At 43.3% G+C, this 132394-nt stretch overlaps 1 protein-coding gene across 1 annotated transcript; it reads left to right on the top strand.

Annotated features, from left to right (window-relative positions):
* Positions 1-26990: 26990 nt before the first annotated feature.
* Positions 26991-51861, top strand: PMP22 (peripheral myelin protein 22). Its single transcript, XM_069750616.1, has 5 exons — positions 26991-27197; positions 29585-29684; positions 31939-32035; positions 43306-43446; positions 50228-51861. Exons 2-5 carry the CDS (start codon positions 29607-29609, stop codon positions 50386-50388), a joined length of 477 nt encoding a protein of 158 aa, XP_069606717.1. The 5' UTR covers positions 26991-27197; positions 29585-29606; the 3' UTR covers positions 50389-51861.
* The last annotated feature ends 80533 nt before the right edge of the window (positions 51862-132394 follow it).

The following is a 132394-nucleotide window of genomic DNA, read 5'->3' as shown; positions in this document are numbered from 1 at the left end:
TCTCTTGTGCCTGGATGTTTTACACAATGATCAGTTTTCTTAATATCCATCTGCCAATATGAAGCCACGGAAGCTCTTGCCCAGAAATCTGCAGTTTACCGATACTGTGGTGGACATGCTGCCTGCAGGGAGAAGTAGAAGACCCCCAGAAGCTGATACCACTGATGCTGAGGCGGCAGCGGAGACCTTGTGATTTACACCAGACTTGGCCGAGGCACAATGTCTGGATAATGACACAGACCCAGACTAAAGAATGTAGCAAGGCCTATTGCATAATGGTCATCATCTTACAGCCCACCAGGCACTCTGTACCACGGAGCTGGTGTATCTAAGCCTGGTATGTGTGATACTGCAGTGCATCTAAACCTATCATATATGATACTTTCAGCTGAGCTGGAGCATCTAAGCCTTGCGTGAATGATACTGTTTCATGTGCCAGTGTATCTAACCCTGTTATGTTTTATACAGTTTGCTGATTTGGTATATCTAAGACTATCATGTGTGAATCTTTCTACAGAAGCTGTACCTAAGCCTGTCATGCAAGATGTTATCTTGTGAGCCAGTGTATCTAAGCCCGAAGTGTTTGAGACAGTTTACTGGGACACGTATCTAAGCTTATCATATACGTTACTGTCTCGTGAGCCAGTATATCTAAGTAATTTGTGTAATATGAATTCAGTATATCTAAGGCTATCATGTGTGATGCTGGATGCTAAGCCTGTGTATCTAAGTCTGTCATGCATGATACTATTTTGTGATCTAGTGTATCTAAGCCTATTATGTTTCACACAGTCTTCTGAGCCCATGTATCTAAGCCTGCCATGCATTATACTGGTATGTGAGCCAGTGTATCTAAGCCTATTATGTGTGATATTGTCTGATAAGCCTGTGTACCTAAGCCTATCACGTGTGATACTGTCTGCTGAGCTGTGTACCTAAGCCTATCCTGTGTGATACTGTCTGCTGAGCTGTGTATCTAATCCTATACTGTGTGATACTGACTGCTGAGCTGTGTATCTAACCTTATCATGTGTGATACTGTCTGCTGAGCTGTGTATCTATTCCTATCATGTGTGATACTGTCTGCTGAGCTGTGTATCTAACCTTATGTGTGATACTGTCTGCTGAGCTGTGTATCTATTCCTATCATGTGTGATACTGTCTGCTGAGCTGTTTATCTAATCCTATCATACGTGATACTGTCTGATGAGCTGTGTATCTAATCCTATCATGTTTGATATTGCCTACTAAGACTGTCCGTCGAAGCCTTTCACATGTGATACTTACCGTAAGCCTGTGCATCTAAGTCTGTTATGCTTGACACTGTCTATGCAGCATTGTATCTAAGCCTATAATGCATTATATTTTCTTGGGATATAGTGTATCTAAGCCTATGATGTGTTATACTGGTGTATCTGAGAACATCATGCATGATACTATCTCGTGAACTAGTGTATGCAAGCCTATTATGATACAGTTATGCCTGTTATTTGAGCCAGTGTATCTAAGCTTAGTATGATACAGTTTCAAAGAAATGAGCAGAACTATTTTCGCCGTTCTGAAATCTCATTACATGCTGAGTGTATCTAAGCTGGAGGTATGTTTTTGGCAGGGCTTCTTTTCAGTAGTGACATCATCAGACGCCAGTCGTCCTTCCGTAGCTGACGGAAAATAAAACGCAGTTTGTGCCTTAGGCCATGTTCACACAGTGCGTTTTTTACCGCGGAACCGCGGCGGTTTTGCCGCTGCGGTTCCGCAGCTGTTTTCCATGCAGGGTACAGTACACTGTACCCTATGGAAAACAGGACACACTGTGCACATGGTCCGGAAATTGTAAAAAAAAAGACGCGCTGAATAGCTCCCGGAAAAAAGAAGGAGCATGTCAATTCTTTTTCCGGAGCCGCAGCGGTTCTGCACCCATAGACCTCCATTGTGAGGTCCAAACCGCAGTAAAACCCGCAGATCAAAAATATATCTGCGGGTTTTACTGCGGTTTGATGTGCAGAACCGCTGCAGCAGGAAGTGCGGGGAGCGGGCGGAAGTGCGTGGGCGGAGTGTGGCTGCCCCCCCCGTGTTCCGATCCCGCCCCCCCGTGCTCCGATGCCCCCCCCCCAGTGCTCCGATGCCCCCCCCCAGTGCTCTGATGCCCCCCCCCGTGCCCTAATCTCCCCCCCTTATACTCACCCGGCGTCCCGGTGTCCGTCCGGCCGTCTTCTCCCTGGGCGCCGCCATCTTGCAAAATGGCGGGCGCATGCGCAGTGCGCCCGCCGAATCTGCCGGCCGGCAGATTCGTTCCAAAGTGCATTTTGATCACTGAGATATAACCTATCTCAGTGATCAAAATAAAAAAATAGTAAATGACACCCCCCCCCTTTGTCACCCCCATAGGTAGGGACAATAAAAAAAATAAAGAATTTTTTTTTTTTTTTTTTTCACTAAGGTTAGAATAGGGGTAGGGGTAGGGTTAGGGGTAGGGTTAGGGGTAGGGTTAGGGTTAGGGGTAGGGTTAGGGGTAGGGTTAGGGGTAGGGTTAGGGTTAGGGGTAGGGTTAGGGGTAGGGTTAGGGGTAGGGTTAGGGTTAGGGGTAGGGTTAGGGGTAGGGGTAGGGTTAGGGTATTTTCAGCCATTTTAACCCTAAAAAAATTCCTAGAAAACACACAGACTCTGGCTAGAAAACTGCATCAAAAAAACGCATCAAAAAACGCATCAAAAAACGCATCAAAAACGGACCAAAAAAGGACCAAAAAAAGGACCTGCGTTTTCTGCCAAGAGCTGCAGTTTTTTAAAAAACAGTCAGGAAAAAAAAAGGATGGAAATCCTGAACGTGTGAACATACCCTTAGAATCCAGCGGGCAGCACCCGGGCGTCTCGGCTATTACTGGGCGGGCAGCTTTATTTTCGCTGTTACTTTGATGAATGGAAACTGTGGGTCATGTGACGGATCAGAACGGGGAGGCCAGGACACAATGTATCAAACTCCTGATAATAAAATTCATGAAAGCAAAAGAACCTAAAGCTACATTTTTAGAATAAATCCAGATACGATGACAGAAAACATTAAGGGCATGAAAAGTGTGAGATTGTAATAATCTGGAGAGCAATCACTGACATGGAAGGAATGAATGGCAGCAGCTAGTCACTCCTGGTCCCATTCACCTTCACTGTTCTGATCAGAGGAGTCTCCGAGATCAGCCACCTACCAAAGATTATCCTAGGATAGATCATTAATCTTTTGGTCAAGATGAACCCATTTAATTACTCAAAGTTCATCAGTATACGATGTGACATCAGTATTTACAGAATCACAAAATAGCATGGCTAATCGGCATGTATTATTACAATACTTATCCTGTACTGATCCTGAGTTACATCCTGTATTATACGCCAGAGCTGCACTCACTATTCTGCTGGTGCAGTCACTGTGTACATACATTACATTACTTATCCTGTACTGATCCTGAGTTACATCCTGTATTATACTCCAGAGCTGCACTCACTATTCTGCTGGTGCAGTCACTGTGTACATACATTACATTACTTATCCTGTACTGATCCTGAGTTACATCCTGTATTATACTCCAGAGCTGCACTCACTATTCTGCTGGTGCAGTCACTGTGTACATACATTACCTTATCCTGTACTGATCCTGAGTTACATCCTGTGTTATACTCCAGAGCTGCACTCACTATTCTGCTGGTGCAGTCACTGTGTACATACATGACATTACTTATCCTGTACTGATCCTGAGTTAAATCCTTTATTATACTCCAGAGCTGCACTCACTATTCTGCTGGTGCAGTCACTGTGTATATACATTACATTACGTATCCTGTACTGATCCTGAGTTACATCCTGTGTTATACTCCAGAGCTGCACTCACTATTCTGCTGGTATAGTCACTTTGTATATACATTACATTACTTATCCTGTACTGATCCTGAGTTACATCATTTATTATACTCCAGAGCTGCACTCACTATTCTGCTGGTGCAGTCACTGTGTATATACATTACATTACGTATCCTGTACTGATCCTGAGTTACATCCTGTGTTATACTCCAGAGCTGCACTCACTATTCTGCCGCTGCAGTCACTTTGTATATACATTACATTACTTATCCTGTACTGATCCTGAGTTAAATCCTTTGGGGTGCTGACTTATGCTACAGAGTCTGCATATGGGGGTTCTGCCTTATACTACAGGGTCTGCCTATGGTGTACTGCATTATACTACAGGGTCTGCCTATGGGGTGCTCTCTTATACTGCACGGTCTGCCTATTGTGGTGCTGCCTTATACTACAGGGTCTGCATATGGTGTACTGCATTATACTGCAGGGTCTATATAACAAAGAAACAACAGCGCTGCCAATTACAGGGATCTCCTTTGCTGTTGATATCAAAACAACCGGGTGGTTGTTTTCTTACTTTCTGTTTTGCTTTTCTTCATGAATGTGTTGTGTTCAGTGCAAGGACTGTGTGACACTGAATTGTATCTCATGTTTATCCAGTATGAAGTAAATACTGTTTACTCAAGATATCTTGCTGATTGAAGCTCTCCTAAGTACAGCGGTGACTGCAAGAAAATGCACTCTGCAACAGTCAATGCATGTAACAATAGTAATAAAACAAAATGGTACCGCGCTAAAGGGATGTATCTGTACTAATGGTCATATGTGTAAATTGATAGAGTATACAAACAAAATGCCACTACTCATAAATGCCCAGGTTGAATGCCTGCTGCATGTGCTGGAGAGAGTCGAAATAAGGTGCACTATGCTTGACACTTAGCTGTGCGCAACGTCATACCGCAGGTAATGCCAATGCGAGTCTAACTCACCGAGGTCCCATGATGGATGTGGTGCCGGAGGTGCCAGGAATCTAAGGTGCGTAAGTGATCAGTCCAGCACGTGGGATGCTGATCTTGAAGAACAGGTGCTGGGCGGGGAGGTCGACAAGAAGTGGCCGCAGCCAGACAGGAAGGCGGTGGGTCGGCATGGAAACCAGGAACGCCCTGGCCGGTGGCGTCCCTGGAAACGGTGAAGGGAAAAGAAAAATGGCCAACAGGAGAGCTTACTGTGTGACGTCACAAAAAAGTATGGGGCAGCGCTGGGACCAAGTAGGAAACCAATGCGTTTCGAAGGAGCGCAGTCCTTCTTCATCAGGGTCTGCCTATGGGTTGCTGTCTTATGCTACAGGGTCTGCCTATGGGGGCTGTCTTATACTACAGGGTCTGCCTATGGGGGTGCTGTCTTATACTACATGGTCTGCCTATGGGGTGCTGCATTATACTACAGGGTCTACCTATGGGGTGCTGCTTTATACTACAGGGTCTACCTATGGGGTGCTGCTTTATACTACAGAGTCTGCCTATGGGGGTGCTGTCTTAGGCTATGTTCACACCTTGCGGCGTCCCTCTGCGGGTTTTCCCGCAGCGGATTTGATAAATCTGCAGGGCAAAACAACTGCGGTTCTCCCTGCAGATTTATCGCGGTTTGTTCCGCGTTTTCCGCTGCGGGTTTCCGCCTATACTATTGATGCTGCATATGCAGCAATATGCAGCATCAATAGTAATGTTAAAAATAATAAAAATTGGTTATACTCACCCTCTGACGTCCCGATCCCTCGGCGCTGCACCCGGCGGTCCGGTCCCAGAGATGCTGTGCGAGAAGGACCCTTCGTGACGTCACGGTCATGTGACCGCGACGTCACCGCAGGTCCTGGTCGCACAGCAACTCTGACCGGACAGCCGCGTGCAGCGCCCAGGAGCTCCGGACATCAGAGGGTGAGTATAACCAGATTTTTTATTTTTTAACCCCAAATATGGTTCCCAGGGCCTGGAGGAGAGTCTCCTCTCCTCCACCCCGGGTACCACCCGCACATTATCCGCTTACTTCCCGCAACGTGGGCACAGCCCCATGCGGGAAGTAAGCGGTTCAATGTATTCCTATGGGTGCAGAATCGCAGCGATTCTGCACAAAGAAGTGACATGCTGCGGGTTGTAAACCGCTGCGTTCCCGCGCGGTTTTTCCCGCAGCATGTGCACAGCGGTTTGCGGTTTCCATAGGGTTTACATGTTACTGTAAACGCTATGGAAACTGCTGCGGACCCGCAGCATCAAAATCGCGGCGGTTCCGCGGTAAAAACCGCTAAGTGTGAATATAGCCTAATACTACAGGGTCTGCCAATGAGGGTGCTGCCTTATACTACAGGGTCTGCCAAAGGGGGTGCTGCCTTATACTACAGGGTCTGCCTATAGGGGTGCTGCTTTATACTACAGGGTCTGCCTGTGGGTGCTCTCTTATACTACAGGGTCTGTCTATGGGGTGCTGCCTTATACTACAGGGTCTGCCTTTGGGGTGCTGTCTTATACTACAGGGTCTGCCTATGAGGGTGCTGTCTTATACTACAGGGTCTGCCTATGGGGGTGCTGATTTATACAACAGGGTCTGCCTGTGGGGTGCTGCCTTATACTACAGGGTCTGCCTATGGGGGTGTTGTCTTATACTACAGGGTCTGCCTATGGGGTGCTGCCTTATACTACAGGGTCTTCCTATGAGGGTGATGTCTTATACTACAGGGTCAGCCTATGGGGGTGCATTATACAATATAGAGTAGGCCTATGGGGAGTGTATTATGCTATATGGAGGCTATCTAGGGAGGCATCATACAGTGTTGGAGTCATCAAACAGTTTGGAGGCTACTAAGGGGTCAGTATACTGTGTGGGTGGTATTATACAGTGAGGGGGCATTATACTGTGTATAACAGAGCATCATACTGTGTGTAGGGGTGCTGTACAGGGGGAGACTCGGGACATTATTAAAGGGAATCTGTCACCTCAAAAATCGTATATGAGCTAAGGGCACCGACATCAGGGGCTTATCTACAGCATTCTGTAGTGCTGTAGATAAGCCCCCGATGTAACCTGAAAGGTAAGAAAAACAGGTTATATTATACTCACCCAGGGGCGGCCCCACTGCGGTCCAGGTCCGATGGGCATCGTAGTCCGGGTCCGGTGCCTCCTATCTTCATACGATGACGTCCTCTTCTTGTCTACCTGCCGCGGCGCAGGCGCAGGCGTAGTTTGCTCTGTTGAGGGCAGAGCAAAGTACTGTAGTGCGCAGGCTCCGGGAAATGTCAAAGAGGCCCGGCGCCTGCGCACTGCAGTTCTTTGCTCTGCCCTCAACAGGGCAGACAAAGTACACCTGCACCGGAGCCGCGGCAGGAAGACAAGACGAGGATGTCATCGTATGAGGATGGGAGGCGCCGGACCCAGACTGCGACGCCCATCGGACCCGAACCGCAGTGGGGCCGTCCCTGGGTGAGTATAATATAACCTGTTTTTCTTACCTTTCAGGTTACATCGGGTGCTTATCTACAGCATTAGAGAATGCTGTAGATAAGCCCCTGATGCCGGTGGCCTTAGGGTACCGTCACACTATACGATTTACCTACGATCACGACCAGCGATATGACCTGGCCGTGATCGTAGGTAAATCGTAGTGTGGTCGCTGGGGAGCTGTCACACAGACAGCTCTCCAGCGACCAACGATGCCAAGGTCCCTGGGTAACCAGGGTAAACATCGGGTAACTAAGCGCAGGACCGCGCTTAGTTACCCGATGTTTACCCTGGTTACAAGCGTTAAACTAAAAAAAAAACAAACAGCACATACTTACATTCTGGTGTCCGTCAGGTCCCTTGCAGTCTGGTTCCCGCACTCAGTGACTGCCGGCCGTAAAGTGAAAGTGAAAGCACAGCCGCTGTGCTCTGCTTTCACTTTACGGCCGGCAGTCACAGTGCTGGAAGCAGACGGCAAGGGACCTGACGGACACCAGAATGTAAGTATGTGCTGTTTGGTTTTTTTTAGTTTAACGCTTGTAACCAGGGTAAACATCGGGTAACTAAGCGCGGTCCTGCGCTTAGTTACCCGATGTTTACCCTGGTTACAAGCGAACGCATCGCTGGATCGCATCGCTAGATCGCTAGATCGGTGTCACACACACCGATCTAGCGATGACAGCGGGAGATCCAGCGATGAAAGAAAGTTCCATACGATCTGCTACGACGTACGATTCTCAGCAGGATCCCTGATCGCTGCTGCGTGTCAGACACAGCGATATCGTAACGATATCGCTGGAACGTCACGAATCGTACCGTCGTAGCGATCAAAATGTTATAGTGTGACGGTACCCTTAGCTCATATACGATTTTTGGGGTGACAAATGTAAATATAAAGTGGGCACTTATTGTTGTAGGGGAACTCAGGTTACTGTGCCTATCAAAGGGGCACCCAGGGCAATATTACTTTCTAGGGGGCAAAATGTGGACACTGTTTTCTAGGGCACTTGCACCTGGCATTACTATATTATAGAGGGTTGCTTTAGAATTTAGAAGGTACAAAGAACCACAGAGTAGGTGCAGTAATAAGGACACATACGGCAGCAGCAGCTCAGTATTGGGGTATCAGCACGATGAGGAGTTTGTGCAGGTTGGGATTGGATGATGATGGGGCTGGAATATGAGAAATGAAACGTGTCTTTGTTGTATTCGCTGCAGCCGAGTCGTGGCTGGAAGAACTTGTCATGTCGGTCAAAGAGAGATGGAAAAGACGAGAAAAGTGAACGATTCCATCATAAAGAACGTCAGCGGTAAGCCACTATCTGTAACTGTGCTGTGATCTGTTATATGTTCTGTAGGACTGGAATCTACCATTGACCATATGGCGGTAATATCAATATTGGTCTTTATATAGAGATTATGTTCAGTAACATCGTTGTCATCTGCTGAGGTTCTCCAATATTAGGGGGAGTCACCTAGTTGTAATCAAGGTTACCTGTTTAGGGGCCCACTCAGAAGCTTCGCCGCCCCGAACCAAAACCTTAGCTACGCCTTTGGTCTATATGAAAGAAAATACCCCAAAGTGACACCATTCTAAAAACTGCACCCCTCAAGGTGCCCAAAACCACATTTAAGAAGTTTATTAACACTTCAGGTGCTTCACAAGAATTAATGGAATGTGGAAGGAAAAAATTAACATTTCACTTTTTCTGACAAAAATGTTTCTTTATCGCCATATTATTCATTTTCACAAGGGTAACGGAAGAAAATGCACCATAAAATTTGTTGTGAGATTTCTCCTGAGTATGCTGATACCCCATATGTGAGGGAAAGCTACTGTTTGGGCGCACGGCAGGGCTCGGAAGGACAGAAGCATCATTTGACTTTTGGAATACAAGATTGGCTGGAATCGATAGCAGACACCATGTTGCGTTTGGAGAGCCCCTGACGTGCCTAAACAGTGGAAACCCCCAACAAGTTACCCCATTTTGGAAACTAGATTCCCCCCAAGGAACTTATCTAGATGTGTGGTGAGCACTTTGAACCCCCAAGTGCTTCACAGAAGTTAATAATGTAGAGCCATGAAAATAAAAAATCATATTTTTTCCACAAAAATGATATTTTCGACCTCAATTTTTTATTTTCACAAGGGTAGCAAGAAAAAATGGACCCCAAAGTTTGTTGTGCAATTTCTCCTGAGTATGCCAATGCCCAGTATGTGGTGGAAAACTGTCTGGGAGCATGGCAGGGCATGAAAGGGATGGAGCACCATTTGACTTTTGGAATGCAAAATTGTCTGGAAACGATAGCAGACGCCATGTTGCGTTTGGAGAGCCCCTGATGTGCCTAAGCAGTGGAAACCCCCAACATCTGACCCCATTTTGGAAACTAGATTCCCCCCAAGGAACTTATCTAGATGTGTGGTGAGCACTTTGAACCCCCAAGTGCTTCACAGACGTTAATAACGTAGAGCTGTGAAAATAAAAAATCATATTTTTTCCACAAAAATGATCTTTTTGACCTCAATATTTTATTTTCCAAAGGGTAACAGGAGAAATTGGACCCCAAAAGTTGTTGGGCAATTTGTCCTGAGTATGCTGATACCCCATATGTGGGGTAAACTACTGTTTGGGCGCATGGCAGAGCTCGGAAGGGAAGGAGCGCCATATTGGAGAGCAGATTTTCCGGGAATTGTTTGTGGGTGAAATCTTACATTGTCAGAGCCCCTGAGTTGCTAGAACAGCATAAGCCCCCAAAAGTGAATGAATTTTACAAAATACTTCCCTGAATGAATTCTTCTAGTGGTGCAGTGAGCATACTGACACCACAGCTGTTCCATAGAAAATTATACCATTGGGCAGTGAAGAAAAAATAATTTCATTTTTACCACTAAAATGTTGTTTTAACACCAGGTTTTACATTGGAAAATACTTAGATAGGTAAATGGTCACTACACCCATAGATGAATTTGCAGAGGGGTGTGATTTCCAAAATGGAGTCACTTCAGGGGGTATTCTGCTGTTATGGCACTTTGGAGAGCCGCTAAGTGCCAGAACAACAGATTCCCCGCTGAGGTAACCCCATTTTGGAAAAAACACCCTTCTGGGAATTCATCTATGGATATAGTGACCATTTTCACTACATGGATGATTTCCAGAAACACATAGTGGAAGTTTTAGGCCGGATCACACTTGCGAGTGCAATGCGAATAACTCACACGAGTCTCTCGCATCAATACCTGGAACAGCTGCCGGCACTCGGGACCGGAGCGTGGGTTAAGTGTGACCCCGGACTTAGAGCAAAAATTGCAAAAATGTCATTGTAGTGCCCAATATATTGTGCCCAGCTCGTGTCTCTGGAGACATCCCCCCACCTACCCCCAGAAATTGTTGAGTCAGCTCTACTTAAATGTGTCTGTCACTAAATAAACCAAATGCTTGAATGTCAAACCAGTTTAAAATGTGGTTCTGTGTGGATTTTAAAGCAGTCATGGAGGCATGAGGTTGGCAATGATGGGCATTATGGGCAATAATAGCGGGTATCATGCCTCATTCCTCTCTTGGAACATACACATCTACTCTGGGGGTTCTTTTTTATTCCTGTTACTGGGATGAGTGCAATAAAATGTTGCTCAGTGAGTCTTCTGACATCTTCAGATTGTAAAGGATTAGCGGGGACAAAATTTTCAAAAACAAGATTTTCAATGACCTTTTCCTGATAATCAAGGAAAGTATCTGCATTTCCGGCTTTTTTGTATAATACAAAAGAATTGTATGTGGCCACCTGAAACAAATCAATGACTAAATTTTTATACCAGGTATATGATATTTTTGATACCTGGTATGGCTGTAGAACCTGATCTGCAAGGTCCACCCCCGCCTCATATATTTGTTGTAGTCAACACAGGTTTTGGAGTAGTGGTTTCCTGTTCCTCAGGGGCCCTTGTGGCATCTGTGTGGATCGAGCTCAGGATAAAAATATCTTTTTATCCTTATACCAAGCAGCTCTCCATTGCGTAAAGCCCCTGACTGCCCCTTTCGGAACTTTTCGTGGACCACTGATTGTGGACACCCCTGACGGTTTTTGCGAATGGTCCCACAAGCCCCTATGTTATGTTCAACCAGACTTTTAAATAGGGGTATGCTGGTGTAGTAGTTGTCAACATATAGATTGTAGCCTTTTTGTAAAAATTGAGTTATCAGCTCCCAAACTATTTTTCCATATGACCCCAAATAAGTAGGGCATTCTGGTGGGTTTAGTTGGCTATCTTTCCCCTCATAAATGCGAAAAGCTGATGTGTATTCAATTGAACTTTCGCACATTTTATAGAGCTTTATTCCGAACCTTGCCCTCTTAGAAGGAATAAATTGCTTGAGGTTCAGTCATCCTTTGAATTTTACAAGGGACTCATCAATGGAAATGTTTTCTGTTGGTGTGTAGAGCTTTAAGAACTTTTCGGTCAAGTCTTCGATGATGGGTATGATTTTGAATAGTCTGTCATGTTCTTGGGCATTTCTGGGCAATCATTGACTATTGTCGTTAAAATGCCAAAATCTCATGAGCAATTCATAACGGGTCCTAGGAAGAACGGCAGAAAGCATAGGAGTGGCTTGAACAGGGCGATTGGACCAATAGGACCGAATGCTCGTTTTTGTATTTACAAGCCCCATAGCGAATGTAAGGCCTAAAAATTTTTCTCATTTGCAGGACATTAGTTGGTGTCCAAAAATTTGACCTAGCATAATAGGATTGTGGATTCTGGCTGATACATTGGGATGTATATAAATTTGTTTGCAGAACAGTATGCTCTAGCAAGCTATCTGTCATAAACAAGTTTAAAAAATTGATTGGTCCAAAATGTTCTACCTCCACATTTATACCAGGAATGGCATTAAAATTAGGGATGAATGGAGTAGCCAAATCTGAAGCCTCCCATCTGGGAAATGCTACATCAAGAGGCAAAGCCCCTTGGACATTGGGGTGCGCCAATTCACGAACACTAGAGACAGCGCTAGTACTGGGCATTGTTCCCTGAGTTGGAGACATTTCTCTAGAAGCGCTATTTGCCTTCTTGTTGTACTGGTCCTTGTGTGTGAGGATGGACCAAAATCATTTCTGAACTATCACTGTCTCCGCTACGAAAGCCCTCAAAATCCACATCGCCGTCTGGCGCTATCTTCACTGTCAGAACATAAAAGTGCAAAAGCCTCCTCTGCACTATAATACTGATGGGCCATTTTATTCGTTTTTCATTTTTATATTTTCCAGAAATAGAAAACTGTGACATGACTGACTGACTGACGTGACCAAATTATTGTTGAAACAATTGAAAAAGGCTATTTCTTTAGCCTAACACTAACTTTAGAATAAACACTAACCCTAACTTTAGCCTAACCCTAACTTTAGCCTAACCCTACCCCTAACTTTAGCCTAACCCTAACTTTAACCTAACTCTCACCCTAACTTTAGCCTAACCCTAACCCTATCTCTAACCCTAACCAACCTTATCTGTTTTGTTTTACTTTATAGCAACACTGTTTCTCCCCTAATCTCTCTCTTTGACAGGAGATCAGAGGAGAAACAGCGTTTTTATGAGGCAGATCGCCCAGGAAAGGTTTTTGCTACAACAAACTTTCCCAGTGATCGTTCTCATTGGCTGGTGTGACGCTGACGACATCAGGACCTGAACCAATCAGATCTCGATGAAGTTGGGGGTCACAGACAGCATTGTGCGCCGGAATCCCCTTCTTATAAGATACTTGGGGGTCCCGATCAGCACAAAACCGCCAACCGTAGACAAACGTCGGCGCAGCACAAAGCCCTACTAACGCCGACATATATATCTACAGTTGGCGGTCATGAAGCGGTTAAGAGTCTGGATGTTAAGTGCATGAAGACTAAAATGTCTATTACCATTATCCTACTGGGAGCCTGTATCAGAAATAGACTCTTAAGGTACCGTCACACTCAGCAACGCTGCAGCGATATAGACAACGAGCCGATCGCTGCAGCGTCGCTGTTTAGGTCGCTGTAGAGATGTCAAACACAGCAGCTCCAGAACGATGCAGGAGCGATCCAGTGACGTAACGGCGACTCACTTCTCGTTCTCGCTGATTGTTAGCTCCATGTAAAACGTTGCTGGCGTTGTTGCTTTTGCTGTCAAACATGACGATACACGCTGACCTGACGACCAAATAAAGTTCTGGACGTCTAGTCCCGACCAGCGATGTCACAGCGGGATCCAGATAACTGCTGCATGTCAAACACAACGAGATCGCTATCCAGAATGCTGCAACGTCACGGATCGTTGTCGTTCTCGTTGTAAAGTTGCTGAGTGTGACGGTACCTTTAGAAGCAGTAATCAGCAGCTAATGCACAGACGATTACAGCAGTGCACACATACATAAATGCTGATAAGATGGGACTTCCGATGTCGTTCCTCTGCTAATATAGAGCAATTCTAAAGGTACTGTCACATTCACACAGACAGCTCTCCAGTGACCAACGATGCCGGTCCCCTGGTAACCAGGGTAAACATCGGGTTACTAAGCGCAGGGCCGCGCTTAGTAACCCGATGTGTACCCTGATACCAGCGTAAATGTAAAAAAAACAAACACTACATACTTACATTCCGGTGTCTGTCCCCCGGCGCTGTGCTTTCCTGCACTGTCAGCGCCGGCCAGCCGTAAAGCACAGCGGTGACATCACCGCTGTGCTTTACGGCCAGCCGGCACTCACAGCCAGTGCAGGAAAGCACAGCGCCGGGGACAGACACCGGAAAGTAAGTATGTAGTGTTTTTTTTTTTTTTTACATTTACACTGGTAACCAGGGTAAACATCGGGTTACTAAGCGCGGCCCTGCGCTTAGTAACCCGATGTTTACCCTGGTTACCAGTGAAGACATCGCTGAATCGGCGTCACACACGCCGATTCAGCGATGTCTGCAGGAGGTCCAGCAACGAAATAAAGTTCTGGACTTTCTGCTCCGACCAATGATGGCACAGCAGGATCCTGATCGCTGCTGCGTGTCAAACTCAACGATATCGCTATCCAGGACGCTGCAACGTCACGGATCGCTAGCGATATTGTTGAGTGTGAAGGTACCTTAAGGCTATGTGCACACGTAGGAAATGTGGTGCAGAATTTTCTGCACTAAATCTGCATCTCCTGGCATAATCCGCAAGTGCGTTTTTGATGCGGTGTTAGTGCGTTTTTTGAGCGGAATTGATGCGGATTTTGTGCAGTTTTTACCACTGCGGATTTCTATTAATGGAGGGGTGCAGAAACGCTGCAGAAACTCACAAAAGAAGTGACATGCACTTCTTTGAAATCTGCAGCGTTTCTGCGCGGATTTTTCTGCACCATGTGCAAAGCTTTTTTTTTCCACATTGATTTACATTGTAATGTAAATCACAGTGCAGATCTGCAGCGTTTCTGCAGCAGAAAAATCTGCTGCAGATCCGCGCTAATTCTGCACTAAATCTGCATTGTGTGCACTTACCCTAATTGTGACTCACACTCAGCACTCACATCTGTTTATATTATATCCTATGGTAATGACTACAGACTTCCTAGTTGTTGATGAAAGATATTAATGATATTTCAGTCACCACTTATGTTCAATAGTAATTAAATTAGGAATGAGACATGCAGTACCCACTCTGACCTGCGGGAGCACTGATTCGATTTATAGACCCTTCAGAAGATATTTCCTTTCCCTGGAAGAATTTCAGCTGATACAGATAGACAACCCTCAGCTTGCTTTGGCATTTTTGACTCTGAGAGTTGTGGTTTTTCAAAACTGTGATTGCAGCTGCAAGGGCATGCTTGAGTAGTAGTTATACTGTACATCAACTAAAAAGTTACAGTTTGTGGGCCAAAGCTAGCCCTTGGCCACTAATTTCTCGGTAAAATCTCAACCAGAGCTAAATTAAACCGTAAAAAGAAAGTCAGGGCACCCTGGGCCTTTGATGTCTTTTGGGGCTTGGTATGTGCCCAGATGTCATGATATTGTAGCAGGATTTCCCTGAGGCAATTCACTCCTACCCTGTGCCTCAAGCTAGGAGGACCCTAGACTATCCCTTTACCCAAGATTACCCATACAGGTGGAGATACTGAGGTCTTGTTCCTTGCTATGCTCCTATATGCACGCTGATCTGTTTCCTCACCCAACCAGGGAGGTATGGAACAGAACTGTATAGGAAAATGCAAACCTGACAGACAGGGTAAAGAGACAGGGATAAAAGAAAACTACAATCACACAAATACAATTGCCAAGCAAGTGAATGGAAACAAAGGAGGGGTAAACCAAATGGGAGAGGATTAGTATAAACACACAATAGCAAATCCACACAGATATCTCCATGCCTCCCAATCAACCCGGATCTAGCGGGGCAGTCCTAATTTTGAGAGTCTGCCCTGCTGTCACGGCCGGGATCTTACTTTTCCAGCAATACAATGTGAGCCACCTCCACCCGCAGAGCCGCACACCACATATATGGCTGCTCTGTGCGCACAGGACCTGTGATGAGGTCACAGGAGGGGAGGAGTCAGGGGTCACGCGATCAGGGGCCTCCGTGTATGCAGTACTCTGCTGTGCTGTCATGGTGCTGGATGAGGGGAAGTTTATGTGTGGGGTCAGGCGGGGTTTACAGTGTGGATGTAGCAGAGCCGTGTCTGTACGAGGTGCACAGAGCAAAGCCATGTGTGTACGAGGTGTACGGAGAGGAGCCGTGTGTGTACGAGGTGTATGGAGCGGAGCCTCATATGTACAAGGTGTGCGGAGCGCAGCCACATGTGTACGAGGTGTAGAGAGCGGAGCCGCCTGTGTACGAGGTATATGGAGTGCAGCTGCGTGTGTACGAGGTGTATGGAGTGGAGCCAGGTGTGTACGAGGTGTACAGAGCTGAGCCAGGTGTGTACGAGGGGTGCGGAGCACAGCCACGTGTGTACGAGGTGTACAGAACGGAGCCGCGTGTGTGTACGAGGTGTGCGGAGCGCAGCAGCGTGTGTACGAGGTGTACAGATCGGAGACGCATGTGTACGAGGTGTATGGAGTGCAGCTGCGTGTGTACGAGGTGTACGGAGAGGAGCTGCATGTGTACGAGGTGTATGAAGCGGAGTCGTGTGTGTGTACGAGGTGTACAGAGCGGAGCCGTGCGTGTACAAGGTGTACGGAGTGTAGTTGTGTGTGTATGAGGTGTACAGAGCGGAGCTGTGTGTGCAAGGTGTATGGAGCGGAGTCGTGTGTGTACGAGGTGTACGGAGCGGAGTCGCGTGTGCATAACTCTCAACCATCTTGGATCCAGCGGGACAGTCCCGATTTTGGAACACTGTCCTGACCGGGATCCTCCATTTCCCACATGGCCTCAGACCAAATTTACTGCTGCTTTAAACTGTGTCGGATCGGAGCAGATATTGCTCCTCGCTCTGACACTGACTGGCACAGGAGACACGGACAGGTCTTTATCAGTAGCGTACCGGAGCTGCAGCAACTTGAGCAGCCAGCGGTGTGGCTGAATTACATCATTCAGCGCCGCAGGAAAGGAAGCTGCCGGCTGCTGCGAGGGAGCACGGTGAGAAGTGTGTGTGTGTAGTGATGGAGAAGGCAATGATGGGGGTGTGAGGGCAATTATGGGGGTGGGGTAACTATGTGTGGCCATTATACTGTACGCAGTATCATGTGAGGCCATTATACTGTACCCAGCATCATGTGGGGCCATTATACAGTATGGAGCATCATGTGGGACCATTATACTGTACGCAGCATCATGTGGGGCCATTATACAGTACGCAAAATCATGTGGGGCCATTATACTGTATTGAGCATCATGTGGGGCCATTATACTGTATGCAGCATCATGTGGGGCCATTATACAGTACGCAGCATCATGTGTGGCCATTATACTGTATGGAGCACTGTGTGGCCATTATACAGTATTGAGCATCGTGTATGGCCATTATACAGTATGGAGCATCCTGTGGGGCCATTATACAGTATGGAGCACTGTGTGGCCATTATACAGTATGGAGCATGTGTGGCCATTATACAGTATGGAGCACTGTGTGGCAATTATACAGTGTGGAGCATCGTGTGTGGCCATTATACAGTATGGAGCACTATGTGTGGCCCTTATACAGTATGGAGCACTGTGTGGCCATTATACAGTATGGAGCATCATGTGTGGCCATAATACAGTATGGAGCATCATGTGGGGCCATTATACAGTATGGAGCACTGTGTGGCCATATTTGTTGTTATAATTATTGTTTACTAGATGGTGGCCCAATTCTAACGTATCAGGTATTCTAGAATATGTAGGTAGTATATACCACAGGCTACTTTCTATATTGCACAGTGATGTAGTATATAACACAACCGACGTAGTATATAACAGAGCTACGTAGTATATTACACAGCATACGTAGTATATAGCAGAGCTACGTAGTATATAACACAGCCACGTAGTATATAATATAGGCACTTAGTGTATTGCACAGCTACGTAGTGTATTGCACAGGCACATAATATATTGGTCAGCCACGTAGTATATAACATAGCCACATCGTATATTGTAGTATATTGCACTACCACGTAGTATATAACAGAGCCACGTAGTATATTGCACATTCGATGTAGTATATAACAGAACCGACACAGCCACATGGTATATTGCACAGCTACGTAGTATATAGCACAGAGCACGTAGTATATTGCACAGCCACGTAGTATATTGGACAGTCACGTTGTATATTGCCCAGCTACATAGTATATAGCACAGCCCACGTAGTATATAGCAATGTGGGTACTATATGCGAGGTTAAAAAAGACTTAAAATTAAAAATAAACATATACTCACCTTCCGAAGGCCCCTTGAAGTCCTGGCACCTGTGTGCGGTGCACGCAGTAGCTTCCGGTCCCAGGGGTTGGTATGAGCGCAGGACCTGTGATGACGTTGCGGTCACATGACCGTGACGTCATGGCAGGTCCTTCTCACATAACATCCTTGGCACCGGAACCTGCCGCTTGCACTGCCGAGAACAGCAGGCGACATCGGATGGTGAGAATAACCTTTTTTTCTATTATTATTATTTATAACATTAGATTGTTTTACTATTGATGCTGCATATGCAGCATCAATAGTAAAAAGTTGGTCACACGGGTTTAATAGCTGAGTTAACGGAGTGCGTTACACCGCGGTCCGCTAACTCTGGCATTAACCCTGTGTGAGCGCTCAGCGCTGACTGCAGGGCAGTAAAGCAGCGGCTATTTCGTTGCCAGACTATGGCCATCGCTGATTGGTCATGGCAATGGTCGTGGGCGTTTTGCCACGACCAATCAGCGACTTGGATTTCCATGACAGACAGAGGCCGCGACCAATGAATATCCGTGACAGACAGAAAGACAGACAGACAGACAGACGGAAGTGACCCTTAGCCAGATATACAGTAGACTAGATGGTGGCCTGATTCTAACGCATCGGGTATTCTAGAATATGCATGTCCACGTAGTATATTGCACAGCCCACGTAGTATATTGCCCAGCCACATAGTATATTGCCCAGCCACGGAGTATATTGCCCAGCCACGTAGTATAGTGCCCAGCCACGTAGTATATTGCCCAGCCACGTAGTATATTGCCCAGCCTACATAGTATATTGCCCAGCCACGTAGTATATTGCCCAGCCACGTAGTATATTGCCCAGCCACGTAGTATATTGCCCAGCCACATAGTATATTGCACAGCCTACGTAGTATATTGCCCAGCCACGTAGTATATTGCCCAGTGACGAAGTATATTGCCCAGCAACGTAGTATATTGCCCAACCAAGTAGTATATTGCCCAGCCACATAGTATATTGCCCAGCCACGTAGTATATTGCCCAGCCACGTAGTATATTGCACAGTCACGTAGTATATTGTCCAGCCACGTAGTATATTGCCCAGCCACATAGTATATTGCCCAACCTCGTAGTATATTGCCCAGTGACGTAGTATATTGCCCAGTCACGTAGTATATTGCCCAGCCACGTAGTATATTGCCCAGCCACGTAGTATATTGCCTAGTGACGTAGTATATTGCCCAGCCACGTAGTATATTGCACAGTCACGTAGTATATTGTCCAGCCACGTAGTATATTGCCCAGCCACATAGTATATTGCCCAACCTCGTAGTATATTGCCCAGTGACGTAGTATATTGCCCAGTCACGTAGTATATTGCCCAGCCACGTAGTATATTGCCCAGTTACGTAGTATATTGCCTAGTGACGTAGTATATTGCGCAGCCACGTAGTATATTGCCCAGTGACGTAGTATACAGCACAGAGCCACGTAGTATATTGCACAGCGACGTAGTATACAGCACAGAGCCACGTAGTATATTGGCCAGTCACGTAGTATATTGCCCAGTTACGTAATATAGTGCCCAGTGACGTAGTATACAGCACAGAGCCACGTAGTATATTGCACAGCGAAGTAGTATACAGCACAGAGCCACGTAGTATATTGCCCAGCCAGGTTTGTCACAGGTTAAAAAATAAAAAATAAACATATACTCACCTTTCCGAGGGCCCCTTGTAGTCCACGGCAGCTTCCGGTCCCAGGGTTGTTATGAGCGTAGGACCTGTGATGACGTCGCGGTCACATGACCGTAACGCCATGGCAGGTCTTTCTAGCGCAGGCGCGCAGGGCCTGTGATGACGTCGCGGTCACATGACCGTGACGTCATGGCAGGTCCTTCTCCCATACCATCTTTGCCACCGGATCCTGCAACGGAAGATGGCGGCCGGCGCGAGCGACTACGGAGGGTGAGTATAGCAGGTTTTTTTTATTAATATTATTTTTAGCATTACATTTTTTACTATTGATGCCGCATAGGCAGCGTCAATAATAAAAAGTTGGGGACACACAGGGTTAATAGCGGCGGTAACGGAGTGCGTTACCCGCGGCATAACGCGGTCCATTACCGCCGGCATTAACCCTGTGTTAGCGGTGACCGGAGGGAAGTATGCGGGCGACAGGCACTGACTGCGGGGAGTAAGGAGCGGCCATTTTCTTCCGGACTGTGCCCATCGCTAATTGGTTGCGGCAGCTATGACAGGCAGCTGGCGAGACCAATCAGCGAATGAATAACCGCGACAGAAGGACAGATAGAAAGACGGAAGTGACCCTTAGACAATTATATAGTAGATGAAACAGTGTGATAAGCAGTGCAAAATGGGTGTGGTTGGGGCGTGGATATGGGTGTGACTAGTTGTGAAATGGGTGTGGCCATGCAAAAATTTTGAGGAGACCTTTAATAAAATCAGCTACCGAAATTGTACTTTTCCCTATTTCCTAGGGGCCCATAGTTAAATATGGGGGGCGGTTCACATTCTTCTATGTTTGGAATCCCTCTAGCATGTCAGTTGATAACATGGAGAAGAATTTGAGCAAAATATCTGAACTCTTCACCCAAATTCCCAATTATACCCGCTGATAGAAAAAATGGAATAGTCCCCAGCTCTTTAAAAGCTATTTTTCCCCCTTTTCCACCAAAAGAGTTTTGTGTTAGTAACACTCAGTTATCTCGCTGCCTTCGCTTTGAAATAACAAACCACTAACAAGTGGAAAACCACAACTTTGCAGCTATGCAGGGTAGGAATCCCGGGTCGGAGTCACATGAGACGCGTTCCCAGCCTGGCGTATAACCAATGTGCCAAGCCGATTCCATGTGACAGTTATAATTAATTACTAATGAATCTTTTCTGCAGCTCCACATCCCACCTCTCCCCTTCATAACCTTGAAGACAGTACATAACAGCCATTAATGACCTCTGGGGACTTACTGGGCTAGAAGGATGACCAAACTCATCAGTCACCTGGGGAAGGTAGTATAGGGGGCACATCTGTTGGCTCAGAAGCTGGACCCTGCCCCTGGCCACCATGGTACTGCCATTGAGCATAACTTCCAACAAAGAGGTTCTGAGCTTAATACTGACCCCTCCGCTCAACCTGAATCCCACACATTAGCAGATTTTTTTCATCACACTGCGCCATTTACATGCTACATTTTTCCTACAAAATCCCATAGCTATCAGTGCACACTGTGCAGATTAATATAGAGAGGCATAGTATAACTACTTGCAGACAATGGGGGCTTAAAGGGATTATTTGAGATTGTAACAATAAACTGTTCTACCCCATTCACTTTAATAATGTAATACCATACACTTCCTATAGACAAAGGGGGTGCTGTTAGTGGAAAAATATAAGACAAATGATATTAGTAGTTATCCATAACCACCCATTTGACTGTAGAGTTATCTGAGCCGGGGGTACATAGAAATCGTAGTGCCCCATATCAGTAGTCCTAATTGCCCCCCCCCCCCCCCCACCCCACAGGGTCGCAGAAGTGCATATCTCACAACTTTGCAGGTCTTAAAGTAATTTTGCCCCTATTAAAGCCCCTTAGTATATCCACACACTAAGATACCAGTTTCATGGCCCCATAAAGTATGACAACAAATTTGGCCATCAAACGCAGAATGATACTTCCACAATTAATTCCTCCACAGTTATAGTACCCTCCACACTCACAGTGTGATCACCTAACAGTACTCCCCACAAAGTTTGATACACCTACAGTGACCACAGCACAGTATGATGACCCCCATAGTCTCCCACGCACAGTGTGACGGCCCTGACCCAGTTCACTACACAATATCATGGTCCCCACACATCCCTCCATACAGTATGATGGCCTTACATACAGTATACTGGCCCTTCATACAGAATAGTGGCCTTCACATAGTTTTCAAAATAGTATAATGACCCCCACATATTTCTCCAAATAGTATGATGGCCCCCCAAGTAGCCCACTAAATACAATGATGACCCCCCAAAATAGCATGAAGGCCCCCACATAGTATTCCAAATAGTATGATGGACCCTTACATAGCCCTCCAAATAGTATGATGGACCCTTACATAGCCCTCCAAATAGTATGATGACTCCCACAATGCCCTCCAGATAGCATGATGACCTCCACATAGCCCTGCAGATGGTATGATGGCCACCACATAGCCCTCCAAATATTATGATAGCCCCACATAGACTTCCAAATAGTAAAACGGCCCCTAAACAGCTCTCCAAATAGTGTGATTGCCCCACAAATAGTCCTCCAAATAGTATGACAGCCCCTCAAATAGCCCTGCACTGAGACGTCAGACGCACAGGGAGAATGATAGACACTTCCTCGTCCATCGTTGCATTCAACTGTATCTGCATCAAGGATGCGGATGCAGTTGAAAGTCAGGAGGTGAGGGGAAGAGCTGGTACCGGGACCCCCAGACTCACAGGCTCCACAGCGGCCATGTGGTCTGCCGCTATTAGCAGGACACCACTGCCTCTAAGGTTTATTCCCCAAAAATTCAAGTAATCCCCTACATAACTTTATGATATCTGAGGTGCTGACTGCGATTACAAAATTGTGGCTTTGGAGCCCAGAGAACTGGGCCTTGTGGTCCCATCTTGAGTGGAGCACAGATACACATACTCGCCCTCCATTCATTGTCTATGGGACAGCCAAATTCTAGCAGTCTTGTAGACAAGGAATAAAGTGGAGGGCAAGTATGTGCACCTCTGCTCCATTCAAGATGGGACTGCAAGGTCCCGTTCTCGTGGTTCCAGAGCCCCGATCTTGGGATCGCTGGGGGTCCCAGTGTTCGGAACCCCAGTGATCAGCAAGTTCATTGGATAGGGGAGAACTTGATTTTTGGGGAATAACCGTTTAGGGCTATTCTGTTCAAGATGGTCACTAGCACATGAGCGTTTGTTACAATTTGAGATATTAGATAAACAGCCTACAATCCAGACTGATTTTACCTCCACGGAAACATTGTCACAACATTAGTAAGGACTGGCATGGCATCAATCCCCCACTGGCTGCTCCTCATTTATGACTCTCCCCAATTGTAGTACACATCCCTCTGCAGCCACTAGAAAAGCTGGAGCCCCTCACCGTGCCCCTGTCACTAATCCATCACAATGACCTTATTATTCTGCACTAGGGACAGAGGGGCCTGCATCGGGGTTCAGCGAGGCCAGCCACAGGGACTACAGACATCAAGAGAGGAAGCAGGGTGATTACAGGAGCCAAGGCTTTCCTATATGATCTGTTATTGGGGGAGGGGTAAGAGAAAGTTTTAGGGACCAACGAAGATTACTATTATTATTTATTATTATAGCGCCATTTATTCCATGGCGCTTTACATGTGAGGAGGGGTATACATAATAAAAACAGGTACAATAATCTTGAACAATACAAGTCACAACTGGTACAGGAGGAGAGAGGACCCTGCCCGCGAGGGCTCACAATCTACAAGAAGATCCCACAAATGAATATACACACAAAGGAAAACTTTCCCAGAACAGAAGCAAAGCAATATTCCCAAACACGTGAAAGAGGCGGTATTATCTATATATATAATTGTCTAAGGGTTTTTCCGTCTGTCTGTCTATCTGTCTGCCTGTCCTGGAAATCTGGTGGCCTCGACCAATCAGCGACGGGCACAGCGACGATGATGTCATAAAGGACGTAGACATCCCGTGTCTCTGATTGGTCGAGGCCGCCAGGCCTCGACCAATCAGCGACGGGCACAGTATCGACGTAGATGTCATAATGGTTGCCATGGCGACGATGATGTCATAAAATTTGCCTCGACCAATCAGCGATGGGCACAGCGACGATGATGTCATAAAGGACATAGAAATCCCGCATTTCTGATTCAGCTACGGGCACAGTATCGACGTAGATGTCATAATGGTTGCCTCAACCAATCAGCGACGGGCACAATCTGCCGCGAATTCTGGTATCATCATTGTCCATATACTATGGGGACATGCATATTCTAGAATACCCGATGCATTAGAATCGGGCCACAATCTAGTAGTAGTTATATTCTTGTACATAGGAGCAGTATTATAGTAGGTATATTCTTCTACATAGGGGGCAGTATTATAGTAGTTATATTCTTCTACATAGGGGGCAGTATTATAGTAGTTATATTCTTCTACATAGAGGCAGCATTATAGTAGTTTTATTCTTGTACATAGGGGCAGTATTATAGTAGTTATATTCTTGTACATAGGAGACAGTATGATAGTAGTTATATTCTTATATATAGCAGCAGTATTATAGTAGTTATATTCTTGTACATAGGGACAGTATTATAGTAGATATATTGTTGTATATATGGGACAGCATTATAGTACGGTAGTTATATTCTTGTACATAAAAAGCAGTATTATAGTAGTTATATTCTTGTACATAGGGACAGTATTATAGTAGTTATATTCTTGTATATAGGGGACAGCATTATAGTACGGTAGTTATATTCTTGTACATAGGAAGCAGTATTATAGTAGTTATATTCTTGTACATAGGGACAGTATTATAGTAGTTATATTCTTGTATATAGGGGACAGCATTATAGTACGGTAGTTATATTCTTGTACATAGGAAGCAGTATTATAGTAGTTATATTCTTGTATATAGGGGCAGTATTATAATAGTTATATTCTTGTACATAGGGGCCAGCATTATAGTAGTTATATTTCTGGACATAGGCAGCAGTATTATAGTAGTTATATTCTTGTACATGGGGACAGTATTATAGTAGTTATATTCTTGTACATAGGGGCAGTATTATAGTAGTTATATTCTTGTATATAGGGGACAGCATTATAGTACGGTAGTTATATTCTTGTACATAGGAAGCAGTATTATAGTAGTTATATTCTTGTATATAGGGGCAGTATTATAATAGTTATATTCTTGTACATAGGGGCCAGCATTATAGTAGTTATATTTCTGGACATAGGCAGCAGTATTATAGTAGTTATATTCTTGTATATAGGGGCAGTATTATAGTAGGTATATTCTTGTACATAGGGGCAGTATTATAGTAGTTATATTCTTGTACATGGGGACAGTCTTATAGTAGTTATATTCCTGTACATAGGAGCAGTATTATAGTAGTTATATTCTTGTATATAGGGGACAGCATTATATTAGTTATATTCTGGTACAGAGGAGCAGTATTATAGTAGTTATATTCTTGTATATAGGGGCAGTATTATAGTAGGTATATTCTTGTACATAGGGGCAGTATTATAGTAGTTATATTCTTGTACATGGGGACAGTATTATAGTAGTTATATTCCTGTACATAGGGGGCAGTATTATAGTAGTTATATTCTTGTACATAGAGGCAGTATTATAGTAGTTATATTCTTGTACATAGGAGCAGTATTATAGTAGTGATATTCTTATACATAGAAGCAGTATTATAGTAGTTATATTCTTGTATACAGGGGCAGTATTATAGTAGTTATATTCTTGTATATAGGAGCAGTATTATAGTAGTGATATTCTTATACATAGGAGCAGCAATATAGTAGTTATATTCCTGTACATAGGAGCAGTATTATAGTAGTTATATTCTTGTATATAGGGGCAGTATTATAGTAGGTATATTCTTGTACATAGGGGCAGTATTATAGTAGTTATATTCTTATACATGGGGACAGTATTATAGTAGTTATATTCCTGTACATAGGGGGCAGTATTATAGTAGTTATATTCTTGTACATAGAGGCAGTATTATAGTAGTTATATTCTTGTACATAGGAGCAGTATTATAGTAGTGATATTCTTATACATAGAAGCAGTATTATAGTAGTTATATTCTTGTATACAGGGGCAGTATTATAGTAGTTATATTCTTGTATATAGGAGCAGTATTATAGTAGTGATATTCTTATACATAGGAGCAGCAATGTAGTAGTTATATTCCTGTACATAGGAGCAGTATTATAGTAGTTATATTCTTGTATATAGGGGACAGCATTATAGTAGTTATATTCTGGTACATAGGCAGCAGTATTATAGCAGTTATATTCTTGTACATGGGGACAGTATTATTGTAGTTATAGTCTTGTATATAAGGGCAGTATTATAGTAGTTATATTCTTGTATATAGGAGCAGTATTATAGTAGTTATATTCTTGTACATAGGGGCCAGCATTATAGTAGTTATATTTCTGGACATAGGTAGCAGTATTATAGTAGTTATATTCTTGTATATAGGGGACAGCATTATAGTAGTTATATTCTGGTACATAGGAGCAGTATTAGAGTAGTTATATTCTTGTACATGGGGAGCAGTACTACAGTAGTTATTTATTTCTGTTTGACACAGTATATTTTCCATAGTTATTATGGATAGAACTAGTTCGCCTACAGTATCTGTCCCAGTATATTATAGGGGCTATTGTGATGCTGAAACTTGTAGTCCTTGCTGCTCACAAACACAGGTAGATTGAGTGCTTCACTGCAATCTATGTGTGAAAAGCCTCAGCATAGCTTGCAATGTACAGCCACGTGCACAATCTCAGGTAAGGTGACCATTTCCCTCCCAGATGTGGAATTGCTTGTTATGAATCAGAGACCCGGTGAGAGTTGTAGTTCCACAACACTCCAGACCCTGGTACAGCTGACACAAGGGCACTTGTGACAAATGTCACATTCCAGGGTGACATCACTCAGGACAGAATGAGTAACCCCCCTTTGATGCCAGCCCCACTCCCTCCAGTATTATTTATAGCCCAGGCACTGGGCTCTCTGGAGTGATGCAGGGGCACACCCCGCACAGCAGCGTCATGGGGCGTCCATCCTGTTAAAGGGAAACTTATATCCTCTCCAGCTCCCCAGCTAACCTCAGATAACTCAGTGTGGACACAGGACACTACACCACTGCCTGCAGCTGCTGCACCACCACAGGGGAGGCAACCACTCACCCCCAGGCTGACACTCAGTAAGTACTGGATCTACTGGCCACTGATACAGATGTGGCAGACTTCTGTTCAATGGGAATCAGGTGAATAACACAGCCAGCTCTGCTACATCTGTGCCTCCTGTTACTTTAGGGACTGTGATTGAGTTGTTTTGTTTTTTTCTTGAGCTGACATTGACAATTCAGCAGAGCTGAATGTGTTCTTCAACTGTTTCTAGCGTGCCCTATGCCACAAAATGAATTACTGCTAATGACCAACTCAGCTCTGCTACATCTCTACTTCAATAGGATTTTTTTTTAATTGAGCCCATATTGGCAAATACAATGCAGCAGTGCTAAATGTTAATGCATTTATCTGTTTCAATGATGCACTATAACACAATGTGAGTTACTACAAATGATAAACTCGGCTCTGCTACATCACTACTTCAGTTTATTTAAGAGTTGTTTTTTTTTTACCTTGTACAATATAGCAGAGCTGTAGGTGCTATTGGACTCTATTGTGCACCATACCGCAAATTAAGTTAGTGCAAATGACTAACTCAGCTCTGCTATACCCTCACTTCAGTATAATGAGTTATTTTTCTTAATTTTGTCAAAAATTAAAATGTAGCAGAGCTGTATGTGTTCTTCAGCTGTTTCTATTCTGCACCATGCCACAAAGTGAGTTATTTTTTTTTTTTTTTTTAACATTGAGCCAATAATATTTAATTCTACTATGCCACAAATTAAGTGATGGCAAATAACAAACTCTTCATCAGTATAATAATTATGTTTTTGTTTTTTTTAGTATCGAACCAATATTGTCAAATATTACAATGTAGCAGTGCTGTATGTGTTATTATTATTATTATTATTATTATTTATTGTTATTGAACCTTTCCTGTTGCAGAAAGAGTCCTAGGAGGTTATGCATTCTGCATAGTGAGCAGTTGAGCTCTGCTACATCTGTATATATAGGTGTATGCAATATGTCATTTTATAATGGAACAGTTGTGGACTGTTTCTATGAATCAGTGCTGGTGGTTCCTACTACATGCATCTGCTATGTCAGGATCCCATTGCTGGAAATCCTGATGCCTCCATGGGTGTAGCCTTGGCTCAGCCTCCATTGCAGGACTCACACCCAACTCTCCTTACAGTCCTGTTATTCCAGCAGGCTACAGAATTACCACTGTGCTGTGTGTAAGTATATATTATGTATATATTATTTACACCCAATTGTCCCACTATGTTGATGCAGAGAGGGGCCATAAATAATATATATATGGTACTGTACCCTGTACAACTGCACGTGGGCGGATACACACATGTACAAGAGTACAAATAAATATATATAAATATATACAGTATATATTCTATTTTCTTAAATTGATTTTTGGGGATATATATATATATATATATATATATATATATATATATATATATATATATATATATATATATAATTAAAAGAAAAATAAAATATATATGTATATATATATATATATATATATATATATATATATAGAATATTTTGAAAGAAAATATACAAAAATAAATGACTTTTGCCTCTTGATCTTTTTCGCCATTTTTACAATTAAAAAAAAAAAAATATTTACGTTTTTATTAACACTTGTATGAGCATAAGGCCGCATTTTCCACACAAAAAAAAGCTCTAAAAACATATTTATATTGTGACAATAAGTCTGAAAATCATAGTAAAAAAAAACATAAAATAAACATTTTGGTTCCAAGTTTTTCATGATCCAAACTTGCCCTCGAAATGATCAAATTTCCGAAAATCCCTCTCCTTACGGGTTTCCCGGCAGCAGGAAAAAGTCTGTATCTTTTCAGGAACCCCAGACTTCGGCTCAAGTTGGATGAAACCTAATTCTCCTATTCTTATTATTAAACCCATATGTCAGCCATTTAAAAAAAAAAAAAAAAAATTCTCCTGCTTCATGGAAGATCTTGGAAACAGATGTTGGAGAATTTGGAATTCTGGGTGTGTGTAAAAAAAAAAAAAAAAAAAAAAAAGTTAACTGTTTAGTACCCAAATGGCTGTTGCACATACAGGAATAGTGGTTGGTATGTGAAAATTTGACTTTTTTTGACTGTTTTGGATTTTTTTTTGCATTTTTTTTTTCTTTAGAACTTTACTCAGATTTTTTTTTTTTTAAGGAATTATAAGATAAAGGTCATATTGATTGGTGTTTGTGATGTTCAGCTTTTAGATGCTGGAAATGGCAAGTTATCTTCCAATTATAATAGTGGGGAGTGATGCATTGGCTCCCCCTCCTGGTCAGTGGGTGTATAGACACAGATTGACACACCCAGACTCTCAGTCTGCGAGTTCACTCTGAAAGTTGTTGCTGTAGGGAACAGACTCGCTCGGGGTCTAAACCAAACTTTTCCTCTTCCTTTAGGAATCCGAATACTTGACCGAAAATGCTTCTCTTGTTGCTCGGGATCATTATCCTCCATGTCGCCGTCTTGGTTCTGTTGTTCGTCTCTACAATCGTCAGCGTAAGTACCTCGCGTTTTTCCTTGAAGCATATGTGCCCATATATGTACCACGCAGTCTGATAATTACACCTACTGGGTAATATTCTGCCCAATTTTTCGCATCTTTGGATGTTGTCCGAGTTCGATTTTATTTTTTATTTTTATTGATATTTTTTGGATTTTTTATGTGTATATGCATGTACTATATATATATAAATATATATATATATATATTCTCCAAAAATCAATTTAAGAAAATATAATATATATATTGTGTGTATATATATATATATATATATATATATATATATATATATATATATATATATATATATATATACTCTTGTACATGTGTACGCGTGCGATTATACAGGGTGCAGTAGCATAAATATATTATTTATGGCCCCTCTCTGCATCAGCATAGTGGGATGATTGGGTGTAAATAATATATAGGATGCTTCGGTTAGGCAGGGCGCAATCTGTTTTCCAGATGTGCTTTTCAAGGCATTTCCGTAGAGTTAATTTTTGCAACTCAATCTTGGAGGGAAAAGAAGAAAAAAAAAAAGTATGAATTTTTTTTTTCTAGGATTCAAATTGCAAAATTTGAGACCCCTCCCCCCCTCTCCAAATGCATTTGGGGAGGGGGATACGCAGCTGGAGGCAATGAAAACCTCCCACCATTTATAAAGCTTATGAACGCGATTCAGTTTAGGATCCAATTCCAAAAACAAACTCAACGCAATGGAGAAAAAAAATTTGAAAAATTGGGGGGGAATTGAAAAATTTTGACAAATTACCGTATATTCTAATTTAGAAGCAAAACCATATTTCAGATTGTAAAAAATAAAGTTATAGGCATGAGATAACGAAAAAATATACATATATAGAGAGCCTAGGCTGCTCTAGTATAAACTTTGTTAAAGCGGCGATGCGTGTCCTTACTACGTTTTTGAAAGTTCAGAGCTTGAGGGGTTAACGGCCATTGAGACAGCGGCTGACAAGAGTGTTTCCTTACTGGAGCCTTTGGTATTTTAGTGATTACGTACTCCCAAAAACATACACATGAGCGTACGCTGTCTGGCAGTCGGTGTGCGCTTGGTTTATAAACAGCCCCGAGCTCTTTTACCTGTATTGTTCTGCCAATTTCTGCTTGTTTACTTTCTGTAATGATGGATAGGGGGATTGGGAAAGGGAAAAAGGAAGATCGGTTACTTATTTATGAGTTGTTTTTAGCTAGGGAACTATAAAATATTTTTTTTTCACAAAATTATTAATTAAGTTTTATTTTGCAATATGGATTGTCTGTATGGATCCAGGTATGTCTTCAGATTGCTATATCTTTTGGCTTCAAGGTCATTAATTAGAAGAATGCGTAGTAATTGATGACTTTTTTACTCTTAAGCGGGGGCGGAGCAACCTAAGAGACTGAGACCAATCGTCTACTATGTTTGATAAATGTAGTATCATTATATGGAAGCTGTCCCTTTTTTATTACATAGAATGTACCATGTCTTTATGTGGTATAGAGTGTATACGTAAAGTCATGGTGCACTTTTCACCGGTCACTGGAAAGCAACAAAAAAAACGATAGAAATGTGAAATCTGCTCCAAATAAAAGAAAAACTCTCCCAGTTTCATATACATTCAGTGCAGTTTGATGTGAGCTCCATTTGTTGCAGTACACACATTCAAACGATAGCATGAGCTTGAGGTTGCATGATGTCACAGACCTGGCAATGTATTAATCAGCGTTCAGTTTATCAGGGGTTAATCTGACTGGGGGCTCAGCAACAGCTTAAATGTTTGTGTTGTTTGATTGGTTCTTGTCATGAACAGGTCTGATATGATTGGGCCAGAGAAAGGGCGCCGAAATGTAAACTATAAAAGTGCACCATGACTTTAAGGACACACTGTATTTAAGATGCTACATACTCTGGAGTCCAGGCCCACGAGGGACCAATTGTTTTAAATGTTTCTGTCGCTTAGTATAAGATGGTATCAGAAATAAAAGACTGTGCCAAATGTCACGCCCACGCTTAGTGACACACCTACGCTGAGTGACTCCCTACTTTCATTGACACACTCATGCTTAGTGATAAATTTTGTAGGTAGCATGTGCAAGAAAAGGGGGTCATGGGGTTTTCGTCAGCAACCCAAATAGCTATATTCTTTGGTAGGTCCTCCAAATTAGAACAGAGTCGTTATGGCTATTATAAAAGGCCCATATATTTGCATTTTTATTCTAATACTTTGGACTTTATTCTTTCTTCACCAGAGTTGGCTTATAAGCAATGGATACTCTTCGGATTTGTGGCAGAACTGCAGCGAAGGAGCCAGCAGTACCTGGAACTGTGTTTCCTCCTCCAACAATGGTGAGTAGACCGATGACATTGCTTTACAGGTGGAGTGGATTTACACTCAGTTACTTACAAAAATAAAAAAAAATGATATTATTAACAATAACAAAGCAGTAATGAGTGAAAAGCAGAGGCGCCAGACCACCCAATCATAAATCACTTGGGAAGTCATTTTTGTCACAAAAATAGGCTGCCTGTTACCTGCATAAAAATAGAAGTGGTATAGTTCAGGCTTTCTTGAATTTAAAATTGGCTGAAAACTCCACAACATATTTGTAGCTCAATTCATGGTTGGATTATGGAAATGTGCTTGCTCATAACACCCCTTGGTGGTGTATACTAGTAATGCATGTAATGATATTTATTGATAGGACCTCCCAATCTATATGTGGTGGAGGTGCAACCGTGTTACAAAAAAAGTGCAACATCTACCTATTTTCCTAAAGTTTATTGCATCCCACAACTTGATGAAAATTTACTTGTGGGTGATTTGGCAGCAGACCAGGTATGGATTACAATAGATCTACAGACATGGAGACAATAAAGTCCATTGTTCTTCAAAATTATATTCAAAATTAATTTCCGGTAGAGACTGTAAGATAGAAGATTCTTGGGACAAACGCCTACTATCCAGGGGGTTTACAAGAACCACATGCTACACTGACAAAATCAATTCATTATTTAAAGAATGATTTTAGGAAAGAGCCACAACAGGATAGTCGAATCAAGGAAAGCTCCTAGGGTTAGGTGGATTCATAACTGGCTCAGTGATCGTACTCAAAGAGTGGTAATAAATGGCTACACATCCAATTAGAAGAGTGTTTCAAATGGGGCACCACAAGGCTCTATCCTGGCCCCAGTGTTGTTCAACATTTCTATACATGATCTAGATATGGGAACTGAAGGTAAACCCATCAAATTTGGAGACAATGCAAAGCTAGGAGGGATAACTAACACTAAAGAAGACAGATCCTTTATTCAGAAGGATCTAGATAAGCTTGAACAATGGGCAGCGACTAATAGAATGGTATTTAACAGGGAGAAATGCAAGATTCTACATTTGGGCAAGAAAAACAAAAATTACATCTACAGAATGGAGGGAATAGAACTAAGCAACAGCACGCGTGAAAAGACTTAAGTATACTAATAGATCACAGACTGCACATGAGTCAACAGTTGATGCAGCAGCAAAAAAGGCAATCACAGTTCTAGGATGTATTAAGACAAGCATAGAGTCTAGATCATGTGAAGTCATTATCCCCCTCTACTCCTCCTTGGTCAGGCCTCATCTGAAATATTGTGTCCAGTTCTGGGCACCACATTTTAAAAAAGACTGAAAAACTGGAGGAAGTTCAGAGAAGAGCTACCAGGATGGTAAGCGGACTGCAAACAAAGTATGTCCGAGGAACACTTAAATGATCTGGAAATGTTTAGCTTGCAAAAATATAAGGCTAAGAGGAAACTTAATAACTGTCTACCAATATTTGAAGGGATGGCACAATGTAGAGGGATCATCTTTATTCTCAATTGCACATATAAACACGAGAAGCAATGGAATGAAACTGAAAGGGAGAAGATACAGATTAGATATTAGAAAAAAATTTTTGACAGTGAGGGTGATCGATGAGTGGAACAGACTGCCACGGGAGGTGGTGAGTTCTCCTTCAATGGAAGTCTTCAAACAAAGGCTAACATTCTATGATTCTATGAGAAACCATCAATGGTATGGGGTTTTGGAATATTATACAGAGAAATCAAAACATGTAGGGAGCCGTGAAGTATTGTGTGGAGAAATCATGGAGTTATGGAATACGAGGGTACAATTTACTGTAGGCGGGATTGGAATGCTATATAGAAAATACCAATTAGTGTAGGGGGGAATCTGGAATGTTATATAGTACTACCATTGTTCCCAAGGATATCTACAGAAAGTACCATGTAATAAAGGGAGATCCAGTATGCTTTATATGAGGTACCATATAATGCAGAGGGATCTGGGATGTTATATAGAAGTACCATATAATGTAGGGGGATCTGGAATGTTATATAGATGTACCATATAATGTAGGGGGATCTGGAATGTTATATAGAAGTACCATATAATGTAGGGGGATCTGGAATGTTATATAGAAGTACCATATAATGTTAAGGGATCTGGGATGTTATATAGAAGTACCATATAATGTAGGGGATCTGGAATGTTATATAGAAGAACCATATAATGTAGGGGGATCTGGAATGTTATATAGAAGTACCATATAATGTAGGGGATCTGGAATGTTATATAGAAGTACCATATAATGTAGGGGATCTGGAATGTTATATAGAAGTACCATATAATGTAGGGGGATCTGGAATGTTATATAGAAGTACCATATAATGTAGGGGGATCTGGAATGTTATATAGAAGTACCATATAATGTAGGGGGATCTGGAATGTTATATAGAAGTACCATATAATCTAGGGGGATCTGGGATGTTATATAGAAGTACCATATAATGTAGGGGGATCTGGAATGTTATATAGAAGTACCATATAATGTAGGGGATCTGGAATGTTAAATAGAAGTACCATATAATGTAGGGGGATCTGGAATGTTATATAGAAGTACCATATAATGTAGGGGGATCTAGAATGTTATATAGAAGTACCATATAATGTAGGGGGATCTGGAATGTTATATAGAAGTACCATATAATGTAGGGGGATCTGGAATGTTATATAGAAGTAACATATAATCTAGGGGGATCTGGAATGTTATATAGAAGAACCATATAATGTAAGGGGATCTGGAATGCTATATAGAAGTACCATATAATGTAGGGGGATCTGGAATGTTATTTAGAAGTTCCATATAATGTAGGGGATCTGGAATGTTATATAGAAGTACCATATAATGTTAGGGGGATCTGGAATGTTATTTAGAAGTTCCATATAATGTAGGGGATCTGGAATGCTATATAGAAGTACCATATAATGTAGGGGGATCTGGAATGTTATATAGATGTACCATATAATGTAGGGGGATCTGGAATGTTATATAGAAGTACCATATAATATAGGGGGATCTAGAATGTTATTTAGAAGTTCCATATAATGTAGGGGATCTGGAATGTTATATAGAAGTACCATATAATGTAGGGGGTTTTGGAATGTTATATAGAAGTACCATATAATGTAGGGGGATCTAGAATGTTATATAGAAGTACCATATAATGTAAAGGGATCTGGGATGTTATATAGAAGTACCATATAATGTAGGGGGATCTGGGATGTTATATAGAAGAACCATATAATGTAAGGGGATCTGGAATGTTATATAGAAGTACCATATAATGTAGGGGATCTGGAATGTTATATAGAAGTACCATATAATGTAGAGGGATCTGGAATGTTATATAGAAGTACCATATAATGTAGGGGGATCTGGAATGTTACATAGAAGTACCATATAATGTAAGGGGATCTGGAATGTTATATAGAAGTACAATATAATGTAGGGGATCTGGAATGTTATATAGAAGTACCATATAATGTAGGGGGATCTGGAATGTTATTTAGAAGTACCATATAATGTAGGGGGATCTGGAATGTTATATAGAAGTACCATATAATGTAGGGGATCTGGAATGTTATATAGAAGTACCATATAATGTAGGGGGATCTGGAATGTTATATAGAAGTAACATATAATCTAGGGGGATCTGGAATGTTATATAGAAGAACCATATAATGTAAGGGGATCTGGAATGTTATATAGAAGTACCATATAATGTAGGGGGATCTGGAATGTTATATAGAAGAACCATATAATGTACGGGGATCTGGAATGTTATATAGAAGTACCATATAGTTTAAGGGGATCTGGGATGTTATATAGAAGTACCATATAATGTAGGGGGATCTGGGATGTTATATAGAAGAACCATATAATGTAAGGGGATCTGGAATGTTATATAGAAGTACCATATAATGTAGGGGATCTGGAATGTTATATAGAAGTACCATATAATGTAGAGGGATCTGGAATGTTATATAGAAGTACCATATAATGTAGGGGGATCTGGAATGTTACATAGAAGTACCATATAATGTAAGGGGATCTGGAATGTTATATAGAAGTACAATATAATGTAGGGGATCTGGAATGTTATATAGAAGTACCATATAATGTAGGGGGATCTGGAATGTTATTTAGAAGTACCATATAATGTAGGGGGATCTGGAATGTTATATAGAAGTACCATATAATGTAGGGGATCTGGAATGTTATATAGAAGTACCATATAATGTAGGGGGATCTGGAATGTTATATAGAAGTAACATATAATCTAGGGGGATCTGGAATGTTATATAGAAGAACCATATAATGTAAGGGGATCTGGAATGTTATATAGAAGTACCATATAATGTAGGGGGATCTGGAATGTTATATAGAAGAACCATATAATGTACGGGGATCTGGAATGTTATATAGAAGTACCATATAGTTTAAGGGGATCTGGAATGTTATATAGAAGTACCATATAATGTAGGGGATCTGGAATGTTATATAGAAGTACCATATAATGTAGGGGGATCTGGAATGTTATATAGAAGTAACATATAATCTAGGGGGATCTGGAATGTTATATAGAAGAACCATATAATGTAAGGGGATCTGGAATGTTATATAGAAGTACCATATAATGTAGGGGGATCTGGAATGTTATATAGAAGAACCATATAATGTACGGGGATCTGGAATGTTATATAGAAGTACCATATAGTTTAAGGGGATCTGGAATGTTATATAGAAGTACCATATAATGTAGGGGGATCTGGAATGTTATATAGAAGTACCATATAATGTAGGGGGATCTGGAATGTTATATAGAAGTACCATATAATCTAGGGGGATCTGGGATGTTATATAGAAGTACCATATAATGTAGGGGATCTGGAATGTTATATAGAAGTACCATATAATGTAGGGGGATCTGGAATGTTATATAGAAGTACCATATAATGTAGGGGGATCTAGAATGTTATATAGAAGTACCATATAATGTAGGGGGATCTGGAATGTTATATAGAAGTACCATATAATGTAGGGGGATCTGGAATGTTATATAGAAGTACCATATAATGTAGGGGGATCTGGAATGTTATATAGAAGTACCATATAATGTAGGGGGATCTGGAATGTTATATAGAAGTACCATATAATGTAGGGGGATCTGGAATGTTATATAGAAGTACCATGTAATGTAGGGGGATCTAGAATGTTATATAGAAGTACCATATAATGTAGGGGGATCTGGAATGTTATATAGAAGTACCATATAATGTAGGGGGATCTGGAATGTTATATAGAAGTACCATGTAATGTAGGGGGATCTAGAATGTTATATAGAAGTACCATGTAATGTAGGGGGATCTGGAATGTTATATAGAAGTAACATATAATCTAGGGGGATCTGGAATGTTATATAGAAGAACCATATAATGTAAGGGGATCTGGAATGCTATATAGAAGTACCATATAATGTAGGGGGATCTGGAATGTTATATAGATGTACCATATAATGTAGGGGATCTGGAATGTTATATAGAAGTACCATATAATGTAGGGGGATCTGGAATGTTATATAGATGTACCATATAATGTAGGGGGATCTGGAATGCTATATAGAAGTACCATATAATGTAGGGGTTCTGGAATGTTATATAGAAGTACCATATAATGTAGGGGGTTTTGGAATGTTATATAGAAGTACCATATAATGTAGGGGGATCTAGAATGTTATATAGAAGTACCATATAATGTAAAGGGATCTGGAATGTTATATAGAAGTACCATATAATGTAAAGGGATCTGGAATGTTATATAGAAGTACCATATAATGTAGGGGATCTGGAATGTTATATAGAAGTACCATATAATCTAGGGGGATCTGGGATGTTATATAGAAGTACCAAATAATGTAGGGGGATCTGGAATGTTATTTAGAAGTACCATATAATGTAGGGGATCTGGAATGTTATATAGAAGTACCATATAATGTAGGGGATCTCGAATGTTATATAGAAGTACCATATAATGTAGGGGGATCTGGAATGTTATTTAGAAGTACCATATAATGGAGGGGGATCTGGAATGTTATATAGAAGTACCATATAATGTAGGGGATCTGGAATGTTATATAGAAGTACCATATAATGTAGGGGGATCTGGAATGTTATATAGAAGTAACATATAATCTAGGGGGATCTGGAATGTTATATAGAAGAACCATATAATGTACGGGGATCTGGAATGTTATATAGAAGTACCATATAGTTTAAGGGGATCTGGAATGTTATATAGAAGTACCATATAATGTAGGGGATCTGGAATGTTATATAGAAGTACCATATAATGTAGGGGGATCTGGAATGTTATATAGAAGTAACATATAATCTAGGGGGATCTGGAATGTTATATAGAAGAACCATATAATGTAAGGGGATCTGGAATGTTATATAGAAGTACCATATAATGTAGGGGGATCTGGAATGTTATATAGAAGAACCATATAATGTACGGGGATCTGGAATGTTATATAGAAGTACCATATAGTTTAAGGGGATCTGGAATGTTATATAGAAGTACCATATAATGTAGGGGGATCTGGAATGTTATATAGAAGTACCATATAATGTAGGGGGTTTTGGAATGTTATATAGACGTACCATATAATGTAGGGGGATCTAGAATGTTATTTAGAAGTTCCATATAATGTAGGGGATCTGGAATGTTATATAGAAGTACCATATAATGTAGGGGGTTTTGGAATGTTATATAGAAGTACCATATAATGTAGGGGGATCTAGAATGTTATTTAGAAGTTCCATATAATGTAGGGGATCTGGAATGTTATATAGAAGTACCATATAATGTAGGGGGATTTGGAATGTTATATAGAAGTACCATATAATGTAGGGGGATCTAGAATGTTATATAGAAGTACCATATAATGTAAAGGGATCTGGGATGTTATATAGAAGAACCATATAATGTAAGGGGATCTGGAATGTTATATAGAAGTACCATATAATGTAGGGGGATCTGGAATGTTATATAGAAGTACCATATAATGTAGGGGGGTCTGGAATGTTATATAGAAGTACCATATAATCTAGGGGGATCTGGGATGTTATATAGAAGTACCATATAATCTAGGGGGATCTGGAATGTTATATAGAAGTACCATATAATGTAGGGGGATCTGGAATGTTATTTAGAAGTACCATATAATGTAGGGGGATCTGGAATGTTATATAGAAGTACCATATAATGTAGGGGGATCTGGAATGTTATATAGAAGTAACATATAATCTAGGGGGATCTGGAATGTTATATAGAAGAACCATATAATGTAAGGGGATCTGGAATGTTATATAGAAGTACCATATAATGTAGGGGGATCTGGAATGTTATATAGAAGTACCATATAATGTAGGGGGATCTGGAATGTTATATAGAAGTACCATATAATGTAGGGGGATCTGGAATGTTATATAGATGTACCATATAATGTAGGGGGATCTAGAATGTTATTTAGAAGTTCCATATAATGTAGGGGATCTGGAATGTTATATAGAAGTACCATATAATGTAGGGGGATTTGGAATGTTATATAGAAGTACCATATAATGTAGGGGGATCTAGAATGTTATTTAGAAGTTCCATATAATGTAGGGGATCTGGAATGTTATATAGAAGTACCATATAATGTAGGGGGATTTGGAATGTTATATAGAAGTACCATATAATGTAAAGGGATCTGGGATGTTATATAGAAGTACCATATAATGTAGGGGATCTGGAATGTTATATAGAAGTACCATATAATGTAGGGGGATCTGGAATGTTATATAGAAGTACCATATAATGTAGGGGGATCTGGAATGTTATATAGAAGTAACATATAATCTAGGGGGATCTGGAATATTATATAGAAGAACCATATAATGTAAGGGGATCTGGAATGTTATATAGAAGTACCATATAATGTAGGGGGATCTGGAATGTTATATAGAAGAACCATATAATGTACGGGGATCTGGAATGTTATATAGAAGTACCATATAGTTTAAGGGGATCTGGAATGTTATATAGAAGTACCATATAATGTAGGGGGATTTGGAATGTTATATAGAAGTACCATATAATGTAGGGGGATCTAGAATGTTATTTAGAAGTTCCATATAATGTAGGGGATCTGGAATGTTATATAGAAGTACCATATAATGTAGGGGGATTTGGAATGTTATATAGAAGTACCATATAATGTAAAGGGATCTGGGATGTTATATAGAAGTACCATATAATGTAGGGGGATCTAGAATGTTATATAGAAGTACCATATAATGTAGGGGGATCTAGAATGTTATATAGAAGTACCATATAATGTAATGGGATCTGGGATGTTATATAGAAGTACCATATAATGTAGGGGGATCTAGAATGTTATATAGAAGTACCATATAATGTAAAGGGATCTGGGATGTTATATAGAAGAACCATATAATGTAAGGGGATCTGGAATGTTATATAGAAGTACCATATAATGTAGGGGGATCTGGAATGTTATATAGAAGTACCATATAATGTAGGGGGATCTAGAATGTTATATAGAAGTACCATATAATGTAGGAGGATCTAGAATGTTATATAGAAGTACCATATAATGTAAATGGATCTGGAATGTTATATAGAAGTACCATATAATGTAGGGGGATCTGGAATGTTATATAGAAGTACCATATAATGTAGGGGGTTTTGGAATGTTGTATAGACGTACCATATAATGTAGGGGGATCTAGAATGTTATTTAGAAGTTCCATATAATGTAGGGGATCTGGAATGTTATATAGAAGTACCATATAATGTAGGGGGATCTGGAATGTTATATAGAAGTACCATATAATGTAGGGGGATCTAGAATGTTATATCGAAGTACCACATAATGTAAGAGGATTTGAAATGTTATATAGAAGTACCACATAATATAGGGGATCTAGAATGTTATGTAAAAGTTCCATATAGTGTAGGGGGATTTGGAATGTTATATAGAAGTACAATATAATGTAGGGGTTGCTTGGTGTCATTTATTGTAGCGTGGCTCTGGAATACTATGGAAGTAGTGATTTATATAGGGGACTGTGCAGTGCTATATAGAAGTACCAGATCATGTAGGGGCACTGGAACGCTATACGGAAGTACTGATGTTTATTGGTTGTAACTGCAATTGTGGCTTTATTGAGGTGATTAGGGTTGTGCTGCAATACCACGCTCGATCTGTGCCCAGGGGTGGCACTGTTTTGGTAAATATTCTTCTAATCTCTGACAGCCCCTTTTAAATCGTGTAATGTAAATGTCGGCTTTAAGACCCATCTTCTCCTTCTGTAAATGGATTACATTTTACAAAGTACTCGCCATGGATCAGCCAGAAGAAGGATTCATATTTTGCTTGTGTAATATACGGGTTCCTGTAATCCTGGATACTAAATTATTCAATACCGGCATTCCCGTTGTTTTCTTATTGGACCATTGACAGAAAAGCTTTACGTTTTATTGAGCGTCTATTGAGGCAGGCCGGTGGATACATCGAGGCAGTGCTCTGTAGAGAAATGGCTCGTCTCGCAGAGAATCAGCTTAGTTAACGTTTTTGAAAAATCTGATTAATAATGAAAGATGGGACGTAGGATGGCTTACAGGCAATAGATTTCTGCATCATGCTGTTTGTATGGATAATAGAAAAAAGGATTTTCAGCTCACCCTTAGTAGCTTCCCATTGGATTCACTGGGACGAAGCACAAAATCACATCTTTACCAGACGTAGAGTGCGAAGTGCATGTAGATAGAAAGGAGTAAAATTATAACGTCTTATTAGATCCATTAAAACAAAGGCAGTTGTTGTGACATCAATTTAGGTATAGTTGGGGTGTAGAAGGTGTGGAAAACTAGGAAGTTTCCAACACCTGGTGTGCTCTTAAACCCATTTTAAGTTTAAAATCACACCCGGTGTTCGAAACGCGTCCAGTAGACCTGAGACCAGACCGTCTTAAGTAATTGCAAACTGACAAGACCCCTTGAACTAGTATAGACCTCTTTCTCTTATATTAAAACAGACCCCAGATCAAACCCACCACCCTCCCCTAACATCCATACAGATTGTAGGCCCTTTTTTGGGAGCTTACAAGGTCGAATTGGCAAGAATAGGTCAGATGCCATAGTCTATATGTAAGGCCCGCAGGACTCTGGTCCAACAGGCGCATTAGTAGTACACAGCTACCAGACTAGAGTCTTGCGAGCCTCTTTCTATGTGCCGACATCCTTGGTGCCCAATAGTGTAAATTGAAGCTTCTTGGTCCCAATGCAAAATCTTCAACAGGGCCTCCAACTATCATAGGTCCTTAATAGTGATGAGCGAATATACTCGTAACTCGAGATTTCCTGAGCACTCTCGAGTATTTTTTAGTGCTCGGAGATTTAGTTTTCATCGCCACAGATGAATGATTTACATCTGTTAGCCAGCTTGATTACATGTGAGGATTCCCTAGCAACCAGGCAACCCCCACATGTACTTCTGCTGGCTAACAGATGTAAATCATTCAGCTGCGGCGATGAAAACTAAATCTCCGAGCACTAAAAAATACTCGGAGGTCACTCGAGCATGCTCGGGAAATCTCGAGTGATGAGTATATTCGCACATCACTAGTCCTTAATAGTTATTGTCAGTTCATATGGGGCAAATGGAACTTTTGGGCCCACCTAAGGTGATTAAAACCCCTGCACCTATTATAGTTACACCTCTTCTGATTAGTAGTGCAGAATTTACTAATTGGTTAGGAGAAGACTGCGGTCTGGTGGCTACAGTCTACTGATATGGCCGCTGGATTGGGGACCTGCTGTTTTCTATCATCTGTATCCTGTGTACCAATCAGGGCTGCAAATTGTATCTTCAGAGAGGAAGGAGACTAGAACTCTATAGTACCACCTGTAGGAAGTAGCAATCCTAAAAGTCAATATCGACTCTCTAACAAACCTTGTCACGTGACTTAGGATGGAAGCCAAAACCAAAATCTCAATTTGCAGACACTGCACTGATGAGGGGAAGTACCCTGAAACACAGAGTGTCAGGGTCAGGGCTGTACACTCTCTATATATATTGCAGTGTAAGGTTTCGGTATATTCTGCCGCCAACCGCTCCTGTTTTCAGATTTCATAAGGGTCTCTGATGTTTCCTCTCCACAGAGTGGCTCCAGTCGGTCCAGGCCATGATGATTCTCTCCATAATCTTCAGCGTCCTGGCCTTGTTTCTCTTTTTCTGCCAGCTCTTCACTCTTACAAAAGGTGGACGATTCTACCTGACCGGCATCTTCCAGCTTCTTGCAGGTAAGTGGTGTCAAATCTTAGTGGGGGTTCAAATGTGGGGTCTATAGACCTGATGCAATGCATTGTGGGAAGCATAGAGCCTTTCATTTTTCACATTACAGCATGATAGGGAACACTGACCCAGGGAGTAATGAGCAGACATGATGGTCCGGCAGCTAACAGGAAATCACATCTCCTCATTATACTTTTTTTTCTTTATGCATTCAGAACTCTGCTGATGTTCTGTTAGCTCTCAGGACATCACGTTTCCTCCTAATGCATGAAGAGTTCTGAGTGCAGTCCTGGATGTGTAGACTATAGAGACTTGGCCGACTGTTTTTTTAATCTCCCTACCATTGTCTGGAACTGTAGATTTCCTTTGGGTGAGTATGGTATATCCAGATGTATAACTTAAAGCCAGTAAGGTTAAATAATTCATTATTGTCAGAACCTGCCATTGCTTTCAGCTCAGGATTTGCCATGCCGAGCCCGGTTACCATGATGCAAAATGGACAAAATGTTTCAAAGCTTATTTATAGAAATGCTGGGTACTGGAATCCATTCATCATTTCATTCAGCAGGGCTGGGCGTTTAAACCCTTGGATTATCCACTTTCTATGGCGCTGCATGCCTGGTCTGTGACTCATTCCTAATAATCACAGAGGTTAACGTAATAACCGGGCACAGCGATGTGCTGCATCCTAGAGGAACTCAAGCTATTGTTGGCTTTTTTTGTTGCTGGCAAAATTCCACTGAGTACACTTGTTGGTAAAACTCGACTGTGTGCAATTGTTGGTAAAACTCGACTGTGTGCACTTGTTGGCAAAACTCGAGTGTGCGCACTTGTAGGCAAAACTCAAGGGTGTGCACTTGTTGGCAAAACTCGACTGTCTGCACTTATTGGTAAAACTCGACTTAGTGGACTTGGTAAAATGTGACTGCGCACTTGTTGGTAAAACTCGACAGTGCGCACTTGTTGGTAAAACACAATGCTGCGCACTTGTTGGCAAAACTCGACTGTCCACATTTGTTGGTAAAACTCAACTGTGCGCATTTACTGGTAAAAATCGACTCCGTGTACTTAGTAAAACTCGACTGTGCGCACTTGTTGGCAAAACTTGACTGTCCAAATTTGTTGGCAAAACTCGACTGTGCGCATTTATTGGTAAAACTTGACTGTGCGCACTTGTTGGTAGAACTCAACTATCCGCATTTGTTGGCAAAACTCGACTGTGAGCATTTACTTGTAAAACTCGACTCAGTGTACTTGGTAAAATTCAACTGTGCGCACTTGTTTGTAGAACTCAACTATCCGCATTTGTTGGCAAAACTCGACTGTGCGCACTTGTAGGCAAAACTCAATGGTGCACACTTGTTGGCAAAACTCGACTGTCTGCATTTGTTGGCAAAACTCGACTGTGTGCACTTATTGGTAAAACTCGACTTAGTGGACTTGGTAAAATGTGATTACGCACTTGTTGGTAAAACTCAACAGTGTGCACTCGTTGGTAAAACACAATGGTGCGCACTTGTTGGCAAAACTCGACTGTCCGCATTTGTTGGTAAAACTCGACTGCGCACTTGTTGGCAAAACTCGACTGTCCACATTTGTTGGTAAAACTCGACTGTGGGCATTTACTGGTAAAACTCGACTCAGTGTACTTAGTAAAACTCGACTGTGCGCACTTGTTGGCAAAACTCGACTGTCCACATTTGTTGGTAAATTCGACTGTGCGCATTTACTGGTAAAACTTAACTCAGTGTACTTGGTAAAACTCAACTGTGCGCACTTGTTCGTAGAACTCAACTATCTGCATTTGTTGGCAAAACCCGACTGTGCGTACTTGTAGGCAAAACTCAATGGTGCACACTTGTTGGCAAAACTCGACTGTCTGCATTTGTTGGCAAAACTCAACTGTGCGCATTTACTGGTAAAATGTGACTTGGTAATGGACTTGGTAAAATGTGACTGCGCACTTGTTGGTAAAACTCGACAGTGCACACTTGTTGGTAAAACACAATGGTGCGCACTTGTTGGCAAAACTCGACTGTCTGCATTTGTTGGCAAAACTCAACTGTGCGCATTTACTGGTAAAATGTGACTTGGTAATGGACTTGGTAAAATGTGACTGCGCACTTGTTGGTAAAACTCGACAGTGCACACTTGTTGGTAAAACACAATGGTGCGCACTTGTTGGCAAAACTTGACTGTCCACTTTTGTTGGTAAAACTCGACTGTGTGCATTTACTGGTAAAACTCAACTCAGTGTACTTGGTAAAACTCTACTGTGCACACTTGTTGGTAGAACTCAACTATCCGCATTTGTTGGCAAAACTTGACACTGCGCACTTGCTGGCAAAACTCGACTGTCCACATCTGTTGGTAAAACTCAACTGTGCACACTTGTTTATAGAACTCGACTGTGCACCCTTGTTGACAAAACTCGACTGTGTGCACTGGGTCCAGGATCATACAGTGGGATGTACACACTGTTGCCAGTCGGTCCCTTCACAGAAAGCCTCCTTAATTGTGCCAAGCCACATTGGGGTTTCTCGGTCCTAATCGCTGTGCTCCAAAACAATAGCAACCACCACATATCTTCTTACTTTCTGCACTGCTGTGCGACCCATATGCCCCGTAGCATTACTCCTTACCTTTAGCAGCATAGACCCTGGCAATGCTCCTGGGCATCGATGTACTAATGGGCATACAACAGGGGTAAATGCTGATAAGGGGGAAAAGTAGAAACTAACTCATCCTCTCCAATTGCTATTAAACCTCTGAAAAGGAGCATTTTCATCTTAAGGCGGTTCTGCAGCTGCTGGGGTGTGGGATCTAACAGGGTCGTTCTATGATCAGAAAAGAAGAAAGGAGATTTATGTTCAACCATACATGATAACATCAACTTTCATACTGTTATTACAGTATATTGTGAGATTTATGGCATTTCTGAGGTTATTTAGTCGCCACCTCGCCACCCTCTTAGTGATATTTAGCAGTGTCTGGCTGAGACACGACATATTTTTGTCCTTCGCTCACACAGTTTCTCCTTTCTTTAAATGTGGGTAGGCGGTCTGGCCACTGTAGAATCCAGGGACCTGGCCCATGAAATGCCCACTTTTTGCCTTTTCATAAACAATGCACCCATTGAAACTCGCCACCCTTGGTAGGAGCTGTAGGTGTCCTTTGGATAATTAGACAAAATGATGAATGTTGTGGAATATGCAAGGCCAGACAATGCCTCACAAATATTTTGTAGATTTGTTTTGTACCGGTCTTGTTAAGAATGCTCCATAAAGGGGGAGTTTTACATCTTATAAAATTACAATATTGTAGCATATGTTGTACATATTTTTTTGCTGATTACATTGAGGTGATTTCTATTTTTAGAGAATGATGTGATCAAAAGTTATTGTCATGCGAAGTCAGTTTTATTTGTAACTTGCAGTACCGTTCTTCACCACATTTCCAACCGTAAAGAAGTTCCATAGGGATACATGTAACAGCGCCACCACTCATATTATTATTATTATTATTATTATTTATTGTTATAGCGCCATTTATTCCATGGCGCTTTACATGTGAGGAGGGGTATACATAATAAAAACAAGTACAATAATCTTAAACAATACAAGTCATAACTGGAACAGGAGGAGTGAGGACCCTGCCCGCGAAGGCTCACAATCTACAAGGGATGGGTGAGGATACAGTAGGCGAGGATAGAGCTGGTCATGCAGCGGTTTGGTCGATCGGTGGTTACTGCAGGTTGTAGGCTTGTCGGAAGAGGTGGGTCTTCAGGTTCTTTTTGAAGGTTTTGATGGTAGGCAAGAGTCTGATGTGTTGTGGTAGAGGGTATCAGAGTAGGGGTGATACGCAAGAGAAATCTTGTATACGATTGTGGGAAGAGGAGATAAGAGGGGAGTAGAGTAGGAGATCTTGTGAGGATCGGAGGTTGCGTGTAGGTAAGTACCGGGAGACGAGGTCACAGATGTATGGAGGAGACAGGTTGTGGATGGCTTTGTACGTCATGGTTAGGGTTTTGTAGTGGAGTCTCTGGGCAATGGGGAGCCAGTGAAGGGATTGACAGAGGGGAGAGGCCGGTGAATAGCGGGGGGACAGGTGGATTAGTCGGGCAGCAGAGTTTAGAATAGATTGGAGGGGTGCGAGAGTGTTAGAGGGGAGGCCACAGAGTAGGAGGTTGCAGTAGTCAAGGCGAGAGATGATGAGGGCATGGACTAGGGTTTTTGCAGATTCATATCATTTTATTGATATTAATATTGTGTTAATATTAATATTGTGAACTCATACATCCAAATCACTAATATTGTGCTTTGTATGTATGAACTCCCCCAAGTGGCAGATCCTCCATGAAAAATAGGTTAAAATATAAAGCCGTTTGTGAAGGTTTTAGCCAAATGTGGAAAAAATGCAGCAAAATAAGAATAGTTTCAATAATAGAAGAGTTAGCTATGTTCTTTTATGAATGAATGAAATGTTAAGTGACAGTAAAAGAGAAATCTAAATCCCATCAGTATGTGGTGACCGCCCTTTTCCTTCATCACTTCTTCTCGGTACTTGTCACTTGTACACAGGTTATGAAGGAGCTCGGCAGGAGGTTGTTCCAAACATCTTGGCGAACTGACCCCAGATCTTCTGTGGATGTCACCTGTGCAAATCCTTCTGTCTCTTCATGTGATCCTAGACAGACTGAATGATGTGAGATCTGGGGTCTGTGGGGTTGGATCATCACTTCCAGGACTCCTTGTTCTTAATGATAATGGCTGGATGATTGGGGTCGTTATTCTGCTACAGAAGAAAATTTGGAGCCAATAAGTCGACTCCCTGATGATATTACAAGATGGATAAGATGCCTTTATTTCTCAGCATTGAGGATACCATTAATCCTGAACCAAATCCCCAACTCTACCCCTACCTCTCTTGACCCGATATCACCTCCTTACTAACTAGAATCCCACTTCTGTCCACTATTTCATCTAAAACTTAACATGGATAAAACAGAATTCATAGTCTTCCCACCGTCTAACTCAACCCCCCAACAGACCTATCCATCAAAGTCAATGGCTGCCCACTCTCCCCAGTCCCACAAGCTCGCTGCCTCATACTAATCCTTGACTCCAATCTCTCCTTTAAAGGGACACTGTCACCTGAATTTGGAGGGAACAATCTTCAGCCATGGAGGCGGGGTTTTTGGGTGTTTGATTCACCCTTTCCTTACCCGCTGGCTGCATGCTGGCTGCAATATTGGATTGAAGTTCATTCTCTGTCCTACATAGTACACGCCTGCGCAAGGTAAGATTGCCTTGTGCAGGCGTGTACTACGGAGGACAAAGAATGAACTTCAATCCAATATTGCAGCCAGCATGCAGCCAGCGGGTAAGGAAAGGGTGAATCAAACACCCAAAAACCCCGCCTCCATGGCTGAAGATTGTTCCCTCCAAATTCAGGTGACATTGTCCCTTTAAACCACACATCTATGCCCTTTCAACTTCCTGCCCACTTAATCTCAAAAATATCTCCCGGATCCACATATTCCTTAACCAAGAATTTGCAAAAACAATAGTGCATGCCCTCATCATGCCTTCCTGCCTCGACTACTGCAACCTCCTGCTCTGTGGCCTCCCTCCCGCACCCCTCCAATCTATCCTAAACTCTGCTACCGGACTAATCCACCTGTTCCCCCGCTATTCCCCAGCCTCTCCCCTTTGTCAATCCCTTCACTGACTCTCCATTGCCCAGAGAGTCCAGTTCAAAACCCTAACCATGGCATACAAAGCCATCCACAACCTGTCTCCTCCATACATCTGTGACCTAGTCTACCGCTACTTACCTGCACGCAACCTCCAATCATCACAAGATCTCCCCTCTTATCTCCTCTTTTCACAATCGCATACATGATTTTTCCTGTGTATACCCACTACTCTGGAATGCTCTACCTCAATATATCAGACTCTCACCTACCATGGAAACCTTTTAAAAGAAACCTGAAGAACCAACTCTTTCGACAAGCCTACAACCTACAGTAACCATCCTTCCATCAAACCACTGCACGGCCAGCTCTACCCTCACCTACTGTATCCTCACCCATCCCTTGTAGACCGTCAGTCCTCACGGGCAGGGTGCTCTCTCCTACAGTACCAGTCTTTGACTTGTTTTGCTCAAGATGATTCTACTTGTAATGTTTAATATTTAATGTGACTCCTCTGTACAGACCAGCTGCCTACACTCTTCTGCACCCCAGTTCTATGTTTTCGTGCATAATTGAGTCACTTATCCTTGTTTCCTTGTGGAAGTTATGAGTATATAAGTGCAATTCTTCTATGAATACCACTTCTGCCCAGACTCCTACTAACAGTAGACGGTGTACCTGGGATCCACGGGTTGCTGCCAGTTCTGAACTGATGGCACTGCTGAAAATCTGCTTTCATAAAGAAGTCAGCATGATATGTCTTTCATCTGCTGCACTAAGTTTCCTTGGCTGACCACTGCGTCTACGGTCATTGTTGCCCATTTCTTGGTGTCCTCCATCATGGAAAAACTTGCAGATACTTATCCATCATGTAATACCATCAGGACAATGACTGCAAACAAAGTAAAGATTCTTTTCAGGGTAAAGAAGAACAAGGAGTCTTGGAAGTGATGATCTGGCCCCACAGAGCCCTGATCTCACATCATCCAGTCTGTCTGGGATTATATGAAGAGACAGAAAAATTTGCGACATGCTACAGAAAGTTAGATGTTTATAATATGTTTTCTTAAAATTACCCTTTTGTCTCCCCTTAGGTCTATGTGTGGTGGCTGGAGCATCCATCTTTACCGTTCGACACGTGGAATGGCATAGCAACATTGCCAGCTTTGGATATGCCTACATCCTTGCATGGGTAGCCTTCCCGCTTGCCATCATCAGTGGCATCATCTACGTCATCTTGAGAAAGCGGGAATAATGATTTATACACCATCTTGACTAGGAAAAACTCAATATAAAGTCTAAAGGGGAAAACAACAAAAATTTTTAAATTGAAACCAAAAAACCCCCAAAACCTTCCCTCACCGAAAAAGAGAGAGTGCGGTGAGGGTGGGCTCCTGTGTTAATTGAAGATGTAAATAGTATCTATGGTTAAAAACCTATTTATAACACTTTTTACATATATGTACATAGTATTGTTTGCTTATTTTGACCTGTAGGCTAAAAAAAAGAAAAAAAAGAAAAATTGATAATGTCTACTACAACAAAAATTCTAATTTTTTTTGCAAATGGACAGCAACAATCCAAAAACATTTCAATTTGTGTGCCTTATGAAAAAAAAACATGCCAACAGTCTTAATCCCTATTAGTGACTACCCTTTGCTTGTAAAAAAATAATAAATTTGCCATTTTTTGTTGTAAAAAAACCCATATAGCTTCCATGCCAGGTTCAAAATGGCCGACGCTAGAACTTGAGAGAGAGGCGTTCATAGCGCAGACGGCCATTCTGATGTTTATTCCCCAGAGCTATTAGGTGTCCATCGGGTCCTTTCATAGAGAGAGGATAAGGACCTGACTTGGAACTTATCGAAGGGATGAAAGCCGTAGCCCGGTGGTCAGTAAGCCCTAGCGGAATGGGCTATGAGGCTGGGCCAGCGACAGGGTCACATTTTCAAAATGCCATGTTACCATTGCACTGACACCAAAGTACTGTGGAAACTATTAAGGACAATTAAAATTTTTGAATTTTTCCAATTTTTGGGGGCATTTTGAAGACTGCAATAACGCAATGAAATGAAAAATTTTGAGGGGAAAACGAAATTCTCATATTTTGAACTTTACCTTGATTGCGTTATTGTTTTCAATGGCATTTTTTTATTAGTCTTGCTTTATGGCCAAGCTTGAATCGACCCTACACTGCCAGCGGAGCCTGCGAGTCTTTGCAGCGCCAGAAAGTGGGAGGGACTTTACCATCCGAGCGAGTGTTTGTGTGTATATGTTCCTGTCTCACAGAAATTTAGGACGTGGAGAAAGGACAGTATATGTATATTTTTATTTTAACCAATGTGCATGTATTATACGTATAGAAATATAGCTATAAAACAAGGTAGCCAAAAATTTTACCAAACTTTACCAAGTATTTTTGCTTCTAAAATAAATAAAACTAAAAAAAATAATTTTAGATAATTGACTCCTGACTTAGATTAGAGTTAGATTCACACCTTGTCCTTTTAACGTGGAAAAAAAAGTGGTGCTATGATAATTTTATTTTTTGACCATTCCTACTACTTTAACCTCTGTAATAACTGCTGACCCAGTAATGTTTCTAGTTGTTTTCATTTTCCTTTTCAATTTTGTTATTTTTAGAATAAAATCATTGAAACTCTGTCTAGTTCTCTAAATTTCAGGTCTATGTGAATATTTAATAAAAAATGGCTGCTTAGACATCTTCTGAAGTGTTTACTGTGTCTTCTGTAATTTATATTTTACGGAATGATAGCATGTAATGCCCTCCATCTCACTCCAAAATAAATGCTGACCTTAACAAATACAAACTATATACCCCAGACCAAACTCTTTAAAAAAATGGACCCTCTAAAAACACCTTCACCAGACCTGTTAAATGTATGAAGACCTCTGACCTGACCCCTTAAATAAACACAGACCTTACACCAGACCTTCTAAATAAGAACCCCAGATCAGACCTATGAAACTAAGAAAGAGCCCAGAACACACCTCAATTTAAATGAAGACTCTAGACTCATCTTAACCCATACAGACCCCAGGCCTTAACAAATGCAGACCCTGGGCCATACCACCTTAACCAATACTGACCCCAGACCACACCACCCACAGCTGACGCTAATAGCTTAACACCACGCGCCCGCTATGGGGCGCGTAAGAGGGGCCCGGCACCGCCCCCCCCATTACGCATTTAACTTATTGGCATCATAGACGTCGATACAGTTGAAAGCAGTGATGGAGGAGAGCGTGACATGACGCATCCTCTCCCATCACTCCCCCTCTGCTTGTGACTCAGAGGGCACGCGATGACGTCACTTCATCGTGCACCACGCTGTGCCAGCAGTGGATCTGATGAGACTGGAGCAGAGCCTGGAGCAGCACGGGGAACTAGGAGGAGGGATGAGTATTGTGCGTGTGTGAATGTATGCATTAGGCCGGCGTCACACTAGCGAGTTTTACAGATGTATGAGAGGTGCAGAAAATACAGATTTCACACGGTACAATGATTCTCTATGGCCCAGCTCCTATCTGCCATATTTTACTGATCCGTAATATACGGTCTTCTACGGCCGTAGAAAATCATAGCATGCTGCGTTTGTCAGCGTATTGCGCAAAAAAAATCGCCAATGAAAATCTATGTGGGCGAGAAAAATACGGATTACACACGGACCATGCATGTGACTTGTGAGAAATACCCAGTATGGGCAGCACGGTGGCGCAGTGGTTAGCACTGCAGCCTTGCAGCACTGGAGTCATGGGTTCTAATCCCACCCAGGACAACATCTGCAAAGAGTTTGTATGTTCTCTCCGTGTTTGCGTGGGTTTCCTCCGGGTACTCCGGTTTCCTCCCACATTCCAAAGACATACTGATAGGGAATTTAGATTGTGAGCCCCATTGGGGACAGCGATGATAATGCGTTCAAACTGTAAAGCGCTGCGGAATATGTTAGCGCTATATAAAGATTTATTATTATTATTATTATTATTATTTATAGAAAAGCCGGTAATTCAGCGCGGTGTACAGTAAAAGCACACTGACAGGTTAGAATAGAATAGCTAAAATAAATGTCTTCTTCTCAAACCCGACATAAAATGAGACATGGTTTACATACAGTAATCCATCTCATATCCCTTCTTTTATTACATATTCCTCTTTAGTAATGTAAGAAGTGTCTTGGTGTAAAATTTGGGGGCTCTAGCTATTAAATTAAAGAGTTAAATCGCTGAAAAAATTGGCGTGGGCTCCCGCACAATTTTCTCCGCCAGAGTGGGAAAGCCAGTGACTGAGGGCAGATATTAATAGCCTGGAGAGGGTCCATGGTTATTGGCCCCCCCCGGCTAAAAATATCTGCCCCCAGCCACCCCAGAAAAGGCACATCTGGAAGATGTGCCTATTCTGGCACTTAGCCTCTCTCTTCCCACTCCCGTGTAGCAGTGGGATATGGGGTAATGAAGGGTTAATGTCACCTTGCTATTGTAAGGTGACATTAAGCCAGATTAATAATGGAGAGGCGTCAATTATGACACCTATCCATTATTAATCCAGTAGTACAAAATGGTTAATAAAACACACACATTATTACAAAAGTATTTTAATGAAATAAAGACACAGGGTGTTTTAATATTTTATTATACTCTTAATCCACCTGAAGACCCTTGTCACCTGGAACAAAGTTAAAAAAAAACAAACAACAATATTCCATACCTTCCGTCGTTCAGTCTTGTCCCGTGCTGTAAAACCATCTGAAGGGGTTAAATCATTTTACACCCAGGAGCTCTGCTAATGCAGCTATGCTCATGGCTGTAAAAACCCGGGGAATTAATGTAATGCAGGGGAATGACCTGTAGTTACCTCGAGTCGCGGTGACTGCTGGGGGCAGAGAGGAAGAGAGAGGGGTGTGGTCAGAAAAGAGCGGGAGAGCAGAGCACGTGAGACAGAGGGGACAGCATGCCAGAGAGAAAGCAGGCTGCAGCGCCACGCTCCCCGAGAGAGAGTGCTCCCCGTGAGGGCACTGAGGCTGAGATACCAGCCATAGTGAAGGCTGGATGTGAGAGTGTGGACTTGGAAGCCTCCGTAATCAGAGAAGACGTATCCCCTGACAGTGACCTGAGCGTGCAGTCCCGGTGACCGCACTGACATGCCAGGACCCCTGAGTGGGACAAGTAAACTGGTCAGTGTGTGTGTAGCATTGCTACTGCAGAAAGACTGCCAGCCCGATATACAGAGACTGGCAGCAGAGTGGCTGTGTTACTTTCTGCTTCCAGCTTCACTGGGAGAAAAGACTGCAAAGACTTAACCCCGGAGTCTCCAGTTCCCAGGAGACAGAGGAGAGACTTCAGGATCTCAAGCGCTGCTGGTGACTATACCCACGTTGGAATAAGGACCCTCCAGTCAGGACCTCCCTGGACTGATAAGTTACAAGAACACTCGTTAACATTTCAATTCTGCTTAACTGTTTACTGTTTGCTTCATCTCTATTAACCCCCTGTTTACTCCCTGCAAGGAGAATCTTACTCCTGTTAATAAATTCTCCTCAACAGTTGGTCTGTCTGTTCCGTGGTGGTGACATACTCTACCCTGCACTCTATTACACATACATGAATTAACCAATTTATAAGCTAAGTTTCTTCATTTTTGCCTCCTTTCCAGAGGAGTAATGCAATTCTAATTTCATATATTTTATGTTTGCATGTTATAGTGTTACAGAGCGCAACTTTAATTGTAAGTTATTCTGAGATACAGCTATCCTTTTTCTATGAAGGTGCTTTTTAACCGCTTTCTGACATTAGACGTACTATCCCGTCGAGGTGGTATTGGTCCGTATGACCACTGACGGGATAGTACGTCTAACGCGATCAGCCGCGCTCACGGGGGGAAGTGCGGCCGTTCGCGGCCGGGTGTCAGCTGACTATCACAGCTGATATCCGGCACTATGTGCCAGGAGCGGTCACGGACTGCTCCTGGCACATTAGCCCCCGGAACACTGCGATCAAACATGATCGCAGCTTTCCGGCGGCATAGTGAAGCATTGCGCAGGGAGGGGGCTTTCTTTGTGCTTCCCTGAGACCCTCGGAGCAATGCGATGTGATCGCGTTGCTCCGAGCGTCTCCTCCGTCCTCCTTCCTGCAGGCCCCGGATCCAAAATGGATGCGGGGCTCCTTTCGGGTCCTGCAGGGAGGTGGCTTGCAAGCGCCTGCTCAAAGCAGGCGTCGGCAAGCCTCCTGCAGTGTCTGTCAGATCGCTGATCTGACACAGGGCATTGCAAAGTGATCAGCAATCTGACACTTTACCATGATGTCCCACACTGGGAAAAAGTAGAAAAGTAAAAATAATAATAATAATAATAATAATTACATACATTACAATAAAAGTACACATATTTAGTATCTCCACGTCAGTAACGACGTGACGTATAAAACTGTCCCTCTAGTTAACCCCTTCAGTGAACACCGTAAAAAAAAAAGGGAAAAAACAATGCTTTATCATCATACCGCCGAACAAAAAGTGGGAATAACATGCGATTAAAAAGACGGATATAAATAAACATTGTACCGCCGAATCATAAACAAAAAATAAAAAAGTTATAGCCCTCAGAATTATTTTTTCTATAAAATAGTTTTTATTGTATAAAAGTGCCAAAACATAAAAAATGATATAAATGAGGTATCGCTGTAATCGTACTGACCCGAAGAATAAAACAGCTTTATCAATTTTACCAAACGCGGAACGGTATAAACGCCCCCCAAAAGAAATTCACGAATTGCTGGTTTTTGCCTAACAAAAATCGGAATAAAAAGCGATCAAAAAATGTCATGTGCCGAAAATGATACCAATAAAAATGTCAACTCATCCCACAAAAAACAAGACCTCACATGACTCTGTGGACCAAAATATGGAAAAATTATAGTTCTCAGAATGTGGTAGCGCAAAAAAATATTTTTTGCAATTAAAAACGCGTCTTTTAGTGTGTGACAGCTTCCAAACATAGAAACCTGCTATAAAAACCCGCTATAAATAGTAAATCAAGCCGCTCATTATCACTGCCTTAGTTAGGGAAAAATAATAAAATAAAAAAATGTATTTATTTCCATTTTCCCATTAGGGTTGGGGCTAAAGTTAGGGTTAGGGTTGGGGCTAAAGTTAGGGTTAGGGCAGGGGCTAAAGTTAGGGTTGGGACTAGAGTTGGGGTTAGGGTTTGGATTACGTTTACGGTTGGGTTAGTGGTGTGTCAGGGTTAGGGGTGTCGTTAGGGTTGGATTAGGGTTAGAGGTGTGTTGGGGTTCAGGGTGTGTTTGGGTTAAGGATGTGGTTAGGGTTGGGATTAGGCTTAGGGGTGTGGTGGGGTTAGGGCTGGAGTTAGAATTGGTTTCCACTGTTTAGGCACACCAGGGGCTCTGCAAACGCAACATGACATCTGATCTCAATCCATACAATTCTGAGTTGAAAAAGTAAAACGGTGCTCCTTCCCTTCCGAGCTCTGCCGTGCGCCCAAAGAGTAGTTTTCTCCCACCTATGGGGTATCAGCGTACTCAGGACAAATTGGACAACTTTTTTATTTTCACAGCTCTGCGTTATAAACTTTAGTGAAACACTTGGGGGTTCAAAGTGCTCACCACACATCTAGATAAGTTCCTTGGGGGGGGTCTAGTTTCCAAAATGGGGTCACTTGTGGGGAGTTTCTACTGTTTAGGTACATCTGGGGCTCTGCAAACGCAAAATGATGCCCGCAGACCATTCCATCAAAGTCTGCATTCCAAAACGCCACTTCTTCCCTTCCGAGCTCTGCCATGATCCAAACAGTAGTTTTATCCCACATATGGGGTATCAGCGTACTCAGGACAAATTGGACAACAACTTTTGGGGTCCAATTTCTCCTGTTACCATTGGGAAAATACAAAACTGGGGTTAAAAGAAAAAAAGATTTTTTATTTTCACGACTCTGTGTTATAAACTTTAGTGAAACACTTGGGGGTTCAAAGTGCTCACCACACAACTAGGTAAGTTCCTTAGGGGGTCTACTTTCCAAAATGGTGTCACTTTTGGGGGGTTTCCACTGTTTAGGCACATCAAGGGCTCTCCAAATGCGACATGGCGTCCTATCTCAATTCCAGCTAATTTTGCATTGAAAAGTCAAATGGCGCTCCTTCCCTTCCGAGCTCTGCCATGCGCCCAAACAGTGGCTTATCGCCACATATGTGGTATCGGTGTACTCAGGACAAATTGTCCAACAACTTTTGGGGGTCCAATTTCTCCTTTTACCCTTGGTAAAATAAAACAAATTGGATCAGAAGTACATTTTTTGTGAAAAAAAATTTAAATGTTCATTTTTTTTTAAACATTCCAAAAATTCCTGTGAAACACCTAAAGGGTTAATAAACTTCTTGAATGTGGTTTGAGCACCTTGTGGGGTGCAGTTTTTAGAATGGTGTCACACTTGGGTATTTTCTATCATATAGACCCCTCAAAGTGACTTCAAATGTGATGTGGTCCCTAAAAAAAATGGTTTTGTAAAAATGAGAAATCGCTGGTCAACTTTTAACCCTTATAACTCCCCCAAAAAAATTTTGGTTCCAAAATTGTGCTGTTGTAAAGTAGACATGTGGGAAATGTTACTTATTAAGTATTTTGTGTGACATATCTCTGTGATTTAAGGGCATAAAAATTCAAAGTTTGAAAATTGCAAAATTTTCTAAATTGTCGGCAAATTTCAAATTTTTTCACAAATAAACTCAAGTAATGTCAATGAAATTTTACCACTAACATGAAGTACAATATGTCATGAGAAAACAATGTCAGAATCACCAGGATCCTTTGAAGAGTTCCAGAGTTATAACCTCATAAAGTGACAGTGGTCAGAATTGTAAAAATTGTCCCGGTCATTAACCTGCAAACCACCCTTGGGGGCAAAGAGGTTACATTTTCAATTATTGAGAGAGGAAGAGGACTAGAGCTCTAGCGCCACCTACTGGAAGCAGCAATCAATATCGACCATTTAACGAGCCTTGCAATGTGACTTAGGATTAAAACCAAACCAGAATCTCAATTTGCAGTTACGTTGTTGCAGGGTGTTTCCCCAACCTCAGTGCAAAGCATGATATCTCATTTGGCTGCCTACAGGCAAAGCTATACACCAAAGCCAAATCAGAGCTCATGCTTTCCACTTAGGAGGGGCAACACCCTGAAAATTGAGATTCTGGTTTGATTTTTTTCCTAGTTCGTGTGGCAAAGCTCCTGTTAGGACCTTTAGGATTGCAACTTTCAATAGGTGGTGCAAGAGTTCTAGTCCACTTCCTCTCTGAAGAAGCAATTGGCATACTTAATTCCCCAGAAGAGCATGTACGGCCTATAAGTCTCCTTGCGCTGGCATGGCATTTCTTCATATGGAGAAATGTTACCCCTACCCCAGTTATTGGTAGCAATTGGTAGGTTGCCTGTTCTGTCTTCATACACGTTGATACGGTGTGTGATCCAACATACAGCATAAACCACTTCTGTCTTCCAAATAAGCAGACTGTTCTCTGTAGTCTAACTTGTTTATTGGTAACAGGTATTGAAAATGCGGTAAAACTATAAGAATACAAATGATACGGATAAGTATTGAGCCAAATAACAGCACAGCTGATACTTTACAACTAGCAGGAAAAATATACAGGATGATGCAACTTCTACATATAACTACATACAGCAAGTGACTGATAATAGATTTCCCAAGTACTAGCTGCTATACAATAAATCACATTCTGTAGAACACTATATTGCAAGAACAGAGGTAACAATCTTACCGGATAAACTTAACCAGGATGGCAAGCAAGTGAGATAATTCAGCACAGCACATGAACATGTGTGTCCCAGGAAGTACACAGGAAAGTAATGGAGTCTCTCTCTCTCCCAGCATACCTTGATACAATCCCACAATGCAACACTCTAATTATTACTAAAACACAGGTTATAAATTTAACCACCACTGGGTGGTGCTATAACACAGCAAACCAACACTATAGTACCAAAATTTAATGCATGAAACGAGCTACACTGCCCTTATTAAAATGGACAGAACATTGCCACTTTTAAGCAGTTGTCTTTGGTGTATTATTATTATTATTATTTATTATTATAGCGCCATTTATTTTATGGCGCTTTACATGTGAGGAGGGGTATACATAATAAAACAAGTACAATAATCTTGAACAATACAAGTCACAACTGGTACAGGAGAAGAGAGGACCCTGCCCGCGAAGGCTCACAATCTTCAAGGGATGGGTGAGGATACAGTAGGTGAGGGTAGAATGGTGTATGGCATTGCCTAATAAGCAGTTATCTTTGGTGTATAGCATTGCCTATTACGCTGTTGTGTTCATTATACTAAAAGTGCAGAAATTATTTACATTCATATCTCTCCCCATCCATTGATTTATCTCACCATCCATCCAACCCATCATCCATGTCAGTGAGGGGGGAGCAGGGGATACCCTTTATTGTCAGTGCTGGTGTAATGGTGCTTTGTGCATTACTTCTATTCCCTGCATTGTTCTGTACAGAACATAGTGCTGATGCTGTGTGTGATGTTGGGGGAGGAGGGGAATAAGTAGAGTTACATGCAGGGCCAGCATCAGCACCCGGCGCACCCGGGCAAGTGGCGGGGTCCTGAGCAGGCCCGGGGGCCCACTCGCCATCGGGGACACAACGCGCTATGAGAGCCTGGTGTCTGTGCCAATGCCTGCGCCCACAAGTGGGCACTCCTGCTTCGGCGTCTTCTGACTGTGACGTTCAGGTCAGAGGGCGCGATGACATCACGTCTGTGCACCCTCTCTGCCTGAGCAGTCACGGTGCAGAGTTGGAAGACAGCGACACTGAGGAGTCCGGAGCAGAGCAGCGGCCAGCGAGGAGAGGCGAGTATTTCATTTTTTTTCTTTAATGTTTGGAGCAATATATGGGGACCATCATACACTGAAGCATCATATATGAGGCCAATTATACACTGGAGCATCATATATGGGGCTGAAACTGCAGTTCCGCTTAAATTCATCCTGATTATTTTGCTTGTGTCCTGCATAATGTGACTGATTTCTTTTTGAGGTGTATGATTTTTTGCATCTCATTTAAGTCAATTATTTGGACAGAATGTCACATTCATCGGTCACAGGATTTTCCACTCTTCTAAGAAAACATCATATTCTGCAGAGCAAAGGTAAATAATTAATGGATTTCCTTATGTTCGGGTATTACTACCCCCCAGCAGGCTTTCTTAGTCGGAGGGAGGGGGATGCGCTATTTACATAAAATACCATATGTGACTTATATTTCCAACCTGAATTTACAGTTTTAGAATCTAATTTAATATCCCATTTATCTGCAATGATGTAATAAACATCTACTATAGATTTTAGATGACCTGGGCACTTGCCATATTCCTCAAAGTGGATCTAAATAGGCAGGGTTGGACTGGGATGTCTGGAGACCACAGGGAAAATTGCCCCTGGGGGCCCACCTTACAGCTCTGTGCAAATACCGGTCAGCCATTATCCGTGTTATAGTGGAGCATCATCAATAACACACAGGTGGCTCCTGCACATCTGCTGTTCGTACACTATAAATGGGATGCACGATTGTGGTAGTTTGCATTAAATGGTTCTTTGATGAAGACAAGTTATCACTGATCCACAGGTTAGGTAGGTGATAAGTTATTGATCGCTGGAATCCAACCATTGGAACCGGAATGATCGGAAGAATGGGGAACTTTTATCCCTAATATGACAATTTTTATACCCATTTTAAAATGGAGCAGCAGGTGGGATGTCTGACCGCAACTCCAGTCATCCTCTTTGATTCCAGATTAAAGCCAAGTGTAGCTACTTAGGCAATGAATGGATCAGTGGTCGAGTCGTCCATTCTAATGGGGATAGTTGCAGGTCCCAGCAGTCAGACCCCCACCAAAACCAATCACATATCCTTTGAACACGTTCAAATGTTCAGGGCAGCACGGTGGCTCAGTGGATAGCACTGCAGCGCTGGAGTTCTGGGTTCTGATCCCACCTTGGACAACATCTGCAAGTATATGGTCGATTTTATTTTGCTGTGTTACCGTGGTTGTAACATGTCTTATAGGAGTTTCATGGGACTTCCTCTCAGTCACACTATATAGCGCTGTTCACCTCATGGTGGTTCTTGGGATGGGGTCTGATTTTATTTGGTGTAGATTGTGTCTCTCTTACACCAGTCACTTTTATAAGGACTATGAGGGTTCTAGGTCCGCTCTCTTTGATTGAACACCAGTGCTTTCTGCTTATATTATATTTATCTTCACGTCCTGGGTGGACTTTTTTCTTTTTCTTTTTCTCCTCTCAACCTATGTTGTTGAGTACCATATATGTCATTATTTATACTGTTTTTTATTTCTAATATTGTAGACTTCCTTGAGAAAGGCATAATTTGCCGAAACGTTGGATGCTTTTGATGTCTATTGTTCATGATTATCGGCTGAGTGTTGAAGATAAATAAATAAATAATAATTTTCTCAAGAAAGAAACAAGTGTGGATTTGACTTTGAGTGCCGGAGGTTATTTTTTCTATTATATGATTATTTTTTCCTCTGGGCACCAATTCTTAGTGAGTGCGCCACTATTGACTGTTTGAACATCTGCAAGTAGTTTGTATGTTCTCCCCGTGTTTGCATGGGTTTCCTCCGGGTACTCCGGTTTCCTCCCACATTCCAAAGACATACTGATAGGGAATTTAGATTGTGAACCCCATTGGGGACAGTAATGATAATGTATGTAAAACTGTAAAGCGCTGCAGAATATGTTAGCGCTATATAAAAATAAAGATTATTATTATTAGTATTTTACATCAGTATTTGTAAGCCAAAACCAGAAGTGGAACAATCAGAGGAAAAGTATAATAGAAACACATCACCACTTCTGCATTTATCACCCACTCCTGGTTTTGGCTTACCGATATTAATGTAAAATCCTGACCAAATACTGAATGTGTGAACGTGGCCTTAGGTTAGAGGATTACTTTTTTCACTGTAGAACCTCTGTAAGTGCATATTTGCTACTGTGTAATAGTCACCGGACAGGGAGGGATTAAACTTCCAATTAATTAATCTCTATTGGAAATCAAGAACCTTCCTCTTATTGATATCAGAGAGACCAAGTGACCTCCATACACAACACAATGCACTATACCAAGATCAATAATACCACATACAAGAAACAAATACCGCCACACCGTGATCAGACTACATATTATCACCACACAGTGACCAAATAATACCACATGCAAGGGATAAATACCATTACACCATGATCAGATCACATATTACCACAACATAGTGACCAATAATACCACATACATGGGAAAAATACAGTCACACCATGACCAGATCACATATTACCACCACATAGTGACCGAATAACACTACATACAGGGGATAAATACCACCACACCATAACCAGATCACATATTACCAACCCATAATGACCGAATAATACCACATACAATGGACATATACCGCCACACCATGACCAAATCACATATTATCACCACATAGTGACCAAATAATACCACATACAAGGGATAACTACTGTCACACCATGATCACAACATAGTGAGAAATAATTCCACATACATGTGATAAATACCATCACACCATGACCAAATCACATATTACCACCACACAGTGACCAAATAATACCACATACAAGAGACATATCGCCGCCACACCATGACCAGACCACATTATCACCTCATAGTGACTGAATACTACAATGCTGAAAAAAAATCACTATACTAATAACAGTGTTATTACCACTGGTGACATTATACACAGGAGCTCTGTATATAGTGTCAGTGTACAGGTAATACAGTGATCACCAGTGACATTAAGCACAGGAACTCTGTAAATAGTATACAGTATATAGTGTCAATGTAGAGGTAATACAATGACTCACCAGTGATATTATATCCAGGAGCTCTGTATAGTGTCATTGTACAGGTAATACAGTGATCACCAGTGACATTATACACAGGAGCTCTGTAGAAAGTATATAGTGTACAGGTAATACAGTGATCATTGGTGACATTATCCACATGGGCTCTGTATATAGTGTCAATGTACAGGTAAAACAGTGATCATTGGTGACATTATACACAGGAGCTCTGTATATAATATACGGGTAATACGGTGATCACCAGTGACATTATACAAAGGAGCTCTGTATATAGTATATATAGAATAATGGACTCATATAGTGCTCTATATGGTTTAATGGGCCCCAGATATTATTCCATATAGTATAATGGGCCCATATAATGATTCATACAGTATAATGGGCCCATATATTGCTCCATACAGTATAATGGGCCCCATATAATGCTCCATACAGCATAATGGGCCCCATATAATCTCCATACAGCATAATGGGTCCCATATAAAGCTCCATACAGTGTAATGGGACCATATAATGCTCCATACAGGGTAATAGGCCCATATAATGCTCAATACAGTATACTGGCCCCATATATTGTTCCACACAATATATAATGGCCCCCATATAGTACTCCATACAGTCTAATGTGCCCCATATAATGCTCCATACAGTATAATGGGCTCATATAATTCTCCATACAGTATAATGGGCCCTATGTATTGCTCCATACAACGGGTCCAATATAAAGCTCCACATAGTATAATGGCCCGATATAATGCTCCTCATGCAGTATATAATGGGCCCCATATATTGGTCCATACGGTATATAATGGGCTCCATATAATGCTACATACAGTATAATAAATCCCATATAGTGCTCCACACAGTATATAATTGCCCCCATATATTGCTCCATACAGTCTAATGGCCCCATGTATTGCTCCACACATAAAAAAATTAAATAAAAAAATAAACTACGGTATTCACCTCTTCTCATTCCCCGCAGGTCCAGACTCCTCAGTGACTTCTGACTCTCTGCAGTGCTCAGCACAGAGGACACGCTGTAGTGACGTCATCGCACCCTCTGCCCTGAGACGTTAGAGAGTCAGAAGACGCTGAAGCTGCTGTGAACTATGAGAGGTGAGTATTTGAGAGGGGGGGGGGGAGCCGGTGCCAGGTTTGACTCACGCACGCCGTAGCTTGCCAGTGTCTCAAAAGACTAGTGGCCCCTTTGTTCGTCAAGGGCCCCGGGCTGGCACTTACCCCAGCTCTGGTCGTCGCAGCGGGTCAGGTCTGCGTGCGTGTGCCCCTACACTTTTAAAGGGCCGTGCCCATAAAATCATTTTTTTTCTTAATTTCTCTCTCTTACGCCCCCAGGGCATTTCACTGGTTCTCTGTTAGGCCAGTCCGACCCTGAAAGTAGGATATGTGACACTTACACATTAGTAAGGCAGTGTTCACATCACATTGAGACTCCATCCCATTTGATGGAAAAGAACAACAAAATTTCTCCATGAAAATGATGTAGAACCCAATGAACCCCAATGAAAGTCCCAGCTTTGTCGCCCCCATTATATCCATAAATTGCCCCGCTGATGCCAACCTATTACATTTTGCTGGACTTCTAATGGTGATGCATGTCTGCCCTCTGCTGGAAGTCAGCAGTATTGAAAAGCAGTCTTCACTACATTTTTTAGTTTTATTTTCATTTATTTTAGTCGCTTATATAATGCCATTAATTCCACAGAGCTGTATTATCATCACTGTCCCCAATGGGAATCACAATCTAAATTCCCTATCAGTATGTCTTTGGAGTGTGGGAGGAAACCGGAAGAAACCCACGCCAACACGGGGAGAAGATACAAACTCATTACACGGTGATCCAAATATTCCCCTTTTAATCAAACCACATGGAGCAAAAGCATTTTTTTTAGTGGAGCCTTTTTTGATATTTTCATCCCTGTCTTTATTTTTCAGTTGACCTTACTGAATATTGTTTTTTCGCTGGATGAACGTTCGTCTTAATGATAATATGTTTAAAAAAGGAAAAAAGAAATGTAAAGATGCAAAAACTTGTTCTCATCCTTTTGATTTTTTTTAATGTAACTAATGTAGACTAAGAAAAGTTTTGGGAACTTTTAAAGGGATGCCCAACAATCACAACTTATAACTTATGGGTAGGATAGTAAGCATATATTCAGGCCAATGACAACACTCATATAGTCAAAAGTCCAAAGTGGTGAGTGCAAGCGATGTCAGGCTTAGACCCAAAATCCCGAAACTTCCAAGACACAGAAAAGGTATATCGCAACACCCAACTTGGTAGAAGAGTTCTTTATTCCATGGCAAAAACAGACAGCAACATTTCAAGTCTAAATGAGTCTCTCTCATCCTTATAACATACAATTTAGGTTCTCAAGTCCTCAGACAGTTCTCTTCTCCTCTTTCTGTTCTCCATGATTAGTGTGGCACACACAGACACACAATGCAAAGATTGAGTCAACTTCTCCCCTTTTTATCTGGTTTCAGGTGTGATTTTCATTTTGCACACACCTGTCACTTGCAACAGGTGAGTTTGAACGAGCATCAGATGCTTGAAACAAAGTTGCTTACCCACAATTTTGGAAAGAGCCAACAATGTTTTTGAGGTTTTGTGTGAAATGATGTCCAATTTGCCTTTTTTGTGTTGTTCCCATACACACAATGGAAATAAACATGTATAACAAAACAAGCGCAATTGCAATAATTTTGTAGGAGAAATACTTCTTTTCTGGAACAATTTCAAGGGTGACAACACTTTCAGCCATTAACAAATAAAGTTGTACTCTATATTGCTATAGCATGCAAACATGAAATATATGAAATTGTAATTGCATTACTGCTCTAGAACATAGGAAAAAACGAAGATACTTTGCGTATAAATTGGCCATTTCATGCATACTCACCAGAATAACCTAATGTAATCTGTCTCCTAGGCTCATAGCTTGTTTAAATGGGTAGGTAGGATCCTGCTGTGATTAAAACCTCCAGAGGCTGATGGGTGGAGTGCTAAGTTGGATAGCCTATGCATACAACTAAGGGTACCGTCACACACTGCCATTTCGATCGCTACGACGGTACGATTCGTGACGTTCCAGCGATATCGTTACGATGTCTGCTGAGAATCGTACGTCGTAGCAGATCGTTTGGAACTTTGTTTCATCGCTGGATCTCCCGCTGTCATCGCTAGATCGGTGTGTGTGACACCGATCTAGCGATGCGATCCAGCGATGCGTTCGCTTGTAACCAGGGTAAACATCGGGTTACTAAGCGCAGGGCCGCGCTTAGTAACCCGATGTTTACCCTGGTTACAAGCGTAAAACTAAAAAAAAAACAAACAGCACATACTTACATTCTGGTGTCCGTCAGGTCCCTTGCCGTCTGCTTCCCGCACTGTGACTGCCGGCCGTAAAGTGAAAGCAAAGCACAGCGGCTGTGCTTTCACTTTCACTTTACGGCCGGCAGTCAGTGAGGGCGGGAAGCAGACGGCAAGGGACCTGACGGACACCAGAATGTAAGTATGTGCTGTTTGTTTTTTTTTAGTTTTACGCTTGTAACCAGGGTAAACATCAGGTAACTAAGCGCGGTCCTGCGCTTAGTAACCCGATGTTTACCCTGGTTACCCGGGGACCTCGGCATCGTTGGTCGCTGGAGAGCTGTCTGTGTGACAGCTCCCCAGCGACCACACTACGATTTACCTACGATCACGGCCAGGTCGTATCACTGGTCGTGATCGTAGGTAAATCGTATAGTGTGACAGTACCCTAACAAAAGACTGACTGTCACTTCCTTCAGAGGCACACTGTGTATAATCAGAAGTTCAGAAGATGGCTTCCGGTCATACACAATGCGACTCTGAAGCTGGGAAGCGTACACCCGGCTTCAGAGACGCAGTGACGTTGCCGAAATGAGCGGTGAGCATGCGCGAGAGTCCCATGATCTGGCAACCACTGGGTCGTGATAACATGCAAAGATGGTCGACAATTTGGGGGCACTAACGCCCCACCGACTAGTTAAGGCCCTAATTAGCATAGGACAAGGGGACCTAATAAATGCTTTTTTAAAAGATTTATTTAACATAATTACGTTATACAGGGCTGGCTAGGCAGGGAATTTACTCATACATAGGTGAATGCTGCTGGGTTGAAGGGCATGAGGGACCTGACAGGTTCTCCTTAAAACAAGAATTATATTAGAAGATTTTTCCGATCTTTAATGTGAATACCAGGCTCCAAGGTCGGGGTGCATCTGCATCCTCTGTATTGTATTTAGTAATGTTATAATTGGTGGTCTGTAGTGTTGAGCATTCCGATACTGCAAATATCGGGTAACGGCCGATATTCGCGGTATCGGAATTCCGATACTGAGTTCTGATACTTTTGCAATACCGCATACCGGAATCGAAAGTTCCCATAACGCTATGAGCCAGTTTGATTTAATTCAGCCAATGAGGAAACCTAAGAAGTGTGGGCAGATCCTGCATGTTAGCCATGTAACTACTGGCATGGCTGTGATTGGCTGCTGAAATTATGTCATGATGCACTATAAAAGCCGCCGCCGCCATTTTGGGCTCACTCTGCTGTGAATTCAGTTAGGGACAGGACACTGTGTTCTGACTGAGGGCCAGTTTGAGACAGCGATTTGCTTCATTGTGCTTTACCCAGGCTACTGTTGCAACCGCTGTGTGAGAACGTTTTTTTGGCCTTGCAGCGCTGTTCACAGCTGTCTGCAAGGTCTCTGTGTGTGTGAGTGCAGCTCACGCTGCAGTGTGTTCTGCAGCCACATTTGGTTGTAGTTCCCTCAGCATGCGTCACTGCCTCATACTGTTACATTGTCCTTTTTTGCATTTGTGCTGCTGCACATTTTGCCAGATTTCTCCTATTACTGTGTTTCCATCCGTATCCAGCTAGATAGCGTACAAACAGTATATAGCATTAGATAGAGGAGCTTTTCTGCAGCCTTGCAGCACCGTTCACGGAGGTCTGCAAGGTCTCTGTGTGTGAGTGCAGCTCACGCTGTAGTGTGTTCTGCAGCCACATCTGGTTGTAGTCCGCTCAGCGAGCGTCACTGCCTGATACATTGTTCTTTTTTTCATTAGTGCAGCCCATTTTTCCTGATTTCTCCTATTAGTGGTGTGTTTTCATCCGTATCCAGCTAGATTGCCTGTACTATATAGGAGTAGATAGAGGAGCCTTTCTGTAGCCTTGTGCGCTGCAGCCCCAGCCAGATTAGTATTAGCCTATTTTTTGGAGCCTCATCTATTGCATTGTAGGTTACCTTCCTGCATTGTAATAGCTACAAAAAGTTTGTGATACTATCGGTTTTACATCTTTGGGCACATTAATTTTTAAAAGAAAAAAAAAAACCTAAATAAAGTTCACCAAACACTCCACTTTACAGTTGTGTAGGCCACATTAGCTCATATTAAAGTCTACTCCACACTTTATAAAATTAGTGTTTTTATACCTGTTAGCAGCTGTTCAGGAATAAGCACACTAACCCCTTAGTACTTTTCTGCCTATTTTTATCAGTCTACCAAGATGAGTTTCTGCAGGGAGAGGACGTGGGGTTTCTGTGCCTACTGCGGGCACCAGTGACTCAGCATCCCCCAGTTTTACCAGGGAACAGTCCTTTATGCGCATATTTGTAGGAGCTCGCCGTACCCCACTGCTGCGGGACGAACGAATTGAAGCCGTTGTCAGATGGATGGCAGCTAACGCATTGACTTCAATTAGTGCCACATTCTCTCAGGTCCAGAGCACTGAAGAGCACCCATCTGTCTCTTCACCACCTGCCAAATTGCCCAGGCAGTCAGAGAGCCCTGGACAGGAGCCATCTCTACTTCTGTTCTCTGAATCTCTTGGCTTGGAAAGAGGGGGCCAGCAAAGCAGCATTCGAGAAATGGAAGAAGAGGCAGTATGCAGTGATGCGCATCTGCTTTGTCTCTCTGAATCTGAAGAGGCAGGTGGGCCAGTGCCTACGGTCAGCACACCTCAGTACGCATCTGATGATGAGACTCAGGTGCCACTTTCTGGTGCGCACTGTGTTGCCGAGACTACCCAGGAGAAGCAGTTGTTGGAAGAGGGTAGTGTAGATGATGAGGTCCTTGACCCATCATGGTGTGAGGTACAAGAAGGTGGTGGGAACAGCTCTGAGGAAGAGATTCTGGAGCACCCCCAAGGGCTATGGGGAACTCGGTACCGGGTCTTTCGGTCCTTCGGTTCTCAGTGGGGATGTCACGGTGGCTGACCTGGTCCGTGGCCTTCGGGAGGTCCGTTGATGAACTGGGGAAGAGGTCTTTAAAGGGATAATGTTTGTGACGCCACCTGTGGTATTTGGTCAGGGTGACCAACGCTGCTTAGGGGGTCCACTGGGGTGATGTTATGGCAGCTAGATGGTCTACCTTCCCACAGGTGAAGTATGTCCTCAGGGCCTCCCAGAGTATAGATGATGAATGGTGGATGTTGTGAGGCGCAGTGAATAACGAGGACACAAGGGTGCAGTCTCTTTACCTTTACTGAAGGCTTCAGCATCCACATTCGAGGGTAGGGCCCACAGGGTAGGCAGAGTCCGGCCGGTCTGAAGGCAAATCCAGAGTCTCCTTATCCAGGTGGAATTCAATAGCCTTCCCCTAGCGCACAGTAACACAGTAGGTCCCTACTTGCATAAGCTCCAATAAGGTCCTCACTGTTATTACTCCTCTCACTGTTCCCCGTAGTCGGATAGAACAAACCCGTATGACTGATGGCCTGAGGCTTTTTATAGGGACCCTAGAGACGCCCCGGCCTCCACAACTTGCCACCGTGTCTTCTTAGGTATTAAGGTCGGGCAGCTAACATGGAATTAATTGTCCTGCCAGTCTCTGAAGTAACAGCATAGAGCTCTTTACTCCCTCGGTGTTCTGGCCACCGGATCTGCGCTTCAGATGGAGGCAGCCTGCTTCTAGCTGGTCTCCCACTGATGCTTCACTCCTGTTGCTATGACTTCGTTTCTCACTCACTACATCACAATTCTCTTTGTGACCTTTCCTGGGATGCTGCCGCATGGGTTGCAGGCACAGCTCCGTTTACCCTTGTCCTCCTCAGACCTTAGTCTGGATCGGACTGGAGATCACTCCAGCCAGCTCGACCTGGAGACCTTTCCTCATCGGTCCCCAGCCAGGACTCTCTCTAACTTTCCTCCCCATCCCACTAATTTTACCCTATGTGAGGAGTGGCCTAATAGATAGAACCCTTTGCTCCCCCTGGTGGACTGGTGTGTGAAGTGTGTGTGTGGCTGTGATACCTGGACAGAAGATCTCCTTCATTGCCTTCAGACGTAACATCACTGTCCCTGGTGGAAGAATAACATTACTGCAACGAACCAGGACTCTAGGGCGCTGCAATTCACCGAACAGCCCAAAAAGGAGGGAGAGGGAAGGGGCAGACTGGGTTGCCTGTAGCCTCCACTTCGGCACCCATTAGCAGCATGCCTCTTCCAAAACCCAAAACAGGCACTCCCAAGACTTGCAGTGCCTTGTCCTTTTTTGATACAGTTGCAGATGACATTTGCTTTGTCAAATGCAAGCTGTGTCATCAGAAAGTGAAAAGAGGGAAAAGTGTCAGCAACCTCAATACAACAAATATGTGGAAACATGTGCGGACCAAGCACGCGGTGGAGTTACAAAAACACACTGAAGATCTAGGCCAACCTACAGCGCCACCTACCACCTCTTCAGCTCGTGTTGTAGCCTCTTCCTCCAGCTCACACACAGCTGGTTCGGCTTCCTCACAGGATCGCCATGGAAGAACCTCTGGCACTTTTGTACAGAGACCCAGTGTAATTCCATCCACAACACCACATTCCCTGTCATCCTCACACTCCCAGCCCAGTCTACAGCCATCGGTAGCACAGGCATGGGAGAAAAGGTGGTCATTCTCGGCAAACCACCCCCGAGCACAGGCTCTGAATGCTGGCATTGCAAAACTACTGTCCCTTGAAATGCTCTCATTCAGGATGGTGGAGACTGACACCTTCCGTAACTTCATGGCATTGGCAGTCCCACAACACAACGTGCTCAGCCGCTTTTATTTCAGCAGGCAAGCCGTCCCTGCCCTACAAAAGCATGTGGAGGGAAACATTAAACATGCGCTACTAAACGCCGTCAGTAGCAAGGTCCACCTCACCACTGATGCGTGGACCAGTCACCATGGACAGGGACGATACCTTTCCCTCACTGCCCATTGGGTAAATGTTGTGGAGCCGGGTACAGATCTTGAGAGTAGTGCTGTACATGTTCTGCCAACTCCAAGGATTGCAGGAATCCAGTCTGTACATATTGACTCCTCATACTCCAGTTCCTCTGAATCAGCGCTGCAGGAGCCGTCACAGTCTACCTCCAGATGGACCCGTGAACGCTTACCTGTTAAGACCGATATAAGCACAGCAGTGGCCAAACGTCAACAGGCCGTATTGAAATTAATTTCTTTGGGGAATCTAAGCCACACACTGCAGGAGCTCTGGAATGCCATCAAGCAGGAGAGCGACGTGTGGTTTGTGCCAGCGAATCTCCAGCCAGGCATGGTAGTGTGTGACAATGGCCGAAATCTGGTGGCAGCTCTGGGCCTAGGCAACCTCACTCACATCCCATGTCTGGCACATGTGCTCAACTTGGTTGTGCAGAGTTTTTTGAGGGACTATCCAGATATTGATGCACTGCTGCACAAGGTCCGCCTAGAGTGTGCTCACTTGCGGCATTCCAGCATGGCAAGATCGCGCATTGCAGCTCTGCCAGGTTTTGCGTGCCTTTGATGATTCCACGCGGATGGCGAGTGCAGATGATGCACTAGTCAGCATGACTATCCCCCTTATCTGCCTGCTTGAAAAAACACTGCAAGCGCTAAAGGAGGAGAGGATGAGGAGTCACAAATGCCATCTGCAAAAACTCAACAAAGTGAACAAATTTAAAACTGCAAGAATTTCTTCTTGTGAAATTGCACGTTCTTTATATTTACTTCTGTCAACCTTTTCGTTATGCAGTTTTAAATTTGTTCACTTTGTTGAGTTTTTTTTTTTCACATCACGTGTCCATTTTAATTGTACTCACCTGCTGTGAACATTCTTATTGCAACCTGTGTTTCTATCAGCATACTGAGGATTAAGGGCACACTTGTTGCTCGAAACGCGTCCAGTCGGGTGTTGGTTGCTCTCCTTTACTCACCATGCCGGTCATGTCTCAGCAGCATTTTAATGTGAACTAATAAAGTTTCTACATTTTATTCCTGGAGCTGGATCCACATCTTCTTTCTCTACACGTCGACTAGTGTGGCAGCAACGCTTTGTTTCCGTGCTCGGACTGATATTTACCACATCGGACAGATGAACTAAGGGTGAGCTGAAATATACCTTTTTCTTGTGCAAAGTTTTGTGTGCCCGCCACAAATGTCCATACCATCACAGACGGCTCCAGTCAGAAGGAGGCAACGTTTCCGTCAGATGGTGACAGACTACATGTCTTGCCCTCCACCTTCTTCAGACTGTGCGGCGTCAGCTGATCCCTAATCGCCGTGGCATGTGCTTAGGGATCAGCTGACGCCGCACAGTCTGAAGAAGGCGGAAGGAGATGAGTGAGAGACGAATATATGCACAGCGCATGCCCATGAATCCCAGCCCCGCAGTGTGAATAAATCAAAAGACACTGCGGGGCGGGATCTCGGGCAGTGCGGCCGCACAGGCCCAGTCAGCCTGACATCATATGATGTCAGAAGATGGGCAGCGCTAACTGCGCATGCCCAAGGGATAACATAACAGCGCAGGCTCCGGGACAGATTCAAACAACGCTGAGGAGGTGGTGCTCGGCGCCAAGGGGTTAGGAATGACGGCTGTGCGTCGTCTGATTAGGAAGGAAAGTCCCGCCTCCGGGACGGTTTAACGTATGAGGGGGCACATTTTATAAGTGTTTAGTTCAGCGTATACGCCAGTTGCTGCTTGGAAGTGCTGTCTGCACAGTCAACACATGTTTCAGTGTTTTTGGGTTCAGTAACATCAGCTGATCCCCAGCTGTATGTGCGGCAATTTCTCCTGCTCCCTCCACATTTACACTACTACAGATTTTAAACTTGCTCCAATTAGGCCTCGGCCTACACTCTGTTTCTCCTGTAATCCCTGGGCTCCAACACCGCCAGTTGCTGCTCGGAAGTGCTGTCTGCACAGTCAACACATGCTCCAGTGTTTTGGGGTTCAGTAACGTCAGCTGATCCCCAGCTGTGTGCGGCAATTTCTCCTGCTCCCTCCACATTCCCACTACTCCAGATTTTAAACTTGCTCCAATTAGGCCTCGGCCTACACTCTGTTTCTCCTGTAACCCCTGGGCTCCAACACCGCTAGTTGCTGCTCGGAAGTGTCTTTGGCACAGGTACTCCCTCCTGCCCAGCCTGGTTCCAGCACACTAGCTGTTTCCGGGTAGTGTCAAGGTCACTTATCCTCCAATACGTTGTCCTGTCGTGTTGCGGTCAGGTTAGCTGACTCTATGGTGCCTGCAGTTTAGGTGCTTCCTATGTGGGCTGCAGGATCTGGCAATCAAGGCTGGTTCTGTAGTGCCAATAGGACAAGCTTCCCCTGTAGGACTGTGGGTTTTCGGTAACTCCGGCCGGCTCGCGGCCTTGCAATTTTTGTTTCATGTGGACCTTCTGCTTCCTATCTGAGTTCCAGCACCATTAGCTGGTTCTTTGGAAGTCAATATTGAATAGGTCCCCATCCTGGTTCCAGTACCGTCAGCTGGTTCCAGGCAGAGCCTTTGGCTTAGGTGCCTCCTTCTCGGTGTCCGAGTTCCACCAACGTCTGGTGGTCCTTGGTAGTGTTTTCAGGCACGGGTACCTCCTGCTTAGTAACTGGGGTCCAGTACCGTCAGCTGGTCCTCGGTAGTTCCATTGGCTCTTGTACCTTCTGCCACCCATCCGGGTTCCAGTACCGTCAGCTGGTTCTCGGCAGTGTCTTTGGATCTTGTAGCTTCTGCTCCACCATCCTGGTTCCAGTACCGTCAGCTAGTTCCAGGCAGAGCCTTTGGCTTGGTTGCCTCCTTCTCGGTATCCGAGTTCCACCAACGTCTGGTGGTCCTTGGTAGTGCTTTCTGGCACGGGTACCTCCTGCTTAGTAACCGGGTTCCAGTACCGTCAGCCAGTTCTCGGTAGTTCCATTTGCTCTTGTACCTTCGGCTACCCATCCAGGTTCCAGTACTGTCAGCTGGTTCTCGGCAGGTCCTCAGCCTTCTTGTACCTTCTGCTACATTTCCAAGTTCAAGCTTTTGGAAATGGTTTTTGCTAATCACTCTGGATCTCCCTGATGACGACCCTAAAGACGACGACCCTGAAGACCATCCCGAAGAAGACGACGACCTCTGAACGACGACCCTGGAGACGAGGACCCCAGAGACGAGGACCTTGGAGACGACGACCCTGAAGACGACCCCGAAGAAGACAACCCCGGGGACGATGACCCCGGAGACAACGACCCTGGAGACGACGACCCTGAAGACCACCCCGAAGAAGACCAAGAAGCAGAAGAACAAGAAGCTGCAGAACAAAAAGCAGAAGTACATTAAGCATAAGACTAAAAATCAGAGCAAAAGATATTATCTAAATTATAAGCAGAAGAAGTCTAACCAGTGTATGGGGGTGAGTCCGTTCCTCCTCGTGGCTCCCCTGGAAAAAACTGCTGCTGCAGGCAAAACTGAACGCGGACAAATCCTGTTGTAAATCTTTTGGGACAGGCAGAACCGAAGGTGTAATCTTCAAACTTTTAAAGATAACAACTACAGGAATGCCTGTCACAAATAAGAATATGATGAAGAAGAAGAAGATGAAGAAGTAGAATATGAAGAAGAAGAATAGTTGAATAAGAAGAATATGAAGAATGTAAAAAAAGGAATAATAGGAAGAAGGTGAAGAAGAAGAAGATGAATAAGGTGAAGAAGTTGATAAAAAAGATGCTTCTGCTGAGGATGATAAAGGAGAAAGTGTGGGAGAAGTAAAAAAGAAGGTGAAGAGCATGAAAGCTTAACATAGTCAATATTTTTGTAATTAATTCCTGCTATTCCATTTGACTGGCCTAAACCTCTATGCCTTTAATGTCTCCTCCACCTCCCCCAATACATTCTACATTATTCTTAGTTGTTTTCCTTCATGTAGAATTAACCAACAAGGAAAGAAAGGGTTTATTTTAATTCCGATATTTTTGTCCCATTGACTTGCATTGGTTTCGGGTATCGGCGATATCCGATATTTTTTGGATATCGGCCGATCCAATCCGATACCGATATTTCCGGATATCGGAAGGTATCGCTCAACACTAGTGGTCTGTCATTAGTTTTATCTGGCTGGAGCCGGACCCCAGTACCTTACTAGGGTCCACAGCTTTTGTAGCTTTCTGATGCTGTAATGACTCCTCCAGCAGAACCCCAGCTGGGGAGAAGAATGATGTCAATACCAGATCAATAGTCATTCTCATGTCAGTATGAGACTTCTAAGGACATCTTTTGTACTTTCGTACCCCCCGCCGGGGACACACTGGTCCTATGTTAATGTAACCCCAATATTGATTAGGACTCAAGATTCTCCAGATGGGACTGCAGGACAGGAGAAAACCATGACCAACATGACTATAGGAAATTCCAGACTGGTACCGCACAAAGACACAGTGACTATTCTGTCCTCTATGTAGCAGATACCTAGGTTATACCAGCTGCACGTGTGCAATTATAAACAGAGGATGCTCAGGTTATTCTAGATGTGCATATGTAATTATATACAGAAAATACCCAGGATATACCAGATGTACATATATAATTATATACAGAAGTAACCCAGGTTATACCAGCTGTACATACAGTATATATAATAATGTACAGGAGTTCCCCAGGTTATTCAAGCTGTACATATATAATTATATACACAGGATACTCAGGTTATACCAGCTGTACATTTAGAATTATATACAGAAGATACCTAGGTTATATCAGCTGTACATATATAATTATATACAGAGGATACCCAAGTTATGCCAGCTGTACATATATAATTATATACAAAGGATACTCAGGTTATACCAGCTGTACATATAGAATTATATACAGAAGATACCTAGGTTATATCAGCTGTACATATATAATTATATACAAAGGATAGCTAGGTTATACCAACTGAACGTATATAATTATATAAAAATGTAAACAATGGTGGCGCAAAGTGTCACCGTTATAAGTAATCCAGCAGCACTACCAACAGACTTCCACTTCCGAGTCTGTAAAAAATGCAAAACGTATAGATATGTATATATACAAAAGTAATATATACCGGTAGGCGCTAGGAAAATAACGGAGAATGGTAAAAGAAATAAATAAAATATTCACACAATAACAAAAGAAAGAAAAATATTCTTAAGAAATGTCCCAGTCTCAGTCCAATGTTTGGCCCCATTCGCACTCCGTACTCACTTGTCTGGTCACCGGGGGTTACGGTCACGTGACTCGTTACGTCACCCAGGTCCTGCGCACAGCCGGCACACACTGCCGCTTACACACGCGGCGTCGGCTCTTCAGGATCTCCGTCTCCTCCCGGAGACTAGCTGCTTTGTGGCTTGCCGCCGGCCGGGGCAGCCACTGGATCACATTTTCTGTGTCCGCTGAAGGACTTATCGTTAACGGGAGCGCTCAAGACTTCTTATTTTATGGTACAGGTAGGAACCATTGCCGAGTGCTCTGAATTACTATTGCCTGTGTCAAACGAATATATTATCATCCTGTCAGCGGCCATTGTTTTAGTGAAAGACTGAGACTGGGACATTTCTTAAGAAGATTTTTCTTTCTTTTGTTATTGTGTGAATATTTTATTTATTTCTTTTACCATTCTCCGTTATTTTCCTAGCGCCTACCGGTATATATTACTTTTGTATATATACATATCTATACGTATATAATTATATACAAAGGATACTCCGGTTAGACAAGTTGTACATATATAATTATATATAGAAGATGCCCAGGTAATACTATAAACACGTGATACCCAGGTTATACCAGCTTTACATATACAGTCATGGCCGTCAGAGTTGGCACTCTTGAAATGGTTCCAGAAAATGAAGTATTTCTCCCAGAAAATTATTGCAGTTACACTTGATTTGCTATACACATGTTTATTTTGCTTGTGTGTATTGGAACAACAGAAAAAAAGCACAGATAAAAAAAGGGAAATTGGACATAATTTTAAACAAAACCCGAAAAATGGGCCAGACAAAATTGTTGGAACCTTTCCACAATTGTGGGTAAACAACTTTCTTTCAAGCATGTGATGCTTGTTCAAGCTCACCTGTAGCAAGTAGCAGGTGTTAGCAATATGAAAATCACACCTGAAACCAGATAAAAAGGGGAAAAGTTGACCCAATCTTTGCAATGTGTGTCTGTGTGTGCCACAATAAGCATGGAGAACAGAAAGAGGAGAAGAGAACTGTCTGAGGAGACGTTTAAAACCCATCAAACTGTAGCTAATCTTCCTGGATGTGGACGGCAGAGAAAAATTGATGAAAGGTTGCAACGCAGGATAGTCTGGATAGCTGATAAGCAGCTCCAATCAAGTTCCAAATTAATTCAAACTGTCCTGCTGGCTCTGGGTGCATCAGTGTCAGCGCTAACTATCCCCCGACATTTGAATGAAATTATAAACATAAGGATGAATGACCTCGGAGAGATCAAAACATCCAACACCGCGGAGACACCATCACGTGTTTCTCAACGCAGTGATCCAGAACACTGCTCCCATCCCTTATGGAAAATATGCAAATGCATGTAGAAAAGCCGCGGAGACACCATCACGTGTTTCTCAACGCAAGCAATAAATAGCCAGGTCTTTCACCGGGAAGGAACAACCACGGGAAGGGCAGCATCCAAAAAGGAAAACCACCTATGCCAAAACATGGTATCCATCCACAGACAGCTGTTTCGGGGTATTTGCCCCTCATCAGTCTGGAGTAGGAAACTGGCTATTAGGAGCAGTGCCTAGTAAAAGGACTATAAACATAAGGATGAATGACCTCGGGGAGATCAAAACATTCAACACCGCGGAGACACCATCACGTGTTTCTCAACGCAGTGATCCAGAACACTGCTCCCATCCCTTATGGGAAATATGCAAATGCATGTAGAAAAGCCACGGAGACACCATCACGTGTTTCTCAATGCAAGCAATAAATAGCCAGGTCTTTCACCGGGAAGGAACAACCACGGGAAGGGCAGCACCCAAAAAGGGAAAACCACCTATGCCAAAACATGGTATCCATCCACAGACAGCTGTTTCGGGGTATTTGCCCCTCATCAGTGTGGAGTAGGAAACTGGCTATTAGGAGCAGTGCCTAGTAAAAGGACTATAAACATAACGATGAATGACCTCGGGGAGATCAAAACATCCAACACAGCGGAGATACCATCAAGTGTTTCTCATCGCAGTGATCCAGAACACTGCTCCCATCCCTTATGGGAAATATGCAAATGCATGTAGAAAAGCCACGGAGACACCATCACGTGTTTCTCAATGCAAGCAATAAATAGCCAGGTCTTTCACCGGGAAGGAACAACCACGGGAAGGGCAGCATCAAAAAAGGAAAACCACCTATGCCAAAACATGGTATCCATCCACAGACTGGATGGGATGGGAGCAGTGTTCTGGATCACTGCGTTGAGAAACACGTGATGGTGTCTCTGCGGTGTTGGATGTTTTGATCTCCCTGAGGTCATTTATCCTTATGTTTATAGTCCTTTTACTAGGCACTGCTCCTAATAGCCAGTTTCCTACTCCACACTGATGAGGTTCAAATACCCCGAAACAGCTGTCTGTGGATGGATACCATGTTTTGGCATAGGTGGTTTTCCTTTTTGGATGCTGCTCTTCCCGTGGTTGCTCCATCCCGGTGAAAGACCTGGCTATTTATTGCTTGCGTTGAGAAACACGTGATGGTGTCTCCGCGGCTTTTCTTCATGCATTTGAATGAAATTGGCAGGAGACCAAGGAAGACCCCACTGGTGACATAGAGACATAAAAAAGCTAGACTGCAGTTTACCAAAATGTAAGTGAGTAAATAAAACTCCTTTGGGTAAAATGCTTTGTTGACAGATGAGACCAAGATAGAGCTATTTGGTAAAGCACATAATTTTACTGTTTACCGAAAATGGAATAAGGCCTACAAAGAAAAGAACACAGTACCTACAGTCAAATATAGTGGAGGTTCAAAGATGTTTTGGGGTTGCTTTTCTGCCTCTGTCACTGTGTGCAAGGCAGCATAAGTGAAGAAAGGAATTGTGGGTGTTCTGCCCTGCTGGTGGGTGGAGAGCCAAGTCCGGGTACACACAAAAAAGGTTTGTGGTTTTTAGTGTTGACGCATTTCGCTGTTTACATACTTCTTCAGGACAAAAAACATATCTATGGTATGGTTTTTGTCCTGAAGAAGTATGTAAACTTCAAAACGAGATGGCAATAAAAACTGCAAACCTTTTTTTAAGTGTACTCGGACTTGCTTCTCCACCCACCAGTAGAGCGGAACATCAACAATTCATTTCTCCACTTATCTAAGGGGTAAGGTTTCTACTTGTGAAGAGTGACATGCCAGGTCCAGCATGCCAATATGAGGTGACTTAAATGCCTTGCATGATCCTCTGGGAAATTAAATACTCAAATTGTCTTTTCATAGAGGATGAGGACTTGAACTCTAGTTACACCTATTGGAAATAGCCTTGACTTGTATGATTTCTACCTCCAATAGGTAGCACTAGAGTTCAAGCCCTTTTCCTCTCTGAAGAGACAAATTGCTTATTTCTCCACTTATGTATCCAGTCTGATGACCCATGGACATAACCAAACCATGTAAGCATACCATTTTTTTTATTGTCTATAACCCAGGTTATATCATCTGTACATATAGAATTATATACAGAATATACCCAGGTGATAGAAGCTGTACATATATAACTAAATACAGATGATAACCATGTTATACCGGCTGTACATATATAATTATATACAGAACATGCCCATGTTATATCAGCTGTACATATATAATTATACACAGAAGATGCTCAGGTTATACAAACTGTACATAAAGAATTATATACAGGAGATGCCGAGAATTATATATATAAAGTATGCCAAGGTTATATCAGCATGTTCCATGTAACTATATACAAGATGTATATGTCACAGGTTTACAGAGATAGAGAGGGGCAAGAAGACTGCAGCATCTGATTTCACATACTCCAGCACTGATTAGAAGCACTTCTTCATATGAAAAGGTGCAGGTTTCTGTTAGCAGTGCTTGCATTTTACTGTTCAGCTTAGAGCCTCTGAAGCTTTCCTGCTTGGATGATCTCAGCTGTTCAGTGTTGTCCACTCCCCTCTCCTATATATTCTATATCTGGATTGCCAGTATTGGTCTTATACTGCCTGGTGTGGAGTGAATGTGTCAGTTGTTTATAGAGGCGTTTGGAGTGTTGATCTGCGACTGCTGCTTGGTGTTTCGGCTGTGTGCAAATCTTAATCCTCTCCTATTTGGTTTTCCTTCCTTTTCTCCCCAGTGTTCCTCTCTGTTGTCTGTGAGTGCATATTTGTATTTTTGGTATTTTCATTTATCCCTGTATGTTAATGGTTGTTAGTCTGGTTTGTGTATATACATACACTATCACTCCACACTTCCCTGAATGAAGGAGGGGGACAGATATAGGGCTAATTCAGAAGTTCAGTGTGACGCCCAGGAGACCGGGGTACCCAGCACCGGACCAATGGGGTCTGTCTCTTGAGGGAGATGTCACGGGTGGCTTGACCCGGTGCTGTGGCCTCAGGCAATGCACAGTGTAAGGGGTATCATGAGGGAACAGGAACTTACTTGATCAGCAGCAGGTTCTCTCAGCGGTGATGATCTTGATCCTGGATAGATTGCTATTGTCCAAATGAAAGTCTGAGGCACTGAAACGTTTAACCAGTTTACTTCAACATAAAGGGATTTACAACCAGTCCTGTCACCGGAGTCTGTATGGGAACTCTGAGTTACTTTGACCCTGCCGGGGTCTTCGCCTCTTATTATACGCAGTTTCTGTGTGGCCCTGCTGCTGTATGTGAACTGGCTGCCGGCCCAATCTGTCCCCTCCGGGTCCTGGTTCGACGGTCAACCCGAGTCCTTTTATCGGCTTACCCCCTCCAGGAGTACTGCTGAACTCTGTGTCTGTTGCTGCGTCCGGCCCTAGTGAAGCTGATGTCACCTCACGTTTTTCCGGTTGCTGTATTATATATAATGAATACAGCCACGGATCCGGTATCCGTCTTTGCGCCTGTTCTGGGTAGTGATTAATGCTACCCGGTTCTCACAATGTCCTTTTTCTCCGTCCCTTTTTTCCTCAGGCCGGTGATTTGGGCCTGGAAACTGTCATAAGGCTGTTAGAAATTCAGCTGTATGACCTCTCACTTTCAGCTCCTTAGCCCAACTGCCAGTTCTTCTCTCAGACCAGAATGGATCAAGGGGAGTCTCTGGAGCTCCCCCTTCTGGCTGGAGGTGGTAGTGCAGTCTTGCTATTTTAGTATTTGTATTTAGTGTCAGTAACTGTTTTTGTGGCAAATACCCCTAGGGGTGCCACATTCCCCCTTAGTTAAGAACAGTACTCCGGGACTGTGGGACGATAACATTTTGAAATAACAATTAATATGTACAGAGTCTTAAAAATGAAAAGTTACAAAAACCACTCAAGGAAACAAAAATAGAGTTCTGTAAAAAGTCACTTCAAATAGCGTCCATTAATACAGTTCTATCCTTGAAGGTACTAGGAAAGGTACTGCACTTTGTGTCCAGGAATTTAGTTCCATTTTTCCAACGGAGTTATCAAAATACAGTCTAAAGAAAGTTCAAAAAGAGCAAAAAGCAAAGTTCAAAAAGCAGTCTTTCCGGAGCTTTGATTTAGTGCCTCCGGGCTGATAAAAAGTTCAAGAATATGCAATAAGTTCATACAGACAAGTCTCTGTAGGTACTGGGCTTAAACGTTGCAGAATGATAACAATGACTATAGTTTTATAGTTAGTAATCCGCATACCTGGCCGGTAATTGACCCTGGGTACTACGCTGTGATCTACGTAATAGCGGTGTCTCTTCATGTGGTGTACTACTGTCTACTGCGGATGTAGTATCTGCCCGCTCTGCTAAAGATAATTCCATGACTATGGAGTTGGCAAGTCCACCGTGAATGGGATTACTCTGATCAGGAATCTGTTCTTCCTGGCCTGGAACCTCCCGTAGTACGGGGTCAGCCTCTTCCTGTCTTGGGACTTCTGGTATTGGGTTCGGTGTTGGGTAAAAGGCCACCATGGGAACCACTACTGCACCATGGTATGTTAGTAGGGTTTTGGGAAAGTCTCCTATACAGGTGTGATACATTTCCTCTTCTTTTTCCTTTACTGGTTGGACCTGCATGGGTTGAATAACTGGTTCTGGCTGGACAACTTCTGGCTCTTTCAATGCTTCCGGACATAATTTAAGATTGTCTCTTGACACTAGTACAGATGTTAAGCCTCAGTTTTTGCTAATGAGACACATTTTAGGATTATCCATTCTTGTTGGTAAAACTGTGTAGGGTACGGCTTCCCACTGATTGTCTAGTTTATTGGTTCGACGATTTCTCTTGAGCACTTGGTCACCCGGTCTTAATGGGGTCGCTAGAGCATTCTGGTTGAAAGTTCGCTCTTGTCTTTCTCTAGTTTGCTGAAGGCTTCTTTCCACACTCTCTTGCACTTGGCGATACTGCTTTTGCCGTATGATATCCCAATTGGAGTCTTGAACTTCTGCGTCTGGTTTCAGAACTCCCATTTCTAGATCGATTGGTAATTGGCCGGGTCTTGCACGCATAAGGTAAGCTGGGGTGCAGTTGGTGTAGCTCACCGGGACATGATTATACAGATCCACCAAGTCAGGCAATTTCTCTGGCCATTGATTCCTTTCTGTCTCAGGTAAAGTCTTTAGTAGGTCTATTATAATATGGTTCATCTTCTCGCATAAGCCGTTTGTTTGTGGATGATAGGCCGTCGTCCGGATCTTTTTGCAACCATACATATTACAGAATTCTCTGAAGATCTCTGATTCAAAGGCTGTACCTTGGTCGGTGAGAACCTGTTCCGGATATCCATGGGGTCTACAAAAGTACGTTTGGAACGCTTTGGCTGCTGTTTTTGCTGTCAGATCTTTTATGGGTACTACTACCAAGAAGCGTGTATAATGGTCCACGATGGTCAAGGCATAGACATAGCCGGACCGGCTTGGTGTCAACTTCACGTGGTCTATGGCTACAAGTTCAAGTGGTTGTTTGGTGATAATGGGCTGCAGTGGTGCTCTTTGGTTCTTTTGATCGTTTCTTCTGAGGTTGCACGGACCACAGTTTCTGCACCACTGTTCGATTGATTTTCTCATCCCGACCCAATAAAATCTTTCTCTTAGAAGTACTTCTAACTTTTTCCAACCGAAGTGACCAGCACCATTATGGTAAGCTTCGAGGACCATCTTCACATCTTGTTTAGGCACGATAATCTGCCAAACCAATTCATGTGTTTTCGGATTGGTGTACCTTCTACAGAGCTTCCCTTGATACAGGAACATTTTGCCTCTCTCTTTCCAGAGTTGATGCGTCTCTTCTGGGGCATCCTCATCGGGATATGCACTTTGCTCAGTCAGCAGTTCCTTCACCAACTTCACAGACGGATTGCTGTCTTGGGTGTCAGCCCATCTATGGTGTGCTAACGGATTAAAATTCACCTCTTGTTGTTTCTGATAGGTACTTGACTGATGATGTTTTGCCTTGGGATGATGGAAGGCTGGTAGTTCAATTTCTTCAAGCTCCCCCGTTTCTTCTTCTACATCTCTCAAGTGTGGCATCCGGGATAGGGCATCAGCATTTCCATTCTTGCGACCTGCTCGATACTTGATTATGAAGTTGTAATTAGATAACCGGGCTATCCATCGCTGTTCTAACGCACCTAATTTGGCTGTGTCCAGATGGGTCAACGGATTGTTGTCAGTATAGACAATAAATTCTGCAGCGGCCAGATAGTGTTTGAAACGTTCAGTCACAGCCCAAACTACTGCCAGTAGTTCCAATTTAAAGGAGCTGTAATTTTCTGAATTTCTTTCAGTTGGCCGGAGCTTTCTACTCGCAAAGGCGATGACTTTCTCCCAACCTTCTTGCTTTTGTGACAGCACCGCTCCTAGTCCCACATTACTGGCATCGGTGTAGAGGATGAAAGGTTGATGGTAATCTGGGTATGCCAGAACCTCTTCTCCGGTTAGTGCCTTCTTTAGTTGTTCAAAGGAGTCTTCCCTTTCGTCGTTCCACTGAAAAGGAGGGTTTCGGTTTGAAGGTTTCTTTGTCTGCCCTACCAAGGCGTCTTGCAAGGGTGCTGCCAACTTGGTAAATCCTTTTATAAATCTGCGATAGTAACCCACCAATCCCAGGAATTGCCTCACTTCTTTTGCGTTGGTAGGTCTTGGCCAATCCCTTATGGCGCTTATTTTCTCGGGATCCAGTGTTACTCCCTCCGAACTCACGATGTGTCCCAGGTACTGTACCTTTGGCTTGAGAAGGTGACATTTGGATGGCTTGATTTTCATGCCATACCTGGATAAGGCTTCGAACACTTCTGCCAGGTCTTTTAAGTGTTGTTCGTAAGTCTTTGAGTAGACGATCACATCATCTAGGTACAGGAGGACGGTCTCGAAGTTCTTGTGTCCGAGGCAGCATTCCATCAGCCGCTGGAAGGTACCAGATGCGTTGCAGAGTCCGAATGGCATGCGATTAAATTCACATAGACCCATTGGTGTGGTGAATGCTGTCTTTTCCTTATCTCTCTCAGCCACAGGGACTTGCCAATACCCGCTTGTTAAGTCTAAGGTGGAAAAATTTCAAAGCAGTCAAGGACTCTTCTATCCTAGGCAAGGGGTAGGTGTCTTTATGGGTGATGTTATTAATCCGCCGGTAGTCTACGCACATTCTCATGGTTCCGTCCTTCTTTTTGACAATCACTAGAGGGGCCGCCCAGGGGCTACAGCTGTCTCTTATTACCCCGGCCTGTTTCATCTCCCTCAGCATATCTTTTGCACATTGATAGTGAGCGGGTGGTATGGGTCTATATCTTTCTTTTATTGGGGGATGGTCACTGGTGGGGATTGTGTGTTCTACCCCTTCTATCCGTCCGAAGTCCAATGGGTGTTTACTGAAGACTTGTTCATATTCCGTCACTAGCCTATACACCCCTTGTTTTTGATGGGTAGGTGTTGAATTTATGCCCACGTGTAGCTGTTGGCACCAATCCTCCAATTCTCCATCTGAGCCGTTGACTTCCACCTGACAGGTTGGTTCTAAGGGCTCAATGGTTGTGATGGCATTGTTGTCAACAGTATATAGCTTTGCCACTGTAGCATACCTTGGCAAAGTGACCTCTTCCTCTCCACAGTTCAAAAGTCGTACCGGCACTCGTCCCCGGTGTACCTCGACTACCCCTCGTGCTGTGAGTATAGTGGGCCTGCTGTCGGTGTACACTGGTTCTATTAAGGCTTGATAATCTCGTCCCTTAGTACCAATGGCTGCTCTACACCATACCAGCATTTCTGTTTTTGGTGGGATTACAATAGACGTTGGATCACTTACCCTCACACTGCCGATTTCTCCACCTGCAACTTCTACCTGTTGCCTTAACATCAATACTTTTATTTCCCTCCGGAGAACTCTCTGCTGGTAGGATTGGGCAGTTTCAGCAATTTGCTGTAAGACAGAAATAACTTCGGCAAAGCAGTTCTCTAACACATTCATTCCTATCAATACAGTTGGTTCACAGTTCCGCTGGTCAACATCAACAACAATTATACCCTGTTTCTTCAATTCTACTTTACCAATCTTTATGGTCATCTCCCTGAATCCTAGTTTCGGTACCAACTTACCATTACTGGCCCATATATCTAGTTCAACATCAGAGGGCCCTTTATCAATATCTGCATCAGCCCAGTACCTCTTATAAAGGATATACGGTATAGATGAAACCTGGGAACCTGTGTCCAGCAAAGCGTTGAGGGGAATTCCGTCCAGCACGATAGGGATAATGGGTCGTCCTCCGATGTACCTGTCGTGCCAGGGTGTTGGGCCTTGAAAGTTCATTCCTGTGAAGCGGCCCGCATTCCCAGGGGATTCCCGTTTAAATCACAATCTCGTGCAAGGTGGCCTGGCTGCTGGCAACGGCGGCAAATGGGCTGTCCATCTGGTTGGTAGCAGTCGCGGGGTCGTCCTCTCCATGTCGGGTATCTCCGGGGTCTCATCCATGGAACATCCTCTCTACGATTTGCCAACTCCATCTTGGGTCCTCTCATCTCCTGCATGGTTTTAGCCATTGAAGCAACAACATCAGTTAAAGAGTCAAGCTTTTGTTGAAGAGCCTCATTAGTACTGGGCACCAGGGGCTTAGCAATGGACCCGGACATAGCTGATGTCACTGGCAATCCCTGTTGTTGAGGTGCCTCTGCCATGGGTTGTGCAGGATCCTGATCCCGAGGTGCCTCTGCCAGCTGGAGACGTATAGCGCTCTCCTTTAATTGGGCAAATGTCAATTCAGGGTTCTTAAAAACAAGCATGCTCACATGCCCCCGGTGAGAAGGGGTGTAGAGTCCCTCAATAAATTGATCTCTTAGCAGTTTATCCGCTCCGGTGTTAAAAATGGGTTCAGCCAGTGTAAGTGATTTAAGGGCTTCCTGCAGGTTTAAGGCAAAGTCTCTCACGCCCTCATTAGCTTTTTGTTTGCAATTAAAGAATCGTATTTTAGCTTTGCTGCTGGCAGTGGTTTCAAATGTAGCTTTTAATCCAGCAAATATGCGTTCAACAGTGCCTTTTAGATCAGCTGCCCATGCTGTGACTTCTCGCTTAGCATGGCCACTTAACTGCATCATCAGGAGACTAACACGCTGAACTTCACCCACGGGGAACATGTCAAAATGGGCTAGCATCTTTTCTCTGAAATTGTCAAGGGTATTAGGCTCACCTTCATACATTGGAAGCCACGGGCCACCCGGGGTATATGGCATCAGCACCGGCATGATGGGCGCCACTCCTTGCACCGCTGCGCTGCCGGACTCTCTATTGACACTCTGTCTTTCAGCTGCATTAGCGTTGCCGGGTGCTGCGACGTCTCCGTGCTGCGACATACTGTGCCCCCTTAGTTAATCCGGACCCTTCCGGTCCTCCGCTTCCGTCGGGATAGTGTAGATTCGTTCCGCTGTGCAGCAGGATTGGTTTCCCCTTGCTCTGACATCAGAGCGCTCAGCTTGGTGCCACCCACAATGACACGCCCCCTGCTGCTCCCGCCCGCCGCGCGCTCCGTAATGGCGGATTCTGAAGTTTTTCAGTCAGACTGGGGCTCAGGTAATGGCGTAGCCCAATTAACAGTCTCGTGCCTAGCGGTTATGAGGTGATTACCTCAGGGGATGGCGGCCATCTTTACTCCATTATAACCAATGGGGAAAAGTCACTTTCAATAGTTTTCAATGGGGAACGGAATTTTCTTTAATAAAGTCAATTTTCACGATTTTTCATCCAAGTTTTCAAATTTTGGGCTCCAATCACGGCACACAATACCCGGTATATGGGCTGGCTCGATCCTGTTCGTGACGCCAATTGTGACGCCCAGGAGACCGGGGTACTCAGCACCGGACCAATGGGGTCTGTCTCTTGAGGGAGATGTCACGGGTGGCTTGACCCGGTGCTGTGGCCTCAGGCAATGCACAGTGTAAGGGGTATCATGAGGGAACAGGCACTTACTTGATCAGCAGCAGGTTCTCTCAGCGGTGATGATCTTGATCCTGGATAGATTGCTATTGTCCAAATGAAAGTCTGAGGCACTGAAACGTTTAACCAGTTTACTTCAACATAAAGGGATTTACAACCAGTCCTGTCACCGGAGTCTGTATGGGAACTCTGAGTTACTTTGACCCTGCCGGGGTCTTCGCCTCTTATTGTACGCAGTTTCTGTGTGGCCCTGCTGCTGTATGTGAACTGGCTGCCGGCCCAATCTGTCCCCTCCGGGTCCTGGTTCGACGGGCAACCCGAGTCCTTTTATCGGCTTACCCCCTCCAGGAGTACTGCTGAACTCTGTGTCTGTTGCTGCGTCCGGCCCTAGTGAAGCTGATGTCACCTCACGTTTTTCCGGTTGCTGTATTATATATAATGAATACAGCCACGGATCCGGTATCCATCTTTGCGCCTGTTCTGGGTAGTGATTAATGCTACCCGGTTCTCAAAATGTCCTTTTTCTCCGTCCCTTTTTTCCTCAGGCCGGTGATTTGGGCCTGGAAACTGTCATAGGGCTGTTAGAAATTCAGCTGTATGACCTCTCACTTTCAGCTCCTTAGCCCAACTGCCAGTTCTTCTCTCAGACCAGAATGGATCAAGGGGAGTCTCTGGAGCTCCCCCTTCTGGCCGGAGGTGGTAGTGCAGTCTTGCTATTTTAGTATTTGTATTTAGTGTCAGTAACTGTTTTTGTGGCAAATACCCCTAGGGGTGCCATATTCACCAACGTACGTGGCCCTGGTGTCTTCACCATCAGAATCCAGGGAGCAGGCATAGCTAGGGCGCCACTAGCTCTAAGGACAGGGAAGGAGTTACTGGCCCCGGGTATTCTGACAACAGAGTTATGACATTACAAATGAACCAAAGAGAGTACCAATTCTGAATAAAATACAAAAAGTTTATTACATAATTCAATTAAATAGTGACATACATAAACAGAAAAAATCATATAAAGACAAAGTGAAAAGCCTGACTTCAGAGGTATAACGCTCAGGACCAATATATATAAGTGGATGGGAAAGGATCACTAGCATGTAAGGCTCAAAACTTCTTACCCCATTCGATCATATCACTACCAAATAAGACTATTTAAATAAGATGCCAAACGCATTCATAAAGTGTCAAGTGCAAACAGTAATGTCAATACACAAACACCCAGCTGACATAAACTGGGTGATTGAGGTATAAGGCCTACGAAAAAATGGGAAACAGAAAGTACATAAACGGCCTAGCTGTGGTCCTTACCCATAAAGTCTCCACTCTTGGAACCTGAGCGGTGCAGCCCCAACGCGCGTTTCGCGTTGGCTTCCTCGGGGGGCTGTCAGAGTTATGACATTATAGCTTATACTAGCTGTAGATATATAATTATATACAGGAGATACTCAGATTATACCAGCTGTACAGATATAATAAGATATAATCCACATTTGGACTCGTTGAAGCGGTGTTACGCAAAATGGCCATTGCCCACACTGCCTCTCCCTGCATGCCTCTGTAACCTGCACATCATGTTTTAGTCCTAATTCCAAGGAATGGAATAAAGGACTTTTTCACATTAATTCGAACTGGTGAGTGCCGCATCTTTTTTTCTTCAATATTGCGCATTTAAGTACTTTATGCAGAGCTTCAAACACAGTTCGATTAGCCACTGTAAAGGTACCGTCACATTAAGCGACGCTGCAGTGATATAGGCAATGATGCCAATCGCTGCAGCGTCGCTGTTTCGTCGTTGTGTGGTCGCTGGAGAGCTGTCACACAGACAGCTCTCCAGCGACCAACGATGCCGAAGTCCCCTGGTAACCAGGGTAAACATCGGGTTACTAAGCGCAGGGCCGCGCTTAGTAACCCGATGTTTACCCTGGTTACCATTGTAAATGTAAAAAAAAACCAAACACTACATACTTACATTCCGGTGTCTGTCGCGTCCCTCGCCGTCACCTTCCCTGCACTGTCTAAGCGCCAGCCGTAAAGCAGAGCAGTGACATCACCGCTGTGCTCTGCTTTACGGCCGGCCGGCGCTGACAGTGCAGGGAAGCAGAACGCCGGGGGACGCGACAGACACCGGAATGTAAGTATGTAGTGTTTGGTTTTTTTTTACATTTACACTGGTAACCAGGGTAAACATCGGGTTACTAAGCGCAGCCCTGCGCTTAGTAACCCGATGTTTACCCTGGTTACCAGTGAAGACATCGCTGAATCGGCGTCACACACGCCGATTCAGCGATGTCTGCGGGAGATCCAGCGACGAAATAAAGTTCTGGCCTTTCTGCTCTGACCAACGATGTCACAGCAGGATCCAGATCGCTGCTGCGTGTCAAACACAATGATATCGCTATCCAGGACGCTGCAACGTCACGGATCGCTAGCGATATCGTTGGTAAGTTGTTCAGTGTGAAGGTACCTTAACTCTACATATGGGATGTCTATACATCCTTCCAAGGAATTTTTATATGTTGACTGGTGCGGTATTTTTTAATATTTTTTCTTTGAACATTGCCTATAATTATAATTATGTATAATTATATACAGAGGATACCCAGGTTATACCAGCTATAATACATAATATACAGGAGATGCCCAGATTATACCAGCTCTACATATATAATTATATACATAAGATGCCCAGGTTATACCAGGTGTACATATATAATTATATACAGAAGATGCCCAGGTTATACCAGCTGTACATGTATAATTATATACAGGATATGCCCAGGATATACCAGCTGTACATACAGTATATACCGTATTTTGTGGATTAAAAGACGTGCCGGATTATAAGACGCACCCCAAATTTTGAGGAGAAAAATAGGAAAAAATCTTTTCTTTCATAAAATGTTGGTGCTTCTTATAATCCATGCATCTTATTGCTTACCGGGGGTGGTGGCTGCAGTCAAGCGGTGTCCCAGAGTCGCGGCTGGAGAAGGCAAGAGTGGAGCATTGCTGCAGGCCGCAGGCTGGGATGAGGGAGTGTTAGGATGTGCAGTGCACCGCTTCAGGTGTCCAGTGCTGCTGCGGGTGGCCGGGGGTGGCGCATGCGCAGATGGAGATCTCGGGACCAAGATCTCGGGAGATGAGATCTCAGCGGTGCAGAGGCCTGCGGTGTACAAGTGAGTGTGATGCACCCCACATCCTACAGCTAGGGTTTCCACCAGGAACTTCAGGGCCCTATAGTGGCAAAATTTTCAGGCCCACTTGAGACTCCACCCAGGCTCCACCCCAGTTCCACCTCCACCCCTCGAACTTTCCAGAGTCCCCCTTTGGACAAAGATTTTTTAAGCTGCCTCCACAACAAGGTAGACTCTTTTTGCACTCTACCCTCAAATGCCCAATATTCTTTTTAGGTATATTTTTCTTTAAAGGGATGTGTAACAACCATTTTTTAAAATGATCAATAATACCACATACAAGGGACAAATATACAGACAATATGACTAGATCACATATTACTACCACATAGTGACTGAATAATAGCACATACAAGGAACAAAGACCACCACACCATGACCAGATCAAATATTACCACCACATAGTGACCAAATAATACCATATACAGAGGACAAATCCCGCCACACCATGGCCGGACCACATATTACTTCCACATAGTGATCAATAATACCACATACAAGGAACAAATACCACCACACCATGGCCAGAACACATATTACCACCACATAGTGGTGTAGAGATGAGCAAGTTTGCTCGGGTTCCCTCTTATTCGGCAAGCTGTCTCCTTCCTGTCCCCCATATGTATCCATGCTGCCCCCCATATGTCTCCATCCTGACCCTCATATTTATCCATCCTCAGCCCTCATTTGTCTCTGATTATCTGTGCAGGAAGCAGTCCGCACGGCAATAGATTGCAACTGAACATCCGTACAAGGACACACGTTTAGTTACTGAGCGAACAGTCGAATTGTGCACCTGGGGCCCGGTAAGGGTCCCCTTCTCACCGGTCCCCATAGGCCAGTAAGGGCATTCCTGATGGCATCCCTGCTAACAGCACACTGGGACTGGGACACTCCTTATCTGTAAAGTGTCAGAGCGTAATTGGACAGCAGCTCGGTTGCGTCTCTTCAGCACTTTACAAAAGTATGGGCCATATGTATAGAAAACTATGCAAATTAAAACTCTCCTAGAGTTGAAAAAAGCTGTGAAAATTTTGTATGCATTTCATAAAATTATCCACTAGAGGGCGGACTAGTCTTTCTAATATACATAGCACTTAAAATTCCATTCAGCCTGAAAGTGTCTATTCGATGTAATATGGTTACGCCACATTATATTTAATAGGGAACATAGCGAAGAAAATCCGGTTATGAGTCTTTTCTTAATCCTACTGGCAGGAGCCGGGGGCAGATAATTCTGTCGACATCAAGGGAGTTTTTAGTCGGCGTTAATACTGTATTTGTCCTAACGTTACTGACTAGAGCCTGCAGCTCGTATTGTGAAGGAATGTGACGCGTCTTTCATATAACTTGGCCTGACTAACTGTTATCTCTGGGACTTTGATCTGAGATTTAAGAGCTACTTATCTTCCCTCCTATCTCCCGACCTGCGGTTCTAAAATTAGAAATATTACCCCAAAAAGTTTTTGTTTCATTTATGTTTTATTTAGCAATTGTCTATTTCCTTAAAGGGGTGTTTCCATTTTCCATAGAACATATCCATTAATCGTGTAATGCATCTCACTAAGGGACCTCCATCTATCTCAAGAGGAGAGGAGAGCGTGCTTTTGCGACTCCCCCATTCATTTACCACTAGTATTCTCACAGATACACAGCACTCTATGATTAATGTAAAAACTCTTATTCAATCATATATAAATGAAAAAAAATAAAAACAAGGAAGTCAAATACAAATAAAAGCTTATACGCTACAAGATCAGGGTTCCCTTGATAAAGCATAAGGTGAAACGCAGTATGGGACATGTCACACATATACGTGCAGGTATTTGTTTTTGCGCATATGGCTACGCATATTACTCGCTTTATTAGATTCATATTTACTTTCATTATAAATAGCAGCAAATATGTCACATTCGTACAGGGGCGGTGCATGAGAAGGGTTCCAATTAGTGATGAGCGAATATACAGACACACACACACAAAATCTGCATTAGGCCAGGGTCACACTTGCGAGAAACTGGCATGAGTCTCGCACCTCAGTACCCGGCACTGCCGCCAGCACTCGGGACTGGAGCATTCAGCTACATAGAAATTCATGCAGCCGCACACTCCGGTACGAGTGCCGGCGGCAGTGTTGGTATTGAGGTGCGAAACTCATGTGAGTTTCTCGCAAGTGTGACGCCGGCCTTAAACGTAATATCTTTTTAATTAAAAAAAAACTTGAAAAAAAATGGCGTGGGCTCCAGCGCAATTTTCTGCGCCAGGGAGGGAGTGTGTTATGAAAGGCAATTCAGTACCACAATGGACATAGCGGTCAGAGCACATACAGTGATCTGACAATAACCCAAAATCATAGAACGAGCTCTGAGACGTGGGAACTCTGCAGACCGCAATCCCTAATCCTCTCCAAACAACACTAGAGGCAGCCGTGGATTGCGCCTAACTCTGCCTATGCAACTCGGCACAGCCTGAGAAACTAACTAGCCTGAAGATAGAAAATAAGCCTACCTTGCCTCAGAGAAATACCCCAAAGGAAAAGGCAGCCCCCCACATATAATGACTGTGAGTTAAGATGAAAAGACAAACGTAGAGATGAAATAGATTCAGCAAAGTGAGGCCCGACTTTCTTAACAGAGCGAGGATAGAAAGGTAACTTTGCGGTCTACACAAAACCCTAAAGAAAACCACGCAAAGGGGGCAAAAAGACCCTCCATACCGAACTAACGGTACGGAGGTACACCCTTTGCGTCCCAGAGCTTCCAGCAACAATTAGACAAGCTGGACAGAAAAAATAGCAAACAAATAGCAAAGAAGAACTTAGCTATGCAGAGCAGCAGGCCACAGGAATGATCCAGGGAAAAGCAAGTCCAACACTGGAACATTGACAGGAAGCCAGGATCAAAGCATTAGGTGGAGTTAAGTAGAGAAGCACCTAACGACCTCACCAGATCACCTGAGGGAGGAAACTCAGAAGCCGCAGTACCACTTCCCTCCACCAACAGAAGCTCACAGAGAGAATCAGCCGAAGTACCACTTGTAACCACAGGAGGGAGCTCTGCCACAGAATTCACAACAGGAGTGCCGATGGCCAGGGGCCGATGTTTATATCCTGGGAATGGAGCTTCCCAGGCTATGAATCTCAGCCTGCAGCTGTATATTTATCATTTACTGGCTATTAAAATAGGGCGACCCCCCAAAAAATGATGTGGGGTCCCCCTATAATTAATAGCCAGAAAGGCTATGCAGACAGCTGCGGGATAATATTCATAGCCTAGAGGGGGGCCATGCAGACAGCTGCGGACTAATATTCATAGCCTAGAGAGGGGCTACAAACACCAGCTCCTAGCCTCCCCAGAAATTGCGCATCTGTAAAATTCCGGCACTTAGCCTATCTCTCTCCACTGCCCTGTGGTGGTGGCATATGGGGTAATAAGGGTTTAATGTCACCTTTGATTGTAAGGTGACATTAAGCCAGGTTAGTAATGGAGAGGCAGCAATAAGACACCTATCCATTACTAATCCTAAAAGGTCTTTTTTGGTTATGCACCAGTTCAGACTAGATTGCTGTTCAGTCAGTTTACCTATACAAACACAGTTGGTTCCGACTTTCCTATATATGCAGGCTTTACCATGTTATTAGCCAGAGGTAAGTGTTCACACTAGGCAGTCAGGTCAGGGACCCATCCGATCTGAGATTACCTTGACGTTTGGTGGATGGGCTCACATTTTTTGGCCAAATCTTGTGCTAAGCATCTCATGTGTTTTTTCATAGATTTCACAAGCCATTATTCTATTCACATTTCATGTATCGCACATTTTCTTGATTTAGTACAGTTGAGTGCAGCCATTGATCTATTTGCTATGTAGGTCTTTTCTGGTTATGCACCAGTTCAGACTAGATTGCTGTTCAGTCAGTTTACCTATATTTACTATGTTTTGGTATGCGTCCCCTGACCTCATGGTGGATGGTGAATAAAGACAGATCTACTGATGTAAAGACATTAATCTGGGACTAGAGGTGAAGTTTTCTGAATATGCGCATATTCATCACTGTAATGAGTGGTACCACGTGACCGCTCACACAGTACCTGCTGCCAGCGCTGAGAGGAGACATCGCGGGAGCTGGGTGAGTATTTCTCTGCAAGCGGGCAGGCGCACAAGGGATGGGAGGCGGGAGGTGACCCCCAAACTTTATTTTTAACACAAACAAAAAAAAACTTGATTTTTCATCCCTTCTCTCCTGCAAGCACTGCTTTCAGCCGAGCAGGACAGAAGGGATGAATTCCGGCTTCAGCACCACACGTAGTGGGGACAGCGCTTACTGTAGCGCTGTCTCTCCTGCGAGCGGTACGTGCACACGAAGGAGAGTGCACACTGTTCTTCGTGTGCATGTGTGCGGGACGTATTGCGGTACGTGCTGCCGGAGAAATGTGGACATGTCTCCGTGTTTTGCACACGGACACACGGTCCGTGAAAACACGGAGACATGTGCATAGACCCATTCATTTGAATGGGTTTACGTGTGTCAGTGTCTCCGGTACGTGAGAAAACTGTCAGTACACGTACCGGAGCCACTGACGTGTGAAAGAGGCCTAAAACAGATTGGGCTCGGACTTAGTGAGCATTCTCATAGGCTAAAGCTGGCATTAGACATCACATTTTAACAGCAGACTTCACCTTAGGTAGGTAAGCATTGTCGGCCATCAACTATCTGCCCCGACTACTCCAAAAACAAGTGCATAAATTAATTATTTTTTAGGTGGTCCCATCATTCAACAATACATAACTGCCCAAGATCTTCCAATTCTCTGGCTGACCTACAGCTTTCATAGTCCATTTTGGGCGGCCAACTTTAATTGTCCCATTAGTTATACTATGGTCCTCCAAAGAACAGAAATAGTTAAATTCCAATTCTTAAAGATTAAATTTCCAGACAATTTCAGCTTAATTGAGGGCTCATAATCAGGTCTTTGCTGACATTCTTTTCCATTTACTGAAAATTTTATCTCAATGCTGGATTTTGGCAGAGAAACTCTCTGGGAGCAGCTTAATTTTAATGAAGTGTGGCACTAATGATGGTGGTGACTTTCAAGGAAACAGACGTTAAAAGGACCCATGGATGTGACGCAGACAGTACAACCACCTGCAACCATCATTACCACTACTCAACACACATATGGGTAATAGCTTTACCAGCATAGAAGAGCACAGTGCCAAGTACCAAACACTGGATGCAATACTCCTTCAAAAGGAAGTTTTATAGTAGATACGGTATCTTGTTGTACATAGGGAGCAGTATTATAATAGGTATATTCTTCTACATATTGTAGTTATATTCTTGTATATAGGAGCAGTATTATTGTAGTTATATTCTTGTACATAGGAGCAGTATTATAGTAGTTATAGTCTTATATATAGGAGCAGTATTATAGTAGTTATATTCTTGTATATAGGAGCAGTATTATAGTAGTTATATTCTTGTACATAGGGGCAGTATTATAGCAGTTATATTCTTGTATATAGGAGCAGTATTATAGTAGTTATATTCTTGTATATAGGGGCAGTATTATAGTAGTTATATTCTTGTACATAGCAGCAGTATTATAGTAGTTATATTCTTGTACATAGCAGCAGTATTATAGTAGCTATATTTTTGGACATGGGGTATAATCTATAATAATAATCTTTATTTTTTATATAGCGCTAACATATTCCGCAGCGCTTTACAATTTGCACACATTATCATCACTGTCCCCGATTGGGCTCACAATCTAGAATTCCTATCAGTATGTCTTTGGCATGTGGGAGGAAACCGGAGTGCCCGGAGGAAACCCACGCAAACACGGAGAGAACATACAAACTCTTTGCAGATGTTGTCCTGGGTGGGATTAGAACCCAGGACCCAAGCGCTGCAAGGCTGTAGTGCTAACCACTGCGCCACCGTGCTGCCCTGTATTATAGTATGCCCTGTAGTATTATAGTAGTTATATTCTTGTATATAGGGGGCAGTATCAGTAGTTATATTCTTGTACATATATACAGTATTATAGTAATTATATTCTTGTACATATATGCAGTATTATAGTAGTTATATTCTTATACATACGGGCAACATTATGGTAGTTATATTCTTGTACATAGGAGGCAGTATTATAGTAGTTATATTCTTGTACATATGGGGCAGTATTATAGTAGTTAAAATCTTGTATATAGAAGCAGCTTTATAACAATTATATTCTTGTATATAGGTGTAGTATTATAGTAGTTTTATTCTTGCACATAGGGGCAGTATTATAGTATATTTTTATTCATAGGAGGCAGTATTGACCCGAAACACACAACCACAGCAACTAATGGGTGGCTCCATAAGATGAATTTCAAGGTCCCGGACTGACCTAGCCGGTGTCCAGACTTGAACCCAATAGAAAATCTTTGGAGGGATCTGAAACTCAATGTTGCCCAGCAACAACCCCAAAACCTGCAAGATTTGGAAACTGTAATGGCAAGCAAAGGTTTCTGCACCAAATATTAAGTTCTCTTTTTCTGTTGTATCAAATACTTATTTCATGAAATACATTACTTATGCAAAAATCAATGTAATTTTCTGGATTATTTCAAGATTCTGTCTCAATTGAAATGTACCTACGATAAAAATTTCAGACTTGTGTATTCTTTGTAGGTGAGAAAACTTGCAAAAAGGCAGTGTATCAAACACTTATTTTCCAAACTGTAGGGGCAGTATTGTATTACTGAAATTCTTGTAGATAGGGACAGTATTATAGTAGTTCTATTCTTGTACATAGGGGCAGTATTATAGTAGTTATATTCTTGTACATAGAAGCAGTATTATAGTAGTTATATTCTTGTACATATGGGCAATATTATAGTAGTTATATTCTTGTATATAGGGAGCAGTATTATAGTAGTTACATTCTTGTACATAGGAGCAGTATTATAGCAGTTATATTCTGGTACATAGGGGCAGTATTATAGTAGTTATATTCTTGTACATAAAGGCAGTATTATAGTAGTTATATTCTTGTACATAGGGGCAGTATTATAGTAGTTATATTCTTGTACATATAAGCAGTATTATAGTAGTTATGTTCTTGTACATAGGGGCAATATTATAGTAGTTATATTTTTGTACACAGGGGCAGTATTATAGTAGTTATATTCTTGTACATAGGAGACAGTATTAGGGTATGTTCACACGTTCCTGATTTCCATTCTTTTTTTTTCAGGACTGTTTTTTAAAAAACTGCAGCTCTTGGCAGAAAACGCAGGTCCTTTTTTTGGTCCTTTTTTTGTCCTTTTTTGATGCGTTTTTTGATCCTTTTTTTGATCCTTTTTTTTATGCAGTTTTCTATGCAGAGTCTGTGTGTTTTCTAGGAAGTTTTTTAGGGTTAAAATGGCTGAAAATACCCTAACCCTACCCCTAACCCTAACCCTACCCCTAACCCTACCCCTAACCCTACCCCTAACCCTACCCCTAACCCTACCCCTACCCCTAACCCTAACCCTACCCCTAACCCTATTCTAACCTTAGTGGAAAAAAAAAAATTCTTAAGTTTTTTTATTGTCCCTACCTATGGGGGTGACAAAGGGGGAGGGTGTCATTTACTATTTTTTTTTATTTTGATCACTGAGATAGATTATATCTCAGTGATCAAAATGCACTTTGGAACGAATCTGACGGCCGGCAGATTCGGCGGGCGCACTGCGCATGCGCCCGCCATTTTGCAAGATGGCGGCGCCCAGGGAGAAGACGGCCGGCCGGACACCGGGACGCCGGGTAAGTATAAGGGGGGGAGATTAGGGCACGGGGGCGGGGGGGCATCGGAGCACTGGGGGGGGGGCATCGGAGCACGGGGCGGTGGGATTGGAGCACGGGGGGGCGGGATCGGAGCACGGTGGGGCAGCCACACTCCGCCCACGCACTTCCGCCCGCTTCCCCGCACTTCCTGCTGCAGCGGTTCTGCAGCACAAACCGCAGTAAAACCCGCAGATATTTTTTTCATCTGCGGGTTTTACTGCGGGTTTGACCTCACAATGGAGGTCAATGGGTGCAGAACCGCTGCGGCTCCGAAAAAAGAAGTGACATGGTACTTCTTTTTTCCCGCAGCTATTCAGCGCGGCTTTTTTTTTTATTTTCCGCATTGTGGGCACAGCAGTTCCTGTTTTGCATAGGGTACAATGTAATGTACCCTGCATGGAAAACAGCTGCGGACCCGCAGCGGGAAAATCGCGGCAATTCCGCATGAAAAAAAGGATCTTGTGAACATGGCCTTATAGTAGTTATATTCTTGTACATAGGAGCAGTATTATAGTAGTTATATTCTTCTACATAGGGGCAGTATTATAGTAGTTATATTCTTGTACATAGGAGAAGTATTATAGTAGTTATATTCCTGTACATAGGAGCAGTATTATAGTAGTTATATTCCTGTACATAGGAGACAGTATTATAGTAGTTATATTCTTGTACATAGGAGCAGTATTATAGTAGTTATATTCTTGTACATAGGAGAAGTATTATAGTAGTTATATTCTTGTACATAGGAGAAGTATTATAGTAGTTATATTATTGTACATAGGAGCAGTATTATAGTAGTTATATTCTTGTACATAGGAGAAGTATTATAGTAGTTATATTATTGTACATAGGAGCAGTATTATAGTAGTTATATTCCTGTACATAGGAGACAGTATTATAGTAGTTATATTCTTTTACATAGTGGTTATGTTCTTGTACATAGGAGAAGTATTATAGTAGTTATATTCTTGTACATAGGAGCAGTATTATAGTAGTTATATTCCTGTACATAGGAGACAGTATTATAGTAGTTATATTCTTGTACATAGGAGCAGTATTATAGTAGTTATATTCTTGTACATAGGAGAAGTATTATAGTAGTTATATTCTTGTACATAGGAGAAGTATTATAGTAGTTATATTATTGTACATAGGAGAAGTATTATAGTAGTTATATTATTGTACATAGGAGCAGTATTATAGTAGTTATATTCCTGTACATAGGAGACAGTATTATAGTAGTTATATTCTTGTACATAGGAGCAGTATTATAGTAGTTATATTCTTGTACATAGGGGCAGTATTATAGTAGTTATATTCTTGTACATAGGAGAAGTATTATAGTAGTTATATTCCTGTACATAGGAGACAGTATTATAGTATTTAAATTCTTCTACATAGGGGCAGTATTATAGTAGTTATAATCTTGTACATAGGAGAAGTATTATAGTAGTTATATTCCTGTACATAGGAGCATTATTATAGTAGTTATATTCTTGTACATAGGGGCAGTATTATAGTAGTTATATTCTTGTACATAGGAGAAGTATTATAGTAGTTATATTATTGTACATAGGAGACAGTATTATAGTAGTTATATTCTTGTACATAGGAGCAGTATTATAGTAGTTATATTCCTGTACATAGGAGACAGTATTATAGTAGTTATATTCTTGTACATAGGAGCAGTACTATAGTAGTTATATTCCTGTACATAGGAGACAGTATTATAGTAGTTATATTCTTGTACATAGGAGCAATATTATAGTAGTTATATTCTTGTACATAGGGGCAGTATTATAGTAGTTATATTCTTGTACATAGGAGAAGTATTGTAGTAGTTATATTCCTGTACATAGGAGACAGTATCATAGTAGTTATATTCTTGTACATAGGGGCAGTATTATAGTAGCTATATTCTTGTACATAGGAGAAGTATTATAGGAGTTATATTATTGTACATAGGAGAAGTATTATAGTAGTTATATTCTTGTACATAGGAGCAGTATTATAGTAGTTATATTCTTGTACATAGGGGCAGTATTATAGTAGTTATAATCTTGTACATAGGAGAAGTATTATAGTAGTTATATTCCTGTACATAGGAGACAGTATTATAGTAGTTATATTCTTGTACATAGGGGCAGTATTACAGTAGTTATATTCCTGTACATAGGAGACAGCATTATAGTAGTTATATTCTTGTACATAGGAGCAATATTATTGTAGTTATATTCCTGTACATAGGAGACAGTATTATAGTAGTTATATTCTTGCACATAGGAGCAGTATTATAGTAGTCATATTCTTGTACATAGGGACAGTATTATAGTAGTTATATTCTTGTACATTGGAGACAGTATTATAGTAGTTACATTCTTGTACATAAGAGCAGTATTAAACCCTTTACCCCCTAGGGTGGTTTGTACGTTAATGACCAGGCCAATTTTTACAATTCTGACCACTGTCCCTTTATGAGGTTATAACCCTTGGAACGCTTCAACGGATCTTGGCGATTCTGACAATGGTTTCTCATGACATATTGTACTTCATTATAGTGGTAAAATTTATTCGATATAACTTGCGTTTATTTGTGAAAAAAATGGAAATTTGGGGAAAATTTTGAAAATTTTGCAATTTTCCAACTTTGAATTTTTATGCCCTTAAATCACATTTAAGGCTGATTTCACATTTGCGTTTTTTTGCCGCTGCGTTTTAGCGCAAAAAAACGCATGCGTTTTTTTTTCTATACTTAACATTAAAAACGCATGTGCTTTTTTGCATGCGTTTTGCCGCGTTTTGACGACGCATGCGTCGTTTCTATGCTTGCGTTTTGTTGCGGAAATGCAACCTGTATTAATTTCTAGTGGCGTTTTTTTGCTGCAAAAAAACGCATGCTTTTTTTGCGGCAAAAAACGCATTGCTGTCTATGTAAACGCATGCGTTTTTAAGCACATGCATTTGCATGCGTTTTTAAACGCATGCGTTTCAATAGAAAAACACCAGAATACACACTGATAAGCCACCCCCCAGCCCTAACCCTAGGGATCCTAACCCTAACCCTAGGGATCCCTAGGGTTAGGATCCCTAGGGTTAGGGTTAGGATCCCTAGGGTTAGGGTTAGGATCCCTAGGGTTTGGGTTAGGGTTAGGATCCCTAGAGTTAGGGTTAGGGTTAGGATCCCTAGTGTTACTAGGGATCCTAACCCTAACCCTATCCCTAGGGATTCTAACCCTAACCCTAGCTATTTCTGTTTATAGTTGGTTTTCTAGTTGTTTTTGATGATTGGCATCTGTCACACACTTCTCGTCATGCGTTTCAAAAACGCAAACGCGGTAAAAAACGCATGTAAATGCGTCAAAACACCGCAATTTTTTTACCACATGCAAAAACACATGCGTCTAAAAAACGCAGCGTTTTAACGTGTTTACATGCGTTTTTTGCACCACATGCGTTTGCGTTAAAAATGCTGCGTTTTTTAACGCAAATGTGAAACTAGCCTAACTTTTTTTCACAAAAAATGTACTTCAGCTCCAGTTTGTTTTATTTTCCCAAGGGTAAGAGAAGAAATTGGACCCCAAAAGTTGTTGTGCCATTTGTTCTCAGTACGCCGATACCCCACATGTGGGGGTAAACCACTGTTTGGGCGCATTGCAGAGCTTGGAAGGGAAGGAGCGCCGTTTGACTTTTCAATGCAAAATTGACTGGAATTGAGATGGGACGCCATGTTGCATTTGGAGAGCCCCTGATGTGCCTAAACATTGAAACCCCTCACAAGTGACACCATTTTGTAAAGTAGACCCCCTAAGAAACTTATCTAGATGTGTGGTGAGCACTTTAACCCACCAAGTGCTTCACAGAAGTTTATAATGCAGAGCCGAAAAAAATAAAAAAAATCATATTTTTTCACAAATATGATCTTTTCGCCCCCAATTTTTTATTTTCCCAAGGGTAAGAGAAGAAATTTGACCCCAAAAGTTGTTGTGTCATTTGTTTTGAGTATGCCGATACCCCACATGTGGGGGTAAACCACTGTTTGGGCGCACGGCAGAGCTCGGAAGGGAAGGAGCGCTGTTTGACTTTTCAATGCAAAATTGACTGGAATTGAGATGGGACGCCATGTTGCGTTTGGAGAGCCCCTGATGTGCCTAAACATTGAAACCCCCCACAAGTGACACCATTTTGGAAAGTAGACCCCCTAAGAAACTTATCTAGATGTGTGGTGAGCACTTTGACCCACCTAGGGCTTCACAGAAGTTTATAATGCGGAGCCCCCAGTTTTGTATTTTCCCAAGTGTAACAGGAGAAATTGGACCCCAAAAGTTGTTGTTCAATTTGTCCTGAGTACGCTGCTACCCCATATGTGGAGGGAACCACCGTTTGGGCGCATGGGAGGGCTCGGAAGGGAAGGAGCGCCATTTGGAATGCAGACTTAGATGGATTGGTCTGCAGGCGTCACATTGCGTTTGCAGAGCCCCTAATGTACCTAAACAGTAGAAACCCCCCACAAGTGACCCCATATTGGAAACTAGACACCCCAAGGAACTTTTCTATATGTGTTGTGAGAACTTTGAACCCCCAAGTGTTTCACTACAGTTTATAACGCAGAGCCGTGAAAATAAAAAATATTTTTTTTCCACAAAAATTATTTTTTAGCCCCCAGTTTTGTATTTTTCCAAGGGTAACAGTTGAAATTGGACCCTAAAAGTTGTTGTCCAATTTGTCCTGAGTTCACTGATACCCGATATGTGGGGGGAACCACCGTTTGAGCGCATGGCAGAGCTCGGAAGGGAAGGAGCATCATTTGGAATGCAGACTTAGATGGATTGGTCTGCAGGCGTCACATTGCGTTTGCAGAGCCCCTAATGTAGAAACCCCCCACAAGTGACCACATATTGGAAACTAGACCCCCCAAGGAACTTATCTAGATGTGTTGTGAGAACTTTGAACCCCCAAGTGTTTCACTACAGTTTATAACGCAGAGCAGTGAAAATAATAAAAAAAATTTTTCACACAAAAATGATTTTTTAGCCCCCAGTTTTATATTTTCCCAAGGGTAACAGGAGAAATTGGACCCCAAAAGCTGTTGTCTAATTTGTCCTGAGTACGCTGATACCCCATATGTGGGGGGGGGGGAACCACCGTTTGGGCACATGGGAGGGCTCGGAAGGGAAGGAGCACCATTTGGAATGCAGACTTAGATGGAATGGTCTGCAGGCGTCACATTGTGTTTGCAGAGCCCCTAATGTACCTAAACAATAGAAACCCCCCACAAGTGACCCCATATTGGAAACTAGACCCCCCAAGGAACTTATCTAGATGTGTTGTGAGAGCTTTGAACCCCCAAGTTTTTCACTACAGTTTATAACGCAGAGCCATGAAAATAAAAAATCTTTTTTCCCACAAAAATTATATTTTAGCCCCCAGTTTTGTATTTTTCCAAGGGTAACAGGAGAAATTGGACCCCAAAAGATATTGTCCAATTTATCCTGAGTATGCTGGTACCCCAAATGTTGGGGTAAACCCCTGTTTGGCACACGGGAGAGCTTGGAAGGGAAGGAGCACTGTTATACTTTTTCAACGCAGAATTGGCTGGAATTGAAATCGGAAGCCATGTCGCGTTTTGAGAGCCCCTGATGGGCCCAAACAGTGGAAACCCCCCAATTATAACTGAAACCCTAATCCAAACACACCCCTAACCCTAATCCCAACGGTAACCCTAACCACACCTCTAACCCTGACACACCCCTAACCCTAATCCCAACCCTATTCCCAACTGTAAATGTAGCCCCAACCCTATCCCTAACTTTATCCCCAACCCTAACCCTAACTTTAGCCCCAACCCTAACTGTAGCCTTAACCCTAGCCCCAACCCTAACCCTAGCCCTAATCCTAACCCTAACCCAAGCCCTAACCCTAGCCCTAACCCTAGCCCTAACCCTAGCCCAAACCCTAACCCTAACTTTAACCCCAACCCTAACCCTAACTTTAGCCCCAACCCTAACTGTAGCCTTAACCATAGCCCCAACCCTAACCCTAGCCCTAACCCTAGCCCTAACCCTAATGAGAAAATAGAAATAAATACATTTTTTAAAATTTTTTAATTTTTCCCTAACTAAGGGAGTGATGAAGGGGGGTTTGATTTACTTTTATAGCGGGTTTTTTAGCGAATTTTTATGATTGGCAGCCGTCACACACTGAAAAACGCTTTTTATTGCAAAAAATATTTTTTGCGTTACCACATTTTGAGAGCTATAATTTTTCCATATTTGGGTCCACAGAGTCATGTTAGGTCTTGTTTTTTGCGGGACAAGTTGATATTTTTATTGGTAACTTTTTCGGGCATGTGACATTTTTTGATCGCTTTTTATTCCGATTTTTGTGAGGCACAATGACCAAAAACCAGCTATTCATGAATTTCTTTTGGGGGAGGCGTTTATACCGTTCCGCGTTTGGTAAAATTGATAAAGCAGTTTTATTCTTCGGATCAGTACGATTACAGCGATACCTCATTTATATCTTTTTTTATGTTTTGGCGCTTTTATACGATAAAAACTATTTTATAGAAAAAATAATTATTTTTGCATCGCTTTATTCTGAGGACTATAGCTTTTTTATTTTTTCACTGATGACACTGTATGGTGGCTCGTTTTTTGCGGGACAGGATGACGTTTTCAGCGGTACCATGGTTATTTATATCAGTCTTTTTGGTCGTGTGTTATTCCACTTTTTGTTTGGCAGTATGAGAATAAAGCGTTGTTTTTTGCCTTTTTTACGGTGTTCACTGAAGGGGTTAACTAGTGATATAGTTTTATAGGTGGGGTGGTTACGGACGCGGCGATGCTAAATATGTGTACTTTTATTGTTTTTTTTAAATTTAGATAAAGAAATGTATTTATAGGAAGAATTTTTTTGGGGGGGGGGAATTTTTTTTTACATTTTATTTACATTTTTTTTACACATGTGAATATTTTTTTTTTACACTATAACATTGCCCCGGGGGGAGGGGGGGCCTTAATGTTATAGTGTAAGATCACTTATCTGACACCTTGCTGTGCACTGTGTCAGATCAGCGATCTGACGTGCACTTCTCCTGGCTTCCCGACTCCTGCTCTGAGCAGACGCAGTGAAGCCACCTCGCTGCAGGACCCGGATGCCACGGCCATCTTGGATCCGGGCCTGCTGCAGGGAGGAGGAGGTAAGAGACCCTCGCAGCAACGCGATCACATCGCGTTGCTCCGGGGGTCTCATGGAAGCATGCAGGGAGCCCCCTCCCTGCGCGATGCTTCCCTATACCGCCTGCACTCTGCGATCATGTTTGGTCCGTGACCGCTCCTGGCACATAGTGCTGGATGTCAGCTGTGATAGTCAGCTGACACCCGGCCGCGATCGTCCGCGCTCCCCCCGTGAGCGCGGCCGATCGTTATGACGTACTATCCCGTTGAGGGTCAGATGGGCCCAGGTCACCTCGACGGGATAGTACGTCTAAGGTCAGAAAGGGGTTAAAGTAGTTATATTCCTGTACATAGAGGAGCAGTATTATAGTAGCTATATTCTTGTACATAGGGGCAGTATTATAGTAGTTATATTCTTGAACATAGGTCCAGTATTATAGTAGTTATATTCTTGAACATAGGTCCAGTATTATAGTAGTTATATTCCTGTACATAGGAGACAGTGTTATAGTAGATATATTCTTGTACATAGGGGCAAAAGTAAGTATTTATATTCTAGCCTCTTGGTTAAACCTTTATAGCAGTTTGTGCGTGTGTAAAAGGCCTATTGTGCTTTTATTTGTTCGGCTAACAATTGTATAATCTAAAAAAGTGACACCTAGTTCTCTGAACCAGAACTATGTTTGGTTGATGCTATTCTTGGCAGGTCAGACATTGTGCATTATGGGGGGTGTGATGCAGTGACCCCTGTAACAGGTAGGGGGCGCTGCATGGTCTCCCCAGTATGCGCACAGAGGTGTATAGAGGCCATGAGAGTGCATGGCAGTTGCATGCATGACTGTAATGTGATAATTACAGTCCGTAATGTGATAAAGTCCGGCATTGTGATGAATGGCCGATATGTGTGTCACAGAGGAGGAGACTCTGCACTGTCAGCCTGAAGCGGTGTGGTGTTCTGGGACCTGTAGTCCTATAAGTATAGTGTAATATAGTAGTCATAGGAGGCTGGCAGGGCTAGTTATGTGAGATGGGCGGGACAAACTAGCCACACTCCCACCCAGGGGAGTGGTTACGGTTATGTAATTAGACCATGGTGTGGGTCACATGGTCTGAGTGTCCTGATAGAAACCTCTGTGTTGGGTCTGCTAGCCCTGAAGAGCACGTGGTGGGAATTTGCTACTGGTGGTCTGGGTATTGGACGGTCCCAGCCAGGGATGGACATCCTAAATAGTACCCGGACAGGTCACCTGTGTGGTCTTGAGTAACCTGGGTGTTGGGAGGTCCTGGGAGTAGGACCGGATCCCTGAACAGCACGAGGTGAGGACAGGGATCTGCAGAGCCAGTGCCAGCTACTGTGTGTGGATCTGGACTGACTAATGTGTGCCGCCCAGGCAAGTTGGTGATCCCCGTGAGGCAGCCTTCCCAAGAGAGAGGACTGACAAGGAGTCAGCAAGTGGGGCAGGAGCTCCCAGAAGGTACCATAGACTGTTGGTGCTAATTGTTTCTATGAACTATGTGGTAACCCACGGCAACTGGTCAGAAGAGGACCAGCGTGTTTAGTTGCTGCAAAGGGATAATGCAAGCCAATGATACAGTGTGTAATGGACTATATGTAAGCCGGTGATTTGTAACCTGGCTTACGGCGCGGTTTATGACTTGAAAATAAACCGTATGGACTGATTTGTGTTGAAAATTCGTGCCCGTGTGCTTGAATCCTGTGCCAAGCGAGTAATCCCCTACCTGAAAGTGAGTGCAATCTCACAGGGGTGACAATGATCACAAGAAGCTCTCACTGGAGAAGGAGAAAATTCAACCTATGCTCTTTCCTGAGGCATAATCTGTATAACAATGTATGTACACATTTAGTCAAAGCAAATGGGTTTAGTTGAAAATGGGAAACATTAAACAACAGTCCCAAAAGAACAGTCAAAAACATATATTTAGTGTGGAATTTTCTTAAGACTTACAAGGATATGGTCCTGTCCTCAGGGGACTCTTTGATCTGGTTATAAGCGTGAGGAGAGATCGCTACAGTTTAATGCAAAACTATCTCTGGAGCAGACAGCTTATGGACACAGAACACTGAAGATGCGTATTTCACACCTTATGTTTTCACAATAGCATCTGTTTTAGAGAATTTCAAATATTTTAAAAGATTTTACACCTCAATTATAAATATCATATTTTGCTAATCATTTCAAGAGCAATCATCAGTCAGATATTAAAATACCTGACATATTTTTTACATATCCATATTATATCACAATGTAGTATTATATTACAGTAGTTATATTCCTGTACATAAGAGTGGTATTATAGTAGTATTATTCTTCTACATAGGGGCAGTATTATAGTAGTTATATTCTTGTATATAGGGGGCAGTATTATAGTAGTTATATTCTTGTACATAGGGCAGTATTATAGTAGTTATATTCTTGTACAATGGGGGCAGTATTATAGTAGGTATATTCTTGTACATAGGAGCAGTATTATAGTAGTTATATTCTTGTACATAGAAGCAGTATTATAGTAGTTATATTCTTGTACATAGGGGCAGTATTATAGTAGTTATATTCTTGTACATATGGCAGTATTATAGTAGTTATATTCTTGTACATAGGAGCAGTATTATAGTAGTTATATTCTTGTACATAGGAGCAGTATTATAGTAGTTATATTCTTGTACATAGGGCAGTATTATAGTAGTTATATTCTTGTACATAGGGGCAGTATTATTGTAGTTATATTCTTCTACATAGGGACAGTATTATAGTAGTTATATTTTTGTACATAGGGGCAGCATTATAGTAGTCATATTCCTGTACATAGCAGCAGTATTATAGTAGTTATATTCTTGTACATAGGGGTAGTATTTTAGTAGTTATATTCTTGTACATAGGAGCAGTATTATATTAGTTATATTATTGTACATAGGGCAGTATTATAGTAGTTATATTCTTGTACATAGGAGCAGTATTATAGTAGTTATATTCTTGTACATAGGAGCAGTATTATAGTAGTTATATTCTTGTACATAGGGCAGTATTATAGTAGTTATATTCTTGTACATAGGGGCAGTATTATAGTAGTTATATTCTTCTACATAGGGACAGTATTATAGTAGTTATATTCTTGTAAATAGGGGCAGCATTATAGTAGTCATATTCCTGTACATAGCAGCAGTATTATAGTAGTTATATTCTTGTACAGAGGGAGCAGTATTATAGTAGGTATATTCTTGTACATAGGGGCAGTATTATAGTAGTTGTATTCTTGTACATAGCAGTATTATAGTAGCTATATTCTTGTACATAGGAGCAGTATTATAGTACTTATATTCTTGTACATAGGGGTAGCATTTTAGTAGTTATATTCTTGTACACAGGAGCAGTATTATAGTTGTTATATTCTTGTACAGAGGGAGCAGTATTATAGTAGGTATATTCTTGTACATAGGGGCAGTATTATAGTAGTTATATTCTTGTACATAGGAGCAGTATTATAGTAGTTATATTCTTGTACATAGGAGCAGTATTATAGTAGTTATATTCTTATACATAGGAGCAGTATTATAGTAGTTATATTCTTGTACATAGGCGGCAGTATTATAGTTGTTATCTTCTTGTATATAGGGGCAGCATTATAGTAGTTATATTCTTATACATAGGAGCAGTATTATAGTAGTTATATGCTTATATATAGGAGCAGTATTATAGTAGTTATATTCTTGTACATAGGAGCAGTATTATAGTAGTTATATTCTTGTACATAGGGGTAGTATTTTAGTACTTATATTCTTGTACATGGGGCAGTATTATAGTAGTTATATTCTTGTACATAGGGGGCAGTATTATAGTAGTTATATTCTTGTACATGGGAGCAGTATTATAGTAGTTACAGCAGGTGAAATAAATATTGAGCTTGTCACAAATTTTCTAAGTAAACATATTTCTAAAGGTGGCATTAACATGAAAATTTCACCAGATGTCAGTAACAACCCATCCGATCCACACTACACACAAAGAAATCAAACCATAGATGTATATAAATTATGTGTAATGAGAAATGACACAGGGAAAAAGTATTAAAAACGCTTACTGAAATGTATTTGTAATACCCAGAGTTGGGTATTACTAAATCTCTGTGTAAAATTATTAGTAATACCTAAGTATTGCTCTATGCCTTGTAGCGGTCTGTATTGTTACAATTGTCTATTGCACTAGTTATGGAAGGAATAGTTAAGTCTCCATACAGATCACCTACTGTTCGGGCACGGACATTGGTGTTTATCACGCTGTCATGTGTCTGACAGCGCAGCAAACACTTGTTCTGATTGGCGGTAAAATCATTACTGCTGGTCAGACAGCCGCAGTTCCCGTGCTAGCAAATGGCTGGCGTAGGCTACTGCTCCCATCAGCCTGCCCCTGCTGCCGCTGATGACAGTGAGAGCAGGAGCTGCTGATGGGAGTACTCATCAGCTGGTGCCTGCGCTCTAAATAAATAGTTTAAAAAATTGTTACAACCGCTAACAACTAGCTAAGTGTCACCATGTCAGTGGACATAACCATGGATACCTAAGGTCCTGCAATGCCTGCACATGAGGAAAGAGACATAGTGAATCAGAAAAACTATACTACATTTCTAATTGGAGATATTTGCTAATATTATTATTATACCCTACCCACTATATATTGGCATAGGATGCTGGAGATGAGACTACCCTTTCAATTTATGTGCAAATTGTCTCTTCAGAGAGGAAGAGGAATTGAACGTAATTGCGCCATCTTTTGGAAGTAGCGATCCTGTAAGTCATTATCGACCCTTTAACGAGCCTTGCAATATGACTTTGGATAAAAGCCAAATCAGAATCTCTATTTGCAGACACGGTGTTTCGGGGTAAAGCCCCTCGTCAGTGCAAAGTATGAGAACTTATTTGGAAAGGTGAGATACTCTGGATTGAGGTCTAAGTGGTAACGTTTCTCCTTGTGGAGAGTGACATCCCGACCCTGGCATGCCAATGTAAGATGGCATCTAATTTATGGTTTGATTTTTTTGCCTGTGTGGATTGGATGGGTTGTTACAGATATCTGGTATAAATTTGGTGACTTATTCAATACTTATTTTACCTGCTGCACATATACACAAAATGGAGAAGAGTATTGGAACATCTACAGATTTTTGACCCTAATTCTACATCCTTAGACATTAATATGGAGTTGGCCCCTTTGCAGCTATAACAGCTGTCACCAGATTTTTGAATGTGTTGGGAGGAATTTTTCCCTACTTATCCAGAAGAGCATTTGTGAGGTCAGACGCTGCTGTGGGAGAGACCAGGCTCACAATCTCCATTTTAGTTTAGGAAGTTGTATGGGGTTGAGATCTTGACTCTATGCAGCCGGTCAGGTTCTTTCACATCAAACTCCTAATACCATGTCTACATGAACCGTGTGCACTGGGCACAGTCATGGGGAGAAAAGTGACCTCTTCAAGCTGTTCCCAAAAAGCTGGAAGCTACAATTGTATAAAGTGTCAGCTGAGGCATTAAAATTTCCCTTCACTGGAACTGAGGAAATTAGGCTGAGCCCTGAGAGCAGCCCATAGCATTATCCTCCTCCACCAAACTGTACAGCTGGCACAGTGCAGTCAGGCGGGTAAGGTTCTCCTAGCATTTACCAAGCCCAGTCTCGTCCACCAGGCACCAGACCATCAGGCACCAGATAGTGAACTGTGATCAGTCACTGCACAGAACATGCTTGCTCCAGAGTCCTGTGATGGCGGCTTAACACCACTCCATCTGACTCTGACTCTTGCTATTGTGCTTGGTGATGTAAGGCTGCATGCAGCTGCTCGGCCATGAAGCTCCAGCGGAGGAGCAGTGTTTGTGCTGATGTTAATGCCAGAGGTCTGGACTCTGCAGTTATGGAGTCAGCAAAGTGTTCTTGACTTTTCTGCTCTCTGCTCCTCAGCATTCGGCCCCCCGCTCTGTAACATTATGAGGTCACCACTTTGTGGCTGAGTTGCTGCGGTCCTTCCACTTCTCAATAATATCACTACTGGTGATGGGGAAGATTTAGGAGGAAGAAATGTCATGAATGGACTTGTTACCGTGGTGGCTCCTACTACAGGACCGCACTGGTATCAGGGAGCTCTGGACCACAAACCGTTCTGTCTGACGGTAGTAAAGGCAGACGGCATTGTGAGGAGCCAGATATTATACATCGGGGGCAAGGGGCCAGATGTTTTACACAGGGGGATATGCGGCTGAAGTAAAAATCTGAATTTGATGTTTAAGACATGTGCCTCATACTTTTCTATATGCAGCATAGATACAATTGTGCTCAAAAGTTTACATTCCCTGGCAGATTTTTTGCTTTCTTGGCCTTTTTTCAGAGAATATGAATGATAACACCAAAACTTTTTCTCCACTCATGGTTAGTGGTTGGGTGAAGCCATTTATTGTCAAACTACTGTGTTTTCTCTTTTTAAATCATAATGACAACCCAACACATCCAAATGACCCTGATCAAAAGTTCACAAACCTTGGTGATTTTGGCCTGAAAACATGCACAGAAGTTGACACAAATGGGTTTGAATGTTATTTGTGGGGTTTTCTTTGCATCCTGAACAATTTTCCTGGCATTTGTCACAGGTGAAGATGTTACCTTTAGAAGCCATAGATGATAAATAGATAGATATGAGATAGATAGATGATAGATAACAGATAGATATGAGATACAGTGGGTACAGTATTCAAACCCCTTTAAATGTTTCACTCTTTGTTTCATTGCAGCCATTTGGTAAATTAAAAAAGGTAATTTTTTCTCATTAATGTACACTGCATCCCACCTTCACTGAAAAAAAAACAGAAATTTTTGCAAAATTTATTAAAAAAGAAAAACTGAAATGTCACATGGTCATAAGTATTCAGACCCTTTGCTCAGTATTGAGTAGAAGCACCTTTTGAGCTAGTACAGCCATGAGTCTTCTTGGGAATGATGCAACAAGTTTTTCACACCTGGATTTGGGGATCTTTTGCCATTCTTCCTTGCCGATCCTCTCCAGTTCCTTCAGGTTGGATGGTGAACGTTGGTGGACAGCCATTTTCAGGTCTCTCCAGAGATGCTCAAATGGGTTTAGGTCAGGTCTCTGGCTGGGCCAGTCAAGAATAGTCACAGAGTTGTTCTGAAGCCACTCCTTTGTTATTTTAGCTGTATGCTTATGGTCATTGTCTTGTTGAAAGGTGAACCTCCTGCCAAGTCTGAGGTCCAGAGCACTCTGGAAGAGGTTTTCATCCAGGATATCTCTGTACTTGGCCGCATTCATGTTTCCTTCAATGACAACCAGTCGTCATGTCCCTGCAGCTGAAAAACACCCCCATAGCATGATGCTGCCACCACCATGTTTCATTGTTGGGATTGTATTGGGCAGGTGATGAGCTGTGCCTGGTTTTCTCCACACATACCACTTAGAATTATCACCAAAAAGGTCTATCTTCATCTCATCAGACCAGAGAATCTTATTTCTCATAGTCTGGGAGTCATTTATTTGTTTTCTAGAAAAGGAGAGGCTTCCGTTGGGCCACTCTGCCATAAAGGCCCGACTGGTGGAGGGCTGCGCAGTGATAATTGACTTTGTGGAACTTTCTCCCATCTCCCAACTGCATCTCTGAAGCTCAGCCACAGTGATCATGGGGTTCTTCTTTACCTCTCTCACCAAGGATCTTCTCTCACGATTGATCGGTTTGGCTGGGCGGCCAGGTCTAGGAAGACTTCTGGTGGTCCCAAAATTATTCCATTTAAGGATTATGGAGGCCACTGTGCTCTTAGGAATCTTGAGTACTGCAGAAATTCTGTTGCAACCTTGGCCAGATCTGTGACTTGCCACAATTCTGTCTCTGAGCTCCTTGGCCAGTTCCTTTGACCTCATGATTCTCATTTGGTCTGACATGCACTGTGAGCTGTGAGGTCTTATATAGACAGGTGTGTTCCTTTCCAAATCAAGTCCTATCAGTTTAATTAAACACAGCTGGACTCCAATGAAGGAGTAAAACCATCTCGAGGAGGATCACAAGGAAATAGACAGCATGTGACTTAAATATGAGTGTCTGAGCAAAGGGTGTGAATACTTATTATGACCATGTGATATTTCAGTTTTTCTTTTTTATTAAGTTTGCAAAAATTTCTACATTTCTGTTTTTTCTTTAGTCAAGATGGGGTGCAATGAAGCAAAGAGTGAAAGATTTTAAGAAGTTTGAACACTTTCCATACCCACTGTAGATAGATAGATAGATAGATGATAAATAGATAGATAGATACGGGATAGATATGGGATAGTTAGATAGATAGATATATAGATTGATAATAGATAGATATGGAATAGATAGATATGAGACAGATGATAGATAAATGGATAATAGATATGAGATAAATAGATAGATGGGATAGACAGATAATATATAAATAGATACATAGATAGATGGGATAGATAGATATTACTTCTATATATAAATTATTGATAGTGAGTTGGGGTATTATAATAATGATATTCTTTTCCCCATTGCAGTTTTTCCATTCTTGTCATTAGAAATAAGTGCTTTCTTAATTTTACTATTGTCCCATCTAATTTTCCTCCGTCCTTCCAGCAGTCATCATGATTGACGTCTAGGTGACAGTTCTGCCTTATTAAAGTTTAGACAACTGTGTATTGAGAAGTGTTGGGAGACACAAGGTTCCGACCATAAATCTTTTCAGCGTGCGGATTAACAACATTACAACAACCCTCGCTCGGTTATTTGGGATTGCGGTCAATTGTCAAGTCATTTCACATCGTACTTGCCAGCTGAGCCCAGCCTTTTAGACGTGTCCACAACAGAGCGACACCCAGCTATTGGGGGAAACTTACAGATGAGGCGATAATTAGGTGGTAAGATCGCTAAAAGCCTTTTTTAGCATTTGCTTTTTGAGTGGATTGACTGAAAAATGAACTGTAATTGGTTTCAACCAAAGAAGCCAAAAATGTAAATTCCTGGCTGGTAAAATGAGCGTTTTCACTGGTAAAGTGCAAAGAGGGGATAATCAGCCACGTCTCTTCCCATTATCCTGGAATTGTTTGAGAAAGGGCAGAGTAAAAGTTCTACAAGGCCCCGACTCCTGCAGACGTGAGCTAAATGCTGAAACTACGGTCACAGCATTAGATGTCAAACAACCAGATTTATTGTACAAAAGTCACAATTTTAAAGCATAGAGAGGTTTTACTATTTTGGAAAACTCTTTCCCCTAGCTGCAGTTTATTTAAAAAAACAAAACAAAAAAAACTGTGTTTCGCTCACTCTTCCTGGATCCAGCTCTGCGTTTTCTCCGCCGCTCCTGGTGTCTGTCACAGTGGAAATGCGGCAGCCAAGCCATGAATTTAGTAGCTCTGAGTGGCTTGTACCTTCAACTCAGGCAGAGCCTCTGCTCACCTATTGACCTCCGCACTGTAGACAATGTCAGACACCGGGAGCAGTGGTGGAGAATCATAGCTGGACCCAGGGAGGGTAAGATAGGCCCCAGTTCGATTTATTAAAAATCGACTTGGGATAAGGTTTTTTCCAAAAACTCTTCTAAGTTTCAAGATTTATTCTTGCCGACAGTGAATAAAATTATTACTTTACGCAAACCCATCATCTTTATGTTCTCCTCGCACAGTTCCAGGGATCGTTTCAGTGTTCCACCGCATCACTTATTCTTTAATGTAAGTCCGGCTTCACATTATGTCTTGGTCCCTTGAGATATCTGTCTGAAAAAAAAAAAGATTCATGATGGAACTGCAGCGCCCCAGGGTCCTGGTCATTGCAGTAATGTCATTCTTCCACCAGGGGGAGTGATGTTACGTCTGAAGGCAATAAAGGAGATCGCTTTACCAGGTATCACAAACCACACAACACACTTCACACTCCAGTCCACCAGGGGGAGCTATGCTCCTATTTAGTAGGGCACTCTTCACAATTAAGTAAAACTGGTGGTCTGGATAGGAAGTTAGTCAGAAGCCGACTGGGCTTGACCCAGGCAGCACCTGTCAGGCAGCCAGTGGGAAAGGAGGAACATCTAGCAGTTGCAGACAGGAGGGTCCCTGACAGGGGTGGGATCCTGTCAGAGGCCTAGACAGAAGGCCGTGGAGCTGCGTCGGCCCGATGTGCGACAGCATCCTAAGAAAGGGACATTGAGGGAGAATTGCGTTGCAGAGTGTGAGAAACAAAGTCATAGCAAAAGGAGAGAAAACCAGAAGGAGTTCTGCCCTGTAAAAGGCTGCCTCCTTTCTGAGGTGAGTCATCGTCACCAGGCCTGGCTCCAGAGACCAGCAGGACAGCTAATTCCATATTAGTTGCCCGACCTTTACCCAGGAGGCACAGTGGCAACTGTGGGGGCCGGGGTATCTAAGAGCTCCTGTAAAAAGCCCCAAGCCATCAGTCATACGGGTTGTTCCTATCCATCTGGGGGACAGAGAGAAAGACATAACATCTAGAACACCAACAACAGTTGTGAGGACCTTATGAGAAGCTCAGCAGTAAGGTACTACAACACCCAGGCGCTAGAGGAAGGCTATTGATTTCCACCTGGATAAGGGGACTCTGGATTTGCCTTCAGACCGGCCGGACTCTGCCGGCCCTCTGATCTGGTGCTCTGGACTGTTGATGCTGAAGCCTTCAGTAAAGGTAAAGAGACTGCACCCTTGTGTCCTCGTTCTTCACTGCGCCTCACACCATCCACCATCTACACTCTGGTAAGCCCTGGGGACATACGTCACCTGTGGGAAGGTGTACCATCTAGCTGCCATCACATCACCCCAGCGGACCCCTAAGCAGCATCGGTCACCCTGATCAAATACCACAGGTGGCGTCACGAACATCTCCCCTTTAAAGACCTATCCCCCCATTTTACAACGGACATCCCTAGGGCCACGGATCAGGTCAGCCACCGTGACATCCCCCTTGAGAACCGAAGGGCCCGGCTCCGAGAACCCCACTGGCCAATGGGGGCGCTCCAGAACCATTGGCTTCAACGAGGAAAACAGAGTCTAAAATGAGAAACTTTAGTCCCTTTTGGCTTACTTTCCGGCGATGTTTGTAGTTTTTAGCCAAACATGATACAGTTTACTGGGATACATTCGACTCACTGATGTCGAGGCATTTGTTAAGGGCACTTCTGAATCCTGTTTTTTGGACAGAAGCCCCCGAGAAAGTCATGAACGAGGCACCAAGGTAGGGGGGAGATTTATGAAGAAAGCAGGAGTAAGATACGTCAAATCGATTAAGAGGTGGCATGCTCCTAGTAAGTTTAGTGCATGTTTTTGTGCTTTCCCTGTGCCAGAAAATGAAACAGATTTCTGATATATTTTTGTAAGTTATAGTAAAACTGTTGTGCTGTGGATAGACATACTGCTTTTGCCAAAGCACACCTAATGTGTAAGGGTGAGAAAGTCAAATCCCCCAAAGACCTGATATTGTTGCACCATCTTTAGGAAAATACCTTTAATCAGCAGGCCATACACAATAGATGGCGGTCGGCTAAACGACGCTTCGGCCAACTGATCAGCTGACAGCCATCACAGCCGACTCTCCTATACACAAGAGTGCTCATTTGGTCTAGCGCTTCTGTGATCTCCATGAGAAATAACTCATTGGCCAGTGGCTTTCCTTCAGGAGAACAACGTGATCAGCAGTCCGAAATCAGACATGTCTGAGTGACATCTCTGGTAAACTCGTAAAAAAGGGAGTTTAAATGGCATAGGGTTCATGATTACATCCTGCCCCCCCCCCCCCCCCAACACAATTGTGCACTTGTTTTTTGTCTTTTCTGACAGTGAATCCAAATACGTTGACCAACTAAATTATACTGAGATACCAATCAGAACAATCCTGGTGTAGCATATGGTTTCCTTAACCCCCAATTAACAACAATTAAACCTGAGCCGCACACCATGTAGGACAACAGCCTGAGCAGTCATCACTGGGGGTGCGGCAGGGTTACCCTGCTCCCTTTGATAAATGATCTCCGTCACTGACAATAGTCATCCTGCATTGTCCTTTGCAGATTGACAGTAGCAGATGTCAACTTGTCTCCTGCTCTGAATACCTGGAGGAGATTTAATAACGCAGTAATTAAAGGGCAATTAGCATATTAGAGCATATGCACCCAATACAGTACGCTAATGAAGAGTGAGATAATTAATGGTTTTCTCTTAGGCTATGCTGAGAGGGGATCACTGAGGCATGTTGCCTAGCTCACCATCTGCAGATTACCAACTATGAGGTCTATGTCTTCTTCAGGTCTTTTATTCTATATTTCAAACCTTTTCTTGTGTATAAAGTGGTAAAAACTCATAAATCATTATGTTAGGTCTACATTATAACTTTAGGTTTCAGATAAGTCACACATCTGCCTCCATTCTGTTACACAAGAATTCTTGATTCATGTAATTCATGTAAAGTGCAATGGTAAACTGGTGCGTGACTTGCAACCATTGACCAAAAATTTTGCAAGTTCGCCAGCTGCTTCTCAGTCGCTTTATGCCACGTGCCACAAGTCAACTAAACTGGCAATCATCAATGTCGTAGTCCAACAGTGTGATATTCATGTCGTAAGTCGGGTAGCGCTAGCCTTTATAAATTTGATATGTGAGGTCTCTGGTGGTCAAGAAGACCATCTAAAGAAGGTCATCCATTATTGGAATATATGGAGTTAGTATCTTTTTCACATATTTACATGAATTACCGTATTTTGAGGATTATAAAATGCACTGGATTATAAGACGCACCCCAAATTTTGAAGAGAAAAATAGGGAAAAAAACTTTTTTAATAAAATGATGGTGCTTCTTATAATCCATGGGTCATATTGCTTACTGGGGGTGGTGGTTGCGGTGAAGAGGGGCCCCAGGGTCGCTGCTGGTGGAGGCAAGAGTAGAGCGTTGCTGCAAGCCGCAGGCTGGGACGAGGGGGTCTTCCCGCGCCGCTGCGGGTGTTCGGTGCTGCGGGGGCTCTGTCGACATTTTCTGAAAGCCCAGAGCCCCTGCACTTGCATGGTTTCCTATGCAGTGGACTCTGAGAAAATGGCTGCCAGGGGCGGTGCATGCGCAGATGGAGATCTTGGCACCAAGATCTCGGGAGATGAGATCTCCCAACATTAGTGTTGGAACCTATGGGACATTTTAGTCTCAACCCTTGTTCCACCTTGAACTGTCTCAATCCCACGCAAAACCATCCATTTGTGGCTGGGATTTATGTAAATACTGCTCTGCTTCAGATCCCAATACAGCGAATTTGGAATGATTATTTCTAAAAAAAAACTGGACAATTCTGTCAAATTTGGGACAGTTGATATGTATGGGATTGTCCAAACTTAAAATAACTTTTAGGTTTGTAAGATGTTAGGAAAGACAATGCTATGCCTTCTTGTAGTTTGTATAATTCAAGGCAAAAGTTAATGGCAACCTCTCGGTAGTGATCTAGTGGCTAGGATTCAGTGCCCTCACCACCTTGGTAGGGATTTAAATTTAAGTCTATATGGCTGTACAGAACACATCTGCACCTCTTGCCAAAGAGGGTGTCCCAGATGATCCAATGTCCAAGCTTTGTCAACTGGCAAACTTAAGCTGTATTATTATTATTTATTTATTTATAGCGCCATTAATTCCATGGTGCTGAAGGGGTTACATCAAATACAAATATCACTTACAGTAAACAAAACTAACAATGACAGACTGGTACGAGGGAAGAGGACCCTGCCCTTGCGGGCTTACATTCTACAGGATTATGGGTAAGGAGACAGTAGGTTGAGGGTTGCAGTAGCTCCGATGGTGTTGAGATGGCTGTGTGGTCATTACAGGCTGTAAGCTTCTTTGAAGAGGTGGGTTTTCAGGTTTCTTTTGAAGGATCCAAATGTGGTGGATAACCGGACATGTTGGGGCACAGAATTCCAGAGGATGGGGGATATTCGGGAGAAGTCTTGGAGGCGACTGGGTGAGGAGCGAATAAGCATGGAGGAGAGAAGGAGGTCTTGGGAGGACCGGAGATTACATGAGGGAAGATATTGAGAGATCAGTTTGTAAATATACGCAGGAGAAAGGTTATGGATGGCTTTGTAGGTCAGTGCTGGTAGTTTAAACTGGATATGCTGGGAAATTGGGAGCCAGTGAAGGTATTTGCAAAGAGAGGAAGCAGAGAAGCGAGAAGAGAGATTAATTAGTCGAGCAGCAGAGTTAAGGATGGACTGGAGGGGTGCGAGAGTGTTAGAAGGTAGACCACAGAGGAGGATGTTGCAGTAGTCGAGGCAGGAGATGATTAGGGCATGCACAAGCATTTTGGTAGAGTGAGGGTTGAGGAAAGGATGGATTCTGGAAATATTTTTGAGCTGGAGGCGACAGGAGGTGGCGAGAGCTTGGATGTGCGGTTTGAAGGACAGGGCAGAGTCAAGGGTTACTCCGAGGCAGCGGATTTTGGGGACAGGGGAAAGTGTGATTTCATTTATTTAGATAGATAGATCAGGTAGGGAAGATATGCGAAATGGAGGAAAGATAATTAGTTCAGCCTTGTCCACATTAAGCTTGAGGAAGCGAGAGGAGAAGAAGGAGGATATGGCTGATAGACACTCTGGGATTCTGGAGAGCAGAGAGATGACATCTGGGCCAGAGAGGTAGATCTGAGTGTCATCCGCATATTGATGGTACTGGAAGCCATAGGACCTTATGAGTTGTCTCAGGCCGAGTGTATAGATTGAGAAGAGTAAGGGCCAAGGACAGAGCCTTGAGGGACACCAACAGAGAGGGGGCGAGATGAAGAGGTAGTATGGGAGTTGGAAACGCTAAATGTGCAGTTAGTAAGGTATGAGGAGATCCAAGATAGGGCAAGGTCTTTGACACCAAAGGAAGAGAGGATCTGTGGTAGAAGGCAGTGGTCAACTGTGTCGAAGGCAGAGGACAGGTCTAGAAGGAGGAGTATAGAGAATTGCCTGCTAGCTTTGGCTGTAAGTAAGTCGTTAGTAAATTTGGTCAGGGCGGCCTCAGTGGAATGGTTGTCGAAGATTGTAGGTTGTCGAAGAGATAGTTAGATGCAAAGTGAGAGGAATGTTCAGCATAGACGTGCTGCTCATGGAGTTTGGAAGCAGATGGGAGCAAAGATATGGAGCGATAGCTGGACATAGCACTTGGGTCAAGGGATGGCTTTTTGAGGATAGGTGTGATTGTGGCATGTTTGAAAGCAGTGGGAAGGATACCAGAAGTTAGTGATAAGTTGAAGAGATGGGTCAGGGATGGGATTAGTGTGGTGGTGAGGTTGGGGAGGAGGTGGGATGGGATGGAGTCAAGTGCACAAGTGGTGAGGTGTGATTTGGAGAGAAGATGAGCAAGCTCCCCTTCAGTGATTTTGGAGAGGGAAGTTATGGGGTTTGGGCATTGTTCTGGTATACAAAGGGGTTGTGGTGGTTTGACAACAAAGACTTGCCTTGTTAGGTCTCTTATTTTTGAAGTGCGTGGCAAAGTCCTCGGCAACGATTAGGGAATTCGGAGGGGGCAGTGGTGGGTGGAGGAGGGAGTTAAAATTGTTGAACAACTGTTTGGGGTTGTGGGATAAGGAAGATATGAGGGTTCCTGAAGTAGGCCTGTTTAGCAGAGGTGAGAGCTCATTTGAATGCGAGTGTTGCTTGTTTGAGTGCAGTGAAATCATCTTGCAAATGCGTTTTCTTACAATGCCGTTCTGCAATTCTGGATACTTGCCAAAGCTTTTTAGTGATGTTATTGTGGCAGGGTTGTCTATTGGTTCGTCGCACTCTGCTATGCATGACAGGGGTGACCGTGTCAATAGCTGATGCAAGAGTGGCATTGTAGAAAGCAGTGTCTGTGTTGTGGAGTGAGTATATGGATGCTAGTGGCAGGATAGAGTCAGAGAGGGTGTGGGTGTCTAGGTGTGCGAGGTTCCTGCGTGGGTGCACATGTTGCTGAATATGGGTGACAGGTGAGGAGGACAGGGATGAGAAAGTGAGTAGATGGTGGTCAGATAGAGGGAGAGGGGAGATTGTGAAGTTAGATAGGGAGCAGAAACAGGTGAAGACCAAGTCTAATGTGTGTCCGTCTGTGTGGGTGGCTGAGGAGGACCACTGAGTAAGTCCAAAAGATGAAGTAAGGGGCAGGAGTTTGGAGGCTGCTGACTGGTGGGTGTCAATAGGGATGTTGAAGTCACCCATGATGATGGTGGAAATGTCAGCAGAAAGAAAGTGAAAGAGCCAGGTGGAGAATTGGTCAATAAAGGCATTGGTCAGGCCAGAGGTTGGTATATGACGGCCATTCGGAGATTGTAGGGGGAGTAGATGCTGACAAAGTGGACTTCAAAAGAAGGGAGGATAAGAGAGGGTAGAGGTGGGATTGGGTTAAAGGTACAGTTGGAAGAAAGGAGAAGGCCCACTCAGGGTCGGACTGGGGCACCGGGACACCGGAGAATCCTCCGGTGGGCCCCGCCCCCCATCTCCTGCCTCCTTCATTTGTGCCTGCCCTGCATGCTCATAGCTTGTGCACAGCAGTGCACACTTTATTGTATAGACGGCACAGCTGGCAGACTGCACAGGTGATGGGAAGTGCAGGAGCAGCTCTTTCACATCACCTGCTGCCGCTGCTATTCCTCTGCCAGGAGAGCTGTGTGTGTGTGCCGACCCTCACTCCAGCCAGCAGTCAGAGGAACAGCTGACTGTGAGGCTGAGAGCAGACAGCACACAGCTGACCTGCCGCAGTCACCTGTCTCCTGTGCTGGGTATGATCTCTGCTCCTCTTCCACAATCCACAAAGCCCTGGGCAGCAGTGTAAACGCTGATTGGCTGCAATTCAGCCAATCAGCGTTAGTTTTCTTTGTGTGAGCTCACAGCACAGCTCAGGCAAGGAGCTGTGCTGTGATTGGTCAGCAGTCCTACCCAAGCTGCAGTGGAGCAGAAGGAGTCTGATGGCTGCAGTCAGAGTCACTGTGACTGTAAGTAAATAACTATGATGCCTGCACAGAGGCAGTTAGGGGAGGGGGCCCACAGTGATATTCTAATTTTCTTGTGGACCCCCTCTCCTATTGTGTCATCCACCTCTATTTTACTGTGGCTCCCCTTTCCCTCTCTGACTAGGCCCATAGGAAATCAGAGGTGACATAGTGGGGGAGGGGACCCATAGGAAATCAGAGGTGACATAGTGGGGGAGGGGGCCCACAGGAAAATAGAGGTAGCACAGTGGGGGAGGGGGCCCACAGGAAAATAGAGGTGACAGTGGGGGAGGGGGCCCACAGGAAAATAGAGGTAGCACAGTGGGGGAGGGGGCCCACAGGAAAATAGAGGTGACACAGTGGGGGAGGGGGCCCACAGGAAAATAGAGGTGACAGTGGGGGAGGGGGCCCACAGGAAAATAGAGGTGACATAGTGGGGGAGGGGGCCCACAGGAAAATAGAGGTAGCACAGTGGGGGAGGGGGCCCACAGGAAAATAGAGGTGACAGTGGGGGAGGGGACACACAGGAAAATAGAGGTGACAGTGGGGGAGGGGACACACAGGAAAATAGAGGTGGCACAGTGGGGGAGGGGGCCCATAGGAAATCAGAGGTGACATAGTGGGGGAGGGGACCCATAGGAAATCAGAGGTGACATAGTGGGGGAGGGGGCCCACAGGAAAATAGAGGTAGCACAGTGGGGGAGGGGGCCCACAGGAAAATAGAGGTGACAGTGGGGGAGGGGGCCCACAGGAAAATAGAGGTAGCACAGTGGGGGAGGGGACACACAGGAAAATAGAGGTGGCACAGTGGGGGAGGGGGCCCACAGGAAAATAGAGGTGGCACAGTGGGGGAGGGGGCCCACAGGAAAATAGAGGTAGCACAGTGGGGGAGGGGGCCCACAGGAAAATAGAGGTAGCACAGTGGGGGAGGGGACACACAGGAAAATAGAGGTAGCACAGTGGGGGAGGGGGCCCACAGGAAAATAGAGGTAGCACAGTGGGGGAGGGGGCCCACAGGAAAATAGAGGTAGCACAGTGGGGGAGGGGGCCCACAGGAAAATAGAGGTGACAGTGGGGGAGGGGGCCCACAGGAAAATAGAGGTAGCACAGTGGGGGAGGGGGCCCACAGGAAAATAGAGGTGACAGTGGGGGAGGGGACACACAGGAAAATAGAGGTGACACAGTGGGGGAGGGGGCCCACAGAAAAAAAGAGGTGACACAGTGGGGAAGGGGGCCCACAGGAAAATAGAGGTAGCACAGTGGGGGAGGGGGCCCACAGGAAAATAGAGGTAGCACAGTGGGGTAGGGGGCCCACAGGAAAATAGAGGTGACAGTGGGGGAGGGGGCCCACAGGATATTGGGTGACACAGTGGGGGAGGGGGCCCACAGGAAAATAGAGGTAGCACAGTGGGGGAGGGGGCCCACAGGAAAATAGAGGTGACACAGTGGGGGAGGGGGCCCACAGGAAAATAGAGGTAGCACAGTGGGGGAGGGGGCCCACAGGAAAATAGAGGTGGCACAGTGGGGGAGGGGGCCCACAGGATATTGGGTGACACAGTGGGGGAGGGAGCCCATAGGAAAATAGAGGTAGCACAGTGGGGGAGGGGGCCCACAGGAAAATAGAGGTGACACAGTGGGGGAGGGGCCCACAGGAAAATAGAGGTAGCACAGTGGGGGAGGGGGCCCACAGGAAAATAGAGGTAGCACAGTGGGGGAGGGGGCCCACAGGAAAATAGAGGTAGCACAGTGGGGGAGGGGGCCCACAGGATATTGGGTGACACAGTGGGGGAGGGAGCCCATAGGAAAATAGAGGTAGCACAGTGGGGGAGTGGGCCCACAGGAAAATAGAGGTGACACAGTGGGGGAGGGGCCCACAGGAAAATAGAGGTAGCACAGTGGGGGAGGGGGCCCACAGGAAAATAGAGGTAGCAGAGTGGGGGATGGGCCCACAGGAAAATAGAGGTAGCACAGTGGGGGAGGGGTCCCACAGGATATTGGGTGACACAGTGGGGGAGGGGGTCCACAGGAAAATAGAGGTGACGCAGTGGGGGAGGGGGCCCACAGGAAAATAGAGGTGACACAGTGGGGGAGGGGGCCCACAGGAAAATAGAGGTGACAGTGGGGGAGGGGACACACAGGAAAATAGAGGTGACACAGTGGGGGAGGGGGCTCACAGGAAAATAGAGGTAGCATAGTGGGGGAGGGGGCCCACAGGAAAATAGAGGTGACGCAGTGGGGGAGGGGGCCCACAGGAAAATAGAGGTGACACAGTGGGGGAGGGGGCCCACAGGAAAATAGAGGTGACAGTGGGGGAGGGGACACACAGGAAAATAGAGGTGACACAGTGGGGGAGGGGGCTCACAGGAAAATAGAGGTAGCACAGTGGGGGAGGGGGCCCACGGGAAAATAGAGGTAGCACAGTGGGGGAGGGGGCCCACAGGATATTGGGTGACACAGTGGGGGAGGGGGCCCACAGGAAAATAGAGGTGACACAGTGGTGAAGGGGGTCCTCAGGTAACACCTGTACGACATCAGCCTTACATGTATGGCGCGTGTTAAATGCCAGTGTCAATCTCTGACAGCAGCATATAACACATGCCAACATGCGTGCGTATCATTCTCTCACCCATTGGCGCCTATGATGTGATCGTGGGTCACCGATGGGTTGTAATGACAGCCAGGGGTCTTCTTCCTGTAGCCGGGCTTTAAAGGAGACTGTGATTTCTGCTATATGCAGTGATGCTGTGGCATCACTGTATTTAATGGCACATGCGATCGGATGATCGCATCCTCATGTCCTCTAAGGGGGCTATCTGTACCAGTGAAAAGTAAAAACAAAATTTTAAAAATTCCTAAAAGTTCAAATCACCCCTTTTTAGTCAATTGAAAATAAATATATTTAAAAAATAAAAAAACAACACATATTTGGCATTGCTGGGTTCAGAAACGTCCGATCTATCAAAATATAAAAACAATTAACTCGATCAGTAAACACCGTAAACAGAAACAACTCAAGAATTCCAAATGTCCTTTTTTCGGGTCGCCACAATTCCACAAAAAAAGCTATAACAAGTGAAGAAAAAAATCACATCTATACCAAAATCATACTAATAAAAACAATGTCTCGCCCCCAACAGAGAGCTTCCCTGTGCGTAATAAAATACGCAGCAGTCGCCGTCTTCTGCCGCTGTGTCGTTGCTTCTGTCTTCATTGCAGTGGAATATGGCCACCGGTAAGTATTTTACTACACACACTGGACTTACATTACTGCTCTCCTGTGTGGTGTAGTATATAGAGGATCTGTCAGCTCTCCTGTGTGGTGTAGTATATAGAGGATCTGTCAGTTCTCCTGTGTGGTGTAGTATATAGAGGATCTGTCAGCTCTCCTGTGTGGTGTGGTATATAGAGGATCTGTCAGCTCTCCTGTGTGGTGTGGTATATAGAGGATCTGTCAGCTCTCCTGTGTGGTATAGTATATAGAGGATCTGTCAGCTCTCCTGTGTGGTGAGGTATATAGAGGATCTGTCAGCTCTCCCGTGTGGTGTAGTATATAGAGGATCTGTCAGCTCTCCTGTGTGGTGTAGTATATAGAGGATCTGTCAGCTCTGCTGTGTGGTGTAGTATATAGAGGATCTGTCAGCTCTCCTGTGTGGTGTAGTATATAGAGGATCTGTCAGCTCTCCTGTGTGGTGTAGTATATAGAGGATCTGTCAGCTCTGCTGTGTGGTGTAGTATATAGAGGATCTGTCAGCTCTCCCGTGTGGTGTAGTATATAGTGGATCTGTCAGCTCTCCTGTGTGGTGTAGTATATAGAGGATCTGTCTGCTCTCCTGTGTGGTGTAGTATATAGAGGATCTGTCAGCTCTCCTGTGTAATGTAGTATATAGAGGATCTGTCAGCTCTCCTGTGTGGTGTAGTATATAGAGGATCTGTCAGCTCTCCTGTGTGGTGTAGTATATAGAGGATCTGTCAGCTCTCCTGTGTAATGTAGTATATAGAGGATCTGTCAGCTCTCCTGTGTGGTGTAGTATATAGAGGATCTGTCAGCTCTCCTATGTGGTGCAGTATATAGAGGATCTGTCAGCTCTCCTGTGTGGTGTAGTATATAGAGGATCTGTCAGCTCTCATGTGTGGTGTAGTATATAGAGGATCTGTCAGCTCTCATGTGTGGTGCGGTATATAGAGGATCTGTCAGCTCTCCCGTGTGGTGTAGTATATAGAGGATCTGTCAGCTCTCCTGTGTGGTGTAGCATATAGAGGATCTGTCAGCTATGCTGTGTGGTGTAGTATATAGAGGATCTGTCAGCTCTCCTGTGTAATGTAGTATATAGAGGATCTGTCAGCTCTCCTGTGTGGTGTGGTATATAGAGGATCAGTCAGCTCTCCTGTGTAGTGTAGTATGTAGAGGATCTGTCAGCTCTACTGTGTGGTGTGGTATATAGAGGATCTGTCAGCTCTCCTGTGTGGTGTAGTATATAGAGGATCTGTCAGTTCTCCTGTGTGGTGTAGTATATAGAGGATCTGTCAGTTCTCCTGTGTGGTGTAGTATATAGAGGATCAGTCAGCTCTCCTGTGTGGTGTAGTATATAGAGGATATGTCAGCTCTGCTGTGTGGTGTAGTATATAGAGGATCTGTCAGCTCTGCTGTGTGGTGTAGTATATAGAGGATCTGTCAGCTCTCCTGTGTAATGTAGTATATAGAGGATCTGTCAGCTCTCCTGTGTGGTGTAGTATATAGAGGATCTGTCAGCTCTGCTGTGTGGTGTAGTATATAGAGGATCTGTCAGCTCTCCTGTGTAATGTAGTATATAGAGGATCTGTCAGCTCTCCTGTGTGGTGTGGTATATAGAGGATCAGTCAGCTCTCCTGTGTAGTGTAGTATATAGAGGATCTGTCAGCTCTACTGTGTGGTGTGGTATATAGAGGATCTGTCAGCTCTCCTGTGTGGTGTAGTATATAGAGGATCTGTCAGCTCTGCTGTGTGGTGTAGTATATAGAGGATCTGTCAGCTCTGCTGTGTGGTGTAGTATATAGAGGATCTGTCAGCTCTCCTGTGTAATGTAGTATATAGAGGATCTGTCAGCTCTCCTGTGTGGTGTAGTATATAGAGGATCTGTCAGCTCTCCTGTGTGGTGTAGTATATAGAGGATCTGTCAGCTCTGCTGTGTGGTGTAGTATATAGAGGATATGTCAGCTCTCCTGTGTGGTGTAGTATATAGAGGATCTGTCAGCTCTCCTGTGTGGTGTAGTATATAGAGGATATGTCAGCTCTCCTGTGTGGTGTAGTATATAGAGGATCTGTCAGCTCTCCTGTGTGGTGTAATATATAGAGGATCTGTCAGCTCTCCCGTGTGGTGTGGTATATAGAGGATCTGTCAGCTCTCCTGTGTGGTGTAGTATATAGAGGATCTGTCAGTTCTCCTGTGTGGTGTAGTATATAGAGGATCTGTCAGCTCTCCTGTGTGGTGTAGTATATAGAGGATCTGTCAGCTCTCCTGTGTGGTGAGGTATATAGAGGATCTGTTAGCTCTCCTGTGTGGTGTAGTATATAGAGGATCTGTCAGCTCTCCCGTGTGGTGTGGTATATAGAGGATCAGTCAGCTCTCCTGTGTGGTGTAGTATATAGAGGATCTGTCAGCTCTGCTGTGTGGTGTAGTATATAGAGGATCTGTCAGCTCTCCCGTGTGGTGTAGTATATAGTGGATCTGTCAGCTCTCCTGTGTGGTGTAGTATATAGAGGATCTGTCTGCTCTCCTGTGTGGTGTAGTATATAGAGGATCTGTCAGCTCTCCTGTGTAATGTAGTATATAGAGGATCTGTCAGCTCTCCTGTGTGGTGTAGTATATAGAGGATCTGTCAGCTCTCCTATGTGGTGCAGTATATAGAGGATCTGTCAGCTCTCCTGTGTGGTGTAGTATATAGAGGATCTGTCAGCTCTCATGTGTGGTGTAGTATATAGAGGATCTGTCAGCTCTCATGTGTGGTGCGGTATATAGAGGATCTGTCAGCTCTCCCGTGTGGTGTAGTATATAGAGGATCTGTCAGCTCTCCTGTGTGGTGTAGTATATAGAGGATCTGTCAGCTCTCCCGTGTGGTGTAGTATATAGAGGATCTGTCAGCTCTCCTGTGTAATGTAGTATATAGAGGATCTGTCAGCTCTCCTGTGTGGTGTAGTATATAGAGGATCTGTCAGCTCTGCTGTGTGGTGTAGTATATAGAGGATCTGTCAGCTCTCCTGTGTAATGTAGTATATAGAGGATCTGTCAGCTCTCCTGTGTGGTGTGGTATATAGAGGATCAGTCAGCTCTCCTGTGTAGTGTAGTATATAGAGGATCTGTCAGCTCTACTGTGTGGTGTGGTATATAGAGGATCTGTCAGCTCTCCTGTGTGGTGTAGTATATAGAGGACCTGTCAGTTCTCCTGTGTGGTGTAGTATATAGAGGATCTGTCAGTTCTCCTGTGTGGTGTAGTATATAGAGGATCAGTCAGCTCTCCTGTGTGGTGTAGTATATAGAGGATCTGTCAGCTCTGCTGTGTGGTGTAGTTTATAGAGGATCTGTCAGCTCTGCTGTGTGGTGTAGTATATAGAGGATCTGTCAGCCCTCCTGTGTAATGTAGTATATAGAGGATCTGTCAGCTCTCCTGTGTGGTGTAGTATATAGAGGATCTGTCAGCTCTGCTGTGTGGTGTAGTATATAGAGGATCTGTCAGCTCTCCTGTGTAATGTAGTATATAGAGGATCTGTCAGCTCTCCTGTGTGGTGTGGTATATAGAGGATCAGTCAGCTCTCCTGTGTAGTGTAGTATATAGAGGATCTGTCAGCTCTACTGTGTGGTGTGGTATATAGAGGATCTGTCAGCTCTCCTGTTTGGTGTAGTATATAGAGGATCTGTCAGCTCTGCTGTGTGGTGTAGTGTATAGAGGATCTGTCAGCTCTGCTGTGTGGTGTAGTATATAGAGGATCTGTCAGCTCTCCTGTGTAATGTAGTATATAGAGGATCTGTCAGCTCTCCTGTGTGGTGTAGTATATAGAGGATCTGTCAGCTCTCCTGTGTGGTGTAGTATATAGAGGATCTGTCAGCTCTCCTGTGTGGTGTAATATATAGAGGATCTGTCAGCTCTCCCGTGTGGTGTAGTATATAGAGGATCTGTCAGCTCTCCCGTGTGGTGTAGTATATAGAGGATCTGTCAGCTCTCCTGTGTGGTGTAGTATATAGAGGATCTGTCAGCTCTTCTGTGTGGTGTGGTATATAGAGGATCTGTCAGCTCTCCTGTGTGGTGTAGTATATAGAGGATCTGTCAGCTCTCCTGTGTGGTGTAGTATATAGAGGATCTGTCAGATCTCCTGTGTGGTGCAGTATATAGAGGATCTGTCAGCTCTCCTGTGTGGTGTAGTATATAGAGGATCTGTCAGCTCTCCTGTGTGGTGTAGTATATAGAGGATCTGTCAGTTCTCCTGTGTGGTGTAGTATATAGAGGATCTGTCAGCTCTCCTGTGTGGTGTAGTATATAGAGAATCTGTCAGTTCTCCTGTGTGGTGTAGTATATAGAGGATCTGTCAGCTCTCCTGTGTGGTGTAGTATATAGAGGCTCTGTCAGCTCTCCTGTGTGGTGTAGTATATAGAGGATCTGTCACCTCTCCTGTGTGGTGTAGTATATAGAGAATCTGTCAGCTCTCCTGTGTGGTGTAGTATATAGAGGATCTGTCAGCTCTCCTGTGTGGTATAGTATATAGAGGATCTGTCAGTTCTCCTGTGTGGTGTAGTATATAGAGGATCTGTCAGCTCTCCTGTGTGGTGTAGTATATAGAGGCTCTGTCAGCTCTCCTGTGTGGTGTAGTACATAGAGGATCAGTCAGCTCTCCTGTGTGGTGAGGTATATAGAGGATCTGTCAGCTCTCCTGTGTGGTGTAGTATATAGAGGATCTGTCAGCTCTCCTGTGTGGTGTAGTATATAGATGATCTCTCAGCTCTCCTGTGTGGTGTAGTATATAGAGGATCTGTCAGCTCTCCTGTGTGGTGTAGTATATAGAGGATCTGTCAGCTCTCCTGTGTGGTGTAGTATATAGAGGATCTGTCACCTCTCCTGTGTGGTGTAGTATATAGAGGCTCTGTCAGCTCTCCTGTGTGGTGTAGTACATAGAGGATCAGTAAGCTCTCCTGTGTGGTGTAGTATATAGAGGATCTGTCAGCTCTCCTGTGTAGTGTAGTATATAGAGGATCTGTCAGCTCTCCTGTGTGGTGTAGTATATAGAGGCTCTGTCAACTCTCCTGTGTGGTGTAGTACATAGAGGATCAGTCAGCTCTCCTGTGTGGTGTAGTATATAGAGGATCTGTCGGCTCTCCCGTGTGGTGTAGTATATAGAGGATCTGTCAGCTCTCCTGTGTGGTGTAGTACATAGAGGATCAGTCAGCTCTCCTGTGTGGTGTAGTATATAGAGGATCTGTCAGCTCTCCTGTGTGGTGTAGTATATAGAGGATCTGTCAGCTCTCCTGTGTGGTGTAGTATATAGAGGATCTGTCAGCTCTCCTGTGTGGTGTAGTATATAGATGATCTCTCAGCTCTCCTGTGTGGTGTAGTATATAGAGGATCTGTCAGCTCTCCTGTGTGGTGTAGTATATAGAGGATCTGTCAGCTCTCCCGTGTGGTGTAGTATATAGAGGATCTGTCACCTCTCCTGTGTGGTGTAGTATATAGAGGCTCTGTCAGCTCTCCTGTGTGGTGTAGTACATAGAGGATCAGTCAGCTCTCCTGTGTGGTGTAGTATATAGAGGCTCTGTCAGCTCTCCTGTGTGGTGTAGTATATACATCATTGTATCATACAATTATTAGGTTCTGTAGAAGGACGTAGATCTGGGTATTTATTATAATGGAATATAGGCTGAACTGGATGGACAAATGTCTTTTTTCGGCCTTACTAACTATGTTACTATGTTACTATGTTACTATATAGAGGATCTGTCAGCTCTCCTGTGTGGTGTAGTATATAGAGGATCTGTCAGCTCTCCTGTGTGGTGTAGTATATAGAGGATCTGTCAGCTCTCCTGTGTGGTGTAGTATATAGAGGATCTGTCAGCTCTCCTGTGTGGTGTAGTACATAGAGGATCTGTCAGCTCTCCTGTGTGGTGTAGTACATAGAGGATCAGTCAGCTCTCCTGTGTGGTGTAGTATATAGAGGATCAGTCAGCTCTCCTGTGAGGTGTAGTATATAGAGGATCTGTCAGCTCTCCTGTGTGGTGTAGTATATAGAGGATCTGTCAGCTCTCCTGTGTGGTGTAGTATATAGATGATCTC

The sequence above is a fragment of the Ranitomeya imitator genome, chromosome 2, assembly GCF_032444005.1.
Source record: "Ranitomeya imitator isolate aRanImi1 chromosome 2, aRanImi1.pri, whole genome shotgun sequence".
In the NCBI taxonomy this organism is placed as follows: domain Eukaryota; kingdom Metazoa; phylum Chordata; class Amphibia; order Anura; family Dendrobatidae; genus Ranitomeya; species Ranitomeya imitator.
Note: the sequence above shows the minus strand (reverse complement) of the source record. Positions and strands in the feature narration are given on the sequence as shown.

Excerpts from the sequence above, each read along its gene's own strand:
- PMP22 (XM_069750616.1), top strand. The coding sequence starts at position 29,607 with ATGCTTCTCTTGTTGCTCGGGATCATTATCCTCCATGTCGCCGTCTTG. Across the intron at positions 29,685-31,938 it reads TCGTCTCTACAATCGTCAGC|AGTTGGCTTATAAGCAATGG; the intron begins GTAAGTACCTCG and ends TTTCTTCACCAG. Across the intron at positions 43,447-50,227 it reads CATCTTCCAGCTTCTTGCAG|GTCTATGTGTGGTGGCTGGA; the intron begins GTAAGTGGTGTC and ends GTCTCCCCTTAG.